This window comes from Entelurus aequoreus, linkage group LG04, assembly GCF_033978785.1.
Source record: "Entelurus aequoreus isolate RoL-2023_Sb linkage group LG04, RoL_Eaeq_v1.1, whole genome shotgun sequence".
Classification (NCBI taxonomy): Eukaryota; Metazoa; Chordata; class Actinopteri; order Syngnathiformes; family Syngnathidae; genus Entelurus; species Entelurus aequoreus.
This window is the reverse complement of record NC_084734.1, coordinates 61,951,270-62,076,546: the sequence shown is the minus strand read 5'-3', so window position 1 is coordinate 62,076,546 and position 125,277 is coordinate 61,951,270. Positions and strand designations below refer to the sequence as shown.

At 39.7% G+C, this 125,277-nt stretch overlaps 2 protein-coding genes and 1 long non-coding RNA gene across 4 annotated transcripts; 1 reads left to right on the top strand and 2 right to left on the bottom strand.

Moving 5' to 3' along the window:
- The first annotated feature begins 10,737 nt into the window (after positions 1-10,737).
- On the top strand, positions 10,738-106,335 carry psd2 (pleckstrin and Sec7 domain containing 2). Of its 2 annotated transcripts, XM_062045419.1 has the most exons (15): positions 10,738-10,987; positions 49,239-49,776; positions 52,570-53,304; positions 85,475-85,672; positions 85,745-85,825; positions 89,322-89,434; positions 95,584-95,642; positions 97,742-97,831; positions 97,897-97,940; positions 98,020-98,210; positions 98,305-98,375; positions 98,734-98,891; positions 98,959-99,103; positions 99,279-99,422; positions 102,178-106,335. In XM_062045419.1, the coding sequence occupies exons 2-15, from the start codon at positions 49,325-49,327 to the stop codon at positions 102,400-102,402; spliced, it is 2,706 nt and encodes a 901-aa protein (XP_061901403.1). In that variant the 5' UTR covers positions 10,738-10,987; positions 49,239-49,324; the 3' UTR covers positions 102,403-106,335. The 2 variants fall into 2 exon arrangements, with proteins under 2 accessions (XP_061901403.1, XP_061901404.1); XM_062045420.1 differs by lacking the exons at positions 97,742-97,831; positions 97,897-97,940; positions 98,020-98,210; ... (3 more) ...; positions 99,279-99,422; positions 102,178-106,335 and adding an exon at positions 96,126-96,296.
- On the bottom strand, positions 45,742-47,205 carry LOC133647941 (uncharacterized). The gene is made up of 3 exons (XR_009825809.1): positions 47,070-47,205; positions 46,234-46,482; positions 45,742-46,159 (listed from the first exon to the last, which is right to left on the bottom strand). It is a non-coding gene; the product is annotated as an uncharacterized LOC133647941 (long non-coding RNA).
- An 8,693-nt stretch (positions 106,336-115,028) lies between the features above and the next one.
- Positions 115,029-117,471, bottom strand: LOC133647940 (transcriptional activator protein Pur-alpha-like). Its single transcript, XM_062043702.1, has one exon. It carries the CDS (start codon positions 117,287-117,289, stop codon positions 116,453-116,455), a length of 837 nt encoding a protein of 278 aa, XP_061899686.1. The 5' UTR covers positions 117,290-117,471; the 3' UTR covers positions 115,029-116,452.
- Between the last annotated feature and the right edge of the window lie 7,806 nt (positions 117,472-125,277).

The following is a 125,277-nucleotide window of genomic DNA, read 5'->3' as shown; positions in this document are numbered from 1 at the left end:
CACACACACACACACACACACACACCTCTTTTGTTCTGTCCACATCCCCCTCAGGACTTGATATGCCCTCTTCTGCCCTAATACCTTGCTTTCTCCTCACCGCTGCCTTATTCCGTCTCCCTCTCATGTGGTATTGATCATAATATATCCCTCGATCGGCTGAGCTTCTTAATCCATTCAGACTTTACAATAAAGCCTAAGACTCTGGGCTGCGTTCGATATCCCAGGAGGAAACATTATAGCATGTTGGCAGAAGGTCAGAGTGTCTGGTTTGTACAGCATTACTCTCTCTTCTCCTCAATTCAGCCTTGAGACGTGCCAAATAGAGGTCATACCAAAAATATTGTTTATACAATTTGGAATTTAACTCTTTTTTTTTTTTTTTTTAAATATGCCTCAAGAGTCACACAAACATCTTCATTTATGATATCAATCCAACTCAGTCAGTGTCATGCTTATTTTTTGCTTTATTGCAACACCTAAGGACTACAAGACAAGAATAAACATACTCTAATATACAGTAGATATCCTCCTAAAGCAGGGGTGTCCAAAGTGCGGCCCGGGCGGCCATTTGCGGCCCGCCACACATTCTGGAAATTATATTGCAAAAATTAAAAAAACATTTAAAAAAGTGGAATGAGGTGAAATCTAACTAGAAAAAGTTGCAATGGCAATGGGAAAGGCTTTTTTTTTTCTTTTGTCTATCTTTCTTTTTTCTTTTTTTGCCATTGCTCCAAAAAAAAAAAAAAATCAATGTTATAATGAATTATTGACCTATTCAAGGCTCCAATTATTTCAAAAATGTCACTTTAAAATGTTTTATGTGGGAAATATTGCATATATTGTGTGGTTGCCATACAAAAACATCAACATTTTATTTGACAGAAGAGCATAAAACAAACAAAATAATAGTTCAAACGTAAAATCGACAGATACATCTGAAGTTGAGCTCGTAACTTAAGTGTTGAAAGTAAAAAAAAAACTAATGAAAATGTATCACTTTTTGAGTGGGGCACCTTTTGGATCCCAAATATACTTAATGGGATTTTATTTATCTTTTCACTGTGATTACTCAAAAATAATAATGAATTAAAATCAATGGTGTCCTGCATTATTGATATTTTTAAGGCTCTAATTACTTCACATCAAACATTGCTTTCTGAATGTTTTGGGCAGTGGGGGAAATACTTTATATTTCAGTTTTATAATAAAAAACTAAGTTGTCTTTGACAGAAAAGGCATAAAACCTTTTTGGTTTTTTTAACTTTAGATCAACCTGAAGTTGATATACTGTACAGATTTACTGTAAGCGTTATATAAATAAAAACATAATAATTTGACTTGTTTTTAACATGTTAATGACTTAGACCTTTTATGGTCCCCAGGAGCCCTAAAGGTAAAAAACAAACACAATCCATATATTTTGTTATGGTTTGAAAATTAAAAATATCAAAATGGCCCCCTGTCCTAAAGGAATCAGCATCCTAGACAGTGGACATTTGTGTTTTGAATAATAGGGCAATTTTGGACAAGCGGTAGAAAATGGATGGATGGATGTGTAACTCTGAAAAAAGAAACCAAAAACAAATGTCCACTGCAGAGAACTCTGGTTCTCAGCAGGATATGGAGGCTTCTATTCAAAGCAACAGGAGGATATGGAGGCTCTCATTAAAGCAAAAGCAGACACTTGCTGCTGAGAGTGGAGTTTATCCCCAGTAGCCATGGCGATAAGTGGAGATAATAAGGCTGAAGACACAGATCTTAGCTATTAATGATAGCAACTAGTGTAGCTACTCATTAACAGTAGCTGTGAGACGCATCGTCACATGCTGAGGGTTTTACTGATTTACTGCTAATAACTTTGAATATTTTTTTCCACTTGTGTGACATCAGAAAATGATGCCCTCCCCCTTTGTTTGTTTGTCAAACTGCACTTTTTTGTCTTATTTTTCCGGCAGGCACAGTCCTTATGTGAGACAAGAAAACACGTATTTCCCTTTTCTGTGTTCTAAATAGTGAAAAACGGTTTGTAAGAGGCAGCCAACAATGCAGTAATAAGAATACGATCTTATCTGCCTATAAAACTCTCCAAAAAACCTCCAACACCGTTTTGTATTTCCACTATAGGCATGCATGTAATGTAGTAACAGGCATGTTCATGGTAATGTTGTGTGTACAGGAGGAGGAGACGGCACAGACAACAGGGAAGTCGTATTTAGCCCTATGTTTATTTAAATTACGTGTGAAACTAAATCCAAGAGTGTATGGTGTGCGAGTGTTACCGGGAGTGTTGAGCGAGAGGTGAGGAAGTACAACGGGGGGGACAAGACAAGCTCGGAGGTCCGTGAGCAGGCAGGAAGTCGGGGGCTACAGCGAAGCGTCAATGGTCCGTGTCCAGGCGGGAGGTCGAGATCAAAATGGGGCAACCAGAGAACCAGAGAGGAACACAGGGGAGACGAGACACACAGGTCGTCACGCGGGAACGAAGGGTTGCTGCAAGAAACGACAAGGGGGACACGGGACCAATCAACATGAAGAGGGAGAAACACAGAGAGTATGCATCTAGCATGGAGAATTTCGGCTTACTGTACAGGAACAGATCTCTACGTTCTGGCACGGGATTGTCCCCTGATCAGCCACAGGTGCGCTGATTGCTGGTGATTGATTGCAGCTGCTTGCTGCAGCCGGACTGAAGCGCGCCCGGCGCACTCCCAGATGCATGCATGAATGTGCACTGAGGTGCGCTCCAGCCATGACAGGTAACATGTAATATTTACAGTATTTTGGTCATTTTAAGCATTACCTTAACAAATGTTACCGCTGCTATGTGCTCTGTCAACATCAACAGAGAGAACTTCCTGTGTTTGCTACCATTATTACCACAAAGACCTTGTAAGAGCCTTGGAGCATTGTCATGCAGCACTATTGCTATCCGTTTCAAATAAGAACTAAACATAGAGACTTCTAATGTCCGCTCTCACTGGGATGCCGACCTCTGGGATGGTTGTAGCTCGAGCTGCTGAATTCAAAGTAATCCTCATTCCTCGGATAAAAAAACAAAAACACAAAAACGCTTCTTTGTGATATTGCAGTGGTCTTATACTGCGTTCCATTTGTTGAGAGCCAAGTTGAGAGCCAAATACTGTAGTATCAAGTTGGTAGTCCTTTACTACACAGGTGAGCTGATTTGACCCTGATTTATTTAATGTCGAATTGCAACCAACATTATTAGCAGCTCAAGCTAGCTAGCAGCTTGGCTACTCGCAAGTGGTCGGAGGCGCTGTGTCTCTACGCCAGAAAAGTAGTTCCTTGTTGTTAGCTCCGACAATATCAATGTTTGCCCTTTTTGCTTTACAGGCAGAGTAGATGGTTCCCAATACCTGCATTGTTAGCTGCCTTATACTAGCAGTTTTTCACCAATTAGAAGTTACACACATAAAAGGGAAAGACATGTGTGTTCTTGTCGCACATATGGATGTGGATGATGCATTTTTTTTTTCAAGGAATGGGTGAAATGTCCACTAGGGTGGACTTTTGTATATCGGTATTTTATGTATAATTTATAGTCTTAAAAAGTTAATATAATAGGATTTTGTGGACACTATAAAATATGCCTTTAATGATCCATAACAATGTGTTCACATATTTTAACATATTGAGCGTCGGATATACTAAAGGTTTGCATGTATTAGAATACGTGCAAACTTGATAGCACACGCAAAGCTAATCTACTAAGTTCGTGGGCAAAGAAATGCGTCTCTTAAATGAAAAATATATGTTGATTATCGTATAATGTCCACAATACCAGGAGGAGGAGATGCAAATATATTCATTTACCACTAGCTCAGTGATTTATCAAGACTGAAACTGCTCTGCGGTGTTGGTAAATATTATATTTGTGTGTTTCATGTCAACAACATAATGAAACGCCACAGGCTGGACCAAATGATGCCAGTAATGTGGAGAGAATTGAGTCTCTCATGGTGACAGCCGGTATACACACAAACACCTTGTTTAAAAATAGTGGTCTGTACCACTGTTGCACTTGTTATCAATTGCACACGCAGTCTTACAGTGGATTACCTGCAACACGCCCACTAATAGTACTTGCAATTTTATAGTTTGCACGCACAACTTAGGTTTTGTTATTTGAATCTTAATAGATCAGGACATATATGTATTGCTAAAACATTGAACCTCTAAACTTAAATTGTTTTATTTTTTTCCAAATATGATTGGACTAATAACCACAACATTTTGCTGCATTATAATAAAAACAAAACTCAACATCACAAATTAATTAATTTGTAGCCAAAAGTTTACAGCAAATGAAATCTTTTCAAAAAATCCCAAAGTTGCAATACCATACATTGCAGTCCATATATGGCCAGTAATGCATGACGTCCAATTTATTGGACACATGATTAATCACAATTTCCTCAAATCACCAAATTGGTGGAAATGTTAACAATTTAACAACAAAGTAAGTGTATGGCATTACACACTAGCATGCACTGTTGCGACTGATGCACAACTTGGACATTAGGGTTCTTGCATTCAGAAAGCAGCTTTTGAATTGATGTCCAAGATTTTTTTTTAATGACTCACTTAACTTATTTCCACACGTGTGGTTGTTCACATTTTTTGTAATGTCACCAAAAGGTTATTTTTGAGAGTCGCAACGTGATTGTGGTACGAAATAATGTGAATCATATGTTTTCAGATGGTAAAGAAAATACTTTGAATGGAGTATGTTGGACCAAAGGTTCCATTAAAGCTCATTGAAAACATGCACATTGTATTATAGTGGTATAGTGAGCCTTGTTAAGGGCTGCTAATAGAGAACACATGGATGATAACATTCCACTATTTGGCAGACACAAGACGACCACATCATCACAGCTCAGGGCAAATACCAATTGCATGTTGACAGCACAATCTTGCTATTTTTGAACCCATCACCCCCCTGCTGATACGTGGAGAGAAATCAATTCCTCGTTTTGTGAGGAAAGACATATGTACACAAGAGAAGAACTCCACACATAATAAATCAGTATTTCTGAAAGGGTGTCAGCTGACACATTGAGTGCTATTCGTCTTTGTTCCCCAGCCTGCAAAATTGATTGTGTGTTGCAGCAGTTTAATGAGTCAAATTTCTCATTTGCGTGGGTTTTCGTTCAATTACAAACGTGACAGCGCTCATGACAATGAAGAGCAAGATAAACGGTTTAAAAGTGAATATATTTTGCAGCACATGCACACTGCAGAATAACCATAGCCTTAAGAAATCGCTACTTTAATTGCCACATATCAGGTTAAAGGCTACAGTGCTGCTGTGATAACAAACAGATCGACACTGTACATCAGATGAGCAGTTTTGTCATTTGCCAGGGAATTAGTTTTGATACAACATCAATTCAAGAGCTCTCATTCTTGACATTTGTGTGGCCACACACCACATTTAAATTGGTTGATTTATTTATCCTGCAATTGGCTGAGAATGAATGAACAGTGTTAAAGGACATTCCAAAGGTCTTGTTTTCCCTGGCAGATGTCAATGTCCTATCTAAGCCAAACTTTCAGGATGAATGCTTTCACATGAATATTTGGGGTGGACGTATTGATCAACAGCGATACCAAGGGTAATATCAATATCTGGTCGACACTAGCATGATGGTGTTGATATTTTCAAGTTTTTTTAAGTATATTTTTTGTCACAAATATCTGTGTAAATTGTTGTGCTGTATGAATATGTTGTATCATTTTGTACATTTTCATGCTGTTTAAAAATTCAGTGAACTCATTTGTGGAAACAGAAGAACTTTGGGGGCAAACGTGAATTTGAATGTCAGTCAATTATATTTTTTGGTTAAATATTTTTCACTTTTTACTTTAATTTATGGTTATGGTTATGTTATGGCTTAGGTTTATTTCGAACATGTATACAATTACAATATGATACATCACGTCAAACCATCTTTTTAATTTATTCACTTCTAATGTTATTATTTGTATGAGCTACTGTGTGTTCTCTACTGAACAAAACGCTGTTGTGTAGTCTGTAAATAATACCAATACCTTGTAACTGTACAAATGTCATTTATAGAGATTGAACAGCTTTGGTCCCAGTATTGATCCCTGGGGTACACGGCAAGATTTATTTAGTACTTTAGACGTGTGTTTGCCGAGCCTCACGTATCGCTTCTTGTTAGTTATGTAGCTTCTCATCTAGTTTAAGACCAACCCTCTGATGCCATATACCTATATTATAATAAATGATGTGAAACAGTTGTGAGGAGTACTTCTATTACTTTGTTGATATTGTTGCACTGTCTTATATTGTTAAATTTGTTCATATTGTTAAATTTGTAACAAATGTTTTTTTTGTTTATTTGACCAACATCTTTGTTTTGTGTTTTATAGTAATTGTAATAGTTTAGTACTAGGTTACCATATTTTCATAAAAGAAAAAGATACAGATGGGGGAATACTAGCATTCATACATCCATCCATCCATTTTCTACCGCTTGTCCCTTTTGGGGTCGCGGGGGGTGCTGGAGCCTATCTCTGCTACATTCGAGGGGTAGGCGGGTTACACCCTGGACAAGTCGCCACCTCATAGCAGGCATTCATACAGTTAATAGTCTATATAGTAAACAATAAATAATTAAACAAACCATTGAGAGTTGTCAGGAACATTGTATTCTGATTATCCATTCATCCATCCATTTTCCATCGCTTGGCCCTCTTGGTGTCGCGGAGGGTGCTGGAGCCTATCCCAGATGCATTCGGGTGGAAGGCGGGGTACACCCTGGACAAGTCGCCACCTCATCGCAGGGCCAACACAGATAGACAGACAACATTCACACTCCAATTCACACACTCGGGGAATTTTAGTGTTGCCAATCAACCTATCCCCAGGTGCATGTCTTTGGAGGTGGAAGGAAGCTATAATCGTCATTAACAAATTAAAGGCTGGATTACAATATCATTTAACAATCTTGAAAAATTGTGAGTAAAAATTGTGGCTGGGAGGGGCAACGGCATCGCACTGTCCAAACACTCCAAAAACAGCAATGATCCAAATCTTGAATACAGACAAACAACATAAGACACATGCAACAGGAAAAATACAAATTTAAATATTAAAAATGCAAGATAAAAAAATCTTGCAAAATCACAAGAGAGAAATGCTGCAACTTCACAGAACAAAACTGCAGTTTGCCAGGGTACCAAGAGTCGAGCCAGACTCGAGCGAACAAAAACATAAAATGTTGACCTTTTCTTATACTATATTCTGCTTATTTGGTTTTGATGTGGTTTACTTGATTGCAACATGAATGACAGAGCACTTTATCTGAAATGTTACTGCAAATGTATTCCCAGCCCCTTCCTACTACGTCACTGATAAGAATTCAGTGGGACATTTCAATGGGCATATTCATTGTCCCCCGTGGCGCAAAGATTGAGTGCAGCGTCGTGTCCTCCATGAAGGCTGCCTGTCAGAGCCCTTCGAGGTCCTGACTGGGGTGCGGCAGGGATGGATGCTCTCGCCCTTCCTGTTCATCCTCTGTATAGACTGGACCATGACACAAACAACAAGCAATAACCGAACCGGCATACAGTGGAGCCTGACCGAGCAGTTGGAAGACCTGGATTTTGCTAATGATTTAGCACTCCTAGCACACACACACCAACATATGCAGGAGAAATCATGCAAACTGGAAACAACAGCTGCTTCGCTTGGACTCAAAATCAACACATCAAAAACTAAGTTAATGCGTATCAACAATAAGAACAACTCCCCAATAAACATGGATCATAACCAGTTAGACGAGGTTGCCACCTTTACATACCTAGGAAGCATTATTGCTGTGGACGGAGGAACGGAGGAGGATGTCAGTGCCAGAATTGGAAAAGCAAGGACCATATTCACTATCCTAAATAAAATCTGGAAAGCAAAAGACATATCACTCAAGACCAAACTGCAAATCTTCAACTCAAACGTCAAATCCACCCTACTCTACAGTTCAGAAACCTGGAAGATCACCGCCAACATACTCAACAAAATACAGACATTCTTCAACCGCTGCCTCCGTCGCCTCCTGGGTATCTACTGGCCTAACTCCATTTCCAATGCCAACCTGTGGGACCTCACTAGACAAGACACAATAGAAACACAAATCAGGAGGAGGAAATGGAACTGGATCGGTCACACACTGCGTAGACACAATACATCTATCACAAAACATGCTCTAACATGGAACCCGCAAGGCAAGAGGAAGAGAGGAAGGCCTAGAGCCACTTGGAGAAGAAACACAGAGCAGGAGATGAAGGCGCAAGGGCTGTCATGGCAACAACTGGAGCGGAGGGCACAAGACCGAAGGGGATGGAGGAGTTTCACTGGTTTAAATGTAACTTAGATATTGGGTTTTCACTATGTAAAGCGCTTTGAGTCACTAGAGAAAAGCGCTATATAAATATAATTCACTTCACTTCACTTCACTTCATCAATGGCCTATGTTCCTTAGGGAATTTAAAGGCCTAAGTAAGTAAGTAAGTATGGTATAAACCAGGGGTCGGCAACCCAAAATGTTGAAAGAGCCATATTGGACCAAAAATACAAAAAAGTAATCTGTCTGGAGCCACAAAAAATTAAAATACTTATATAAATGTTATAGTGAAGACAACACATAATGTAAGTGGCTAATTAGCTACATGAGCCTACTATCAAAATTACTATGTGTGGCAGGCTGACGTAAATCTTCGTTAACAGAAATGTTGAAATGCAATATTTATTCTACACATTTTTGCAACATTTGAAAACATTTGAGGGTGAGATAACTCCTTTAAATGTCTTAGAATTGCCAATATGTGTGTAGAGTGTGTGTCAAAGTTAAAGGAAACGGCAGGCATGAATTGATTTACGTGGACCCCGACTTAAACAAGTTGAAAAACTTATTCGGGTGTTACCATTTAGTGGTCAATTGTACGGAATATGTTTTGAACTGTGCAATCTACTAATAAAAGTTTCAATCAATCAATCAATCAATCAATCAAAGGCTGAAGTCTTCTAATGGATTTATTACAATATTTGCAAGCTGGGTAACATTTGCTGTGGTCTGGAACAACATGGCACACAAACAACTATCAGAAATGCAGCCAATATTACATACAGATAATATGTCACGAGACATGCACATATAAATTAACATAAATAAAGGAAATTAAATGAGCTCAAATATACCTGCAAACGAGGCATAATGATGCAATATGCACATACAGCTAGCCTTAATAGCATGTTGGCTTCGATTAACTTGCAGTCATGCAGTGACCAAATATGCCTGAATAGCACTCCATAAACAAGTCAATAATATCAACAAAGCTCACCTTTGTGCATTCACGCACAGTATAAAACGTTTGGTGGTCAAAATGAGACAAAGAAGGAGTGCAATAAAACACGTCTTTCTGTGCAGCGTCGGAGAAAGTTGTACATGTGAAGAAACTGTTGATTCACAGTCCACAAAACGATGAGTTCAAGGATCGCTGAAATTAGTAGGACAAAACGGCGCTCGCCAAACACTCTCATCAGTGAAGCATAACACTGGTTTACAGTGTTTGGACTTTGCTGCGCAAATGGGATCATTACCAAAATGTGCAGTATCACCCATACCTATCAATCAATCAATCAATCAATCAATCAATCAATCAATCAATCAATCAAAGTTTATTTATATAACCTAAATCATGAGTGTCTCAAAGGGCTGCACACGCCACAATGACATTCTACGCGCAGATCCCATATCAGGGCAAGGAAAAACTAAACCCAATGGGCTACAATGAGAAACCTTGGAGGGGACCGCAGATGTGGGGACCCCCCCATCCCCCGGGCGACCAGTGCAATGGACGACAAGTGGATCTAGTTAATAGTGTGAGAGTCCAGTCCATAGTGGGGCCAGCAGGGGATCATCTTGAGTGGAGACAGTCAGCAGCGCAGAGACGTCCCCAACTGATGCACAGATGAGTGGTCCACCTCGGGTCCCGACGTTGAACAGCTAGCGCCTCATCTGTGGTCACCTAATCTGTGACCCCCCTCTCCACGAAGGAGAGGGGGGCAGAGCAGAAAAAGAGAGACGGCAGATCAACTAGTCTAAAAGGGGGGTATATTTAAAGGTTATTGTCGTATAAATGAGTTTTAAGATGGGACTTAAATGTTTCTACTGAGGTAGCATCTCTAACTGTTGCCGGTAGAACATTCCAGAGTACTGGAGCCCGAATAGAAAACTCTCTATAACCCGCAGACTTTTTTTCCCTCCTACTGGATATGACATCTGTGGTACTTTAGACCTTGGACGGAACTATTTGACTGGCAGTAAATCATCTGCATGCTGTGCTTTTCAGGTCACTTCTTTCAAACTTCCCCCCCCCCCCCCCCCCCCCCCCCCTTTTAATCAAGACTCTTATGTGACGGCGAAATAAATAAGTCAGTGCGGATCTGAAGAAGAAGAAGACCTCAACCCAGACTCTCTAATGCATTTCCATCCTTTTTAATGCATTCCAGCTTGAGTGGTTCCTTCATCAGTAGTGCTATAATCCTCCCACTAGCAGCAGGCTCCACTCCGCCGCTTCATGCCAACAGGGCCCCGCAGACGTGACGCGTCCTGTTCGCACCGAGCTCCGGAGCATCCGTGGAGCCTCCTTTCCCGCCGTCCCTCACGACACCTGGGGACGCCCTCCGAAACACGTGATAGGGGAACGGAGCGATAGAGGGGGAGAGAGAGAGAGAGAGAGAGAGAGAGAGAGAGAGAGAGAGAGAGAGAGAGAGAGAGAGAGAGAGAGAGAGAGAGAGAGAGAGAGAGAGAGAGAGAGAGAGAGAGAGAGAAGGGGTAAGGCAGAGAGGGAGAAACCAAGCCGTCTGCTGGTCTTATTCCCCGGCGTGGATGCACGGAGACAGAGCGGGGAAGAGAGCAGACATTTCTTTTTACCGGTGAGTTATTCATTTTCTTGGAGGACACGCGGTTGTGTTCTGCTAGCATATAGCTAGCATCTCTTTGATGTTTTGTTTTTCATGTTGTCTTTAGTGTAAAAACATTACTGCTTTGACGTCTTGTTTTTCTTGCTATTCCGGATTTTTTTTTAAATATATACACATGTACTTTTCTTGCTATTCCGGATTTTTTTTTAAATATATACACATGTATATATGTACAGTGTACAGTATATGACACCCTTGTACCGGGTTAGACCTTGCAGTGTTTAGCTCATGCAGTCAGCGGGTCGTGAGATTTTATACTCAATGTGTGTTTGTGTTATTTTTTTTTTTTTTTTGCCTCCTCCTCCTCCTTCCTCGCTAAGTCCATATTTGAAACGTTACCAGGGTCTATTTGGGAGGAAAAGAAAGACACCAGCCTCAATTGAGTTTCAACCATGTCTCCCAGCCTTCTTGTTGTCATGGTTACTGGCTTGGAGGAGGCTGGGAGGGACATCTCTCTCTCTCTCTCTCTCTCTCTCTCTCTCTCTCTCTCTCTCTCTCTCTCTCTCTCTCTCTCTCTCTCTCTCTCTCACACACACACACACACACACACACACACACACACACACACACACACACACACACACACACACACACACACACACACACACACACACACACACACTGGCAAGGAGACAATGAGCCGGGTCTATTTAGTTGGTTAATGTCCTTTAAAGTGTATTGTGGGACACTTTGGCAAACACTGCAAGTAGTACTACATGCAATGCTAACAGATGAGATCAGATCAAACACCATTTGAATCATTAAGGCCAGACCAAAAATAAAAACAAGATACCCAGTAGTCACTTTAGTGCAGTCTCGTTTGTGTCACTCTTTGTGTTTTTTTGCCAGATGACCAAATATGCATGAAGTCGATTGGATGGCAATGCACCCAAAACGTGACGTCTGACTTTCCTTTCAATGGCATATTTAATACAAGCTGATATTTTACCAAGTGAGGTGTAACAAAGAGGTATAACTCATATAAAGACGTTAAGTCAACTGGCAACCATTCGGTTGAAAAGATCCAATATATGTATAACTACTGTATTTACACACCTGGGCTTACATTAAAACGCTTATATACTTTGATTTTCACTTTCTTTTGGGTGTTTCTTACAATCGCATTTTTTCGCTCGCATTCGTTGTTGTGGTGCGTTGGTGTTTATACTTGCCTCACTCAGACAAGACCCATCTCTCAGGTGGCCTTGGTCCCCCCTGTTTGGTCTTGGACATTTCTCAATTGACAAATAAACCTTACTTGCTCGTATATCAATTTTAGATCTTGAGCATTTGGCCAAATCTATTTTCATTTACAGCAGCAGTAATGTGGAAAGTTTTACCATTAATTGAGACAGTAGAACTTTGCAACATTTCAATTAAAATAAAGAAATAGTTGAAGCATCAACCGGTTTGTAGTCACTATTCTCTCTATATAACGTGTATGTGTTGATCTGTCTTTCTACTGGTGCTCTGTTATTGTTGATGTGTTTCTTTTTTATCTGTATTTTTAGATTTTATCTGGAAATACATTTTTAACCTGCTGCCACTTTGCCTTTGCCCGGGGACAACCAATGGAAATTAGCTCGTAGCCCTATCTGGTCCGTGCAACATATACATTGTTCCTCTCAAATAAACACAATACAAGAGCAAACAGACTCTAGTCCATTTCAACCGACCAAAAAGTGTGAATGCACCATGACAGTACAGATTCTGTACAACATAGATACCTCGTTTTTGTCATTTGTAGACAAGGATGCTCACCGAAGACTATGCTCTGCTCTAAGGATTTGCAGATTGATTGGCCACCAATCAGTAATAAAAAGTACATGATCACCATTGCCGTTAATTGATTTTAAATTAAAAATTTAAATTTCCTCTGGCTAACACTGTATTTATTTTAGTCTCGTGGTTGACAAGCTAGCAGCTAATTATGTGTCTACACAGTGTGGAGCTGCTTCCCTAAGTTAATAATAATCACCTCCATTAAGATAAACTGCATTGCTTAGTATCTTAAATTTCATGATCATGTTACATTATCACTCGTGGACGAGGCTAAACATATTACACATCATGAGCAAGCCAGGAGCAGGCATGCTAATAGCTAAGCTAAACACAAAGCTAGCTGGTAACAACATCAAGAAATAAGTGCCTAGTAAACTTTAAGAAATGTAGATGGAACCCAAAATGGTAGACAGAAATAAACAAGTATATTAACAAGAATCTAGAGGGATAATAACATAACAACAACTGTTGGTGTGTCAGCATTGTTACAGTCTGTACACAACTCCTAAGAGGGGGAGGTGTCAAAGTATATAATCAATATTAGATCGATATTTTTATTTTCTCAAAATAATGTTTTTGTGGGGATAATTCTCTTGACACATGAGGACTTTGAGGCCAAAATTCAAATTTAAATAAGTAGTAGAGCAGGGGTGTCAAACTAATTTTAGATTGGGGGCCACATGGAGAAAAATCTATTCCCAAGTGGGCCGGACTGGTAAAATCACGGCACAATAACTTAAAAATAAAGACAACTTCAGATTGTTTTCTTTGTTTAAAAATTGAACACGCACATTCTGAAAATGTACAAATGATAATGTTTTTTTGTTTTTTTTACACTTACATGTTGCGGTTAATAGTGTTCTATCTGTATTTGTCGTTATTTATTATTATTTATTTTCTGAATAAATTATGTGATAATGTTCATCAGTCAACTTATTAGTGTTGATTTTAAATCCATCAAGATAATAAAATGATATCAAAATCAAATTACAGTATGTTAATTATGTAGTTTGATAATTTTCCTCAACTGATGTACTGACATCATGTGGTTTATTTTGTACATGCAGCATCATCTACAAAGATACAAATAATTGATATTGCGACATCTAGTGGACACATTTAGAACAGCTGTTTTTTTCATTCAGAAATTTCAGGGGAATTTTTATACTTAGCAAACTCATCCCGCGGGCCGGATAAAACCTGTTTGCGGGCCAGATCCGGCCCTCGGGCTGTACTTTTGACACCCCTGTAGTAGAGGGTCGTTTTTGCTTTTGTGTAGTTATTGTGCACAACTGACTTTGTTTTGCTGAACAATTGTATGCATGTCTGCATGCCTGCAATTGAAAGTCATTGACCCGGATGACGTCATGTTGTTTTGATGGCGTGGGCTTGTTTGGATGATGTACACATTACATATTATATGATGTCCAATCGAGGTGCGACTTGCATGTTCTTAACGTAAGCATTATTTGGTCTGCTAGCAAAAACACTGACAAAAGTATCATTATACAAGTGTGAACGCACCCTAATCATCACCCACATACGCATAGACACGGTTATCTTAATTATAGATATTTTCATGTCTAGTCAAGATTGCTTGTAATTGACTCCCCTGACTCAACAGTGCAGGGTTTCCACGGAGTATTCATTTTGAAGTGAAGGTGTTAGACATGTTAACGCTCCAGCAACTGCATCAAACCGAGCTGTCTCACACTTTGTTGCCACAAGTGACGATCCAACATTAACGCTGCAGAGACTCCTTAGTGCCACCTGAATAATAAATATACCTTTTGGTAAACAGTGTGATAGCAGCTTTTGGAAGATCATTTTTCTTAGGTGTCGAAGAACCGTGACTTTAAGTCCGGCAAACATTTTGTGATGAACCAAAAGAGAGATGGTGACCAAGCAGGCTCTCTCTCTCAGGTCTAACATTACGTATTATGGATAAAATGGTAAAAACGTACAGAGACACACTGCAAAATCTTGTTGAATGTCTTCCTAGCAGAGATGCTGTAGCAGCTGTACGATATTGACATGTAAGGCTTTTGTTTGACTAAATGCGAGCAAATGGTTGACCTTGACATCCTAGAAGTGACATATCAGGGTGATTTGGGGGAACTTCTCCGCTTCACTGGAGTCTGTACTGTCTTGCCTTTGTATGTAGGCAACCACACACACACACACACACACACACACACACACACACACACACACACACACACACACACACACACACACACACACACACACACACACACACACACACACACACACACACACACACACACACACACACACACACACACACGCACACACCCCATACACCCTGGAGTGGTTCCAACTCTGTATTTTCGTGCTTCCTCTCTCAGGCTGACAACCAGGAAATGATTTCTTCCCCATCTGTTTGCATCTGTGCTTGTGATACACAATGACATTTTTAAAAGGTGACGCAAAAGCTTTGCACTGCGGTTGCAGTGGCAGTGCTGCATGCAGATCAGGGTCACCGGGTCTTTTTTTTTTACTGTGAGACTAAGTGTATATTGCTGAGCGTGTGTCTCTGATAGATTAGAACAGTGTTTTTCAACCTTTTTTGAGCCAAGGCACATTTTTTGAGTTGAAAAAATCCAAAGGCACAACACCAGCAGAAATCATTAAAAAACGAAACTCAGTTGACAGTAAAAAGTCGTTGTCGCAATTGTTGGATATGACTTTAAACCATAACCAACCATGCATCAACATAGCTCTTGTCTCAAAGTAGGTGTACTGTCACGACCTGTCACATCATGCCCTGACTTATTTTGAGTTTTTTGCCGTTTTCCGGTGTGTAGTGTTTTAGTTCTTGTTTTGCGTTCCCATTTTGGTGGCTTTTTCTCTTTTTTTGGTATTTTCCTGTAGCAGTTTCATGTCCTCCTTTGAGCGATATTTCCCACATCTACTTTTTTTTAGCAATCAAGAATATTTCAGTTGTTTTTATCTTTCTTTGTGGGGACATTGTTGATTGTCATGTCATGTTCGAATGTACATTGTGGACGCCGTCTTTGCTCCACAGTAAGTCTTTGCTGTCGTCCATTATTCTGTTTTTGTTTCATTTGTAGCCAGTTCAGTTTTAGTTTCGTTCTGCATAGCCTTCCCTAAGCTTCAATGTCTTTTCTTAGGGGCACTCACCTTTTGTTTATTTTTGGTTTAAGCATTAAACACCTTTTTACCTGCACACTGCCTCCCGCTGTTTCCGACATCTACAAAGCAATTAGCTACCGACTGCCATCTACTGACATGGAAGAGTATTACACGGTTACTCTGCCAAGCTCCAGACAGCACCAACAGTTTGCAGACTATAATTACTGGTTTGCAAAAAATATTTTTAACCCAAATAGGTGAAATTAGATAATCTCCCACGGCACACCAGACTGTATCTCATGGCACAGTGGTTGAAAAACACTGGATTAGAGGAGGATGGGGGAGAGGGCATACACATCACATCGTATTGTCAGTGTTCATTGCATCAGCTTCAGCTTCATGCATATTGTATTAGCTCTGTTTAAGATAGTGACTGATTGTTTTGAAGCCATGGTCTTTGTTGTGTTTTAATTAGAGTGAGTTATTGATTGAGTCGTCTCATGCTATGCCTGTGAACAAATCACTTAATTTTCTGCCATTGAAATCAGTTTGTATCAGAAATGACTACCGGTGAGCATATCTTACTTTTTTTAGTTCCTCAGTGCATTTTAATTGACTCTCGGTTATGCACAGCTATTAACCTCTGGCCATCATGCATCAGCGTGCACTTGGCTGGTGCACTGATGAGATATACAATTATCCTTCAATGGCACAAATGAATCATCTTTGTATGCCTTGGACACATGAAGGTCAGTTTAGAAGTGGTGGTGTATAAACAAGGCTTGTGAGTCCAGGGGATAATACAGAGAAACCTCTGTGATTGAGTTTAAAGTCTCAGATTGGATGTTTTTTTTAATTAGAATAAAATTGTCTTATACAAAGAAATGTAATTTATTTACTCTGTTTCAGCATCAAACTATAGGATAATACACATATTACACAGTAAACATTACAGACAGTGTTTTTAAATAGCATTGTAACATTAAAGGGGCTGTTTGCAACCTTTATGTGCCTAGAGGCCGTCCTCTTCCGGCTTTTAGTGCGTAATGACATAACTACGCTCGTTTTTAATATACTTTTAATATAGTGGTAGTGTGATGACTTACGTCTGGGATTTGTATGAAAAAGCTAAAACATATAGGCTATTTATAGACAAATGTTTCTGTTTTTGTATGTTATTAATTTTTTCTCATTACGTTATGCTTTTTTGCAATTTTTTTTCCAATTAATAATAATAATAAAAAAAAAAAGTATGTCTATATATATATATATATATATATATATATATATATATATATATATATATATATATATATATATATATATATATATATATATATATATATATATATATATATATACAGTATATATATATATATATATATATATATATATATATATATATATATATATATATATATATATATATATATATACAGTACAGGCCAAAAAGTTTGGACACACCTTCTCCTCATTCAATGTGTTTTCTTTATTTTCACGACTATTTACATTGTAGATTGTCACTGAAGGCATCAAAACTATGAATAAACACATGTGAAGTAATGTACTTCACAAAAAAAGGTGAAATAACTGAAAACATGTTTTATATTCTACTTTTTTCAAAATAGCAACCCTTTGCTCTGATTAATGCTTGCACACTCTTGGCATTAACTCGATGAGCTTCAAGCACACATGTGAAGTGTGCGAAAAAGTAATCAGAGCAAAGGGTGGCTATTTTGAAGAATCTAGAATATAAAACATGTTTTAAGGTATTTCACCTTTTTTTGTTAAGTACATACCTCCACATGTGTTCATTCATAGTTTTGATGCCTTCAGTGACAATCTACAATGTAAATAGTCATGAAAATAAAGAAAATGCATTGAATGATAAGGTGTGTCCAAACGTTTGCCCTGTACTGTATATATATATTTATTTATACTGTGTGGGTTCCTTCCGGCATAGGCGCCAATCTACATTTCTACCAGTGGGTGCTCGGTGTGTGTGTATTAAAAAAAAAAAAATTGACGTTCAGCAAAGTTAATATCCCATAGGATTTGTGGCTTTATTGTTTTGTAAAACAGACCAAACTCGCCACAAAATTAAATACAACAAGATTGATTTTTCAAAAATTATTTTAAAGATTGAAAGTTGCCATCAATTCCACGTGGGTGCTCTGCATTGTCCGTGGGTGCTCGGGCCCCGAAGCACCCACGGGATCGGCGCCCATACCTTCCGGGTACTCCGGCTTCCTCCCACCTCCAAAGACATGCACCTGGGGATAGGTTGATTGGTAACACAAGAAATTGGCCCTAGTGTGTGAATGTTAGTGTGAATGTTGTCTGTCTATCTGTGTTGGCCCTGCGATGAGATGATGACTTGTCCAGGGTGTACCCTACCTTCCGCGCCCGAGTGCAGCTGGGATAGGCTTCAGCTCTACTCAGCTTTATCTAACATACACAAATAATTGATGTTTTGTCATTTGTCCATCGATTCAATCTTGATGTATTGGAGAACGACTATCATTTCTACCTTTATTTGGTACTGACGATACGGAAAAAAGCAGATATTGATGTGCTTTTTGCAAATTAGTATTACTTTTAAAGGACTTCAAAGGACCTTAAAGATTCTTTATTGTCAATTTTTTTCCATACATGCAAGAAATATAAAATAATCGAGATACTGATATTGAAGTATTAATACTTTTGAGAACCCTAATTTAAAGGATATACAAACAATGAATGACATATAAACCTGAGAATTAATTACAATGATAAAAATGGCCAAGTCTTACTTTCTGTTCTTTTTTTTCTGAAGCAATTTATTTGTAGTAGAATATAGAACCAAACAATGTGTATTAATATGGACTGATTAAGGTCTTTAAGTGGATTGTGTTCAATCTGATTGCCAGCAAGGGAGTGAGTGAGTGTTTAATTCCTGACTGATTGCATCAGAAGCCTCTTTGGGATCTCTGACAGATCCCAATCATGCTTATCTGAAGGGCCTCCTAGAAGACTGTGACTCTGTGTCAAAGGGATCAATAAATCTCACCATGTTGTGTGTCCATTGTGTGCATTAGACTGAATGTGTGTGTGTATATCCTCCTAGGGACCAGCATCCTCTTCTTGGAGGGTATGCATGAGTGGGGGAAAAAATACAGAAAGCAAAAATGTATAGGAAAAGCAGAAGAAACAGTCTTTTGTCAGCAGCATTGCTCACTGGTGATTTATCAGTCAGAATAGTAATGTGTGTGTGCGTGTGTGTGTTATTGTGTTGTTCACATGATTGTCAGGTGGTCAGATTGCAATTAAAGTGAATTGATGAGGCATGAGAGTTTCAGTGTTCTGCTGACAAAGGTAAAATTATGATAGTCTCTCGTTGTTATATAAAGAGAGACGCATACATATGCGTGTTCTTACACAAGCACAAACACCTTGTGATGTGTTTATGAGCACATCTGCTCTCCTCAGTAGTGGAAATAACAGTCTGGCTCAGTTCCACTCTTCTCCTTTTCTTAAAAAGACCCATTTGCCTCAATTAGTGCAAAATGAGAGTTTGACAGTGGATTGGGACTGTGAGATATTAAAAAGCATAATGTGGAGCAGATGAAGACGAGTGCAGGGAAGAGAAACGGAACACTGGCGACAGACAAGAGAGAATTCCCACTTTCCATGTCTGGTTTCGTAACTGTTCACTGTTTCCATTTATGGAGCTGTGTGACTGTTTTGCTTGGGTACGTGCTCACATTTGACTGCGTGTTGATATGTGCAAATGCATACTTATGTACTTGCATAAACTGATGTTAATAGAGCATGTTTGCACAATTGCAATTATTGCAAAAGCTCTATCTGGACTCATTATTGTCAGTCATGAGGGCTAATGCTTGTTTTTTGATTAAAAGTAAACAAAATGCACAAGCACATTCTGAAAATGCACATTTCTTAGCGTGTTACAATTTATTCAGCACATTGAAATCCAACGTAAGCCTGCAATGTGCTATCATGTGACTGATTTGTCTGTAGCTGGAATTTATTGACGGCGTTTGGTAAATAGAACATTTTTGCAATTACTAATGCACCTCTGAATGAAATGTGTCAGCCGATCACGGCTCACATATTCAAAACGAATCTGTTGAGGGATCAGTCAGAGCGTCCATTGAGATCATCACACAACAGTGAGAGGGATTAAAAGACACACACACACACACACACACACACACACACACACACACACACACACACACACACACACACACACACACACACACACACACACACACACACACACACACACACACACACAGTGTTTGCCTGTGGAAACACAAAAGAGTTGAATAATCACATTGTACTTTAATAACATTTCCTTTCATTGCATGACATTTTCAACAAAAGACTTCTTCATTAAAAGCCAAATATATGGCTTCTTTGTGGGTATGTATGTCCCTTTGTGATAGTAGTTTTACATTTTTGTGTAAGTCCAAGAGAAGAAGGTCTGAAATGGGAGACATGCCTGGAGGGAATTTGCATCACTTTTTGGCTTCTGCATAATTTGCATCATCTTATTTCAGTGCAGATGAAGTGAACCAGTGGCGTTCTCATGCTGAGCAACCAAGTCTTATCAAATCTGCCTCAATCGAGTCATGATTTTTCTTCTATCAAGTTAGATATTAATCCAGTGAGAACACATTCATCTTTACGAACATCATATGCCATCAAGTAATCTTTACAGCAACAATAAATCAGTGTTTCCTGTATATTCATTTATTTGTGGTGCCAGAAATACATTTGGACTGTCACAAATAGGCCTGTTCACCCTCACTCATCAACACATTATAATGGGGCTGTCTGCGAACGTAGCCTGTCGTTAAACCCCTGGTGGTATGCATCGTAACTCCGTCTCTTAAAGGGGTATTTGAACTTGCTCAAAGTTTTCAAACCAAAACATATAACAAGAACACCATTGGCTACCTTATGTAGTTTGATAGCCTCCTGCCCTCTGGCCAGAGCTACACGAGCCTCCGGGCCAGGACCAGCAGACTAGAGAGTTTCTTTCACAGAGCATTAACACTCTTGAACTCTCACCCTGTTAAAACACGTTAAACGCACTTTAGTCACTGAAATATATGTAATTAATGTAAATATTACCAATAGCAGAGTTTCTACCATCTCATATAGTTGCATCTATATTTATCGGTGTTGTAAATATGATCTAATACTTGCTCTATTGCACTCTGGTTCGATGCTAAACTGCATTTCGTTGCATTGTTCTGTACAATTGTAATGACAATAAAGTTGAATCTAACCCAGGGGTGTGAAACGTACGGCCTGCGGGATGAGTTTGCTAAGTATAAAAATGAGCCAAAATGTTTGAAAGAAAATAAGCTGCTGTTCTAAATGTGTTCACTAGATGTTGCAATAGCAATTCTTTGTGTCTTTGTAGATTATGCTACATATGTAAAAAAAAAATAAACCAAATTATGTGAGTGCACCAGCTGAAGAAAATGAGCAAACTAATAAAACATACTCTAATTTGATTTTGATATTTTTTTATCTTGATAGATTGAAAATTAACATGAATGAGTTGATAATTTATTCAGAAAGTATAAATAACGACAAATAAAGATAGAATACTATTAACCGCAGCATGCAAGTGTAAAAAAATCCCCAACAACATTATGATTTGTACATTTTCAGAATGTGCTTGTTCTATTTTTAAACAAAGAAAACAATCTGAAGTTGTCTAATTTTTAAGTTATCGTGCCGGGACAAGCGGTACAAAATTGATGGATGGATGCTCATCAGCCCAAAGAAAAAATCTGGCATTCAGGCTGTCTCTCATGGATGTGTCGTTCACATCTACATACCTGGAGCATGTGCAAACACAAAAGCGGTCCTCGAGAAGCAACTCAAATTTGTAGTCTTGTTGTTACGATAGGCTATACATTCAATGATAGCAAACATTAGTAGCTAAACTTTGCCAAATTGCTATCATTAGCTGACAACAATTGCGGGTGCATGTGTTACAAGGGGCTATACGGCTTAAGGTTGCAAACAGCCCCTTCAACACACTTTATACACACCTGGGGCCTCATGTATTAAAGGCCTACTGAAACCCACTACTACCGACCACGCAGTCTGATAGTTTATATATCAATGATGGAATCTTAACATTGCAACACATGCCAATACGGCCGGGTTAACTTATAAAGTGCAATTTTAAATTTCCCGTTAAACTTCCGGTTGAAAACGTCTATGTATGATGACGTATGCGCGTGACGTCACGGAGTGAACGGAAGTATTGGCACACCATTGTGTCCCAATACAAACATTTTCATCGAAAAATTCCACAGTATTCTGGACATCTGTGTTGGTGAATCTTTTGCAATTTGTTTAATGAACAATGAAGACTGCAAAGAAGAAAGCTGTAAGTGGGATCGGTGTATTAGCGGCGGACTACAGCAACACAACCAGGAGGACTTTGAGATGGATAGCAGACGCGCTACCGTGAGTACAACTTTGGCTTCCAAACATTTGATCCAAGCCCGTATGTGCGTGGCGCTATGTGCATGTCACGTACGTAACTTTGGGGAAATATATGTTTCTTGCCGAGTCTGATGGCGGCCGGGGTGTCGTCAAAAGCTACAACGCCCGCCGCCGCACCGCTGTCCTCACCTTTACTTCCTCCGTCTCCGGGCCGCCGACCGCATCAGTGATCGGGTGAAGTCCTTCGTCGCGCCGTCGATCGCTGGAACGCAGGTGAGCACGCGTCGTGATGAGCAGATGAGAGCTGGCGTAGGTGCAGAGCTAATGTTTTTAGCATAGCTCTGTCGAGGTCCCGTAGCTAAGTTAGCTTCAATGGCGTCCTTAGCAACAGCATTGTTAAGCTTTGCCAGGCTGGAAAGCATTAACCGTGTAGTTACATGTCCATGGTTTAATAGTATTGTTGATTTTCTGTCTATCCTTCCAGTCAGGGGTTTATTTATTTTGTTTCTATCTGCATTTAAGCCCGATGCTATCACGTTAGCTCCGTAGCTAAAGTGTTTCGCCGATGTATTGTCGTGGGGATAAAAGTCACTGTGAATGTCCATTTCGTGTTCTCGACTCTCATTTTCAAGAGGATATAGTATCCGAGGTGGTTTAAAATACAAATCCGTGATCCGCAATAGAAAAAGGAGAAAGTGTGGAATCCAATGAGCCAGCTTGTACCTAAGTTACGGTCAGAGCGAAAAAAGATACGTCCTGCACTGCACTCTAGTCCTTCACTCTCACGTTCCTCATCCACAAATCTTTCATCCTGGCTCAAATTAATGGGGTAATCGTCGCTTTTTCGGTCCGAATCGCTCTCGCTGCATTGTAAACAATGGGGAAATGTGAGGAGCCCTTCAACCTGCGACGTCGCGCTACTTCCGGTAGGGGCAAGGCTTTTTTTTATCAGCGACCAAAAGTTGCGAACTTTATCGTCGATGTTCTCTACTAAATCCTTTCAGCAAAAATATGGCAATATCGCGAAATTATCAAGTATGACACATAGAATGGATCTGCTATCCCCGCTTAAATAAAAAAAAATCATTTCATTAGGCCTTTAAGACTTGCATGGATTTACTAAAATGGAGTACGCTGAAATCAAGAAAACGTCGCACACACAAACAAAATCAGATGTATTAAAGTGTGTGCACGCATTAATCCAAGCACATCTCCTTTGTACTCCCCCATCAACACATAACTGAGCGCACATGTTGTAGTGGCTGGACCACTCCCTGTCCACGCCCCCATTTAAATATGCAGATCATATTTGAATTAGTCATGTGCCTAAGATCCCACCCTCCGCACAATCAGAAAGCACAAAGATAATGAGCAAGGCGGCATGAAATAAGAATTTCACCAACAATGAGTTGGAGGTGCTTCTTGCTGGAGTGTAAAAATGTAGTCTATTCCAGTATTGTTGCATGTTAGTGCAGCAGTGCATGCACCAGGGAAAAGGTGTGGTTTAGCATTTCACACTTTACACACTGTTTTTTAACATGAGTATACTTTGCACACAGGCTTGTTTGAAATAGTTTAAAGTATAGTAGTTTAACCAGAAAAAAACAGCAAGTCACTGACGCTGATGATGCTGTTAAGACATGTATAATATAATATAGAAAAAAAGTAACATTTAAGTTTAGTTTAGTTTAGTCTTTATTTGAAGGGACAATGCACAGAAACATTAAGCTCAAAGACAGATATGTTCTGTACCAGATTATAGCTAATTTTCATCTGCAGTCCCTGGTTACCTAAATTAAAGGGATACACAAATCATGCAATAAAATTATAACAATAAAATCATACTATGGCATGTAATCAAATGAAGAAAATTCATAAAATGCCCTTTCATTGACACATACTTATTATTCAATTCAACCACACCTCATTTACATCATAAAACAAAGACAATACATGCTCTTGTTTACATCTGTCATCATTTGTAAAACACAACCATGATGTTAACAGACACACCTCACAACTTATAACAAAATGCTCTAATGGATAAATATAATACACATTAAGTTGATGTGTCAATCATAGTGCCCAACTCAGTGACCGTGTGAGCAGCTTTGATCGCTCCAAAGCCACTTTTTAACTTCAATTGTGAATGAAGAGTAATCTGTTAGACTTTTCAAGTTTGTTGTGAGGTCGTTCCATTCCTTTATCGCTTTATATGAAAGCAGTACCTTTGCTCACTGTGCATTACAGGGATTAATATTAGGACACATAAATAAATGTTCTCACCAAGAAGTCACTAAACACGCACAATGTCAGCCAGTAGTTTGTTCCCTGCTGTTACTTAGAATGTAAGAATCATACGTCGGACCAGACCACATCGCTACAATGTTGCTTCATTGCATTTGCGCATCACACACAGTCTGACCAAATTGACATATACATATTCATCATATGATGGCGAGCAATGTTTGTGCAGCCGATAGCTCCAATTACATTAGGAAAACCAGCTGTTGCTTCAAAATGCTCTTTAATTACAGCATGTTCAGCTGCATTGTATAGGAAATGAATATACCTGACTAACGTGCAACACTTTGCCTATGTTTTTTATATCCATTCGTGTAACTTCTTCATATGTCTCTAAAGTGCACCTCAATCATTGGGAGGAGTGCTTGTTTGACATTTCTTTAATTAAACAGTTACCCAGCCTCACCTGAGTGTCGGCAAAATATCCACATCATGTAGAAATGTGCGTATACGCCAGCCATGGAGATCATCATCATCATTTCTTTTTATTCCTTTCATGAAAATGCATATATACAAGCCACGAACAGTTCACACTTTCATAGTTTTTTTTGTTTCTTATACATTTCCATGATCAGAAAGGAGCAGATGGAGGAATAATATTCTTATATTTATATGCCCCCTTTTTTAACACAAATTATTTTAGATTACTTTATCACTGTTCCCTCTACCAACACCCAAACTCCAACATACTTTTAAATTTTCGTTTAAGCATTTTCACAATGACACGTCCAATCAAAATCAAAAATCAGTTTGATATAATGGCAGTTGTCTCTTTTTGTAACTCTTTTTAAATAAAAAAATATTCTTGCAACTTTTTAAGTCTTTCTTTAGAGAATTTAGAGATGACATGAGGCACCGCACATTTCCACAAGCAGTTCACTATCGAAACAACTCTTCTCAACTTTGCTGTGAAAAAGGGCGTACGACAGCTTTTTGTGCATACAAACGCTTAATAAATAAGGGCGCTGGTCTGCCAGAGAATAAGAAGACATAGCAGGAGGAATTAGTGTTCCCATTTTAATTTGGTGTCGCTATATTTAGCAAATATTTTAAACCCTATTTTACTTCCAACAATTTTTTTATGGTTTTATTAGACACTTATGGAGATTTAAAGCCCTGGCAAGTGGTTCAGCCTTGTGACATAAAAACAACAAAAAATAACAAACAGAAAAAAAGTTTTTGTTTCTAAACACGATGGGGGCAGTGTGGCGCAGATGGTAGAACAACTATCTCAACAACTTGAGGGTTCCAGGTTCTATTGCAGCTTCTGCCATCCTAGTCCGTTGTGTCCTTGGGCAAGACGCTTCACCCTTGCTCCTGATGGGTCGTGGTTAGCGCCTTGCATGACAGCCATCTGTGTGTGAATGTGATGTGTAATGTAAGGTGCTTTGGGTATCATTCCAGCTGTAGTAAAGCGTTATATAAATACAGACCATTTAAGCACATTTGTTTTGCTTTTCAGGATTAAAAAAAAAACTATTTAATATTCATCCACAATGTTGTTATTCCTCTCTCCTACTGCGCCCACTACATTCATATTGGCATGCGTCATGGCCAATCAAGCAAATTAGACAATGATGTTATCTAACACGCCCCTTCAACCCCCAGCCTACCACCACAAATAGACTGCATTCCTGTGGGAAACACTGAATATGTAATAGGTTCTACTTAAAAGAATAGCTTTAAAATGGTTTTGATACAGTGGGTGGTCTTCTTTTGTGGTCTATATTACTGGTACGCCAACCGGGTCACTGCTCATGTTGTGTTAGGGTCTTTTTTAGAATTGTATGCCATTTTTACTCAAGCTCAGCTGCATACTAAAATCCCCAGAAAATGTTTAGTTTTCAACATGATTAACTCATAAAATCACACAATTTATTAGTGTTTTTGTAGATTAACTACGGTCAAAGTATTGGACAGGACGTCGAAATGTGTAATAAAGTTGAACTTTATATAAGAAAAAAATGGGGATACAAACGGTACAAAACGATCTTTATAACTTGTTATCTGTCATTCATTCATCACCCGTAGGCTCGTAATTCTCATCTCAACAACCACAATGCACCTGCTCCCGGTCTTTCTAACATCCGGTTTGCCGCAATGCATTGTGGAACATGCAGTCTTTTAGTTTACCCTTTGTTAGGCTATTGAGTAGAAACAACTCAATTCAATGTCAGTGTTTCTGAAATAATCAATATCAAATACACGTATAATTCAAATCAATTCCCTTTTAACTGTTTTTAGCTGTAAATATTAATAGATCAATTTATCAGCAATTAAATCAAACATGCAAATTGGGAATGATCATTACACATGAACTATATAACCCGTAAGTTACAACAGTTTTTCTTAATTGACAAATGCATTTGCCCATCTGTGTTCTGTATATAAACAGTATTTACAGTATATTTCTCCGAGTGGCTTAATACATGAATATACAACTGTAAGCTAAGTATCCAACTGATCCCAATGGTTACTTAAACTGTCAGTAAATATTTTATTGTTGTTTTCCTTGCTATTAATTCAGCAAAGCGCAGACCAGGGAGTCTGAGGACATTTTTCTTGCTGCCTGCATGGAAGTCACTGCATGCTAATATCGCTGTGCAAGAATATCACCACATTTTCTTTCTTTCTTTTTTTAGTTTATTTCAAACATGAACACACTTACAGTATAATATATCACACCATTTTATATCATTTCTCTTTACATCATGTCCGAAAAGAAGTAGGAAGTAGCAAAGCTTATTTAATCCGACCCCTTTCCCTCTTTAGAGCGTTTACAAATACATACGTTCATTTACTGTCTTCTTTTTGTAACACAATGGGCCCCATTCAGCAATAAGTTCCTAACTTTTCCTTTTATCTTTTTTCCCAAGTGATTTACTAAGAGGAGTAGGTCCTGAGTTCAATCCCGGGCTCGGGATCTTTCTGTGTGGAGTTTGCATGTTCTCCCCGTGACTGCGTGGGTTCCCTCCGGGTACTCCGGCTTCCTCCCACCTCCAAAAAACATGCACCTGGGGATAGGTTGATTGGCAACACTAAATTGGCCCTAGTGTGTGAATGTGAGTGTGAATGTTGTCTGTCTATCTGTGTTGGCCCTGTGATGAGGTGGCGACTTGTCCAGGGTGTACCCCGCCTTCCGCCCGATTGTAGCTGACATAGGCTCCAGCGAGCCCGAAGGGAATAAGCGGTAGAAAATGGATGGATGGATGGAGTCCATTGAAATTCATGACGTGTTTTTAAATGGCCAAATTGTTCCCACCTGCTGTTCTTAAATTGCTTAATGCTAAATGGTTATGCGTGTCTATCATAATTTGCATATAAACACACCCTTATTTCCCCAATATGCATATGTAAACACCCTTAATTCCGTAATTTGCAAAGGTAAACGTTCTTAATTCCCCATATAAGGGCACAATTCCGGCGGAAAAGCCGAACATCAAACACACGGAGAAAACACAAACAGGTTACAGAAGAGAAATTCGTATTATCCCGCGGGGAAAATACATAAAGTCAAAACGTAAGTTTAAGAAAGGGGGCACCGCTGAGGTAGCCTAAAGCGTTCAAATAAATATTCGTTACTTCGGGCAAATAGGTCTACATCAGGGGTCACCAACCTTTTTGAAACCAAGGGCTACTTCTTGGGTACTGATTACTGCGAAGGGCTACCAGTTAGATACACACTTAAATAAATTGCCAGAGGTAGCCAATTTGCTCAATTTACCTTTAACTCTGTTATTATTAATAATTAATGATATTTATCTTTGTGGAAACACTGATCATCTTAATGATTTCTCACAATAAATATATATAGAAACAGATAAATATCAATATGCAACACTTTATTTTTATATTTTCTCTAAGTGCACATTTTTCAAATTGAACATTTTCAAATGATCACTTCTAAGACAGTCTTGTGAAATCACAATATTCCATTTTAACTAGCTAGCCACTAACATTTTTTTAACAAATCATGAATTACTTTGCACCATGTTTGTACAAATAATATCTCATGTAAAATACAAAAGTAAACTCTCAAATTTTTAAATCATGTCACACTTTGAACTGGACACCAAATCTGTTATCTGTTTCTTTGTCAGTTAGTGGGAAGCCTGGCATTGCATGCTGTTAACTAGTGTGTTGTACTCTGGTGTGTAACTTGACACTGCAACTCTGAGTGAGTCTTGCAGATGTGCATCAGTGAGGCGTGTTCTGTGTTTGTTCTTGATGAAGTTCATGTCAGAAAAGGCTGATTCACAAAGATAAGATTTTTCCTCATTGTTTGCGGAACCTTCTTAATCTTTTGGACATATTTTCACAGCAATCTGGCCTTAAGCTTAATTATGATAAATGTAAAATGTTAAGGATCTGAAATCTAAAGGGAACGTCCTTTCGAATGGAATGCAAAGTGCCTGTTTTGTGGACAGATGGACCAGTTAACATACTTGGTGTTGTTGTCCCAGAAAATCTGGAAGATCTAGGCTCAGTAAATTATGATAATCGACTAAGAAAGCTGGACAAAATTATGCAATTATGGAAAGGGAGATCCCTAACCTTGTATGGTAAAATGTCTATTGCCAACTCGTTAATTATTCCTCAATTTATTTATTTGTTTTTGTCATTACCAGCTCCATCACAAAACTTTTTTAAGATTTATGAGCGGAGGGTCTTCGATTTTGTCTGGAACGGCAAACCAGAAAAGATTAAAAGAAATGTTTTGTACAAAGAGTATGAATATGGGGGCCTGAAACTTCTCAACCTTGAAGCTATGTGTCTGTCTTTAAAAGCATCAATTGTTCCAAAGATGTATTTAAACATTGAGTGGTACACAAATGTCCTGTTGGACAAAAAACATGTACTGTATCAAAAGAAATTGTATCCTTTTTTACAAGTGATCCCCTCCCAGAGAGTCTGCTGGGAAACATAGCGGGGTTCATAAAGGAAACAATCCACTCATAGTGGTGTTTTCAATTTTATGTGCCAGAAAAAAGAGACGATATTTTGCAGCAGTTAATATGGATGAACTCTAATATTGTAATAGATGGAAAGCCTTTCTTTTGGAAAAATATGTTTGAAAGAGGAATCATTTTTGTCAATGATATTATCAATGAGAATGGTAAAATTATGAAGTATGATGAATTTAGAGCTATGTATGGTGATGCTTGCTCAAGCTTTTCATTTTATCAACTAACTGGAGTAATTGGGAAACGATGGAAACAAATAATTAATTATGGAACTACTAAATTATTAGTTTGTAAACCTCTAATAAGAAATTCTAGTTGGCAAAAAGGAACTAAAATATATAGAAAAATATATAATTTTTATTTGATAAAGAAATCTTTGAAGGCTGCCTCATACAACACAAATGGAAAATGGGAGGACTTTTTTGACTGCCCGTTGCCATGGGATGCCATATTCAAACTAATCTATAAAACCACTATCGATGTGCAAAATCGTTATTTTCAAATTAAAATTATTTATAACTTCTTACCCACAGGGAAAATGTTAAAATTATGGAATATGACAAAGTCAGATGATTGCCGATTTTGTTGTCAGGAGCCTGAATCCACCCTGCATTTGTTTTGGTATTGTCATATTGTGTCTTTGTTTTGGGTGGAAGTTGAAAAAATGTGTTTAAGGATTGGTTTGTTTATGAAGCTTAATGTGGTTTCTGTTATTTTAGGAGAGTTCATTGACAATCATGATTTAGTCAATTTAATTATAGTACTCGGTAAAATTTTTATTTTTAAGGCCAAAAACAGATATTCACTTAGTATTACTTTCTTTAAAACATTTATTCAGTATTTTCTAACTTTAGAAAGTTACATGGTTGAAAACGATAATGATGCCAAAAAACATTTAAAAAAAGATGAGAAGTCCTCAAAGGCTTATTTTGAAAGTATAATTATGTATATAGATTATATGATATCTGTTGTTGTGTTCCCTCATTTGAGTGACCTGGACATAATCTGGACTGTACATACATGCTTATTTTGAAAATGTAATTTTGTTTATAAATTATATGCAATCTGTTGTGTTCCCTAATTTTTTTCTGTGTACATGAATGAAGGTGTGTGTTGCTGAGTCCGACTTGGACTTTATCTGGACTGGGCCTGGTTTAAAAAACCTTTTAAACAAATCTAATTTCATTGACAACCTGGTCTGTTGAAGATAAGGCCCTTTTTAAAAAAAATAAAATAAAATAAGATAAATAAATAAAAAACATTTTCTTGGATAAAAAACTAAGTAAAACAATATAAAAATAATTACATAAAAAATAGTAATCAATGAAAATGTTAGTGGACCAGCAGCCTATACAATCATGTGTGCTTCAGGGACTGTGTCCCTTGCAGATGTGTTGTCTATGTTGTGTTCAGGGACTGTGTCCCTTGCAGATGTGTTGTCTATGTTGTGGGAACCAGAATATTGGTAGCAGAAAGAAATAACCCCTTTTGTGTGAGTGGGTGTGGATGAGTGTGCATGGGGGAGGTTGTTTGGGTTGATGCACTGATTGAAAGTGTATCTTGTGTTTTTTCTATGTAGATTTAATTTAAAAAAAAAAAAAATTTTTTTTTTTTTTTTTTTTTTTTAAATTTTTTTTAATTTATTATTATTTTTTTTTAGAACAGGCCCGCAGGCGACTCATCTGATCCTTACGGGCGACCTGGTGCCCGCGGGCACCGCGTTGGTGACCCCTGGTCTACATGGTCGTGAAATATGCACTCCCTCCCCAGAGCACGATCTGCAGCATATTGCAGTAGCAGCTAGTGTGTGTGCGTGCGTACATGTGTGTGTGTGTGCGTACACGCCGTGCCGGCCCAAGCCTCCATGGGGCCCTAAGCAAAATTTGATTTTGGGGCCCTCTATTTCTGGCAATAATATTGATTGTTGATCATTCACACACCTACTATAAACTCATTGCGTCTCTGGCAGTGTTGTTTACATTATCCTATTGTCAGCCTGGCATGTCTTTACAAATGACATGTCATTTATAAAGATATGGGGGTGGCCCAGTTAAGAACATAAATAATACCAATGAATGAACGAATGATGTCCAGAGTGCCACATATGGTTCCTAATCTTAAAATATAGAAAATATTCAGCTACAAGAGTGGCCTGGGGTTGAACAGTCCAAGTGATAAAGCTTTGTATTTACAGTAAAAGTGTCATCTTGTCTCATCAGTATTGTACATATTAGTCTTTAATTACTAGATTATATTTTTAGTTAATTGTTTATATTTAATGTTTACTTTGTACAAAGAGAGCGCAGTCTACTGAAGTTAAATTCCATGTGTGTTAAACTTAACTGGACAATAAAGCTGATTCTGATTCACTTTATTATTTTTGGTAACAAAAACCTGAAACAGCAATGTGCAAAAATAATTCGTAGTGCAAGAAAAACAATAAAGTGCAACAATAAAATCACTTAAATATATATAAAAAGGAACAAATTCAATTGTACAAAAAACAACATAATTACATTAAATATCAAGCAAATACTTAAATAATATTAATGAACAGAGTTACCAGAAACAAGGTAACATAACGGTTTATAAACAAATATAAAGTTACTACATATTAAAACTATGTAAATGTACATAACGATGTGCAAACATTTTTTGGGGAAAAAATCTAAATAAACTACCTTAAATTAAGGTCCTTAATTCACACATTTGACCATTACATCACAGTTTTGTTCCTCTGTTCTTCACCACCCACACCACTCCACCCACTCCTCACTCCTACCCACTTCTCTAAAGTGGGCTGGCTCAAGGTGGAGGACAGAGTTAAACAACTTGCACTGAGCCTAGTCTATAAAATCCGCTACACCTCCCTGATACCGAAGTACATGTCAAACTACTTCCTTAACGTAATTGACCGCCATAACCACAACACCAGGGGGAGCTCCACAAACCACATTAAACCCAGATTCCGAACTAACAAAGGTCTTAACTCATTCTCTTTCTATGCCACATCAATGTGGAATGCGCTCCCAACAGGTATAAAAGAAAGGGCATCTCTATCCTCCTTCAAAACCGCAATAAAAGTTCACCTCCAGGCAGCTACAACCCTAAACTAACACCCTCCCCGGATTGCTAATAATCAAATGTAAACAATCAAATGCAGATACTTTTTCTTATGCCTTCTAATCTCTCTCCCTCTCTCTCTCTCTCTCTCTCTCTCTCTCTCTATGTCCACTACTTGATGTCCATATCCTACCCCCCCCCTCCACACCCCTGATTGTAAATAATGTAAATAATTCAATGTGATTATCTTGTGTGATGACTGTATTATGATGATAGTATGTATGATAGTATATATCTGTATCATGAATCAATTTAAGTGGACCCCGATTTAAACAAGTTGAAAAACTTATTTGGGTGTTCACTGTGCAACCTACTAATAAAAGTCTCAATCAATCAATCCTTAAAACCTGTGCTTCCTGGCTTTTCTGGAGGCAAAGTAATTTATGACATCACTGTAAGAAATCTGATGGCTGACTTTGTTATTAATACTAATCACTGCCAGTCCACTCAGTCTTTCTTGAGCCAACTTTTAGTGTAGGGTCAGTAGTTTTTTCCCTGACTTCTAACAAAGCCTCTCTTACCTTGTCTGCTGAGAAAGTGACCAAAGAAAGACAATGACTAAAAAAGAAGGACCTATAAGGTCATTAAATTGGACTGTTGGACATAATTATTAATCTCAGAATGTTCTGCAGTACAATGAGCAATTATAAAGGGTGTTTTGCAGTTAACTTACTAGATAAATCAGCTGTGGTTTCAGACATGGAGGGGACAGTGGGCACAGAGGATGGAGGTGTGTGAGAGAGCACTGTAGAGATGAAATACATACATACATACATAGGCACACATATTAATGAGATACTTTGACCATATTAATTTCCCTTCAGGTGTAATGTTTATACTAAGAAATTAAATGTATACTGTATGGTGACAGTCTTTTCCTCACCTGATTCATCACTCACAGTTGAGCCTGAGGATGTGGACTGGCTCTGGGCTGATTCTGTGCTTCCAAAGTATTTTAACAATGCTCCTGGGGAAGTTTCACATAACTTATGAGTTGATGTAAAAAATAATAATGTTTATTTTACTCACATAAATTACCGTGCTCTGCTGCAAACAATTTGTGCAAACAACATATCTCACTAGTAACCTGTTGCTAAAAACATATTGCTAGCACCGCGCTAGCTAGCTAACGTCACCTAGCTAAAGCTAATTACAGCTACAAATCTCTTTGATAAACTTTTTATTACCAAGTCATGCAAACATACCTTTATCGTGGCATTTTTTCTCCTCTTCCACTTTCTTCTTCTTCCTTTTTTCTGCACCTGAAGGATATGTCCTTTTTTGTGACATTGTTTTGCCTCTAGCTGCGCTTTTGATGCCCAGTGCGCACTGGCATTGCACGGCAGGCGGCAAACGTCACAGGTGCAGCGGAGGCAGCTTTACATATAAAGAGAGGCAGGAAGAATCACTAGGCCTAGATCAGCAGCAGCACTCTGTTGACCTAAAATTGTGTTTTTGTACAATAATATATCTTTGATCATTGAGAAATCATCAGTCAGACTCGTACATGCAAAAAATAAAAAATAAGAATTTTTTGTTATTTGTTTTTGGGGGCCCCCTGGTGGCCGCGGGGCCCTAAGCAAGCGCTTAGTACGCTTATGCCTTGGGCCGGCTCTGCGTACACGGTATGTCTGTCTGTCTGTCTTGTCTATATCTATCTATCTATCTATCTATCTATCTATCTATCTATCTATCTATCTATCTATCTATCTATCTATCTATCTATCTATCTATCTATCTATCTATCTATCTATCTATCTATCTATCTATCTATACATATATATATATCTATATCTATCTATCTATCTATCTATCTATATATTATATTAATTTAACATTAGACAATAGAAGTAAGGGAACTTGTCACACTTAAGAACAAATAGGCCACCCTAAGAGTGCTCTGGAGCACTCGTAGATTTTGTTCTTACCTACAAACAAATCCCAGCTAAGAAAACATTGGTGAATACAAAAATCTCCTTAAAAACTTCATAAGTGGGCCTAAGAACAAAATTTGTTCTTAAGAACGGTTGCTGAATGGGGCCCAATGACATCAGTGAATGATTAATACAGCAGTTCTTGTAATAGATAATTAAGTCAGTCATGGTAAACATACTGAGATGAAGAATATGCCGTTTTCAATAAGGTTGAAGGTGTTTGTCATAGTTCTTCTTCTATGTACTTTGTAAGCACGATTAATTTGAACCACCTCTTAATCTGGATCATATCAGTACATTGTTTAACTTCTTTGCTTAATCCATTCCATAGTTTAATTCCAAATACTGATATTTTAGGTTTTTAGTGTTGTACGAGCATACAAATGTTTTAAGTTAGTTTTTCCTCTAAGGTTATATTTCTCCTCTTTAGTTCTCTATATCCAACATTATGTATCAGTCTAACTAATCTTTTTTGTAACACGGTTAATGAATGAAGCGCACATTTGTAGTTGTTTCCCCATATTTCTACACAATAACTCAGATATGGTAACACTAGCGAGCAGTAGAGAATATGAAGTGACTTTTGATCCAGGACATATTTTCCTTTGTTCATTAGTGAAGTGAAGTGAAGTTAATTATACTTATATAGCGCTTTTCTCTAGTGACTCAAAGCGCTTTACATTGTGAAACCCGATATCTAAGTTACATTTTTAAACCAGTGTGGGTGGCACTGGGAGCAGGTGGGTAAAGTGTCTTACCCAAGGACACGACGGCAGTGACTAGGATGGCAGAAGCGGGGATCGAACCTGCAACCCTCAGGTTGCTGGCACGGCCACTCTACCAACCGACCTATACCGCCCCAATTATTGAACAAATATATTGTATTTTCTTAACTGATTTTGGAGTTGATACATTGAATAAAACACTTTTCTCTCACACAATTCTTATGTCTAACAATTAAATGTACAGTATGATCTGAGTCGTTTTTGGTGATGTTGAGTTGTAAACATGTTGTAAATATTACTTTAATAGTTTTGATGACCATAGCTTACAACTAATAAACATCCTTATCAGCAAATGAACTGCAAAAATACTTTCTGAGCCTTCCATTGCTCTCTTAAGTCCTCGTTATGCTACAGCGTCATAGCGTTAACTGGATCACTCCCCCTCTTTGAACCCCCCTCGCGTCAACAGTGACATGGACTGCTGAACTCTGATTGGTCAGCTTTTTATAACACAGCGGTACCTCGGTTAACGTCAATAATAAATTATAGAAGTTTATTATTGAACAGTTACAGCTTAACAAGCAGAAATAACTATAAAAGTCTAATGAAAAGAACAAATGAACACTTTACATAATTTTTTGCGTCATTGAACACGCTAACAATACAGTGAAGAAACAGGAGGGGAGAAGTGGAGAATAGAAACACCACGTCTAAGAGAAACTTCTCAACATCTTTAATCGTTTTTGGGCTCTGTTTTTTGAATACCTTCACTCTCTTTACAACATTATCATTCTCGTTCTTTCTTTGCCAGGATGCTACTTATTGTTGACACGGACTTTCTGTACTTCCTCGCTAGATCAGCCACTACAATTACAATAATTTCCTCATGGAATTTTGACAGTAGTTCTCATCCTTTTTTTCAGAATTCTGGCACTTTTGGTCCCAGAGTTTGTTACTAGGTGTCATGTCTGTGTTGATCATGTTTTTGTTTTGCTTGGTTTTTGGACACTTTTTAGTTCTTGTCTTCACTCCCTTGCTTTGTCACCATAGTAACCATTAGTTTCACCTGGTTCACATCCTCATGTCACGCACCTGTCTCACGTTTTCACTAATCATGTCACTAGTATTTAAGGCCATTGTTGCCAGGCAGTCGGCCTGGCGACATCACTCTTGACACACTCTCTACACACCATTACGATCCATGCCCTTTTCTTGTCAAAGTAAGTTTTTTGTTTATTAATGCTACAGTCAGTGTTTTTGTTTCATTGATCATAGTTTCTGCCATTGTGCAAGTTTTGTGTTTATTGCCAAGTTTGTTATCTCCGCTGTGAGCGCCTTTTGTTTGTACTTTTTTTGAGTTAGAATTAAAAATGTATTTAAATTCACGTCTTGCACGCGCCAATTTTCCATTGCCTTCTGGGAGAACAAACCACGCCATAGACCCAGTCATGACAGTATGTCGCCAGCATAAAAGTTCTCCCGCAAGAAAATTGGACGTTTTGGACGAGGCAGCGTGGGAGGAGGAGGAAACGCTGCGCTACTCCTCCGTGGAGTACAGAGACTCCATTTGGTCCGAGGATGGCGCTGTGTCACCGCAGTCTCGGAAGCGCCGCTCCCGACGAGGGACGTCAGGGAGGGCTTCCACAAGCAGTGGAAAGGACGCATCGTTCCCGCAAGCTCCTCCCCCTCCGGGCGGAAATGAGCTGCAGCCAGCCCGGCTTCCCCAGGACGACGTCACGCCGCTGCCAGTGGGTGAAGTCATGGATTTTTTTCCCCTGAACTCTTTTTCTTGTCAGCCACATCCAACCAAAGACTCTAAATCCATGATTAAATATTACCAAGACATGTTTTTAGAAATCAGATCCTGTCAATCACAGTCACCCAGTTTTCATGCCCCGCCCCCCAGGACTCAAGCCACGCCCAAGTCACAAAACATTTTTTTTTCACCCACTCAATCCCAGGTACAAAAAGAAAGACATTTTGGACAATTTATAGGGGAGGATTTTACCCCCCTCCTGACCTCCCTCCACCCACCCCAAAAAACGGTTCCAGACAGCGGGGAGCGCGTCTGGTATCCGCTCCTTGAGGGGGGGGCTAGGGCTGGGAACTTTTCAGGTGGGGTGGCTCAGCATCACCATGCCGAGCCACAGCCTCCAGCACGGCCGCCACCACCAGTCTTTTGGCCCGCCAAGCCACAGCCTCCAACACGGCCGCCGCCACCGGTTTTTCGGCCGGCTAAGCCGCAACCCCCAGCTAGGCCACCTCCACCGAAGCCACAGCTAGCACCTGTATCAGCACCAAGTCCAAGGCTAGCTCCAGTGCTGCCGGTAGCAGCACCACGCCAAGCTCCGGTACCAGCTCCACGACGCCAAGAGCCACCCGTCGCAGCGCCACGGCTGGCACCCGTCGCAGCACCACGGCTGACACCCGTCGCAGCACCACGGCTGGCACCCGTCGCAGCACCACGGCTGGCACCCGTCGCAGCACCAGCTCCACCACGCCAAGACCCACCACGCCGAGCTCCGGTACCAGCTCCACGATGGCCAGCTCCGGTACCAGCTCCACGACAGCAAGCTCCGGTACCAGCTCCACACCAAGACCAAGACCCACGCCAAGACCAAGACCCCAGTCAAGACCAAGACCCCCCACGCCAAGACCAAGACCCCAGCCAAGACCAAGACCAAGACCCAAGCCAAGACCAAGACCAAGACCCCCGCCAAGACCAAGATCAAGACCCCCGCCAAGACCAAGACCAAGACCCCCCACGCCAAGACCAAGACCAAGACCCCCGCCAAGACCCCCGCCAAGACCAAGACCCCCACCAAGACCAAGACCCACGCCAAGACCAAGACCAAGACCCCCCACGCCAAGACCAAGACCAAGACCCTCGCCAAGACCCGCCACGCCGAGACTCTCCACCTGACGCACCACGCCGAGCTTCGCTGCCTGCTTCGTCTGCTGCACCTGTGTCATCGGCTGCTTCCACGCCTGCAACGACGACGACGCGCCTGCCTCCTCGTCGGCCACGTATGTGGCCACTACCTGGTCGTCCGCCACGCCAAGTGCGCCGATCTCCTCGTCGGCCATGGATATGGCCATTCCCAGGTCGCCCACCTCGCCTGGTACAGCGGCGCTCTACGCGTCGCCGCCACCTGACTCTGCCCCGGTGGATTCGGGGCCACTTGGCCTGGCGACCCACCGCCATGTCCCCCTCCCGGCCTCCCATGACTCTTGCTCCTGTTTTTTTTGGACATCTGGGATCTGTCCGTAAGGGGGGGGGCTCTGTCATGTCTGTGTTGATCATGTTTTTGTTTTGCTTGGTTTTTGGACACTTTTTAGTTCTTGTCTTCACTCCCTTGCTTTGTCACCATAGTAACCATTAGTTTCACCTGGTTCACATCCTCATGTCACGCACCTGTCTCACGTTTTCACTAATCATGTCACTAGTATTTAAGGCCATTGTTGCCAGGCAGTCGGCCTGGCGACATCACTCTTGACACACTCTCTACACACCATTACGATCCATGCCCTTTTCTTGTCAAAGTAAGTTTTTTGTTTATTAATGCTACAGTCAGTGTTTTTGTTTCATTGATCATAGTTTCTGCCATTGTGCAAGTTTTGTGTTTATTGCCAAGTTTGTTATCTCCGCTGTGAGCGCCTTTTGTTTGTACTTTTTTTGAGTTAGAATTAAAAATGTATTTAAATTCACATCTTGCACGCGCCAATTTTCCATTGCCTTCTGGGAGAACAAACCACGCCATAGACCAAGTCATGACACTAGGCATTTGTTATTAGTCGCACTCCACAACAAATCCAAGTGCCGACTAGATCTGACCAGCATGAACTGATTAACCCTTTTCAGATGAGAGGTGAAATGTCTTCTAAGACAAATTTAACAGTCTAGTTGCAATCGATTGAGTGGGCAGAGAAAAAAATAACCGGGATTAATATTGTACTGGGATACTAATGAATCATAAACGGTACTATACCACTTCTAAAAAGTACCGGTTCCCTTTTTTAATTTTTTTATTTTATTAACGGGCATGACAGTGAGCCGTCGTCACGTCCAGACATTGCTGGTTTTACGAGCAGAGGAGCATGTTCGGCGGCACACAATCACAGAGTACTTACAAGCAGACACAGTGTGGAGACAGAAAAGGGAGAACGGACCCATTTTGCCTTAAAAACTAACGATAAAGGTGAAGCTATAACACCGAAACGCCGCTCTACAAGAGGTGCTTTAAAACATGGCTAGCTAGCTCGCGGGTAACATCCATCCGCAGTCGACAGTGTTTTAGCTACTTCTAAATCACTAATCCTCGCCTCCATGGCGACAAATAAAGTACGTTTCTTACAAGTATCATCCCTGCAGGACGAGGAATAGCTAAACATGTTTCACTACACACCACAGGGGGATACAATAGCTAACCGCTAACATGCTATCTCTCCTCAATGTAAACAAATGCCATGGGTGGATCTACACCTGACATCCACTGTAATGATACCAAGTACAATAGCGTATCTAGTCGATACTACAATGATTACATCGATATTTTTTATCATCACAAAATCTTTTTTCCTTTTAAAAAAAATAATATTATGTTTTTAAACTCATGGAATACGTCCCTGGACACATGGGGTCTTTAAATATGACCGATGTATGATCTTGTAACTACTTGGTATCGGATCGATACCCAAATTTGTGGTATCATCCAAAACAAATGTAAAGCATCCAAACAACAAAAGAATAAGTGCTTCTTACATTTTAACAAAAGTGTAGATAAAACATGTTAAAACAGAAAGTAAGCATATATTAACAGTAAATGAACAAGTAGATTAATAATGCATTTTCTACCGCTTGTCCCTCATAATTTTGACAAAATAAATGAATTAGAAATGACACAGTATATTACTGCAAACATCAGCAGCCAAGTTAGGAGTCTTTGTACTACTAAAAGACAAGTTGTCTAGTATGTTCGCTATTTTATTAAAGGACAAAATTGTTCTTCGATTGGAATAAGAAACATATGTTTAATTGTTTAATTGTGTTCAAATAACGCCAATAATGCCTTTTTTTGTGATCCCCTTTATTTAGAAAGTATCGAAATACATTTTGGTACGGGTACCGGTACAAAAGTACGGGTATTGGGACAACCCTACTTACAGGTGTGTCGCGACTCGCAAAATTTGATGTCGTCAACAAACTAATGTGAATTCCAGTAGTCTATTACGCGCAGTATTGGAAATTAACCCGAACAAAAACAACTCTAACTTCGGCAACATTTTGGCAAAATAATGTCATGTAGGGCATTTGTCAACTAAGGTTCCAGAATTAGCCTTATCTGTTTTTCCCTCCTGTGAAAGCTCTATTCCTATATACAAGATCCAAGATGGCGGCGCTTCAAGGCAGCGGCTTCTTGCGAGCGCTCCTGGAAGTGTAGACCGATTTGGCAAAAATACCCCTCAATTCAGTCAATTTCATGGCTGGCTCACAGCGTGTTCACTCCGTGATCACTTACGACCGACTTACGATTCTGGATGTGGAGAGATCGGGCCATTTTGGGCTGAAAGATGCGTGTACGGTGGACCTACTCGCTAGCTTGGGAATTCTTTGCGAGCTACATCCAGCAGTGGCCTTTGAAGCAGCGGCGTCCACTACCAGCGGAGACCGTCAACGAAAGAGACGTAAGCGATGCGCTCGGAAGCAGAAGCGGGGGTGTCGGGCGGGGCTAACAACAAAGCTAAATGCGTTGTTGTTAGCGGGGCTAACGAAATAGCTAAATGCTAATCCACAAAGAAGCGCTAATAAGGAGTCTGTTATGCTAGAACTAGCCAGCGCCAGGCTGGATAATCCCTGCACACATAGCAATTCTCTTAGAATAATATACAACTCGCATAATGTTTTTTCTGTGTCAGAGGTGGACATGCATTTTACTGAGGTGGCAAACAATCTAAAAATTCCTGTCATATCAATTCCTAGATATGGTCGAAATTATTTAAAGTGCACTACGCATAATAAACGTAACATTATTAATATTGCTCCTACGGATACTTTCAACAAAAACTCCTCAAAACAGCCCACTACCTATAATATGGGCTTTTTAAACATAAGGTTATTAGTTAATGAAGTCATCAGAGACAACAATCTTGATGTCGTTGGTCTAGCCGAGACCTGGCTCAAACCAGACAAATTTTTTGCGCTGGGTGAGGCGTCTCCTCCTGGCTATACGGGAACGCATATTGCCCGTCCCATTAAAAGGGGTGGGGGTGTTGCACTAATATACAACAAAAACTTTGGCCTTACCTCGGACCTAAATAATAAATATAACTCGTTTGAGGTGCTTACTGTGAAGTTTGTCACACCGCTGCCTCTGCACCTGGCTGTCATCTACCGCCCCCCAGGGCCCTATTCGAACTTTATCAATGAATTTTCAGAGTTCGTTGCTGATCTAGTGACGCACGCCGACAATATAATCATAATGGGAGACTTTAACATCCATATGAATACCCCATCGGACCCTCCATGCGTGGCGCTCCAGACTATAATTGATAGCTGTGGTCTTACACAAATAATAAATGAACCCACGCATCGCAACGGTAATACGATAGATCTAGTGCTTGTCAGGGGTGTCACCACCTCTAAAGTTACGATACTCCCGTACACTAAAGTAATGTCCGATCATTACCTTATAAAATTCGAAGTTCTGACTCATTGTCAACAAACTAATAATAATAATAATAACTACTATAGCAGCCGCAACATTAATGCTGCCACAACGACGACTCTTACTGACCTACTGCCTTCGGTAATGGCACCATTCCCAAATTATGTGGGCTCTATCGATAACCTCACTAATAGCTTTAACGACGCCCTGCGCGACACCATTGATAGTGTAGCACCGCTAAAGCTAAAAAGGGCCCCTAAAAGGCGTACCCCATGGTTTACAGAAGAAACTAAAGCCCAGAAATTATCATGTAGAAAGCTGGAACGCAAATGGCGTGCGACTAAACTTGAGGTTTTCCATCAAGCATGGAGTGATAGTTTAATAACTTATAAACGCATGCTTACCTCAGCTAAAGCTAAATATTACTCAAATCAAAAAATTGAAGTCATTACAAAAGAGATTAAAGACAATGCATCTCAGCTACAACTGGGTTCTATTAACACAAATACGACTGTATATACGACGGACACTGCCCTCCAAAATAGTTTCTCTCTCTTTGATGAAATAACATTGGAGGAATTGTTAGAATGTGTAAATGGGACAAAACAAACAACATGTTTACTTGACCCAATTCCTGGGAAACTTATCAAGGAGCTTTTTGTTTTATTAGGTCCATCAGTGTTAAATATTATAAACTTATCACTTTCCTCTGGTACTGTTCCCCTAGCATCCAAAAAAGCGGTTATTCATCCTCTACTCAAAAGACCTAACCTCGATCCTGACCTCATGGTGAACTACCGGCCGGTGTCCCACCTTCCGTTTATCTCGAAAATTCTCTAAAAAATTGTCGCACAGCAGCTAAATGAACACTTAGCGTCTAACAATCTCTGTGAACCTTTTCAATCCGGTTTCAGGGCAAATCACTCTACGGAGACAGCCCTCGCAAAAATGACTAATGATCTATTGCTAACGATGGATTCTGATGCGTCATCTATGTTGCTGCTTCTGCAGCCCAGCCAAGCCACAACCTCCAGGCAGGCCACCTCCGCCAAAGTCACGACCAGCACCAGCTCCAAGACTGGTTTCCGCACCAGTACCTGCCCCCAGGCTGGTTTCCGCACCAGCACCTGCCCCTAGGCTGGTTTCCGCACCAGCACCTGCCCCCAGGCTGATTTCCGCCACTTCCCCCAGGCTGGTTTCCGCACCAGCACCTGCCCCCAGGCTGGTTTCCGCACCAGCACCTTCCCCCAGGCTAGCTCTAAGGCAAGCTCCGGTACCTTCTCCCAGGCAAGCTCCGGTACCTGCTCCCACGGCGACGACTCCTCCTGCTCCTGCTCCCACGGCGGCGATGTCGACTCCTCCTGCTTCCACGGCGGCGACGTCGACTCCTCCTGCTTCCACGGCGGCGACGTCGACTCCTCCTGCTTCCACGGCGACGACGTCGACAACTCATGCTTCCACGGAGGCGACGTCGACAACTCCTGCTTCCACGGCGACGTCTCCTGCTTCCACAGCGACGGCGACGTCTCCTGCTGCTGCCTCGCCTACCTCGATGACGATGCCTGCCGCTTCCACGCCGACGTCTGCTCCTTCCTCGTCTCTGGTGGGCCTTCCCACGGCGCCGCCACCTTCCTCGTCGCCAGCGTCGTCGCCTCCGCAACCTCCAGCTGGCCAGCTGCGCAAACAGCCATCAGATGCCGGCATGCAACCCTCTCAGGGGTTAATTCTTGCACGCCCACAAATTGGGCGTAAGACTCAAAGACTGCTGAAGTTCTGGTGTCACTCCCGCCCACCTCGTCGGCCATGGATGTGGCCTTTCCGTGGTCGCCCGCCTCACCTGCGGCAGCGGCGTTCCATTCACCGCTGCCACCTGACTCGTCCCCGGTGGATTTGGGGACACGTGGCCTGGCGACCCTCCGCTAAGTCCTCCCTCCGCCCTCCCTTGACTCTTGAACTGTCTTGTAGTTGGTGGGTTGTAGTTTTTCCAGGGGACATCTGGAATCTGTCCCTCAAGGGGGGGTACTGTTATGATCCGCTGCCCGGATCATATTGCTGTTTACGTTTTTGAGGCACTTGTGTTTTCTGTTAGTTTTGGACTCCTTAAGTGCCTGTTTGTGTTTTATTATTAAATCAAGTTGTTACCTGCAAGACCTGTCCGGATTCGTCCTTTGCCTCTTGGGAGAACAATACCCCGCATCACCATGCGCCCCGAACATGACACATGTACTACTTTTTATGATCATTTAGAAGTAGTCCTGCATTGTATCTATAATGAAACCACTTTTTTGGGTTATTTCTTTTTATAGTTGAAGGTACGCTCATTTGCGAGAGGCTGCACTTACTCCTTTCAAGATGCAAACAAATGCATAGTTAAATACGTTTTTTTCATATAAGAAAAATGTTATTAATATATATTGTATGTGAAAAAAATTAAAAAATACTAAAAGACACCAAAACGCATCAATTTAATTTGTATTCATCTCCTATTGCAACTTCTTCACAGCAATCATTTTTAAAGCAAACAATTATAACAAGAACACCACCTGCTAGCTTATGTTACCATTAGTGGTTTAACAGAACACATTAGTTTAAAAATTGTGTCTTTATTTATCACAATCACAAAGTTTATGTAATAAACATTTTTACTTGAATAAAATGATTGGTGTTTACGGCGGTCACTCACCCGGTCTCGTGAACACGTGCGCTTAGGGAGCACATGCACGCATAACAAAGCAGTCCAAGAGTAGCAAAGGACAATTTACATTCATGTTGTTGTTATGATAGAGTGCACATTCAATGACAGCTAACGCTAGCTATCCAAATTGCTATTATTAGCTAACAAAACCTAAAGCTAATGCGCGTACTTGTGTTACGTATGTTTGTAATTACATCATTACGTACGAGAAGCCGTAAGAGGTCAGGATATACTGTGCAAAATACATTGGAAAGTTGGTACCCTCTAGGCGTCTGTGTAAATGTTGCAAAAAGCCCCTTTAAGTCCTCTAGCAGCTATAAAATTGTAAAAGTATGTTGCTGAATAGATGATGTGTCTAAAATTATACATTTTTTTAAATTTGTATATTATATTTTATTTTTACCGTCCACAATGTTGACACACACGTAGGACGAAGGGTTCTCCTTTGTCCATCATCTGTGTAGACAGCGCAAATACTGAACCTACAACCGTGTGTGGAACTGTGTCATTTTGCACGTCCTTCTCACAAGTGCTACATAAAATGCAAAATAGTGCTCGCAAAACGGTGATGAGTGTTGATAAATCACATTGCGCATGCTGAATAATTATATTTGCATCTTCTCCTCCCAGTATTGTGGGTATTTTGATGATCAGCTTATATTTTGCATATTAATGATGACAGAGACGCAAAATTGATTGCACGCCTTATTCTGCTCCATTAACAGACACAATCCCCTTTGCACACGTTTAGTAGATCATGTTAGCGTGTGCTATCAAGTTTGCATGTGTTTTAGGCAGGGCCAGCCTTTGACGATTTGACTTCCCAGGTGAGAGTGTACGACCCTCTCCCTGGCCCCTCCAGAAAAGTTTTCCCTGCAACCCCAGAGAAAAGATTATATGCAACACTAGACAGTTAGCAATGATTTATTTGACATGTCAAAACAAAAAAATGCAATTACAAAAAAAATATAAACCATTTAAGTAATTTCCCTGAGAATAAAAAAAAGAAAAAAATGTTAATGTAGTGCAGATGGCATGAGGGTAAAATTGGGGAATACATCAGCTATGTTCTCTTAATTTTCTCTCTATTTACTAAATGTCTGTAAAAGTAGTGGTGATGGAAACGTTTTCCATCATATCTTTTCGGGAATGTGATGTCTGAGTTCACCTCATAAGGTCCTCGACTAAGTAATTTAATTCTTAGTGTGTCAGTCAAATGGTGTGGCCATTTAGCAGGATTAATAGGGGCAGCTTTGATAGATTCACAAGTATTTGTTGAAGCTGAGGTGTCTTCAGGTTGTTGAAATGTGACATTGAGTCTGATGCTTCATTATCCTGTAAGAAAATTAAACACACAGAACAACTTTGGTAAATGGTAAATGGGTTATACTTGTATAGCGCTTTTCTACCTTTTTTAAGGAACTCAAAGCGCTTTGACACTATTTCCACATTCACCCATTCACACACTGATGGCAAAAGCTGCCATGCAAGGCGCTAACCAGGACCAATCAGGAGCAAGGGTGAAATGTCTTGCTCAAGGACACAACGGACGTGACTAGGATGGTAGAAGGTGGGGATTGAACCAGGAACCCTCAGGTTGCTGGCACAGACACTCTCCCAACCGCGCCACGCCGTCCCACTTTCACTTTGAAATGTATCTGTAAATGTATTAATAATGATGATTTTAGTTCAATTACAAGACCAACATTTTCAATTTTGACTTTTTTTAAACATTTGCTATGTCCTGTTAACATAATGAGTATATATAATGATATACTGTAATTATATATCAAAGCCTATAAGCAAAGTATATACAATATATATGAGCATAATATAACGATATGGTGCAATCCATAATATATGTACAGTATAACCTTGTACTTCCTATTCCGGTAATAAAGTTATAATGACTATACTTTTCCATTACTAAAAAGTCTGTATAACAGCACTGAAAGCTACATGAGTATGAGCATGCAAGCTAATATCCATTATTAATATCCATTATTTTCTCTTTTAGAATTATTTTATCAGTATTAGAATACATTCAAGCACGTGTTTGAATGCAGCCAAAAAGACAGCTGTTTCAGATGAATAGACAAGGATGTCTTGAGAAGATTTTAAAATTATTGTGGCAAAAATGAGTCTGATATTGAATAAGATGTATTACCGTTGAACATATATGTTGTATACTTTTTAATTGAAAAATGATTTTTACGACAGTTTATTACAAATTATAAACACTTACCTGGATCTACATGTTGAGTCTGTCTCTCAGCAGCAAATGTGCTGCTTCTTGCTGTCAGAATAGATGCTGTAGTGTAAAACACAAAATGGCATGCATTGTAACTCTAAAGTAATTTTTCTAATATGATACACATATTACACTCATATTGTATTTATTGTTTAAAAAACACCGAAAATGGGAAGACTTTGGCCTGCAATCATATTCCAAAACTGAAAAAACCTACATTATTCTTCACGGTGAGGCTCAGGTAAACACGCCCCTCCTCCCTTATACCAGCCTCCATGTGCCTGTCGTGGCTGTAAATATTTTCTAATAGCTTCTATATAATCGCAAATAGCATCCATTATTTACGATAAATATTAGCTTACATTTCAGCCAAATGTACCAATAGTTGAGCGTACATTAAATACAGTTTTAGTTTGGGTTACTGACTTTTTCACCATTCGTGCATTTCTGGATTTTCTGCTTTACAGATGTTGCTTATTTACTTTCTGTTCACTTCAGAAGTTCACCCAATTGAGCTTATAGTTACTGTATGCGAACTACTCTCGCTGTTCCTGTTGAAAAAAGTCATGATGCTAACGCAAAAAATGAATTAGCTGAATTTACATACATACTTCTGCTTTAAGCCCGCTTTAAAGGCCGCACCAGATAACTTTGATGTCCCCCTTTTCATCGTAAAAGATTATCAATCAGATAAAATTGCTCCACTAGCCTTCTTTGATTGTGACGCGACATCATGTGGCGTCACAATCAAAGAGCAGTAGCAGCACGTCACGTCATAGGTCATAGGTTTGATTGTTATTGTTTTAAAGAAAACGTTCCAATTAAGTGTACAGAGTGTGCTTTATACAAACACTTTTATTTACGTATCTTTGTTGTTATCAAAAATGTTTTTTGTTTTTTTACATACTGCAATTTGGCGGCCCCTCTAAAAAATGGCGCCTCAGGCGGCCGCCTTCTTCACCGGTCTGTCTGGTTTTAGTACACGCATACCTTTAATAAATCAGGCCCTATATGTGTGTGTGTGTGTGTGTGTGTGTGTTTGTGTGTGTGTCAACCACCAGCCTCTGTGACTATTTCACATGTTGAATTTAATATTAATTTGGGCTGTCTTGACTAAAGATTTTTCTAGTCAAATCTGATTCGTTAGATTCTTCCCATTGTCGACCATCAGTCGAATCTATGTATTTATTTTTGCCCAATTTCTGACAGCACAGCATCAACTCTACTACGTCCCACATATAGAAACATCCTCCCAACACTATTAGTAAAATAATTTTGTGTACAGACAAATATATTTTACAGCCAAACCAGAAAGCAACGACTGCTTTGAGCCGAAACTGTAAGTAGGTAAGAATTATACTCTCTAAAAACTATTTGTCTGCACACAAGAATATATTACTAATATTTAAAGAAACATGATGAACACAATATTTTTTTCCTTCCAACACACCCGCTGGTATTAACTTACCTGCGAGGTTGATCAGATTCCTCCAAATCGAATCGTTGAATCTTTGACTATATGAAGACAGCCAAATTATTCAATGGTGAATTAATTATCACAATCTTTGAACATTTACATTTGAGATATTATTCATTGGCTCACTTCACTTATCACATTTCTCATAGAATTCATCAACGTATCTAATTCGTAATTGTGAATCACTCAAAGAGAAACAATAAGAAGACCGATCTAATTCACACAAATCTGTGTGTAATTAGACAGCGCTCAAAAGAATTGCCCTTGAGAAATGATGAACGATGAGCTCCAGAGGTCTCGGCTGTCAAGAGTGCACCGATACGAACGGACTTATGTTCAAATCACATTATGCAATTTTCACACAGCGCAGAGTGCAAGCAGGAACAGGAACAGATAGTTATTCAGCTGTAAAATCTCTGCATAGGCAGAGAGCTTACTGGATCATTTTGACAGGATTCAGTTGGGCTTTATTAAACACATCTCTGTGTGCCTGCACGTGTTTCATTGCTGGTTTGGGACTATCAGTCAAAGTGCTTTGGACATACAACTCCTAGAAGATAACATTGTTGGGCTTTTTTAACAAGACTGTGTGCAAGAGTGAAAATCACAGTGTGAGGTACTTTCAACTGTTCTCTCAGTTGCTGTTTTCTCGTACTCTATTTTATTTCTCTTTTCTCTCTTTTCAGAGCATCGTATACCGAGTTGCTGATTTAAAGCTCTGGTCCTCATCTCTGACCAGAGTGGACAACCACACTCTAAAGTCTAGAGCAACATGACCCAGGAGGGGCAGGCTTTGCCGTCTCCCACCCCAACAGAGAACCCAGCAGAGCCCATTAACACCACCAGCGACCTGCCCACAGAGGCTCAGGACCAGGCAGAGCAAGACAAGCCTGGTTGTGAAGACATAAACGAAGGAAAACAAGAAGAAGACATCTGCAAGGAAGAAGAGGAAACACAGGGGGAGGCACACTATAATGTTGAAGGGAGGGAAGAAACAAAAGCAGAGGGAGGAGAGGGTGTTCACCATCGCCAGGCGGATGAGGAGGAGGAGGAGGAGAGGGATGCGGCAAACGGGAATGGATGCGGAAAGGATGAGGTGAGCTCAACAGGGGAGGAGGAAACACATGCTGCAGATGAGATGAAAGAAGAAGAGGAGGGGAAAGAGAATGAAGAGATGCAACCACAAACAGAGGAGGAAGCAACTCGGCCCAGACAAGCTGGACGGTTAGTTCAACAACTCCTCACTATTCAGATGAGAAAATGTTAGCAAAAATGTTAAAATACATGACATGCATGAGAAAAAAACAAAACAAAAAAAAACATCCATGACTTACACTTCCTCTTACTTTTACTGCTTAGCCCAGCTCAGGCTTAGTGCACTGAAACCACTGCAACTGAATCTGTTTTTGGCAAAGCATTTGCATACACAGAGCATCACATAAGCTTCACAGGAGCATTTTATCAGCCTTAGTAACCTTAAATGGAACAACATGCTCAAACATGCACACACTAACACACTTTTTGTGGGTGGTAGAACAATGGGGAATGTCCTAATAAATTGGCCATCAATCAGTATGGGAAGATTTTCGTGAAAAAGTATGTGATTGCCATTGCCGATTAATGCCTTTTAATGCCGATCACAATCGCTGATGTCTTTTGGCTGACACTATCTATCTATTTTTAGTACCTCGGCCAACAAAGTTAAAAAAGTTAAAGTACCACTGATATTCACACACACACTAGGTGTGGTGAAATTACTCTCTGCATTTGACCCATCCCCTTATTCCACACCCTGGGAGGTGAGGGAATCATTTTAGTGATTTAACCCCCAATTCCAACCCTTGATGCTGAGAGCCAAGCATGGAGGTAATGGGTCCCATTTTTATAGTCTTTGGTATGACTCGGCGGGGTTTGAACTCACAACCTACCGATCTCAGGGCGCACACTCTAACCACAAGGCCACTGAGCAGGCTAACAAGTGGCCAACAGCTGATTTTGTGTCTCCACACACAAATGCATGTAGGTTCATTTTAATCACCTCCATTATGGCAAATAAACTACACTTCCAAATATCATTATCAAGATTCATTATCACTGGAAGATGAGGCTAAATATTATTAGCAAGACAGGAACAGACATGGTAATAGCTATGCTAACCACTAAGCGAGCTTGAAACAACACCAATAAATAACTGTTTAGTTAAGTTGAAGAAGTGTAAATGGAAGCAGGTTGCAGCAGAAAGTAAGTAGTTGTCAACAGGAAATTAACAAATAGATAATTAAGAGTCTAGACTGAGAGAGGATGATATAACAACAACTGTTGGTGTGTCAGCATTCTCAAAATAGGTACACAACACTTAAGAGAAGGGCGGATCGATCCACAAATTGGTGGTGTCCTTTCCAAGGGCATTGTATACTAAAGTGATTAGGTCGATATTTTTATTTTCTTGACATTGTTTTAATGTTTAAAAACTCAGTAATAATTCCCTTGACTCAGGAGGACTTTGAGGGGGAAAAAGCAAAGGATTTAAAGGAATAGTGGATAGTAGTATTTGATTTTGTGTAGTTGCTCTGTAGTATTGATTTTGTTTTGATCCAACAATTGTATGTAATGAAAGAGAATAAGGAAGTAGTTTAAATATTGTGTTGTTCATGTTTAAAGGCCAATAGCACACATTATGAATACATTGAAAAATGTATACTTAATATGTGTGCTCGGTATTGGTATTGGCCAATCTCACTCATGGATGACCGGACTCAGCAGCATAAAACCCTATAACATCCCTATTTTACACATATTTTACAATATGTTTTACTTTTCCACCATCCGCCATAATATTAGGTACACCTACACAATCAAATGAGATAATCATACAGTCAAACCTAAGATCTCTTTAGTACCAATGATCTGTTTCAAAAACTTGAATCATATCAAAACCAAAGCAGTTTTTTTTCTATAAGAAATAACGTAAATTCAATTTCTCCATTGCAGGAAAACAAATATATGTATGTTTAAATTTTTTTTACTAATTATAGTTTTACAGGCAGAAAAAACAATGCAAAATACATATAGACAGTACTGTAAATATTGAATGAAATGGATTAATGAACATTTAACATTGATTTCACTTCTGTTTTTTCTTCATTTAGTTGTCAACCCAATCAAAAAAAGCACAGAGACTGAGTCACCAATGTGTAGGATGCTTTGTTTGGGCACTTGATTCTGTGTAATGATACTCGGGTAAACAGACTAAATTGTTGAGTCCAATGTGTGAGGGTACTATTACAGAGGCGGTGTACGAGAACTGGGACAAAATATTGCCGTATATTTTTGTTAAAAAATTAACCATTCGAAACGTGGGGCATACGAAAATCCGAGTTGTGCTTTAACAACAATTTTGCTTTTTCAAAGATAATAAACTCAGCTATGGATAAAGAAATATAACAGTATGTTTATTGTTGTGGTGGTAGTGGTAGTTGTAGCACTTGTGTTATATTTTGGAATGTTGCTAATATTTTGTCACCGCTCTACAAACTGCACGGCATAACAGCCTCCCTAAGGCTTAGGGAGACTGTTATGCCGTGCAGTTTGTTTTATAGATATGATAAATATCGACAAGCAATAAATATACGTTGTTAAAATGAATAAGATCACAAGAATATGAGAATTGTTGTCATAGTACGCATAGTATCCTCCCGAGAAACTTTGGTCTTCTGCAGTGGACATTTGTTGTTGGTTTTATTTATTTTATTAGAGTTGCACATTTTTAGGGGAAAAATTTGAACTTTTTTGCAAAACATAAACATCCACTGTATAGGACCATGGTTCTCAGGAGGTTATGAGATAAAAAGATTGCGTACAACACAGGCATACCTAAGATTGTAGCTGATGAATGTTTTTAATGTTCAATTGTTATGTTGTTAATTAGCCTAATGTATTCACACAAAGAATAGTACCACTCAAATTAAAGATACTGTGTCATGAGTAAATCATATGCTATTCTTCCTCCTAATACAGATTAACCAATGGCATAAATGGGGATCAAGAAGATGACGACGGTGGTGAAGAGAACCATGAAGAAGGCGAGGGCGGGGCACACTTAGACACTTTTAGCTCTGACTTTGAAACCACTGTGGAACAGGCTGACACTGAAGTGGAGGAGGAGGCGGAGGAGGAGGAGGAGGAGGAGGAGGAGGATGTGCCAAAAGAAGGTGATGGGAGAGGAAACCAGGACAGTTTCAGCTCAACGTTTGAGCACATTGTTGAGCAGGTGCAAGAGGAGGAAAAAGACGAGGAGGAGTTGAAAGAAGGTAGAAGCAAAGGTCAGGTGGACAACAAAGATGGCTTCAGCTCCACCTTTGAGCGTATCATAGAGTCTGCCCTGCTAAGGGGCGGGACCTGTTACAGCAGCCTGGACTCTCTGGATGTGCTGTCGCTTACAGATGAGACTGACAGCTGTGTGAGCTTTGAAGCACCACTGACACCACTCATCCAACAGAGGGCTCTCTTACAGGGCCCAGAGCCTCTGGAGCTGGAGCTAGAAACTGTTCAGGAGCAGGAAGGGGCTGAGGCTGGACCAGATGCCCCAGCTAGTGATCTCAAGGCGAGCTGTGTGGATGGAGTAGGAGGAAGCCCTCTCAGAACCACCATACCAGGGAGCCGCTCAGAGTTTGTTTTGAGTCAGCCAGGACGCTGGGCCATCCCCAATGGATACCACACTGACTCCCAGGGAGCCATGCACAATTCTGACAGGTAAGGAGAAGGTCCGGTTTTGTGCGCCATACTCTTATGTTTTGATTCTCAAGAATCTGAAGAACATGTGCATTTGGAAATCCACTTAATGTAACCTCCAAAGAGCCAACGTCTACTGCAGTGGACATTTGTGTTTTGCACAACAGGGCTATTTTCCCAAAATATGTAACTTTGACCAAACATTTAGAAAAGTCAAATGTCCATGGCAGAGAATGTGTTTCTCAGGATGTACACCAGCTCAAACTAAAATACGACATGGTATTTGATAGACAATGGGATGTTAATATTTCATATACAAGTCATATTCCATTATGATACGACTTTGACAATCAGAGCTACGAAATAAATAGGTCATGTAATTTGGAACGTTAGTAATCAGTCATTCTTCACATTTGATCACTTTCAGCAAAACAGTGTGTAAGGACCGCAATAACACTCAAAATAATGCAAGTGATATGATATGTTGGTAGTCTTTGTGCAGACATGATGTGACAAAGAGATGGTGGTGTGATATTGTGATAATTGCATTTAGCTGGTACTTCTGTGTCATGTGATATTGTGATAATTGCTTTTAGCTGGTACTTCTGTGTCATGACTTGTGTGCTACATACATATAACTGGTTAGTCATGGGTTAATTGTACTGTGTCCTGAAGTTGCAACCTCAGAATAGAAGCTTTTTATGTTGACCCTGATATGAAATTGGCAATGACCTTGACTGAACCAGCAGGTGGCGTGAGGGCTCTGACAGGAAGTGGGATGATGGGTTGAGGGATGTGGGTCTGCTGTGTATTGTGTTGTTACTTAAATGTGAACAAATTCTCACCAGAAAAAAGCAAAGCTGTGTTTAAACATGTATAGGCTACAAAAGCATTCTGGAATGTACCATTAAAATAATCATACTTGTAGTCTTGCACTTTTTATACAGTAAGTAGGACTGATGAAATGGAATGAAACTAACTTTCTTCCCTCTTTTAAAAGTTGTCAGTTGGTTAGACTGTTTAAAAAATACTTAAAGCAAGTATTGTTCATTACTGAACGTTTGTTAAATAGTGATATCACCAAGTATAGAGTTTATTCATAGATGTATTATCTTGCACATTGGTATAAGACGAACATGGAATTAAACTACTACTGATCTTGCCAATCAAATAACAATTTTGTTATCTGGCCAATGAATAATAACCAGAGCTACGTAACTATTTGAAATATGCTATTCTTCAGTGGAACCTCTGAAGTGTAAGCCAACATATTCTGGAAAAGCAGGTCTCTATACAGTTGCACTTTGAACTAGTAACTTGCATGACACCACACAAGATATGAGAATACAAGCAATGCAAGCCAAGGTGGGTTTTGCTTCTTCTTAGACATTAAAAAAAAAAAAGATGGACAGCAATTATGGTTATGGTATTAGTTTATTCCAAACATGCATACAATTACAATATGATACATCAAATATTTACAGTTTCTCATTACACATTATGCATAAGTTAAATGAAAAACAACATGAAAAGAGAAGAATATACACTGAACGTCATTTCTAGCAAACTCCAATTCACAGCCGTTGATCGTACATTGCGTTTGATCAATGTGAAACATGACCTGAGCAATTAATACATGCTTTCTTGCTGGTTTCCACTTTGCAACTTTTATGAAATACAACAAATATGGTCTTAGGGGCATTCCAGCAAACTGGTGCTTGTAAAAAACAATAACAAATAAACTTAAATGTCTGTCTTTTTCAACTCTAACTCTGATCATAGACATAGTGGACTACTCAAAATGTGTATTGGTCTATCGCAAGCAACGTTTTATTTAAACAATGACTCATTTGTGTAACAGGACTGAAAGTAACAGGAATGAGTTGTCAGCATAGAAATATATCCACATAATAGTATTTGGACACCAAGCACGTTACAATGATTAGGGCGAGAGGCAGGATACTCCTTAGACTGGTCGCCAGTCAATTGCTGCACACATATAGACAAACAATTCATACATTCATACCAACATGTTCAAAATAGTGTCTCCAATTAACCTACGGCAACATGAATATTTTTGGAATGTGTGAGAAAGCCGCTAGAAAAGTACCCGGGCAGAACATGCAAACTCCACACAGAGATTTAAACCAAAAGTTGCTACATGCTAAATACTAGGTCACCATGTGGCCCAAGAAAAAAAGAAGAAAAAAAAAAAAAAAAAAAAAAAAAAAAAAAAAAAATATATATATATATATATATATATATATGAAAACAAAAAACAAATAAGAAATAACATCAAACAATTATTGAGGTAACAGGACTGTGTGGAGATTTGAACACCCTTTGTCATAACTGAATTATCATTAAATATATAGAAACATAAATGAGTTAACTTTTGGCCTTCCCATGGCCTGTAGAGGATCTGAATGATGCAACTTCCCATGGACCATTGAAAATATTCCACAGACAGGTTTAATGTGTTAGAGCAGGGGTGGGCAATTAACTTTTACCGGGGGCCGCATGAGCAACCCAAGCCCTGTTGGAGGGCCACATCGACAATATTTCAATGAAATTTTGTTCAATATTATTTTTTATATATACCGTAAGATAAATAATAATAATAATCATTAATAATAATAATAATACTTTCATTTAACCTAACTTAACTTTATACCAAAAGCACTGCTTTGGAAATCATTTGTACCCCTTTCAGAGATCACATTTAGTTCCCCTTAAACATCCTCATGTTGCACAATGAAATGTAAGCATAGGATGAAGTGTGCATTCCTGTAACTTTCTCTAGTAACAGCATTCCATGATTACTATAAATAAATTAACATTAATAATAAATGACAGTAAAATAAGCACACAAATGACAGAGGAGTCATAGTGTAACTTTGTGTGGTGTTTGAGTTGTAGGACTTTTTGTGTGGCCATAAACGCACCAGTGGTTTAGTGGTATGCGTGTTGGTGACAGATGACAAGTTGGTTTTGGCCTGGTTTGTACGGCAGAAAATGACTAGTTTTTCGAGATAGAAATGTTTTACTCATGTTTTTGGTGTGGTTATGGCCGAATATAAACAGTTTTGCTCAATAAAGTGATCGATATAATTCCTGGCCTCGAAGCATCTCGATAGACGTTACAATAATTGAACGGTGTTCAATTGAACGGTGTTGACGAACACCGTTAGGGCCGCTTGTTGTCACTGTCACTCAAAGTTGTATTGCAAAACTACACAGAATAAATGTGTTTATTTTGTTTAGAATTCAGATGGGATTTGATTTGGTGCGCGGCATATATTTGCTGTGCGCAGAGGACGCTTGAGCAGTGCGCAATTGCGCAGGCGCGCACCTTAGAGGGAACGTTGCTTGGCAGTCCATGTCTTGTTGAAAACACGGCATTCGTCATCAACTTTTCTCTTTTTAGCGTCTCGGGTGTAAACCGTGCATCACTTGTCGCTGTGCACCTTCACTCACAGGTTACACACGGACATACGCCCATAAATAACACTTTTCAAAATAAAAGCAGCACAGTTGTATTGCGCGCACGACATAGATGTTTTTTCAACTTTATTTTGTAATTTGTGATTGCAGCTGTTCACATTCACTCACAATCACGCACGTGCATACGTCCACACGGAAGTAATACAAATAACGCTTTTCAAAACAAAAGCAGCACCGTTGTATTGCACACTCGAAATTGATATTTTTTAAAATGTATTTTGTAATTTATGATTGGCCTCACGCGGGCCGGACAGGGACGCACAAAGAGCCAGATGTGGCCCGCGGGCCGCAGAATGCCCAGGTCTGTGTTAGAGTAACAGGTCTAAGTGAAAACACAGGGAAATGCAAATTAAATTTGTATTCTTTTAAACTTAAAGTAACACAGATATGTATAATAACAACATTTATGCAGAATTTAAATTAATATATTTTACAGTAAAATCAAAATGTAGGTAGAGTGGCAGGGAACAAATAGTATTTTTTTGTATTTTTTTATGTTCAGGGTGTTAGGTTCTGTTGGTCTTGAACCCTAAGAAGCAGAGATGACAGTTTTTAATGTCAAAAGGATAATAGTGCAACTGGGAAGTGCACATGCAGGAAAAATTCATTTCAAACAAGAAACAATGATCGAGCTCTGTGTGCAGGGCAGGCTGGTTGTTAAAAAAGCCTAATTGGCAACCTGGAACAGGTGTGCTCAGATTGCTAATCAGGGACAGGTGTGGGAGACAGCGCTGGGGCTAATGGGGCAAACAGGAAGTATCACTGAAAATAACTGCACTGGAAAGGAAACAATACCAAACACAGTAAATAAAATATACAAAGTCGAAACCTGTCGTGACATAGGGTAGTTATATACTATTTATCTTTATTAAAAATGCAATCAGACAAATGTGCAGGACACATTTGATATTAAAATATATATTTTATAGTTGATTTATCATGCATTTACTGTATATATTTTTATATTTTGGGATTAAAATGGCATCTATTTTGTGAAATGGTTCCACAGCTGAGTAGCTCAACAAAGCGTTAAAGAATATTTGTTTAAACTCTCAGTATTTGTACAAGTGTTAATTTCAGACAACATGCTTCTATTTAATTAAAAATGACCACAAAATAGCACAAAGACAATGGCAGCAAAGGTTGAATGAATGTCTACTTCCTAATTAATGTACAATTTAAATGTTGCCAGTTATATAAATAAAACACAAAGGGCCTGATTTACTAAGATCCAAATACCACACGCTGAACAACGTGTGCTTAAAATTTAAATAGCGTATGCATGTGCAATTGAAAATTGGTGTATACTGCCTTATTTGAATGAAGATTTTGCATGCTTACAGGCCTTTTAACATGGAGATGATAATTTTCTCCACATTCATGTTATCATGCTCCTACCTGTGTGTGATGTGCTGAACCAGCAGCAGACATCTATAACCTGTGACACCTGTTCTGAATCGTGGCGCGGTTGGGAGAGTGGCCGTGCCAGCAACCTGAGGGTTCCTGGTTCAATCCCCACCTTCTACCAATCTAGTCACGTCCGTTGTGTCCTTGAGCAAGACACTTCACCCTTGCTCCTGATGGGTCGTGGTTAGCACCTTGAATGGTAGCTCCCGCCATCAGTGTGTGAATGGGTGAATGTGGAAATACTGCCATATCGCTTTGAGTACCTTGAAGGTAGAAAAGCGCTTTACAAGTATAACCCATTTACCATAATATAGACCACAGAAACATATGCACACTGACACTTAATTCTGCGCACAAGGCTGTGGATCTCATCACCAGCGCATTTGTGCATTTGGAATGACTCAAAAGCAAGAACATGCATAATGAAAGATATCTTTAAATGTAGGAGATATTTTATACCAATATATTTCCTAAATAAAATGGACAACATTAACACAAAATGCATTAATAGAATTCATTTTAATCATGAGTCATCCAGCAGCTATCCAATTATAAAAGAAAATTGCTGAATAGACTTACCAACTAGCTGTCAATCGTCTGTCTGTGCAGCGCATGCACTGATCTTGTGCCGTGTGTGTAACTATTAGTTTGCACGTCCTTCTGACACGTGGTAAATGAAACACTGAATAGTGCTTGCAAAACGGTGATGAGTGATGATGAATCACATGGCGCCTGCTAAATAATTATATTTGTTTCTTCTCCTCCCAAGTATTTTGGGCGGGCGTTTCGATGATCAGCATATATTTTGCATATTAAAGAAGACAGAGACGCTGACTGAATTGCACGCCTTAGACTGCTCACTTAACAGACACAATCCACTTTGCACATGTTTAGTAGATCAGCTTTGCGTGTGCTATCAAATGTGCACGTGTTTTAGGACACACAAACTTTTGTCCATGCATTGTCAAGGCCCCACGGACATGAGGGTACAGCGACCTAATGCTCACTTGTGTGTAATTACCTTAATACTACCAAAGAGTGCCGAAGAAGACAGATGGGTGCCACTGAAGGGGGAGGTGCTAACACGAACCATATGGGAAGAGCCATGTAACCTGAACTATGGCTGTATGGTGGTTTGGTTTGCCTGCTTGCACTCGTTCTCGCCCGCACGGTTTCTACAGTTACAAACTGACTGGAATGCTAAATAGATGCACAGGCCTTTGACATGATCCTCCTTACTTACTTCTGGGATTTGTTCTCAGGCTCTCGTGGTGCTTCCACAATTCAGTAAGCTTTAAAAAAGATAAAGAGACAGTTTTTTTTGTTTTTTTTGGGGGTACGGGTCCTCTATTCTTGTTTCTACAGATGTTGTCCTTTAGCACGACTTGCTTCCTGACCACTATTGCCAAACTGAAAGAGCTATTGTTTATGCAATGACATCATCGTCTTCAGCTTTTCTCTACCCGGTGGGCTTTTAGAATATGAATGCGTGTGTGTGGGTGTGCATGTGTGTGTGTGTGTGTGTGTGTGTGTGTGTGTGTGTGTGTGTGTGTGTGTGTGTGTGTGTGTGTGTGTGTGTGTGTGTGTGTGTGTGTGTGTGTGTGTGTGTGTGTGTGTGTGTGAAAGAGAGATTATTGCCCCTCTGTGCTGGCTGCCTTGCCACACATTTGACCAATTAAATCTAGAGTGGATACATCTGGTGGGGTAGTTTTCTTCTAAACCCAATCTATGTATAATACACATGACGTTACTTATGTCCATCCAAGCTTTTGAGACATTTAAGGCAGATGCAAGCCTTACCAACTCGCTCTAGCAACTCTTCCAACATTATTTATGGTGGGTAATTACAACATTTTAAAACTATTTGTCTATCAGTCTGTTTGTCTGCACGTTCTTCTTAAAGTGTTTGTGTGAGTCACAACATCTGTAAGGCAGATGTGAGTACAGGCAAACATTTCCCCTGCAATGGTCTTGCTTGTTGTCCTCTTCCACAATAAATAGACAGGCACAATTGCACAGATATTTTCCATAGGCGTATTTTCTTATACTCCCAAATAACCGTACTGTATGTGTTTTTGTGGAATTGGATGTTATGACTCAGTCATTAGATTATCATTATACAGCCACTTCCTGCCACAAATAATTGTTCTTACAGGCTACATGGGCACGAATACAACGCTGGTTAGCGCGGGGGTCAGCAACCCGTGGCTCTCGAGCTGCATATGGCTCTTTAGCACTGCACTGGTGGCTCCCTAGAGCATTTTAAAAAAAGGATTAGAAATGGAAAAAATGAGGGGAAAATAATTTTTTTGTTTTAGTATGTTTTTTTTTTAAGACAAACATGACAAACCTTCCCAATTGTTAGAAAGCCCACTGTTTAATATGTTTGTGTGTATGCTTCACGGATGAGAGTATTTGGTGAACATCGTTTTGTCCTACTAATTTCGGCGGTTCCTGAACTCACCGTAGTGTGGACTGTGACGCAACAGTTTGTTTACATGTAAAACCTACCACTCCTTTGTCTCATTTTGTCCACCAACAGTTTTATGCTGTGGGTGAATGCACAAAGGTGCGCTTTGTTGATGTTATTGATTTGTGTGGAGTGCTAATCAGGCATATTTGGTCACTACATGACTGCAAGCTTATCAATGCTAACATGCTATTTAGGCTAGCTGTATGTACATATTGCATCATTATGCCTCATTTGTAGGTATATTTGAGCTAATTTAATTTCCTTTACTTTTATCCTCTGTATATAATTTATATTTGCATGTCTCATGACACATTAACTATATGTAATATTGGCTGTAATTCTGATAGTTGTTTGTGTGCCATGTTGTTCCAGACCACAGCAAAAGTTACCTAGCTTGCCAAAGATTGTCCATCCATTCATCCATCCATATTCTACCGCTTGTCCCGTTCGGGGTCGCGGGGGTGCTGGAGCCTATCTCAGCTGCATTCGGGCGGAAGGCGGGGTACACCCTGGACAAGTCGTCACCTCATCACAGGGCCAACACAGATAGACAGACAACATTCACACTCACATTCACACACTAGGGCCAATTTAGTGTTGCCAATCAACCTATCCCCAGGTGCATGTCTTTGAAGGTGGGAGGAAACCGGAGTACCCGGAGGAAACCCACGTATTCATGGGGAGAACATGCAAACTCCAAACAGAAAGATCCCGAGCCCAGGATCGAACCCAAGACCTTCGTATTGTGAGGCAGACGCACTAACCCCTGTGCCGACGCACTAACCCCTGTGCCACCGTACTGCCCTCTGCCAAAGATTGTAATAAATATATTAAAAGAAGACAGCCTTAACTTGGACACACACATCTATACCTTTGGCCATTAAAAGCCAGTCATTTCCAAGAGTTATCTCACCTTCTGAGTAGCCTCTGATTTACTAATGGTTTCTAATGTTGTAAAAATGTGTAGAATGAGTATTACATTTCAACATTTCTGTCAACGAAGATTTGCTTCAGTCTGCGACACATAGTCAATTTGATAGTAGGCTATTATAGCTAATATCCAATCAATCCAATCCACTTTATTTATATAGCACATTTACACAACAAGAACGTTTCCAAAGTGCTGCACAGCCATGTTAAAAACAATATTAAAAACAATATTAAAAACGATATTAAAAACAATATTAAAAACAATATTATGCTACACCAATGACTGAATAAAAACAAAGAATAAATGAATAGGAAACCAATACAGAGACAATATAAAAAATAAATATGATTAAAAACGATTTTAAAGGGTAAAACCAATTAAAACAGTAAAATAGACATAAACATTTATAACCCTAACCACACAGGACAACAGAGGACAGAAGACCACACAACTCACGTAGTGTTAAAAGCCAAAGAATAAAAGTGGGTCTTAAGGCGAGACTTAAAACACTCCACTGTAGAAGCAGTTTGAACATGGAGGGGCAGAGTGTTCCAGAGTTTAAGGCCGACCACAGAGAAGGCCTTGTCTCCCCTGGTTTTAAGTCTCGTCCTGGGCACCACGAGTTGGAGCTGGCTCTCGGACCTCAGAGCGCGCGCAGGAGTGTAAATTTGGATGAGGTCCGAGATATACTGAGGTGCCAGTCCATGTAAAGCTTTAAAAACAAACAGCAAGGATTTAAAATCAATTCTAAAATGAACAGGGAGCCAGTGCAAACTCCGAAGAATTGGGGTTATATGCTGGCGTTTCCTGGCCCCTGTTAAAAGTCGTGCTGACGCGTTCTGGACTAACTGCAACCGGGAGAGAGCTTTTTGGCTAATGCCAGCATAAAGTGCATTGCAGTAGTCCAGGCGACTTGAAATAAAAGCATGCACGACTTGTTCAAAAAGGTTAAACGATAAAAATGGTTTTACCTTTGCTAAAAGACGAAGATGATAAAAACACGATTTTAAAACGCCATTGACTTGTTTGTCAAATTTAAAATCGCTGTCTATATAGACACTTACGTCATGTGTTGTCTTCATTATAAGACTTATGCACGGCTTTTCCTTTTTTGCGGCTCCAGACAGATTTGTTTTTTGTATTTTTGGTCCAATATGGCTCTTTCAACGTTTTGGGTTGCCGACCCCTGGGTTAGCATATGTTTTGGACTGAGCTTTGATTTTGTTGTCACAGAAACCAAACCTTAACAAACAGCGCTAGAGTAGTGTAACACAAATTGATGTGTATCTTTCACACTACCTCACTACGTGTGTGCCGCAGCTGTGGCTGCACATTTGCATGTGTGCACGCCTCCTCTCAGCGTCTCCATGCTGAAAGCATGCTGTGAGTGTGTTCTTCCCCCTTGTGCTCACGTCCACCAGATCTAAGCCCAAGCAGAGCTGATAAAAGCCAGGCACAGTTGATTCCATATCACAGGCAGCTCTGCCTTGAGAACTAATCTCTTTTACATTTACTGTCATGTGCAGAAACATGCACACATAAGACACAGCGTACAGTGCATATACAAACAACATGTACATAATGCTCAATCACAACAAATGATGCACCCTCTCTGAGTCTCTCAGTTTCTCATGTGCAAATTTCAGGATTTCACTGAAGGAATAAAACCTTGAGCTGGATTCTATAGCGTGGCAAAACCATCCAGCAGATTATCCCCCTGGCTCTTAGTAAGGTATAGTGACACATACATTTGCACACCCGAGAGACAGGAATAGATATGCACACTCAAAGCAGTAAGAGTGTAAGACATACACATTCTGCTGCATCCTCGTTCCCACAGGCACACACACAAATGCACACACACAACCACATATTCACACACGCACACAAACACACACTGTCGCTGAATCATTTTAGCACTGACAGATTTATTCTAGTCTATTTATAGCTGCACTGTGTGTTTGACACACATCCCAAAGTCTGACTATAACGATAATAGGTTTGGTTGATTTAGGTTCTTCTACCACAAGCTTCTTTCTCTCTAACTGTCAGCACTTCCGATTAGTCAAATTCTTTGTCTGCTTTTTAGTATTCAGTATTGTTTTTGAGAAATTATGTTTACACTGAATTTTCTGCCATCTTTAAGAAAAATCTTATTTCTTTGACATTTGCTCATTTGTCTGTAGCAATATAGATCATAAGACACATCCACCTTTTTGTCCTCCCTCCTGTGTAATATGTAAAACGCAGACAGATGTGTTTGATAAAGACTGTTCATGGCTTGTCACCATGATTTCATCATTTAACCAGTCAGCAAACACAATTCCCTGGGTAATTTCTACCATTGGACATGGCTGTAAACTATAGGTAATTGTCCCTGCAGATTACATAATTTGTATTGGGCAGCTCGTGTGCCCTAGAAACAAAAAGCAATTGTTTCATTAATTGGTCGTTAATTATCTCCATTGCTGAAATTTAGTTAAATGCACATTACTGGTTGGGAGAACCTCTCTCGGAATGTTCTGATCTCCTTTTTCCATGTAAGTGCTGCATTAAGCAGAGGTGTTTGTCCATAGCACATTATTGTGTGGATGTAGCTTCTAAACGGAGACTGACTAGACCTGCGGCCTCATGCATTGACTTGCGTGGATGTTCTACTAAAAAATGGTGTACGCTCAAATCCAGAAAATGTGTGACGCACAAACAAATTCAGATCTGTTAAAGTGTGCGCCTACATTAATCCAAGCACATTTATTTTGTACATCACTATCAACGTGGAATTAAGTGTACGTATTCTAGTGGCTGGGCCACTCCTTGTCCACGCCACCATTTAAATATGCAAATCACATTCAAATTAGCTATGTGCCTGAGGTGTCCCATTGGCACAGGGAAAAAACACAAAGAAAATGAGAAAGATGTCAAAACAAAAATAATTTCAGTGAGCTGGAGGTGCTTTTTACTGGAGTGTAAAAATGTAGTCCATTCCAGTATTGTTGCCGGTTAGTGCAGCAGGAGGAGGAAAAGGTGTGGTTTAGTACTTCACACTTTTTGCACAGGTTTTTAACATGAGTATACTTTGCACACAGAGACACTCATGGGCTTGTTTGAAAGACCTTAAGATGTAGTTTACCCAGAAAAAAAACACCAAGTCACTAACTTTAACCGCTGGCTCGTATGCTGTAAAGATGGTAAATACAGTTTGGGGGATACATATGCTCAATGTGCATCGCAGGAATTCATTTTATATATCCACAGCACGTAGAAATGTGCGCACGGCAGCCATGAGGTTGGCATGAAGCACCGCACATTACCACATTCAGTTCACTCCTGATAATATCCCAACTTTGCCGTGAAAAAGGGCGTATAGTTTTGTGTGCGTACGCATGTCTAATACATGAGGCCCCCGATGTCTATCAAAAAAGGCCATTTTGCCCGCTCTTTCACTATAGAAAAATAGTCTTTAGCCGCAAAACACAACATAGTTCATAAACTTTAAAAGAGAGTTCATAAAGTTGATATCCTTTTTACTAGTTTTACAGGCAAATGATTATTTGAGATGAATGTATTAATGGTTATCTTGCAGAGGTCTCTCTCAAAGCACACACATAAATACACTGGCTAATTGTGCACATCCAATCACCAGTCAGGACACATTCATGGCTTTGCAGACAGTTGGAAACTATAGAACTTTTTTTTCAAATGCAGATTTCCCTTCCTTCTGGTGTTATAAAGAATCCTCTCTTAAGGAGGAACAACACTTTTTTTAGGATTTTTTTTCTATCGTTCACAATCATTATGAAAGACATGGCGACGGATGGATTTTTAAAAATGCATTCTAAATATTAAATAAATACGATCAAAAGTCCACTTACTGTGGGACCCATTCAATTCTGTCTTTAGATACCCTAAACCAGGGGTCAGCAACCCGCGGCTCTAGAGCCGCATGCAGCTCTTTAGCGCCGCCCTAGTGGCTCCCTGGACCTCTTTCATAGATGTGGAAAAATGGAAAAAGATGAAGAAATTATTATTTTTTTGTTTTAATATAATTTCTGTAGAAGAACAAACATGACACAAACCTTCCTAATTGATAGATATCGCACTGTTTATGTTATACATACTTCACTGATGAGAGTATTTGGCAAGCACCGTATTGTCCTAATTTCAGCGACCCTTGAACTCATCGTAGTTTGTTTACATGTACAATTTTCTCCGATGCTGCCACAGAAAGACGTGTTTTATGCCACTCCTTCTTTGTGTCATTTTGTCCACCAAATGTTTTATGCTGTGCGTGAATCCACAAAGGTGAGCTTTGTTGATTTTATTGATTTGCTGGAGTGCTTATCAGGCATATTTTGGTCAATCCATGACTGCAAGCTAATTGATGCTAACATGCTATTTAGGCTAGCTGTATGTACATATTGCATCATTATGCCTCGTTTGTAGGTATATTTGAGCTCATTTAATTTCCTTTACTTTTGTCCTCTGTGTATTTAATTTATATTTGCATGTCTCATGACACATTATCTGTATGTAATATTGGCTGCATTTCTCATCGTTGTTCGTGTGCCATGTTGTTCCAGACCACAGTAAACGTTACCCAACTAGCAAAGATTGGAATGAATTTATTAGAAGAAGACAGCCTTAAACTTGGACACACACATCTATACCTTTGACCATTCTGAGCCAGTAATTTCCAGAAGTTATCTCATCCTGTGAGAAGCCTCCATTTCACTAATGATTTCCAATGTTGCAAAAATGTGTAGAATAAAAATGTAAATACAACATTTCTGTTAACGAAGATTTGCATGAGCCTTTGGTAGTAGGCTAATATAGCTAATATAGACACTTACATCATGTGTTGCCTTCATTATAACACTTGTATAAGGCTTTTAATTTTTTGTGGCTCCAGACACAATTTTGTTTTGTATTTTTAGTCCAATATGGCTCTTTCAACATTTTGGGTTGCCGACCCCTGCCCTAAACAAACTTCCAAATACCTCCATTAGGGTTTTATACACATAATGTAAATATAAATGTAATGTAGTAACTAGCACATTTATAATAACATTTCATATTTACATATATTGATAATTTCAAGCATACGCAGCGCATTAATTTAAAAAACGCATCACGTTTGCTTTTTTTTTTCCTTCATCAGTGATTTCTGCTCACTGCAGACTTTAGGAGAGACAACAAACATAATAAAACATCACTTACTGTGCAAGGTCTGCTGTCATTAGGATGCTGACGGCTAGGATGTTCATATATTCCCATTTAGATGAAAAATGTCTCGTAATCCCCGCAAAGAAATGGGGTGGGGGGCGGGAGGGTGCGTGGTGGGAACAAGTGCTTTTCGTGTCCTCCTCGCCAGTTCCAGGTCCTATATAGCTGTCAACATGTTCCAACTTGTCAGATTATATCAACAGCCACATTCTGTGCAGGTGAGAGGCATGATTTATGATCTAGAATAAATTTACAGGGAGCAGGGAAACGAGGAAGCAGCTGATCAGTCGATGATGTAAACAGGAAGTGATTACGGCACCGCTTTAAATACTTTCTCTGCATTAGCGCTTATAATATTATTATCACTAATACTTGGTTAATATTCAAGTCACGAAATTCAAATGGAGTATTTCATGGGCGGAATACTGGGGCTGCCATTGAAAACGCTGTAAGTGGACTATTTATCCATCCATCCATCCATTTTCTATCGCTTGTCCCTTTAATCTTTAGAATGCATTAAAAAAAATCCATCCGTCATCATGTCTTTCATAATTATTGTGAACGATAGGCAAAATTCCAAAAAAAGTGCAGTTCCCCTTTCAAGCCCCAACAAGGAGGTTGAAGAGCCACCGGTTGCCGACCTGTGGACCGAATCAACAGCCAAAAACTGCACTCCTTACATTTGTAAAATTCTCAGCTATCAATTAATTGGTTACCGTGCACTTTTCTCATTTGGAATGCTCCTAAATGTTTAGGTTTTAATCGTTTGCAGGGTTTGATACATGATACTGTACAAGATTTCACTTTATACACTAGATGTGACTACTTCAGCTTTTTTAGGTGTCGCCATACATTAGGCAGCAGATAATCCGTCCAAACGACAATGAGGATTTTTTTTTAATCGGTAGAACAAAAGCTTAAAACAGGTTGCTACTCTGTAACAGGTTGCTACTCTGTAAAAAAAAAAACATCCATCAGTGGTGCATCTCTATTCTTATCATCTTAAAGTACTTTTGACCTTCCAGCTGCTTCTCTGTCATCTGCTTCTTCTTTCTGTCTTTCCACTTCATCAAAAAAGGAAGGGAGCATGCAAGGATGTGTCAGTGTGTTTTCCTGTGTTCTTGTGGCCTTCAACACATGCATGTCGTTTGACAATCATGTACTAGCCATGTACTGCATATGTAAACTGTCCTTCTGTCAGAGGTAATTCCAGTTTCTCTTCTTTTAACAGCCATGTTATAAATAGCCTTAACCGAAATTAGATACTGAAACAGAATTGCTCAGATTATTTTTGCTTATATCACATGCTCACTTGTTGCCAGGCAAAGTTCTCAGGGCGGAAGTCTAGCTGTCCCTTTGACCAACACAAATGGACATTATGATATTTAAACTAATTAGATGCAGCTGACAGGATATTCATTTCACAAATTTCTCTGTCCCACTATGTCCCAAACTTTGGCAGTAAACAAAATAACATGGAACCCACTTACGTAGGGGCCACTTTTTAAAAAAAAATGTAATTGACGTTTTATGGGAAGATACGTACAATGTTCATGTTTAAAAGGTAATGTCGAAAATTATCGGTATCACATGGTAATGTCCAAACGTAAAGTTGATCCAAAACCAGGACACACAAACACCATAAAACACATACAATGTGAACATAAAGGCCAAAAATACACACATATTCCAAAACAACTGCATGAAAAAAAAAAAATCTACATGTTTATGGAACAAAGTAAAAGTTAGGCTTTTTGGGAAGCCAGACCTGAGGGAGGTACGTCCTTAAAGACATGAGCGGGATGACCAGAAGAGAAGGTATGTTTTTTTTTATGTCTTTGTTAAATACTTGGTCGTAAGATTTTACAATGCTGGATTATGGAGCAACTCATTTTTACAGCCAGGTGTTTTATCAAAGACATAAAATAGAATTTACCTTCTCATTTCACCAACCAGTTCAGGTCTTTGAAGGTTTGGAGCCCTATAGGCAGCATAGCGAACCTCTGTTTCGTTCTGTAAGCATTTTTCTCATGTAGTTTTAGGTTTGTGTGCCCACACACAGTAACGGTCTTTGTGTCTGAAAGGATTAAAACAAACAGATGCAACGGCCGCCGTGCAGAGTTTATAAACAGGTGAGCGAGACCATGAATCACTCCAAACACCGGCCTTGTGCCCTGACGTTCTTTTTCTCCATGTTTGTGCTAAAGGTTTAAACTAGGAAGAGGGCGGGTCACAATGATTGAAGGCGAGCGCCCTCTAAGCATCTAACTAACCGTGACATACAGCAGCTTTAATGTAAAACTCTGATATTAAAATCCGTCCAGCTGATGTGATCTGGCGGGAACAAACAAATAGCCAACGTCCTAATAACTTACATTGGCAGACTAACAAGGACCCTTGGCCAACTAGCAAAACGCGCTTATTACAACCAGATGGGTTGACAGCGAGCACGACCAATCACAGTTTAGTAAGAAATGACAGACCTCGATGAGATTGTGGGCAGTCTGAAAGAAAACAGACTTCCATTTCAACGCTTGGTTCTAGTGCTTGCTTGACCTGTCTCCAAATATTACAACACAGTGTCACAATATTCAGGTCACAATATGTATATAGAATATTGTTGGCGGGTTTTGGATGGTTATTTAGAGAGTTTTCTGGGCGAATAAGAGAGCCTTCATTGACTACATTGTTAGCTGACTTTTTATTTATTTACAACTTATGACGCATAAAAAAAGAAAAACGTGTTCATGTCTTGTATAGGGATTGTGAATGAGGCAGTACATCTCTCTCTCTCTAATTTTTGCTTATTACCAGTATAACTGATCTGATTCTATGGTCAGAGTGCCGAAGCGTTACTACAGTGACGTCAATCTACGGAAATTACTGATGACGTTCGGAATGGAATATTCAAAGCGGCTGACTGAATTTGTGGCATTTTGTGATGTTTAGACGGTATTTTCACATACTTTGCGTATTGTAAATGTAATTGGATATGGTTTAATGGATACAATGAAACACAATTAAGCTTATGAAGTGAACTTGTTTTTCCACTCTACTTGTACTTTAAATGGATTCTTAAAAATAGGTTGAAGTCAAACCAGTAATGCTCCCATAGATTAACTTTTCCTTGGACTCTGTCTTTTAAAACCCTGATTATTTCCGTGGTGCTATTGTTTGTCTATTGTGTCCATATTATCTATGTGTCTAACTGTGTGTTTGTGTTATTGAACCCACATAATGTGGCACAAAAGACAAGCGCATATCGACCATTACACCACCATGATGTATGTGCAAATTTAGCTCATATTGATTTGTTTCAAGTTTATGTTTTTCATACTGCTCACTGAGCGGGAAACGGCTTGGATTAACTTTGCTGTCAAATTTAATATCATCTGTCATTCGGGAAGAGCTCAGGGTAAAGCTGCTGCTCCTCCACATGTAGGTCAGAATGCCCCCTGTCTGACCGGTAGGAGGCCATGGTGAAGACCCAGGACACGTTGGAGAGGCTATGTCTCCCAGCTGGCCTGGGAACGAACGAGACGAAGTAGCTGGGAAGATGGAAGTCTAGGATTCTCTGCTTAGGCTGCTGCTTTGAAGATGGATGAATGGATGAATGCGCTGTTATTCTTGTATTCTATTGGCATTTAGAAAAAAAAGTGTACTCTATCCAGATTCTCAACAGACCGCAACTTTCAAAAGCCCGCGTTTTTAATGGCGTTTTATATGTTGTCAAATCTCCCCGCAAAATCTGAACCGCGTCCTGAGGCAGGCATGTGGTATGGCTTGGCAGCGAGGCTTCTCAGATGGTAATTTCCGGGTCTACACCCCCTTCATTACTCGACGCAAGCCTGGAAGGCTAGGCACACATCGGGATGTCACATCACCAGATTAAGCACATGGACTACCACCACCCACAGGATATGTGCGCAACATCCGCTGTCCTACTACGTTCATATGCTTCAAATCGTTCCACTTCTGAGTGGGGTGGCACCTGGGGGCCTATCGAATTCTCGGCGTGTCACGTGCCACCTAAGTCCACCCCCTAGACACGCCACTGCTCCCAGTAGTTCCATTGTGAACTGACTTTTATTTACGTTTATTTACGAGTTACAATGTAAAAAAAAAATACATAGCTTATGTGTTCTTGTCTCTAATAAGGCTCGTGAATTATAGGCAAAATTCCCCAAAAATGCAATGTGTTAGTAGAGATACAATTACAATAATATATATATATATATATATATATATATATATATATATATATATATATATATATATATATATATATATATATATATATATATATATATATATATATATATATATATATATATATATATATATATATGTATATATATATATATATATACAGTATATATACTGTCTGATAGATAATTCTTCTCACTAAGCAGATTTTATGTTAGAGTGTTTTACTTGTTTTAAGGGTTTTGGTCCGAAATTATCTCAGTAAGATATTACAGCTTGTTGCTGAGATTTTATGACCTGTATTGAGTAAAACATGCTTGAAATTAGAAAATCAACTGATGCAAAGCTGTTTCATTAACACTCACAAGTATAAAACTACTTTTTTAAAGTAATAATTTCTTACTTCAAGCATGAAAAAAAAAAATCATTATGCCAAGCGCATATCATTATGTAAAAATAATGGCACTAGCATTTACTTATTTAAGAATATTTTTCAACATATTGAGCAAAAAGGTCTAATTTTTTTTTCTACCAAGAAAAGTGCACTTGTTATTAGTGAGAATATACTTATTTTAAGGTATTTTTCTTAGCTAATTTTACTTGTTTGGGAAAGTCTTGACAAGCCGAATTTTCTTGTTCTATTGCAGTGGTTCTTAACCTTGTTGGAGGTACGGAACCCCACCAGTTTCATATGCGCATTCACCGAACCCTTCTTTAGTGAAAAATAAAATGTTTTTTTTTTTCAAATTCAAGACAAAGTTATATGTTTTTGGTAACACTTTAGTATGGGGAAATATTCTAAGTAACAAAGACTTAATTTTGAGTTTTTTTGGACACTATGGGAACATATTCTAAGTAACAAAGACTTAATTTTGAGTTATTTGGTTGAGTTATTTGGTTAGGGTTAGGCAGCACGGTGACAGAGGGGTTAGTGCGTCTGCCTCACAATACGAAGGTCCTGAGTAGTCGTGAGTTCAATCCCGGCCTCGGGATCTTTCTGTGTGGAGTTTGCATGTTCTCCCCGTGACTGCGTGGGTTCCCTCCGGGTACTCCGGCTTCCTCCCACCTCCAAAGACATGCACCTGGGGATAGGTTGATTGGTAACACTAAATTGGCCCTAGTGTGTGAATGTTGTCTGTCTATCTGTGTTGGTCCTGCGATGAGGTGGCGACTTGTCCAGGGTGTACCCCGCCTTCCGCCCGATTGTAGCTGAGATAGGCTCCAGCGCCCCCCGCGACCCCGAAGGGAATGAGCGGTAGAAAATGAATGGATGGATGGTTAGGGTTAGGGTTAAAGGGTTCGGACCAGGGTTAGAGGGTTAGCGTTATAATAAGGCCATGCCGAATAATGCATTAATAAGTACTTAATAATGACTAGTTAAGAGCCAATATGTTACTAATATGCATGTTAATAAGCAACTAATTAATGATGAATATGTTCCCCATACTAAAGTGTTACCATGTTTTTTTACTGGTGCACAAAATGAACCGTGCATGAACATCGCCTTGTTCAAAGAAGAAAACCAACACAGTGCATAAACTCACAACAAATTACACACCTGCAAATCAGTGTGACTTCTGCAGTTGCCGTATCCGTAATACGCCGATAGGGAAAAGTTTTTATTTACACGATGAGTCGGGTGTGTCTCGACCTCCGCCGAACCCCTGAGCCCGACTCACCGAACCCTTAGGGTTCGATCGAACCCAGGTTAAGAAGCACTGTTCTATTGGCAGATAATTTTGCTTAGTTCAAGTAAAATACCCCTAATTTTTGTATTTTTTTTCTTGTTTTTGAACACTAACTTTTTGCAGTGCATGCTTGACGGTAGGAGTGGTGTTCCTGGGATTAACTGCCTCATCCTTTTCTCCTCCAAACATATTGCTGGGTATTTTGGCCAAACAGCTCAATTTTTGTTTCATCTGACACCACATGGACAAAGATAAGACCTTCTGGAGGAAAGTTCTATGGTCAGATGAAACCAAAATTGAGCCGTAGTTTGGGGACCCTTGTTCTAAATGTCGGTTTCGATTAATCGCCCAGCTCAAGTCAACACTAGCATTGTTTTTTGCAAATTGAGATGACTCAGTGCAACAACATAGAAACGCAACAGGAATGTCTAATGTGAAAACGGACGGAGTTAGGTTAAGAGAAAAACACAAAATTTAATTTTTAAATACATTTTGGAACAAGAAGAAAAACAGCGTCCTTCACTGGATATGACGGGACAATACACAGTAGGGCTGGGCGATATATCAATATACTCGATATTTCGCGGGTTTGTCTCTGTGCGATATAGAAAATGACTATATCGTGATATTCGAGTATACGTTCTCACGCAGTTGCTTTTAGCTGCGTGCATAACACTACAGGCTCTTCCCACTCCTTCTTGTGTCTCCTTCTCACAGACAGCAAGCGCACTTTCTTACATACGTCACATACTGTCACGTCATACGTCACATACGTATACGCCCTCGCAGAGCAGAGAGGTAGCAGCATGGGTAACGTTAGCTGTGATGCTAGCGGAGAGGTGCGAGCGGTAATACGAAAGAAGGTGCGAGTCTGGTAACAAATGAAGGAAGAATTAATTCCCAAGAAAAACAGCAGGGGGTCCATCGTCTGGCGGTGGTTTGGCTTCAAGTGGGAATATGTCGAACAGACAACCGTAATTTGTCAAGTGTGGGGCAAAAGTGTTGCTACAAAAAGTAGCATTACTGCTAATATGTAGCATCATTTGAAAAGTCCCCTGCTCGAGAATAAGGAGGCAAACATTTCCAGATCAACACCGTATGAAAAAAATAGTCAACAAAAGGAGATAATGTCCGCAGCAACCTACCACATAGCGAAGGACATACACTACTTGATTTCCTATTATGCAGCTCATTTTTATTGTAGTGGCGTTCTGTACAGAAACACTTTAATTTAGTGTTGTTTTTATATGTCATCTTAGGACACGCACAAAAGTGCATTAATAGCTTGTTTTAAAATGTCTCTGACAAACTTGCACTTTCTGTTTTGGAAATGACATGAATGGTTGTGCCACTGCTTAATAACTGTTCAATAAATACACTTTTGGTCAATTCACTTAGTTGTGATTTCCCTCTCTGCATGAAAGTTTAAAATGAACATATATTAATGCAGTATGAAGAAGAATGTTTTAATGTAGACACATAGAATCATCATACTGCTGTGATTTTGTGTTCATTCAAGGCTAAGGCAAAATATCGAGATATATATCGTGTATCGGCCTAAAAAATATCGAGATATTAAAAAAAGGACATATCGCCCAGCCCTACTACACAGTACTACTAATCTATTTCTAACGAAGCGCTGCTTGGACTGACCAATTATTAGAAAAAAATTTTTTAGTTTGTACATTACAGCAGTGTGGAATATACAGAAAGACTTAACTTTTAAGAGCACATAAAGCAGGATGTGCACTGAGGAAGCCGGCGAGGCAACAGGAACTATTGAGTGTGCACATACAAAAGCAGCAACATCAGGACAAGTCTCGGTTAGCCCCGCCCCTACATCCTCTCTGCGCCGCTCACTAACTTCTAGGAAAAAAAGTCCAAATGTATTCCCCGCCTGCTGACTGTATGGCGGAATAACAGAGCTACGTACTATTCGGAGGCTGTACTTCCATTCCAGCGGACTTCCGCTTCACTCCACTAACATTGGGAGCCGAAAGTGGAATAAGAATATAACCAGAGAGTCGGATGATGTGTCGCGGGCGCATCGAGCCTCTCAGCAGCGATTCGCCCAAGCTGACACCATGTGGAAAGAAGAATATGATGCTCACTTCGACTTTTTGCTGCAGCTACTGTAAGTCCAATCATTTTACTTCGCTAACCTTTTTACTCTCCTACGCGATTTGCTGCGTGGCAAAGTGGAAGCAGTGAGGCGTTGTTGCAAAAATAAATACTATGTGACTAATAATGACTTTAGCTGACGAAATGTAACAGTTTCCACTGCAAGTCGGCATGTAATAGGTTCATGAACAATGGCCACTTTTTAATTATCATAATTATCTTACAACATAGTGTAAGTTATCTCTTTAGTTTAACCTGGTTATATTATTCACTGTGCTTTGACCACCACTTTGCAAAATAATATATGAGGCAACTCTTTACTCACCAAAACAAACTTTAGTTCAAGTCAGGCAATATACACTGCAGCAGTTGTTTATTTTGGTATGCCAATAAGCCTTATAAGCTTTGCTTTTGTCTGCTGGTGTCCCCTGGCAAAGCACCATTTGGACAATGAAATACCATAATTTCATAATCCTGTAACGACTGATGTATATCTCTCGTTCACTGTCCTTGTCATGCACACACTCATGCACACAAACTTGCAAACACACCTTGGAAGCAGACACAACCTGGGTGAGATCAGGTGAGTCACTGGCATGCACCATCATGCTCGCTTTTAAAGAAAGACAGACTCTGTATACCAGACCTGGGCATTGTACGGCCCGCGGGCCGCATCCGGCCCTTTGCGCATCCCTGTCCGGCCCGCGTGAGGCCAATCATAAATTACAAAATAAATTTAAAAAAGTATCTATGTCGAGTGTGCAATACAACGGCGCTGCTTTTGTTTTGAAAAGCGTTATTTGTATTACTTCCGTGTGGACGTATGCGCGTGTGCGATTGTGAGTGAATTGAACGGCGCAATTACAAATTACAAAATAAAGTTTAAAAAACATCTATGTCGTGCGCGCAATACAACTGTGCTGCTTTTATTTTGAAATGTGTTATTTATGCCGTATTTCCGGAGGGAACCTGTGAGTGAAGGTGCATGGAGACAAGTGATGAGACGCTAAAAAAAGAAAAGTTGATGAGGAATGGCGTGTTTCCAACAAGACATGGACTGCCAAGTATTTCTTTACATAAATTAATGGTAAAGCCATGTGCTTAATGTGTGGTACACAGGTTGCTGTGTTTAAATATCATTTTAATCGCCACTACACGAAGAAACACGAGGGAAAATACCGGAAGGTGTTTGATGAAGCGCGCGCAAGGGAGGCTGATGCGTTGATGGTAAAACTGCAAACCCAACAAGGACTTTGTGCCATATTTCACACCCCCAGAGATGCAGCCGTCAGGACAAGTTTCGTCATTTCTCACAAAAGCGCCAGAAAAAGTAAGGCGTTTTCTGACGGAGAGTTTATTAAGGAGTGCTTATTGGACTTTGTTGCGCTGATAATGCCCGGAGACATGGACTGTTTTTCGCTAACTTTGGATGAGAGCTCTGATGCAGTCAATTAAAGAGACAACCACAGGTAATGACTTGTTCACAGAGGTAAATGCGTGTTGGGACAAGCTGGCAGGTGTGACAATCCAATCCACTTTATTTATATAGCACATTTAAACAACAAAATGTTTCCAAAGTGCTGCACAACAATATTACAAACGATATTCAAATATTATCCTTAGCTCCACCAATGACTGAATAAAAAGATAAAACAATTACATATAAAACCAATATAAAAAACAATATAAATTAATATGATTAAAAACTATTTTTAACAACAGATGGTTGTCCAAATCTGATGGGGAAAAATGTTGGATAATGCAGGATAAAGTGACCATCAAAAGCAATCTGCTATTGTATAAAGTTAAGTTAGGTTAGATTAAATTATTATTATTATTATTGATTATTATTATTATTATCATCATTATTATTTATCTTACGGTATATCAAAAATAATATTGAGCAAAATTTAATTGAAATATTGTCGTGTGGCCCTCCAGCAGTGCTCGGGTTGCTTATGCGGCCCCCGGTGAAAATTAATTGCCCACCCCTGCTGTATACAGTAGGTATGTTTATTCTAGGGCAGTGGTTCTTAACCTGGGTTCGATCGAACCCTAAGGGTTCGGTGAGTCGGGCTCAGGGGTTCGGCGGAGGACAAGACACACCCGACTCATCGTGTAAATAAAAACTTCTCCCTATCGGCGTATTACGGATACGGCAACAGCAGATGACAGACTGATTTGCAGGTGTGTAATTTGTTGTGAGTTCATGCACTGTGTTGGTTTTGTTCTTTGAACAAGGTGATGTTCATGCACGGTTCATTTTGTGCACCAGTAAAAAAACATGGTAACACTTTAGTATGGGGAACATATTCACCATGAATCCCCCCCCCCTCCACACCCCTGATTGTAAATAATGTAAATAATTCAATGTGATTATCTTGTGTGATGACTGTATTATGATGATAGTATATATGATAGTATATATCTGTATCATGAATCAATTTAAGTGGACCCCGACTTAAACAAGTTGAAAAACTTATTCGGGTGTTACCATTTAGTGGTCAATTGTACGGAATATGTACTTCACTGTGCAACCTACTAATAAAAGTCTCAATCAATCAATCAATCAATGCTTATTAACATGCAAATTAGTAACATATTGGCTTTTAACTAGACATTATTAAGTGCTTATTAATGCCTTATTCGGCATGGCCTTATTATAACCCTACCCCTCTAACCCTGGCCCTAACCCTCTAACGCTAACCCTAACCAAATAACTCTAAATTAAGTGTTTGTTACTTAGAATATGTTCCCCATTCTAAAGTGTTACCAAAAACATATAACTTTGTCTTGAATTTGAAAAAAAACAACATTTTATTTTTCACTAAAGAAGGGTTCGGTGAATGCGCATATGAAACTGGTGGGGTTCGGTACCTCCAACAAGGTTAAGAACCACTGTTCTAGGGCTGTCTAGTTGTCAATTTTTTAAAATAAGATTCATCGCATTTTGGAATTCGGACGAATCAAAGGCGATTCCTCGTTTGCAAAATTAAAATTTGCTCAATAAAAGACCCCAATATTTGTACACAAATGCAATTTTATTGTCAGCATGTCATCCAGGAACATTTTTAACCTTTTACTTGAATGCATGTCATTTATTTGCACAATAATTGGTAACGGTTTTATGTGAAGTCATTTTAGGCTGTATTTTGGAGTGAAATTTGCATCAGTCGGAGCCCTCTCACTCATTTTTGTACTGACGTATGCATCGATCTGATCACTGACCAAATAACGATTAAGGTAAAAGAGCTTGTACTCTCAAAATAAATTGCATGATTAATCAAAGCGTGTTCATAATTAATGTGATCATTTTTTGTGATTAATCACATGGCTTAACATGTTAATTTTGAGGGACCTGATTTATTTATGTTGCGCTGGTGTGTGTTGAATTGCTTTTGCACACATCATCCATTGCATAAGAACAGCCTTCAGAGCACCCTTTTTATCTTATGAATAAATTATGAGCGTTATATTGAATTAATTTGGTCGGATAAGTCCACACAATTTCAGGACTTATTCTATATGAACACATAGATCTCAGTTAGTTATATAGTTTGGCAACGAATCTCTGCAAACACCAGTGCCCAGTCTGCCTTACAGGAAGCATCTTAATCAGATCTCCCGACAAACTCTACTGGCTACCCCTCAATACACAACTCTTCTTATGGTTTCACTCCTTCCGGATATAACAGCTGCCCACCCTGTCCCCAAGGATGAGTCCAGACTCCCTACACATGAAAGGAATTTTAGCTGATACAATCTTATACTTTAATTACGTGCAGTCCATGTCAACTAATGTTTGATGGAATTGTGTGAACCTGGGAGTCGTGTTGTTGAGGGCAGAGACTCCAAGCATGGTGTTACAGGGGTGATAGTGGTACTAGGTCACAGGCATCATGGGGACTAATTAAGATCTTATTGAAGCAGCCGAGACAAGAAAATATAACCTTGCTTGCAGCAGGTTTGTCTGGAAGCAAGGAAAGAGGTTATTGGAGATGTTGTAAGGCTTAAAGACAGCTTCTGCAGTTTGGCTGTCAGGGATGGCCGATTTGGCCTAAAATCTATATTGCAATATATATTGCAGCCTCCTGCGATAACAATTCATATCATAATATATGTGCCATATGAGTGATACTCCTAATTTGGTTGCTAACGTTTGCGGTAACAAGATTGCGCTATATCCAGTGGTATTACTTCTCAAAATTATAAATAATTTACTGTTAATAGATGGTTCCTTTCTGATGTGACATAGTTTCATTGTACACTTATGTTAAAGTGTGATAATCACTTATTATTCTATTGTTTAGAGACTTTATATAAGTTTTGAGTAATGCTACAAATTTGGGTATCGATCCAATACTAAGTAGTTACAGGGATAATATCGTTATTACCATCAGCCTTGGTACTGATCATTGAATAATTCAGATTTTGGTCAAAATTATAATAAAGTCAATAGTGCAAAAAAAATAAAAAATACAAATAGGCAGTAGCTACTATTGGGTCTGTGTGAAATTCTTTTTTGCACCTTAAGTCCTCCTGTGTTTATGGACTTACTGTATTTCCTGAGTTTGTAAACAATAACAAAAATTTAAAATATCAATCTAATCACTGTAACATTAACCATACTGATACTATACTTGGTATGGTTACTGCCGATATTTATGTTCAAGAGCTCTTATTACAATAAGTCATGCGTGTGTAGTGGAGCATGTTTTACTGTTTTCGTCCAAGCTCTATCAACGACTAAGTTTATATAATTTACCGTATTTTTCGGAGTGTAAGTCGCTCCGGAGTATAAGTCGCACCGACCGAAAATGCATAATAAAGAAGGAAAACAACATATATAAGTCACACTGGAGTATAAGTCGCATTTTTTTGGTTTTTTATTCGATAAAACCCAACACCAAGAATAGACATTTGAAAGGCAATTTAAAATAAATAAAGAACAGTGAACAACAGGCTGAATAAGTGTACGTTATATGACGCATAAATAACCAACTGAGAATGTGCCTGGTATGTTAACGTAACATATTATGGTAAAAGTCATTCAAATAACTATAACATACAGAACATGCTATACGTTTACCAAACAATCTGTCACTCCTATCGCTAAATCTGATGAAATCTTATACATCTAGTCTCTTACGTGAATGAGCTAAATAATATAATTTGATATTTTACGGTAATGTGTTAATAATTTCACACATAAGTCGCTACTGAGTATAAGTCGCACCCCCGGCCAAACTATGAAAAAAACTGCGACCTATAGTCCGAAAAATACAATATATGATATATATCGTCTATATCGCGCAATCCTAATGGTTCTGGAAAATATTTGTTTGCATATTGATCTGTCGCTTGATCTTTAGCGTCAGCCTGAATTCACACGGCAGTTTTTGACAAGGTGCACTATAGAAACTGGCAGTCCTCAGAATGTCTTATAGTACACACCGCACATAGCTTCTGCTGTATCTATGGTAACTGCCAAATCCCTAATGATAATGGCTAGTAATGTATTGAATTTGTGAGGATAATGCAATCAGGCTGATCTGATTATGCAAAAATCTTCGGAATCATCTGGCCGGAATGCTGACATGCCACATTGCACATGCACACCCCAAGGAAATGAACAAATGCCATCTCGACTGACAGAGGTGAAAGGAAATGTATATTGAGAAACAGTTTAATGTGCTGCTGTGTATCTTTCCTCATGCATTTATATAAAAAGAACGTTTGTTTCATGTACTTCATGTACAATTGTTATTAGCTCTTAATATAGCTATCAAAGTCGACAGCGTGTCTCTTTATGAAGACAATTACAGGAGGATAGTGGATTACATACATACACATTATGTATTACTCTTAAAATACGAAACAATTCCCACTTTGTAGAGGGTTGGCACATGGACTAAAGAAGAAGACATTACATTTTAGTGAGGAGCTACATCATGGCACCCCTTTCTGTCATCTTCCATGAGCAAGGATGTAGTAAAAAAAAATTACTAGTACACATTCACCACAATTGCAGTCATTTATTATATATATATATATATATATATATATATATATATATATATATATATATATATATATATATATTAGGGCTGCAACAACTAATCGATTAAATCGATTAAAATCGATTATAAAAATAGTTTGCGATTAATTTAGTCATCGATTCGTTGGATCTATGCTATGCGCATGCGCAGAGGCATTTTTTATTTTTATTTATTTATTTTTTCTATTTTATTTTTATTTTTTATAAACCTTTATTTATAAACTGCAACATGTACAAACAGCTGAGAAACAATAATCAACATAAGTATGGTGCCAGTATGCTGTTTTTTTCCCCAATAAAATACTGGAAAGGATAGGAATGTAGTTTGTCTCTTTTATCGATTATTAATCGATTAATCGAAGTAATAATCGACAGATTAATCGATTATCAAGTTAATCGTTAGTTGCAGCCCTAATATATATATGCGTGTGTGTGTGTGTATATATATATATATATATATATATATATATATATATATATATATATATATATATATATATATATATATACTGTATATATGTACATGTATATATACATATATATATATATATATATATATATATATATATATATATATATATATATATATATATCCGTATATATATATCCGTATATATATATATATATATATATATATATATATATATATATATATATATATATATATATATATATATATATATATATATATATATATATATATATATATATATATATATATATATATATATATATATGATATGATAACAATTCTGCATTTGTGGAGGTCTGTGTGACATTCTAGTTATATGTGGTTGGCAAAACAAAATATATGGTGACCTAAGACCTTTGCAAAGTACTTTCTGTGTATTACTGTGAATAATGTGTACTCAACAAATGATGTTCTACTAGATTGGCCTTTGTTGTGAAATGTCACTTGTCACTTTTGCTGAAAAAAAAAAAGGCGAGGAAGAAGAACTTATGTCGACAAGCGTCATTGAGCCATCATTTTGCATATGGAAAAAGTTCAATATATTTATCTGTACAGTAACCTATTTATTTATTTATTTATATATGCACCTTATTGCTTTTTTATCCTGCACTACCATGAGCTAATGTAACGAAATGTGATTCTTATCTATACTGTAAAGTTAAAATTTGAATGACAATAAAAAGTAAGTCTAAGTCTAAGTCTTTTATTTTAAATAAGCATAAACTGAGCCAACATCATAAAAAGTGTTTTAGTATTTTATTCTAATTCAATGACAATTATTTTTGTCTTAAGCAATCTACCTGCACTGGCTGGAGTCCAGTTAAAAAGACCTACATAAATTGTGGCCATGTTTACTTCCATAAACACACTGCACCACGTGTGGCGTCATTCCTATTACATTATACACAAATCAAAGTTGTATTTTTTGTAATGTAATGCAATAATCAATCAGACAGAGAATTTATAACCTTTTCCAGCATTGATCATAATAGTATAGAATTGGACAGTGCTATAGATCCAGACACACATTTTTTTCTCTCACATTGACAGTAATCGTTTATATTATACATAAGTACAGTACAACACCAACATTAATTCAAATAACAAACTGTCAATTATTCATATTAACTGCAGAAGCTTGTATGCCAATTTTAACGATATGAAATAATTTTTGGAACAATTTAAAGAACCCTTCAAAATTATCGCTGTATCAGAGACATGGATGGATACAAAAAAGGAATGGACTTCGGACTAGAAGGATATGAACTCAATTATATTAATAGAGTAAATAAGAATGGAGGCGGAGTTGCTGTATATGTGACGAAGGACTTCCATTACGAGGTGGTAAAAAACATGTCACTGGCTATTGACAATGTTTTAGAGTGTATAACCATTGAGATATGTCATGAAAGAAGCAGAAATGTATTGATCAGTTGTATATATAGGGCACCTAGCTCAAGTATTGAAGGATTTGAAGACTGAATTAAGGGAACTTTCAATGGAATCAGTCAAAAAGTACTTTTTTATGTGGATATTTCAATATTGATCTCTTGAACCCTAATAAGCAAAAGTCCATTAATGACTTCACAGATACAATGTATAGTATGCATTTGTATCCCCAAACCAGAATTGCAAGTCACAGTGCTACACTTATAGACAATGTCTTTACTAATGTCTTTGATAATAATACAACAAGTGAACTGTTAACAACCGACATCAGCGACCATCTGCCAGTTTTTACTATTTATGATGGGAACTACAGGAAGAAGAACATTGAGTAAAATATATTTAAAAGACTACGCACGGAGGAAGGAATGGTTTCCTTCAAAAAGCATCTGAGGAAACAAATTTGGGACAATGTCTACAATGAAGATGATGCATATGGGAATTTTTTCAACACTTTTCTAACACTCTATTATAAACATTGTCCATGGAAAGAACTTAGTAAGATGCAAAATAAAAACAACCAACTATGGATGACAAAATGACTGAGAAATGCTTGTCACAAAAAAAATACATTATATCGAATATTTATAACACAGAGATCTATAGAGGCAGAAAATAAGTTTAAGAAATATAAAAACAAGTTAATTGGTATATTACGAACATATAAGAAGGAATACTACAGTCAATTATTAAACAAGAACAGAAACAACATGAGAGCTACATGGGGCATCCTAAATTGCATTATTAAAAATGGTGCTAAGAAAGATTACCCCCAGTACTTTCTAGATGGAAATACAAAAAATTACAATATGAACCAAATAGTTGAGTTTCAATGATTACTTTGTTAATATCGGAAAAATCTATCTTTGCATCTCAGTAAAACTAAAATAATGCTATTTGGTAACAGTAGAAAAGAGCATCATACACAAATACAAATAGACGGAGTAGACATAGAAAGGGTAAAAGAAATCAGATTTTTGGGAGTATTAATAGATGATAAAATGAACTGGAAATCTCATATACAAAACATACAACATAAGGTGGCAAAAAACATTTCAATAATGAATAAAGCAAAATATGTCCTGGGACAAAAAATCACTTCATATTCTCTACTGCTCGCTAGTGTTACCATATCTGAGTTATTGTGCAGAAATATGGGGAAATAACTACAAATGTGCGCTACATTCATTAACCGTGTTACAAAAAAAATCAATTAGACTGATACATAATATTGGATATAGAGAACATACAAACCCTTTATTTATTGAGTCAAAAGTATTAAAGTTCGATGATTTGGTAAAATTGCAAACAGCTAAAATTATGTACAAAGCAAACTATAACCTGCTACCAAAGAATGTATAACAATTCTTTTCAACTAAAGAGGAGAAATATAAACTTAGAGTAAATTCTAATTTAAAACATTTTTATGCACGTACAACACTTAGAACCTTTAGCTTATCAGTATGTGGAATTAAATTATGCAATGGATTAAGTAAAGAAGTTAAACATTGTACTGATATGATCCAGTTTAAGAGGTTGTTCAAATTAATAGTGCTTACAAAGTACAAAGAAGAATTATGAGAAATACTTTCAACCTTATTGAAAATAACATATTCTTCATCTCAGTATGTTAATAATGACTGACTTAATTACATATTACAAAACTGTTGTATTACTCATTCACGGACGTCATTTTACTATAAAAAAGTCAGTAAATGAATGTATATATTTGTAAATGCTCGGAAGTGGGAAAGGGGTAGGATTAAATAAGCTTTGCTTCTTCCTACTCCTTTTCGGACATGATGTAAAGTGAAATGATATGAAATTGTGTGATGTATTATGCTGTAAGTGTGTTCATGTTCGAAATAAACTAAAGAAAGAAAGAAATGTGAGCGACTACATAAAAAATGTGGATTTGAAAAAAAAAATCGGAATTGAGTTTTTCTGGTCTCAAACTGAGCTCCTCCTCCACCACAACTGTACATATTTTTACATACTTAAAGCATTTAAACTTCAACAGGATACATTTTTCACTTATTTATTGGAAACAGAAAGCCTTTTTTACTTTTAACTTTTTTCAAGCTTTACAAATCCTAACAGGGGTGACTAAGTAGTGTACATCCTGTCCTCAGAGAGATCAGAGGGCATGCATGTCACACTCGTACATCCATTTACTGCTCAGATAGGCAGTGAGCGAGCATGAGATGGACAATTTAGTAGGACAGCGGAAGGTTGCGGGTTTGGCTCAGGGGCATCTTGAAGGGTTGTTGAGTCCAGACATTCAATGCTTCTTTGAGGATCCTTAAAATAATAAAGGCTTATTTTAGTTTTGTTGAGTTCACATTTTCCTCTTATAATGGAGTATTATATTAACTGAATGAGCTTTTAGGGAGAGCCTGAGACTGGTGAGATTTATCTCAGCTTTTTATAGTCAGTCACTATAATGAAAAGGGATATCATGGGAGTTGGGAATTAGGTCAGTGTTGTCCGTAATTTAAACAGAATGTCGCCTGTTTTTTTTGTTTGTCAAATATTTGATTGGAATTGGCTTGTAAGTATAACAGTTTTGTGAAATGTGTTTCATTCATTAACCTGGGCACCTGCTTGTGTGTTTGTGTGTGTTTGTTTTTGTCCATCCATGTGTATGTTCTCCTCCCTACAGCGATGCCAACCTCACAGACGTGCTGTCTGACTCAGACGAGTGCGATTTGGGCAGTCTGGAGCATTTGGAGCGCGGTAGTACCGACACTTTGGCCAATGGCTGCCGAGCTGACTACGAAGGTGCCAAAAGGCTCGCCAAGCGCCTTTATCACCTTGAGGGCTTCAAGCGCTGTGATGTGGCCAGACACCTGGGCAAGAAGTAAGCATGTCACGGCATGCGTGACATTAAGATGCATTCATTTGTGACTTTATTCCTTCTGCTTCGCTCTAGTAATGACTTCAGTCAGTTGGTGGCGTCAGAGTACCTGAGCTTCTTTGACTTCTCCGGCTTATCTCTGGATCGGGCCCTAAGGTAATGCTGATTAAGCACACAAAAACTGTATAGTACAGTAAGAGTGGCAGTGTAGCTGCCCGTACACATGCGTGCAGTTGTCACATTCCTCCTTCACAAGGCATTATAATCTTTATTAATGGCCATGCAAAGAAATGGTGGAATTCACAATCGGTAACACTTTGTTAGCTCACGTCTACTATGCAGTTACAAACAAATAATTAAGCATACAGTACAAGACACAGCAACAACAACAAAAAGGCATTCCTGTTTGTAGCGTAATTACTTTAAAGTTTCAATGAGTGTCCGTATGGCAGAGGGGATGAAACAGTGATCCGTAGTGCCTCCCTGGTGTCATACGAGTGAACAGAAGCTATAGTGGACGTGTGGGGTCAGAGGTGATCTTATAGGCTCTTTAAGTGATGCTGTTGATAGCACAAAGTGTCCATGGAAGAGAGGGTTTGATCTAGGGCTGGGCGATATGGCCTTTTTTTAATATCCCGATATTTTAAGGCCATATCGCGATACACGATATATATCTCGATATTTTACCTTAGCCTTGAATGAACACTCTATGCATATAATCACAGCAGTATGATGATTCTATGTGTCAACATTAAAACATTCTTCTTCATACTGCATTAATATATGCTACTTTAAAACTTTCATGCAGAGAAGGAAATCACAACTAAAAAAATCACTATTTTTTTCATACGGTGTTGATCAGGAAGTGTTTGCCTCGGCATTTTGATGGTGTGGGCGTGTGGCACCGAACGGAGATGTTGACATGCGGAGTAAGCACTCTTCATTCTCTAGCAGGTGACTTTTCAAATGATGCTACATGTTAGCAGTAATGCTACTTTTTATAGCAACGCTTTTGCCCCACACTTGACAAATTACGGTTGTCTGTTCGACATATTCCCACTTGAAGCCAAACCACCGCCAGACGATGGACCCCTGCTGTTTTTTGGGGGAATTAATTATTCCTTCATTTGTTACCAGATTCGCAGTTTCTCTCTCTCGTATTACCACTCGCACGGCTACGCTAGCATCACAGCTAACGTTACCCATGCTGCTACCTCTTTGCTCTGCGAGGGCGTATACGTATGTCGTGACAGTATGTGACGTGTATAAGAAGGTGCGCTTGTCTGTCTGTGAGAAGGAGACACAGGAAAGAGCGAGGAGAGCCTGTAGTGTAATGCCAGCAGCTAAAAGCAACTGCGTGAGAACGTATACTCGAATATCACGATAGTAATTTTCTATATTGCACAGAGACAAACCCGCGATATATTGCCCAGCCCTAGTTTGATCTGTGATACGGCTGGATTTATCCACGATGCACTGTTGTTGTTTGCGTGAATTTGAGTCCAAATTACCAAACCAAACAGTTATACGGCTAGATTTATCCACAATGTGCTGTTGTTGTTTGCGTGAATGAGTCCAAATTACCAAACCAAACAGTTATTGAGAAGGTGAGTATGTTTTGGACGATTTAGGTGTAGAACTGTCAAAGGAGGCTGGGTCTGACTCTGAATTTTCTGAGCTGGCAAGGGAAAAATAGCCAGGAGTCTGGCTATGTGGGGTAACCATCAGTCTTGACTGGTTGGGTTGAGATACAGAGACAGAGTAGTGGAAAAATGGTATATAGTGAGGGAGAACAGCATAGAGGGGTTGAGTGACCAGATGAGGGCAGAGAACAATACATTAGGCACAACAACAGTTGTAACAATAACAGTAATACTCCCATGACAAAGCAACAACAATAATGGTCCGCTACAAGCCCCACCGTCACAAGTCTCACCACTTCCAATCACAAGCGGAAATTGTAAAGGTCCACTGGTGCCCCTGCCGGCCGTATACCCGGAAACGGAACACTAAACACCGGGGAGAGACAGAAAGAGGGGTTACAGCACACCTAACGATAGTTTTATCCATAGCTGTAGTAATATTATTATTATAGGCAGAGTAAGATACAAAGATAGGACTAATAGAGAAACAGAGAAGAGGCAAAAGAGTATCTAAAAAGATCTAGCAGTGTAGGCCTATGGCAGCATAAGTAGTGTAGGCTGATGGCAGCATAACTAAGAGATGACCAAGATACGCCTGAGTCTGCACTGACTATAATCATTATCAAACATGTACGTTTTAAGTTTAGTTTTGAGTGAGAAGGTGGTGAATATGGTTCGATAATAGCCTTGTACCATTTAACTTTTAAAAGTTCTTGGGAGTAAGTAAGTATAAGCTCTGGGAACAGAGCGCACTATTACGGTAGTTTGATAAGGCACCACTTTAAGGTACTCTACGATAAAACCTGGCCATGTAGTGTCATATATATGTGAGGAGCAGGATTTTGAATTCCATCTTATACTTTTTTTTTAGTTAGGCAGTGCAGTGACACGAGCAGAGGAAACATTTTATATCCTCTCCTAGTTGTGGTTAGAACTCTTGCAGCAGCATTTTGGACCGGCTAGAGGGTCTTTACATACTTGCTTGGGCAGCCGGTTAGCACGGAGTTGCAATAATCCAACCCGGAGGTCACAGAAGCATAAACTACTTTGTTAGCATCAGCAACTGTCAGGAAATTATTTTTTTAATATTTTGCAGTTACAAAAAATGTTGTTCTTGTCATTTGTTGCATTTGGGAATTAAATGATAAACCCTGATCAATAATAAGTGTGCTGCTGTGAGCAAGTGTGAAGACATCTAAATCAGTTATATCATTCGGAGCCTTTTCTCTGTGGTTATGGGGGCCAAGGATTACAATTTCAGTTTTATTTGAGTTAAGTAGGAGGAAGATGAAACTAATCCACTTTAGACCCATCTGGAATTGACCTAGCCAATTAGCTTCATTGGGTTTCATTGATAAATAAAGTTGTGTGTCATCTGCATAACAGTGACATTTAAGAGAGTGCTTTCTAATAACATTGTGGTTAAATGTGTTTGAATAATGCTATAGCAGCTGTTTAGTCTCAAAATGCTGAGAAGAAATTAAACCAACTAATTGTAACCTATACAATGTACTGTTGTGAAAATAATTAACTAAATACATAAAAAATAATCCATGGCAGTGCCCTTCACAAGCACATATAAAGTATATATTCAGTTTCAACAATTGTAATAGTATTTCCATTTTCAGTGGATCTGACCTTTTTCTAAGAAATATCCTTTTATAAAAAATGAGCCGTTAATTTAGGGTGAGTTCATTGAGAGAAAAGCAAATTATGTATTTGCATGACACGTGAGGATTGCTAAGAACTGCTGTGATGTCAGACTGATTTATTTAATTCTGTCTTTGGCATTTCGCCCCCGGCAACCCTTTGTCTCGTCATTCATACGCAATATCTGACAGTATTTTACATGACCTCATTTTGCCTTGTTTCTAAAGGAACGCCTGTCCATATCTGTGACCTCCACACATTCTATTGACTAGCAGGCATGATTAATGTGCATATTTTGCAGCGTAACTGGGAGACATCTGACCTCCAGTTGGCCTCTTGATGTCATTTATGTGTGACAGGAACTTTTTAAAAGCCTTTCCGCTGATGGGGGAGACGCAGGAAAGAGAGCGAGTCCTGGTGCATTTCTCCAAACGCTTCTGCCACTGCAATCAACAAACAATCACATCTGAAGGTTAGAGCAAACTAATGAGCTTTGTGATCAATGCTAACACATGTACTGTATTTGTATATACTGTGATGTGCGGTCACAAACCAACCTCCCAGAGACAGTTTTGTTTAAAGTTCAAACGCCGCAGCGTTGTTTTATTCAGTCAGTTTTTCTGAATAAAGGTTAACTTAAAGTTCTTCCCGATTGGGGCTTCCATTGAAACAAACAAATTGTCACTTTTTCCAAGTCTTGATCATGTCTCCTAAATTGCCTGGAACATATAGCAAAGAAACTGATCAGTGCAAAGTTAAATAAATCCCAGCATTCAATGAATCAAACATCTTACACATTTAGCAGACTAATTTACAAACTATATTTCAGTGGAGCAACACACTTACCGCCCGATGGAAGCAGACCTTTCCCAGCAGGGAGCCAGCCACACCATGAGTCAAACACCGAGGTGCTATTTAACTCCAACACAGTGATTGCCAACCTGCCACAGCTGCCTTGGGGCAGGTGGCCACACCTCAGCCTGATTGAGGATAAAATTAGGGATGTACTTGCCTTCAATGACCACACCTAAAGAGTGGCGTAGTTTGACCTCCTGGTGCATGCTTTCACTGTGATGGCTGGCCCTCTGCCCAGTCTCACCTGTTCGGAGGTATTGTGATGCTCCACATATCCCCCCCCTAAGCTCCTTGTTGGTACGAGGAGCTTCCTGTTCCTCATCTTCGTAGCGGCGGGACATCGCGTCGGCGTGGCGGATATCCTTTCCAGGGCGGTGCTCGACAGTGAATTTATAATTTTGCAGTTCCAGGAACCAGCGTGTCACCCGAGCGTTGCTGTCCTTATTGGTGGCCATCCATTTGAGGGGGGCGTGGTCGGTCACCAGAGTGAAGCGTCTTCCCCATAGGTAATACCTGAGATGGTGGATGGCCCACTTCACAGCAAGACACTCCTTCTCCACGGTAGAGTAGTTTTTTTCGTGCTTTAGCAGTTTTCGGCTAATGAAGGTTACGGGGTGTTCATCGGCGCCCACCAATTGGGCTAGGACTGCCCCGATCCCAGTGCCAGAGGCATCTGTGTGGAGGACGAATGGCTTCGTGAAGTCAGGTGCAACAAGGATGGGTTCCTCACACAGAGCCTGCTTTAGCTTCTCGAAGGCCCCTTCCGTTTCGGTGGTCCAAGATACTCGGTGGGTTGACCGTTGGCGCGTGAGGTCGTTGAGGGGGGCCGCTATTGTGGCAAAGTCTTTGATAAACTTCTGGTAGTAGCCGATCAGACCTAAGAAGGACTGCACCTGTCTTTTAGTGATGGGGCGGGGCCAATTCCGTATCTTCTCCACCTTCTGGGCTTGGGGTCGCACACACCCCCGGCCTATCGTATACCCGAGGTAGTCGGTTTCGGTCCATCCTACCCGGCACTTCTTGGCGTTCGCTGTTAGACCAGCCTGACGAAGGGCCCTGAGGACAGCCTCCAGGTGTTCCAGATGGTGGGCCCAGGTTGCGCTGTGGACCACGATGTCATCAAGGTAGGCGGCGGCATAGGCTTGGTGAGGACGGAGGATTCGGTCCATCATGCGCTGGAAGGTCGCAGGGGCCCCGTGGATGCCGAAGGGGAGGACAGTGTACTGGAACAAGCCATCTGGAGTTGAGAAGGCAGTCTTGGGTTTGGCTCTCTGGGTCAGGGGTACCTGCCAATAACCTTTTGTCAAGTCCATGGTGCTGACAAAGCGGGCAGGTCCAAGGCGGTCAATCAGCTCATCGGCTCTAGGCATGGGATATGCATCGAAGGTGGAGATTTCGTTTAGTTTTCGGAAGTCGTTGCAAAACCTCAAGGAGCCATCTGGTTTAGGGACGATGACAATTGGACTGGACCAAGGGCTGTAGGACTCTTCAATGACGCCTTGGTCAAGCATCTTTTTTACCTCTTCTCTTATCGCTTCCCTCCGCGCTTCTGGGACCCTGTATGGTCGTTGCCTGATCACCTTCCCAGGCGGGGTCTCTATGTCATGTTCTATGACATGGGTGCGCCCGGGCATCTCTGCAAAAATGTCCCGGTAGCGGCCCAAGAGCTCTTGGACATCTTGGACTTGTGTTGGGCCAAGGTCTACGCCTACATTGACGGCGGGTTTCTGGGAAGAGAGGTCCGTTAGAAGGGCAGGGCTAGGCAAAGGTGCAGCAGTGTGCCATCTTTTCAATACATTTACATGATACAGCTGCAAACCTTTCCTCCGGCCGGGTTGCTGCACACGGTAGTTGACGGCCCCCACTCGCTCAGTGATCTCGTACGGGCCGTGCCATTTAGCCAAGAATTTGCACTCTGCCGTCGGGACCAATACTAAGACAAGGTCACCCACCTTAAACTCACGGAGACGGGCGCCCTTGTTGTATGTTCGTGCCTGGGCAGCTTGAGCCTTTTCCATATGGTTCCGGACCAGTGGCCATACCCTTCTGGCTCTCTCCTGTAGGTGTTCCACGTGGTCTATAACGTTCCGGTGGGGGGAGGGCTGACTTTCCCAGGCTTGCTTGGCGAGGTCCAGCAGACCCCGTGGATTCCGCCCGTAGAGCAGCTCAAAAGGGGAAAAACCTGTAGAGGCTTGTGGCACTTCACGAATAGCAAACAGTACATAAGGAATTAATTGGTCCCAGTCTTTCCCGTCAATTTCAACCAGTTTCCTTAACATTGTCTTCAAGGTTGAATTAAAGCGTTCCACTAGTCCGTTAGTTTGTGGGTGATAGACAGAGGTTCTTATCTGTTTTATCTTAAGCCATTTATACAATGCTGTCATTACACGGGCCATAAAACAGGTACCCTGGTCCGTCAAAACCTCGTCTGCTATTCCAACCCGGCTAAAAAGCATGAGTAGTTCATGGGCAACATTCTTGGCTGTAGCAACACGCAAGGGAATGGCCTCGGGGTATCGGGTTGCATAATCGACAATGACAAGTATATAGCGGTGTCCACGAGACGACTTTGGCAACGGCCCCACAATGTCCATAGCTATCCGTGAAAATGGCGTCTCAATAATAGGAAGGGGTATGAGGGGATTCCGGAGAAAGGGCCGCGGTGCCGCTTTTTGACATTCCGGACATGTGCGACAAAAGTCCTCGACGGCTCGTTTCACCCCAGGCCAATAAAAACGTGCAACCACTCGGTCGTAAGTCTTCTGGGCTCCCAGATGAGCCCCTAATTGGTGGGAGTGAGCGAGGTACAACACCCGGGTGACAAAACTTTTCGGCACTAATAGTTGTTCGACAACTTCCCCTCCCTTAGTTTTTTCACTTCGGTACAACAGACCCGCTTTTACCAAAAAATGAGGATAAGACACCCCACTCACCCCAGCGACCAGTTGACCGTCTATGGTGGCGATGCTTTGGCGGGCCATTTCCAGGTTCGGGTCAGCCCATTGGGCTGTGGCGTACTCGCCTTGAGGTGGATTCCCCTCGACCGGCATGAGCGGGAACTCAGAGAAGGGGTCTTCACTGGCTGGAGGGGTCTCTCCCCCACTGGCGTCTCTCTCAGATGCTCCACTTTCTGGTGAGGTTCCTCTAGGTGCTCGGAAGGTGGGGAATGCGGTCCGCGGGGTCGAGGCTGCGGGGCGCCGGTCCCGGCGTCTTGTTTGTCGGGAAAGATGTGGGCGGCGGCGGCCTGGGTTCCAATACCGCTGGAAGAGGACACAATCCGTGCCTATCAGCAGAGGGACAGGTAGGTTGGGGACCACCCCAGCAGCCACAACGGCGTCTCCACGGGGGGTCTGGACCCGGATATGACTGACCGGATAATGGCGGACATCACCATGGACGCAGGTGACCGGGACGGTGTCTGAGCCGACAGGACCAGCGTAGTCAGCCCTCACCAAGGTGACGACGCTGCCAGAATCAATCAGGGCATGGGCGTCGGTACCTCCCACCCGCACCGGCAGGGAGGCATGGGGTCGGCCGGTGTCCCCGGTGTGCAAGCAAGGTCGGTGGGCACCCGAGCTGGCGGCAGACGGCATTGAGACGTCTCGGTCCCGCTCCGGACAGGCCCAGGAGATGTGGCCTTCTCGCCCGCAGACATAGCACCTTCTGGGGGGCCGGGCCCACCTTTCCGGTGGGTTACTATCCCTTGGGGAATTACGTGGAGGAGTATGGGGCGGAGATCGCCGGCGCTCACGACCCATCCTTTCAGCAGGGGTGGGGCGGCTTGGCTCAGCTCTGGTGGTTCGGAGCATCTCGTTGCTAACTTGGTAGTTCTCCAACAGAGCTACCAGAGAATCCAGGGAGGTGGGGCTCACCTGCGCAGCATACTTTCTGGCATCGGGCGGCAAAGCTCGAATACACCGATCAATCACCAATCTTTGGATCCAGGGTGTCTCCCCGCCACTCATCAGCCAGCCCTTGGTAAGACGTAGCAGCTCTGCGAGCTGGGCCCTGGGCGGCTGACTGGCACAGTAGGCCCAGGCGTGGTATCGCTGAGCCCTAGCTGGTAGGCTGTACCCATGGCTTGCTAATATGGCGGCCTTGAGCTTGGGGTAGTCTCGTGCGTCCTCTGCTGGCAGGTCTCGGCAGGCGTGCTGGGCCTCCCCAATGAGGAACGGGGCAATTATTCCTGCCCACTCACCGGGTGGCCATCGCTCCCTTGTAGCAGTGCGCTCAAAGAGCTCCAAATAGGCTTCAACGTCGTCCTCGGGGCCTTGTTTGGTGAGGACTCCCCCCGGGGCTCGAACCACTGCTTCGTCTTTGTCGACCATCTTGAGCAGTTCCTTCATCGCATTCTGCAACTCCGCCTGGCTTTGCAAAAGCGCCATTACTGCTTGCTCCATACTGTGGTTGGGGAGGGTCTTCTATACCTGCATTCTCCACCAATTTGTGATGTGCGGTCACAAACCAACCTCCCAGAGACAGTTTTGTTTAAAGTTCAAACGCCGCAGCGTTGTTTTATTCAGTCAGTTTTTCTGAATAAAGGTTAACTTAAAGTTCTTCCCGATTGGGGCTTCCATTGAAACAAACAAATTGTCACTTTTTCCAAGTCTTGATCATGTCTCCTAAATTGCCTGGAACATATAGCAAAGAAACTGATCAGTGCAAAGTTAAATAAATCCCAGCATTCAATGAATCAAACATCTTACACATTTAGCAGACTAATTTACAAACTATATTTCAGTGGAGCAACACACTTACCGCCCGATGGAAGCAGACCTTTCCCAGCAGGGAGCCAGCCACACCATGAGTCAAACACCGAGGTGCTATTTAACTCCAACACAGTGATTGCCAACCTGCCACAGCTGCCTTGGGGCAGGTGGCCACACCTCAGCCTGATTGAGGATAAAATTAGGGATGTACTTGCCTTCAATGACCACACCTAAAGAGTGGCGTAGTTTGACCTCCTGGTGCATGCTTTCACTGTGATGGCTGGCCCTCTGCCCAGTCTCACCTGTTCGGAGGTATTGTGATGCTCCACAATACACTCTATAGTCACATTAGGTATAGCCTTAAACCCAATCCAAGAGCTTTTACAATTTAACCAAAAAAGTGTCAGAGCTAAATTGTGATGTAATGTACAAGTTTCCCCTCCTTTATGTTGTTTATTTTAATAAGGCCAACACACTATTGTGCACTTCTACATGACAGTAAATTAATGCATGCCCACCACATAGCTCTTGTATTGACTTCACAGGACTGGGAGGTGGGCGTGTGGGGTTATGACATAATTACTAATTTATTAATAATAATACTAATTTAATAATAATAATAGATGTATACAGTGCTTTTTATTTAGTAATTCAAACCACATGACATTGACAAACCAAACTTACTCAAGCCATGATTAATTCACTCCACATTCACCATTATGGTGGTAAGCTACATTTGTGGCCACAGCTGCCCTGGGATAGAATGACAAAACCATGGCTGCCATTAATTCACATTCACATACTAGTGTGGGCTGCACTGGAGGTAAAGGGAGTGAAGTGTCTTGCACAAGGACACAATGATTGTATTCATTTGTGCAGGTGTACCTAATGTTGTGGCTGATGAATATATGAGGCACTGCTCTTATAATAACCTTACAGGATTACATTTTTCACGGCACAAGATAGAAATAGATAACGTAGACCTAAGTAAAATGTGACTTTGTGTCCCTTTACTGGATTTTGACATCAGGTTGGCCTTGTGTGTGTTGTGTTGCAGATGGAGCCCACACACTAACCTGTGCCCTCATGCTGCTCAACACAGATCTACATGGACACGTATGTGTTTACCTTGTTTTGCACTCTGTTTATGGATTCCTGCTCGTATAATCTCCATACATATTTGGAAAAAGGCCATGGCATGTCTAGATTATCATCCTATTTTGGATCTGCATTTTTTGCCTTCTTAAGACTCACTCAAGCCTCTCTCTCGCTCTCTCTCTTCTCTATTTGCACTCTCTTGCTTCCCAGCCTACTTTTTGACCTGTTTCTGTCTCTCCTGTCCTCAGATAGTCTCTTGTGATCACTTTTAAACTAGAGCATTGTGGTATGAGCCACACAGAACCATCAGAAGTCATCACATGTTCAATGCTTGTCGTTAAACACTGTTGTTCACATGTACCATGTAGACCCTGCTAAACTCTTGTGTTGTAGAATAACCCTCCTTTAACTAACATCCTTTCTCTCTTTTCCTCTTCTTCCCTTTCAAATATTTCCCCTGCTCACCACATCTGGTTTCCTGGTCTCTCTCTGTCCCTGCAGGTGGTAAGTATTCCTCCTGTGCCAGAAATAGACTTGTTCCTCTTTTGGCGTGTGCTCCTTTTTCTTTTAGCAGTATTTAGCCATAATTGTAGTCCAGCTTTCTCTTTAGATGAAATTGGCAGTGGAATCTTTTAGATGGGCCCAAATAAAGACAAAAATAGGATGGATTTATTGAGGATCATTAAGAATTATTTCACTTTTTAATAAAAAAAATAAAGTGCACTACATTGCTACTACCAGCAGTGGTGACATGGACTCTTTCTTACAATAACCAGTTTGTGGTTTAATTTTTATTAAATAAATGAACAAACCAGTGGATACACAGGTTAATTATGTACCTTCTGCCATCTGCTGGAAAAGCATTTAATTTTTCTCTCTGTCACTATATACATCAGGGGTCCCCAACCTTTTTTGCCACAAACACCGGTTTAATGTAGGCATTATTGTGTGTGGCAGATAAATACAGCAAAAATAAGTACATAAAAAATACAACTCACCATAACGCTGATTTAGTGGGAGCCCTGATCCTGTTTTTTCGCGATGAGATGGTCGCCATCAGGTTGTTGGTACAATATACCATCAGCCTGCTGGGGACTGCAGATGGAAATCAGCCCTTGGCTACAATCTGTCACATTTACATTTTATATGTTCATTGATGTGCATTGTATTATGTCACAACGTTATAACAAGTATAACAAATGGTGACTTCCTATCAGGAATTGTATTATAAATCTATAAACAAGCTTATTGGTGTGTCTATCTAAGTTAACGCAGAGAAAATGTGTTTGTTTATAAATTATTTAATGTTTCTGTGCGGCCCGGTAGCAAATGCGTCACGGGCCGTGTTTGGGGACCACTGCTATACATCACTGGTGTAAATCAAAGAACAAATATACATTCTTGCAGTAAATACATCATATTTTTTGGACCAATTAGGTGAAATTAAATTATTTATGTGGCACACCTGATGATCTCTTAAGGTACACTAATATGCTGCGGCTAATTGGTTGGGGATCACTGCTCTAAATAATAACAACAACATGACGTCAGCTATGGTGAAATGAACTATGTCATTGCAAACTATACAGTATGCCACTCCTCAGGGCAGTATGGTTCTGCACAATAGACACACAGATTAAAACAGGAGTTGAGAACATTCAGATTTTTTTAAATGGCATATAAAAATAAACTAATGATGCAAATTGGTTGTTAATATTCCCCACAGTCAATCACGTAGTATATTCCCTAATCTGCACGATTGGAGTTTTGTAGAAATGTGGAAAAAAAAAGGTATCTGAAAAATAATGCACATTTGTGTGTGTGTGTGTGTGTGTGTGTGTGTGTGTGTGTGTGTGTGTATATATGTATATATATATAAACATTTATATTTTTATAAAAGATGATAATGATGATAAAACAAAGCATTAGTTTGGACTGTCTGTGAAAAGATATGCACTGCCATCCGGTGGCTGGTTGTGTTATTGCATCTTGTTTGGGCCTGGGGATTGCCAACTATTTTTCAGGGGGAGTATTTGTCACCTTTTATAGAAAAAATAAAACTGTTGAATTAATTAACCACACAATTTGTTCTCCCATTGATGTTTTTCCCTCCTCAGAACATTGGGAAGAAAATGTCCTGCCAACAGTTTATTGGTAATCTAGATGGCCTCAACAATGGCAAAGACTTTCCCAAAGACTTACTGAAGGTACACATATTTTCCTAAAGCTAGTGTTATGTGTGCCGATAATTTCAGTTTCTTGTCCTGCAAAGGTCTTATACAACTCCATCAAGAACGAGAAGCTTGAGTGGGCTGTGTGAGTATGCTTTTTTCTCTGCTCAAATTGTTCAATACGTGTGTCTCATGTTCATCTGAGTGTTTTTTGCTGTGTGCAGTGAAGAAGAAGAGCTAAGGAAAAGCCTGTCAGAGCTTGTGGAGGAACAGTGTGAGGGCGGGAGTAAACGTGTTGCCAGGGTAACGGACAGCAATAACCCTTTCATCGCCATCCCCATCCTCCTCAATGCCGTAACCTACAAACACGGAGTGCTAACTCGGAAAAGCCACGCTGATATGGATGGCAAAAGGAGTGAGTTCATAAACTCACTGACATCTTACATGTTTTATAATATCATATGGTTTTGATGTAAAACGTGAATCCCGCTCAAATTTGCCCTTTCCAGCCCCAAGGGGTCGCCGTGGTTGGAAGAAGTTTTATGCCGTTCTCAAGGGGATGATCTTATATCTCCAGAAGGTACTGTGTCCTTGATGTTGTTGCTATAGAAACACACATGCACCATGGGCTGGTACTGATGCTGCTCCAGTAGTTGCACTGCGCCGTGAGTGATGTTGGCAAGTGTAGTTTGTGTTGTCTCCCTCTGCTGGGAGTAAGGCTGTAGCACATGAGAGGTAAAAATGTTACCTTTTTTTTAAACCATGATGCAGTGTTACTATTACTGCTACATTGGGTGTAATTGTCACATGGTGCTTCAATATTTGTACAGGACATTCATATATACACATTACATATAATAATCATATTTTTTCATTATTAAATGTTAGCTTTGGCATTCACAGCACAAAAGGAAATATAACACAATTTCCTCATTCAGGATGAATATAAGCCGGATGCTGACATTTCAGAGGTGGATCTGAAGAACGCTGTGCGGATCAACCACGCTTTAGCCACCCGTGCCACCGACTACAGCAAGCGAGCCAACGTACTCAAGCTCAAAACCTCTGACTGGAGAGTTTTTCTGCTGCAAGCGCCGTGCGTCGACTTCTTTGCCTCTCTGCAATTTGGAATCAGACATCCTCATGCTGTTTCTTCTCTTCAGGGACGAGGAGGAGATGATGTCGTGGATCTTCCGGATAAATCTGGTGGCAGCACTCTTCTCCGCTCCAGCCTTCCCTGCTGCTATTGGCTCCATGAAGAAATTTTGTCGTCCCATTTTGCCATCTTCATCTACGAGACTAAATCAGGTATTGTAAAGCAAATTGACATTAAATACTTTCACAATACAGTTAAAGCCACCAATAGCCTCCATTCAGACCCTTGTTTACATTATATCTGTACGTATTCTATTTGTGTGCACACCCGTCTGATTGGCTGTTTCGGCGGTCTTCTGTTTTTTTGCCTGGGCTGTGATTGGTGCAGCAGGAGCAGCTGCTGAGTCACGAGAACAAGCTAAAGCAGATGAGCCTGGAGCTGGAAGAGCACCGGAAAAACCCGCCCTCAGCTGACCCCAAAAACCGCGAGTGGGAGGAGTATCGGCTCAAAGAGCACTACCTCACATACGAGGTATACTCATTACTACGTCCACCATTTATTGTGTCATGTGTTATCAATTTATGGACAGCTTAATGTATATCAGATTTTTAAATACCACAATATTAGGTACACTTGCACAATCGAATAAGATCCAATATAATAAAATCATAAAATCTAATGTGTTTATTTCAGAGTTGTACTGAGAAATGTTTTACTTTTATGGTACATTAAATACTTGTAATCAAAAACAAACTACAACCACAATAAGAGACATAAGACCTAATCTACTACGATCCAAATACCATGCGCTAAACAGCATGTACAACCACACCAACATACAAAAGACCTAATATACTAAGATCCAAATACCACGCGCTAAACAGTGTGTGCAAACAATACAATTGTGTATACTATTAGTGGGCGAGTTGCGTGTGATCTACTCAGACTGCGTGTACAACTAGTGCAGATCGTTTAAATTAGGTTTTTGTGTTTACTACATGGCCAATACTCATTTACTGCAAATACTCATTTACTGCACATCATGTTATCACCTGTGGCATCAATATTTTTCATATATATATATATATAAAAGACTAACATCATTAAAAAAAACAGCAACAGACACCAAAACGCATCAATTTAATCAGCCCCTTAAGTCATCCAGCAGCTCTAAAATTATGAAATTATATTGGTTGATATTAGGGATGTCCGATAATGTCTTTTTGCCGATATCCGATATTCCGGTATTGTCCAACTTTTAATTATCGATACCGATATCAACCGATACCGATATCAACCGATACCGTTATATACAGTCGTGGAATTAACACATTATTATGCCTAATTTGGACAGCCAGGTATGGTGAAGATAAGGTCCTTTTTAAAAAAATTAATAAAATAAAATAAGATAAATAAATGTAAAACATTTTCTTGAATAAAAAAGAAAGTAAAACAATATAAAAACAGTTACATGGAAACTAGTAATTAATGAAAATGAGTCAAATTAACTGTTAAAGGTTAGTACTATTAGTGGAACAGCAGCACGCACAATCATGTGTGCTTACGGACTGTATCCCTTGCAGACTGTATTGACATATATTGATATATAATGTAGGAACCATAATATTAATAACAGAAAGAAACAAACCTTTTGTGTGAATGAGTGTAAATGAGGGAGGGAGGTTTTTTTGGGTTGGTGCACTAATTGTAAGTGTATCTTGTGTTTTTTATGTTGATTTAATAAAAAAAAACAAAAAAAAAACGATACCGATAATAAAAAAAAACGATACTGATAATTTCCGATATTACATTTTAAAGCATTTATCGGACATCTCTAGTTGATATTGAATGAACGATATGTCTAATATTTTTATTTTAGACAGTCCATATATGTTGACAAGCATATGTAGGATGGTGCTGCAGGGCGATCGCCTCTTTTCTCACAGTTATCGCTGCACAACTGCCAGCTTGCACGTTCTTTTGTCTTTTTGCACGATTTGAGTGAAGATGGAAGTGCTCTTATACCCAGTAAAAACAAAGGTTTATCTCTTCCGTCCATTGACTAACAAATCAAAAAAAGAAAAAGTACTATTTGAATTACATACTTTTTTCAGAAGGAAATAATTCAATGTTTCCCGTACAACTCTATTACGGATATGGTTGCAGGGGAGGGTTAGATGATGATAATTTGCTAAATTGGCCATGATGCATGTGTATTTCATTTTTTGGGGACGCTGTGGTAGACAAAAAGTAAACTAAAAACATGAAAAGCAAAACACGTTTTAGAATAGAATGCAACTTTTTGTTTATTTTTATTTCAGAAGTGCCTTTGAGAAGATGTGAAGGGGCCACAGCAGCACTTACTGATTGTTGAAAAGAGTGTGTTTTAATTTGAGAGTCCCCAGTAAGACTAGATAAAGTTGCTACATATGTCCCTAGTTGCTTTTTTGCTAAACAGACTCTAGAGGGGTTTGAATACTGGCTAAATATATATAGGTACTTTAATCTTTAATCTTTAATATTACTAAGTTGGAAACATTGATCCCTCCTGCTACATCCCCTTATTCTCTGGTATTCAAAGAGTGTTAAGAAGCAGAGCGACAATGTCGTCTACTGTACGCAGTTGGAACAGGTTACATTCACACACAGTCACATTAGTGCAGTGCTTCTCATATTGCGGGGCTGCGGGAGGAATTGTTTAGTGTTAGAGAGGCCTTGAGAGGCAGGGGGACTTCCAGTAGTAACGTCTTTTTTCTTGCTTGAACAATACGTCTACCTACAGCTAGGGTGCAGCAGTGCTTGAATTACAGCGATGAACAGGCAATGTGACAAATTATACTTGTAGGTTTACCATGAATAATATATATATATATTGTTCATAAGTAGAATAAGGTTTTTAATTAAAGTAAATGCTAGTCAACAACTAGCTTGACATATACAGAGAATTAATATGTATGATCAGGTTCTCAATAGTAGTACAATTTGGAGAGAAAGTAACAGTGACAGAAAGTAATGGAGAACCAGTGCATCCGTGTGTTTATGAACCAGGGCACCAAATCTATTTGTGGCGCTCCAAGTTTAGTTGTGGCAGACAAATGCATGTGTATCGCATTAGGTGTGCATGAAAAATGTATTTTGTATTCTACTAATGTGCGATTTGCTATTAGTCTGGACACTTTGTGGTCAAAACCAAGGTTAATACATTGTGTTCAAACAACGCAGTCCAGCATCTCACCTTGTACCCTGTACCAACCCCCCTTCCCACCTCTCTTTTCATGACGAGCAGAAGACTCGCTATGAGACGTACATCAGCCTCCTTCAGGCCAAAATCCGCACTGAGACAGACGATCTAGAGAAGATTGAGGCCAGCGTGGTGGGTGGCCTGTTGATGGAGGGCACTCTGGCCGGCCACCTCCGCAAGACGCAGTCCTCGCCGTCCATCAGTCATGAGGCTCACAGCGGCTTAAATGGGAGGGGCGCCGGATGCACTGCCCCGGGACAGATGAGCTGAGGGGACGGGGAGGAGGGGGTCACATGGACCACACCCTTCCAAGCAACATCCCTTGAAGCCAAAACCAGTGTCATGGTTTTCGGTCTGTCCTTTAATGGTTCGAATCAGAATCCTTCCTAGAATTTATCCCCCTGGTGATAAGTTTCCGAAAGCAATAGATGATGAAGACCTGCCATGACTGCCCCCCCCTCACTACTATTGCACATTTTAAAATGATCGGAACTGTGATCACTATTTATAACGTCATCAGTATTATTTTCTCGGACGCTGTTGTCTTTAGCTGTGTTTACTTTGGGCGAGAGAAAAGTATATATATGTGTTAGTCAGACAAATGTGTGCGATGGAGGAAATGGTACTACTGTAGCATTTTGTTTACACACTCACCTTTGGACCTATCATTGTGGTGCAGTGCGATTAGCAGCCATCTTTGTTACAGAAACTCACAAAGAACCTCTCAGAAGGGACCGTGCCATGTAGAGCATATTTATTTATTTATTTAATTCCTTACAAATAACCTGTATTGGCTCTCGCTGTTTTTACAACCATCTCTTTGCACACACATACACACACACACACATACACACACACACACATACACACAGAGGAACAGTTCTCTGGAGGAACTCGGGGTTGAGTGCCTTACTTACGGCACCTTGAGACCAGCTAGTGAGCAAAAAAAGAACTTGAATCGAAACGGTCCTGGATCAGAGCTCATCTCTGTCATTTGTAAGCTACCGTTACCCCAAACACGGACGGACACGTGTTGAAATAGTCCGTTTGTTTCCACCGTCTCAAAGACAAAATCATCAAGCACTGTGCCGTGTTCGGCTGGAACTACCGCCATGCTCTTTTTGAAGGGTTGGATTTCATTACGGAGGAAGCATATCAATACCATTTTTTTTTAAATTATATATTCTTTTTTACACCCCCACAATTGATTTAAAATAAAACAATCAAGATGTGATTCAAGTGCAGATTCAAAGTTGTAATTGAAGAGGTCTTACGGCAATTTGACTCCTTGACTTTTAGGGCTCAAAAGTATTTGGACAATTGAAGTAATTGTCATATTTTTGCCTGCCTGAAGTCTGACTAGGCTCCATGACCATATTAGGAGGTTCCTCCTTGGAGATGCCTTGCTAGTCCTTGACTGCAGTTTCCACTGCACCACGATGGACGCAGTTGTATCTCGTATGTGACCATGATCAGAGCCTATAGACCAGGGGTTTAAAACTTGTGGCTCATGTTTTGTGGCCCTCTTCTTGACTTCTTAGCAGCTAATAGGTAAACTTATTTTGGCAATCTCACACTAACTACAATACCACACATTGGGCAACACAAAGAGCAAAGCGGAAGTTTCTCTGACTATCTCCCGGGGAACTCATCAGTGTCAAAATATACAATTTTTACAGTCAATTTTACATTTATATTGAATTACAGCCTACCATAGCTAAGGGGTACTATAGCTACTGTTAGAAGTAGTTAAGTGCAGTTTAGTTAAATTTAGTCACATGGTTAAAACGTGATTCTGAAGTTATTACATAGTGCGGCCTAGCCTCACACATACTCTCCCAGCTAAATGGAGTTTGATGTACAGTAGATCTTTACATCATCAACAAACATTAGTGACAGCATTGCATTAGAAGCCATGCATGCTGGTACCAAACCTCCAACATGCTTTGGATCATCAGCTCTTTCTTTTCATTTCCACACTTTTCTAGTCCCATAATTACTGATGAAAGTGATCAATACTAGCAAGTAAGACCTGATGTTTTGGGAGGATGTTTCAGGGTTCACTGTGATATTTGCTGAGCCAACTAATGCCGAGGATGCTTGTAACTCAAAGTTTTTGCTTGCACCTAAAGCAAAACAATTACCGTATTTTTCGGACTATAAGTCGCTCCGGAGTATAAGTCGCACCGGCCGAAAATGCATAATAAAGAAGGAAAAAAACATATATTAGTCGCACTGGAGTATAAGTCGCATTTTTGGGGTAAATTTATTTGATAAAACCCAACACCAAGAATAGACATTTGAAAAGCAATTTAAAATAAATAAAGAATAGTGAACAACAGGCTGAATAAGTGTATGTTATATGACGCATAAATAACCAACTGAGAATGTGCCTGGTATGTTAACGTAACATATTATGGTAAGAGTCATTCAAATAACTATAACATATAGAACATGCTATACGTTTACCAAAGAATCTGTCACTCCTAATCGCTAAATCCGATGGAATCTTATACGTCTAGTCTCTTACGTGAATGAGCTAAATAATATTATTTGATATTTTACGGTAATGTGTTAATAATTTCACACATAAGTCGCTCCTGAGTATAAGTCGCACCCCCGGCCAAACTATAAAAAAAACTGCGACTTATAGTCTGAAAAATACGGTAGCCAATAGACTTATCTTAAAAGACTCTTAAGTTGAGGTACTTGCATGTTAACAATAGTTTGCAACATTCAAATAACTTCTTCAATAAAATTTTAAATACTAATGATTGTCACACACACACTAGGTGTGGTGAAACTTGTCCTCTGCATTTGACCCATCCCCTTGTTCACCCCCTGGGAGGTGAGGGGAGCAGTGAGCAGCAGCGGGAATCAGCCAGAATATTATTTTATTTTTATGATGCCAGGAAGTGTTTTTTTTTAGTTACTAAAGAAAGTAATATCCACTACCAAATACCTTTTTGTGAAACCTCTTAAATTAAAGCCGAAAGTCGACTTTTTGTTCACCTCAGTGTTAATGGTACACAGAGTCAAACCAGGAAGAGCATCGGGTGTAAAAACTAAGATGAAAACAATTATGCGATATATAAATACATTTAGAAAACTGTTTAGGATTTACAAAGTATTTCTCAGCTGACTTTGTTCACCAAACTATCACAGGGCCCGGCTTGATGGACCCATTGTGGTGCATCGAGCCTACATCCCTAAAACCGCATATGTGCGTCGGCATGCTATCTTCTTGTGACATGTTGATCCTGTAGGTTGCAAAGAAGACGTCGATGTAGCAGAACATGCTGTTTATGAGGTACAAACAATGCAGACATCATTTAAACTTCAACACAAATGCAGCACCCATCCTCTCCACAAGAATATTCCGCCACATCTCTGATGGCGTCTTTGGGCAAGCGTACAGCAGCAGGACTCGCTGCACCAACACAAATAAAACTGGGATGCAGCAGAAAAACAACATTCTCCATGTGGGTCAGCGTGAGCGTTACGAAAGACGTTCTCGGAAGACAATGGTTTGCTTTTCTCAGTAAGGCCCGGAAGGCAAACATTTAGCGGATATTTAACAAAGTATCGCTTTAAGGCTTGTTTTCTGGGAGCTCGCATAACGTCAGGACATTGGAGTTCGGGTACCGTTGTTTATCAGCACCTTATTGATCCCACCTAAATCCACACCTTTTTGCTGGTTCTTCGTCTTTTGCGACACAACTGTAGAGCTTTGGGGGGAAAATCCTGTTTAAAATCATTTGGAAATCCTAAAAGGACAAAAGTTGTATCATATCAGGATTAATAACTTCTTTTTTTTTTCCAGACTTCCCCTTGTAGTCCCTTTGGCTGTTGTTGTACTGACCAATGTTCCCAATATTCTAGGGTAGGCCTGTGCTGTAAAATAGGACTGTGACAAAAATATTTGTTATGTTTTATTGGGGGGGGGGGAGACAACTTCTGCACTTTGATGTCAGCATTACACCTGTTATTTTGTTTGTATATTTGAATCGTCTTTTTTTTTTTTTTTTTTTGGTTCATACAGTGTAAAGGACATATTTACTGAATATTTAGTCTGTGCTTCATGAAATAATAAGCTTTTATAGAGAGAATTGTAGTTGTGATTTATTAACATGTTGGAAACAGCACCTAAACCATGTGCAGTGCCAATGACATCACTGATGCACATATTTCTTTGTACTCTATATTAAAGGCTTTTTAGAAGAATACAACTGGAAGTGTCATTACTATCATTATTATTATTAAAGTAATTATTTAATGGGTTTAATGGTATACCACCAATACCACATTTCATATATACACACTTTGTTTTTGTACTGCACATGCATCAGGTACATTTGTAAACAATCATAAAAAATAAAAAAAATCCTGCGTATTATTTATGCACCAGCAAATATTTTGTATAAGCAAGCATATATTTGGCTATGAATTATAATATAAAGGCAAATATTCTGACTTGACCTTTGACCACTAATGCATGTCATGTTACCAATTGTCATTGTCGAGGAAATCATACATTTTCATTTATCAATTAAAAGAGAAGCGATATAACTACGGTACAAGTAATTTAAACAAATATAATATTTTAGGTCAATTGCGTTATTTTAATTTAATGTATCATTTGCTCTTTGAAAATAGTAAATAAATAAACCTATAACACATTGAAAAGTACACCGGGTCGCAGGGGCAGCAGCTATCTATATTTATATATATATATATATATATATATATATATATATATATATATATATATATATATATATATATATATATATATATATATATATATATATATATATATATATATATATATATATATATATATATAAACATATATATACATATGTTGATGTATCGTTATGCATTATTTTTAATTCACAAAAAAATAGTTGCTGCTGTGGTAATCATGATAATGTTTTTTTTTTATTATTCAAGATGCAGCTTGATGTTTTCCTGCACTGTGTAATGACAGCTAGGTGAGATGAGACAAAAACAATCAGAGCACACTGTTCAGTATCATGGCCACTCCAATCCTCAGGCACATTACTGTGCTGGATTAACAGAGTGTACAAATGACTATTAGGGTATTATTTGATGTATAAATGGCTATCATAATGTCAAAAAAAATATTAATAGGTTTTCTTGTGCTGTAGCTAGGACAATTCGATTTATAATCAATAATTGATACTTTGCGGGAATTATTTTTACAGCAGTCAGGAACCAATTAACAGCGATAAACAAGCATTTATTATACATCAGTATCTTTGGAATACATATGCAGTATTTGTTGACAATTTGTAAGATGCACATCACATCTTTCTTTCTTATAAGCGTACTAGATATTTAGTTATTCATTTGTATAGTTGTATCATACAGACGAGCAAGCCAAGGATGTCATGTATATTATAATTCATGATGGTGCCTTTACTCACCGTAGGAGTTATATTGTTCACAATCACAGACGCAAAAATTGTTAGTGTTAAAACCTTGAACATTTCATTTTCTGTTATTCAAATGTACACTAATTTAATAAAGTCAAACTTATCTTAGATTGTTTGAAATTAAACTACTGATAATTATTTGTTGCTACTTTTACATGTACTTTTATGTTTCGCTTCTCACAATGCCTTAAATGCCTAACTAGTTAGCTTTAATTTTTGTAAAAAATATTTTCACTGCCTATTAAGTCTCAAAGGAGCCATATGTAATAATTTAATGTCATTAAATGGCCCTGATATGTCAAAAGGCATTAATAAATTGTGTTATTTTCGAATACCTTTATAACTGATAATGGTAGTTCAGCCGGGATAAGCTCATTTAAAAATTAGATTTACAGCCCAGAAATGTTGTTATTGTTTTCATTTCGATGCCCCGCCCTCCACCGTTTAACCAATTAGAGAGTCTGTGAGTGTGTCACATCCAGGTTGCCAGTTACGCACCGCCCTCTTAGTCGAGCTACTGCTACTGGTAAAGTTACTAAACATGCCAGACCTTAGTAAATCTAAAAGGCGTCAAGATTCTGAACTTTTTCATGATAAAGCCAGGAACAAAACAAGGATTTGTATCGCGGATGCCTTTGAAAGATGGAGACGATTGAAGGCAGAGAATATTTATTCATCAGACGCCAAACTTGCTAATTTCCTCCTTGATATCCAAGTAAGGCATTTACGTTTTAATTAATGGAAACGGACATTCGTATGTAAACTATATTGTCCAATACAGTCTATGATCTTGTCTAACAAAGCTAGTATGTTCGTACAACGAATGCTTAGCATGCTAGCCCCGTCAACGACACATCGACATACAGGCTAAGGGGGGAAATATATGCCCGTTAGCCTGTATGTCGATGTGTCATACAACTAACAGGGCAAAATATATATTCGACAAATAAAACCTATGTGGGTATGGGTAGCGTCAGTGCCTATTTCGTTCTCAATATGCTGATACGCTGAGGAAATGTGTTCCAACATTAGCACGACTAATTGCGCTTTCTGGTACTGTATGTGCATCAGGCACATATGGAGTGGTATTTGCTTGGCACAATATAATGCATTACATGTAATCATTTTCTACTTTGGTAGTAGGCCATATGATTAATGCGTAACGCGGTTTTTGCGTAACATGGGTTGACTCATAGAATCACACTGAAAGATGGTGATGTGCGTACATGGAAGAGAATGCAGTGCGTCAGGTCGGATGCAACATAGGGCTATGCTGAATGAAATGTGGCGGTAATTTTACTGTTGGCCTTGGCTTGCCATCAAAGTAGGCCTATGCAATATATTATATATTATATATTATTATATATAACCATCTTGATGGTGGTCCGTGTGGTCAAACTAGGCATTTTAGCAAGGTAATGCCAACAATCTGTCCCGACTCCCGACGAAAATATTGCTGCGTTACTTTACAAATACATTTGGCTAAACGACATCAGTAAAATGTGGCATAACATCTTGCAAGAAGCATAAACAAGAGAAACCTTCAGCGTAGGACTCGTCGATTGCCATTTGAAGTTCCTTGGAGTAGGATTTGGATTCGGCTGCGTATCTGGCAACCTCACTCATGGAGAGTGTGATTGCAGTACCATTTCTAGCCACATTACTACATATGCCAACTTTAAGACAGAAATAACATTTAATAGAGTTTAACTTTATAGTATATAATAATAAACACATTTATATTACTTGATTTGTCCTACTGCTGACTAGATTAAAGATTAAAAAATATGAGCAAAAACTGAGTGTGCAATAACAATGATAAATAATGATTTATCATTAAAAAGATTAACAATGTGAGAAACAATTCTGAATGCATATACAGTCCCTAAAAGTGCTAATATTGCACAATTGCCAAGTTTCAAGGCCAGAAAAGGTCACATAATTTCATAATGACATATTTTTGTTTAAACATTTTTTTCCCCCTTTAGCTCTAAATATGTAGAACAACCATTTTGTATGTAAAAGCACATGTGAAATGTCAATACATTAAAGGCCTACTGAAATGAATTTTTTTTTATTCAAACGGGGATAGCAGATCCATTCTATGTGTCATACTTGATCATTTTGCGATATTGCCATATTTTTGCTGAAAGGATTTAGTAGAGAACATCGACGATAAAGTTCGCAACTTTTGGTCGCTGATAAAAAAAGCCTTGCCTGTACCGGAAGTAGCGTGACGTCGCAGGTTGAAGGGCTCCTCACATTTCCCCATTGTTTACACCAGCAGCGAGAGCGATTCGGACCGAAAGAGCGACGATTACCCCATTAATTTGAGCGAGGATGAAAGATTTGTGGATGAGGGACGTGAGAATGAAGGACTAGAGTGCATTGCAGGACGTATCTTTTTTCGCTCTGACCGTAACTTAGGTAAAAGGGCTCATTGGATTCCACACTTTCTCCTTTTTCTATTGTGGATCACGGATTTGTATTTTAAACCACCTCGGATACTATATCCTCTTGAAAATGAGAGTCGAGAACGCGAAATGGACATTTACAGTGACTTTTATCTCCACGCCAATACATCAGTGAAGCACTTTAGCTACGGAGCTAACGTGATAGCATCGTGCTTAAATGCAGATAGAAACAAAAGAAATAAGCCCCTGACTGGAAGGATAGACAGAAGATCAACAATACTACTATCAGGAGACACCGAACCAAACACTGGACCTGTAACCACACGGTTAATGCTGTGCCGCCTGTCGAAGCCTAGCAATGATGTTGCTAACGACGCCATTGAAGCTAACTTAGCTACGGGACCTCGTCAGAGCTATGATAAAAACATTAGCGCTCCACCTACGCCAGCCCTTATCTGCTCATCAACACCTGTGCTCACCTGCGTTCCAGCGATCGACGGCGCGACGAAGGACTTCACCCGATCATCGATGCGGTCGGCGGCTAGCGTCGGATAGCTCGTCTGCTATCCAACTCAAAGTCCTCCTGGTTGTGTTGCTGCAGCCAGCCGCTAACACACCGATCCCACATACAGCTTTCTTCTTTGCAGTCTTCATTGTTCATTAAACAAATTGCAAAAGATTCACCAACACAGATGTCCAGAATACTGTGGAATTTTGCGATGAAAACAGAGCTGTTTGTATTGAGATACAATGTGTCCGAATACTTCCGCTTCAGCCATCGACGTCACGCGCAAACGTCATCATACATAGACGTTTTCAACCGGAAGTTTCCCGGGAAATTTAAAATTGCACTTTATAAGTTAACCCGGTCGTATTGGCATGTGTTGCAATGTTAAGATTTTATCATTGATATATAAACTATCAGACTGCGTGGTCTGTAGTAGTGGGTTTCAGTAGGCCTTTAATGACAGGGCGCTAGTATGGAATTTTAAAGCAAGCATATGACTAGCCCCTTCCTGCACCGTCACTGATACAAATGATGACAAATGTCCCCACACAATCTCATGGTTCTCTGAGACACGCAGCATTAGTGCTGGGCTTGTAAACAATTCAAATGGGATCAAATCCTGTTACGAGACATACAAATGTACATTTTAATTGTTATTTTACAAAGAAAAATTTAAATTCAACAATTTCCTTCTAATTAATTATTTTAGTACAAAACATGCATCAAAATAAATTCAACTTTGATTTTAAAAGTATACAAACATTTTTATATAAATAAAGTGTGGCAAATGTTGTATGGGGGTAAAGCCTCAAACTGTAAATTTGGTTTATAATAAAATGTGAACACATCGTCAGAAAGTTAAATATTTGAGTAAATCGCTGCATTTACACTCTAAAAAGCACAATTTGTTTGTATTGAAGAGTAAGATCAATTAACTTTGGCATGATATTATTTATTTATTACGTTTCTATACCAAATAACATCCATGTGGTGTTTGAGACAGGTGTTTGCAGTGACAGGAACACATGGAATGACCTTTTATTGCATGATTAATCATTTTTCAGACAACAAGACTCCCCCAAACATTAAAAACAAACAGCACTGTACAAAACAGCACACCTTTTTCCATTTTTTTTTTTGCCATCAACAGAAATTTAATAAGGTGGTGAATGGAGCGGTGGACACAAGCTTTGACGATGTTGAGATGTACAGGATGAGCTTGTGTCAAAGTCAAAGTAAGCACCATCGTCATGAATCAGGAAAGGCCATAATTCAACAGGAAATTTTCTCCAAATGGTGGGGAGAGCTTGAACTTACAAGTGGGTCATGATCACAGTTCTCAGACATTTTTTTTTTTTTTACCAACTTAAAAAAACACAAAAAAACCAATATCGGTGTATAGCACTACTTTATCATGCAGTAAACTTTCTGACACACAGACAAAATATACTTCAATAACTCAATACATCGCTGTCCAGCAATAGTCACAAAGCTTGTAATTTATCATCTTTGAATTAGATCCCTATCAAAAATAATATGCAGACTTGGAGTCTTCTTAATATATCTAAAGTGCAATGTACTTCTGGAAGTATAAATATACAAAGCAAAAGAAAAACGCAGTATGTTTTTCCTGTTTACATCGTGTTATATTTTCTTCTGAAAGGAGGAGCATCATATATAACAAACATTTACATATTTACTCTATATATGTATATATATATATACACACACATATATGTATACATATATACATACATACATACATATATGTACACACACACACAAAATATTTTTGAAAGGTACAACGTATTATCTCACATGGGATGGTAAAGGGCTTGAGGGAAAACATGGGATATATTCATTGTGCATTGTACCCATTAAACCTACACTTTCTTGAAATCTTTAAAACAACACATCAGCACAGTCTATCCCAGTGATGGACACAACCAAGACAAGCATCTCTGTGGGGGGTTTGTGAGGAGTCATGTGACCAGAGGCTGCTATTGGTGGTTAACCAGGAAGTCATGCATGGCCAGTGAGGGTCAAGAACGCCTGATAGAAGTTCGATGTTGTCCAGTTTTGGTATACAGGACACCAGCACAAGGTACTTGTTCGAGACCCATGCTGTAAATCTATGCAGAGGTTGGTATACCACAACAATACAGTGGAACCCGTTTAAGTAACCATGGCGATAGCATATTTACTTGGGACTTCAGCCAGCGACGTAAGGCGACAAAGGGATTCTATAAGTACATCGTTTTACTCAAATTGTGCAATTTTGTCAGACGTCTACCGCCTAAGAAGAAAAGCACCGGCTTTGAACATCAAGTATCAAGTTTTTAATAATGACGTTAGATACTACCACACATTTTCATAAAAGTTACCCCTTTGGATTTCAAATTAACAAAAAAGATTGGCCTTGTATGCTTATGTCAACTTAAGCAGGCACTTTTGAGTAAATAATAAATAATACATGGGTTCCACTGTACTGTAACAAGTGTGCATTTTATTGTGTTCTATGAGTATTACCAGGGGTTTCATATGGCCCTATTTGTCACGGTTTACCTGACACATGTAATGTGACGAATTTGGTAATCAAAACTACAACCAAGATGTATTTTAGCCGCCAAACGGCAGTAGCGTATCCTAAAATCTGTTCCCACTTTGACCACAGCGTCAGTTCCTATGTTGGCGCTTTCCAAAATTTTCAGCGGAATGCATTGCAAAATTACTCACCCCCCGCCCCGCCCCTTTCCTCTCACGCGAGAGCCACCCAGGAAGGGGGCTATATGAATCTCTTCCCTACTACAGGTGTGCTGAAAATAATCCATTCACATCTAAATCGAGAATCTTAAGTTTTTTTCAGATACTTTTAGATCATTTTCACAAATCAAACGTCGGCAGGCAAGGGGAGATTTTGTAACCTGTAATCTGTTTAAAAAAGGTTTTATGATTGTTTTTATATCAAATAATATATAGTGAGAATTGCTTTGAGTGGAGCATCGATTTTCAATCGAATTGTCACTCCAAGAATGAAAATCGAATCAAGAGTTGTTGTAAGATCCACATCCCTAATGAGTAGGCTTGATCTTATATTTGGTCATAGAAAAAAATCACATAGACACAGAAACAACTTATGTATGAAATCTAGATCCAATTGTGTCATTGGCGTCTTTAGGCCTTTCACTCAAACTCAGACTGACGTTCAACCTTTTCTGAAAAATCAAACAGGTTAATAACTTTTGCAGTCGAACAAAGTATTTCGTTTTTTTTAAGAATACTACACTGCTTGTATTTTGTACTGTGATTGGTTGGTACAGTAGAGACACGGGTCACTCGAGAATGGATTCTAAGGATAGAGGGCCTCATTTTACTGTAGAGACTTCCCAAACACTCCAAAAGCAACATGAGGCCTCCGCAGGGGGGGACGGCTGTGTGTGCGTGTGTTAGTGAGACCCCTAAGTGAGTGTATGCTAACGTGTCCACGTTTAAATTCTATGTATCAAATTCCACACGCTGATCCAACATACTTCTGAAGCTATGAGAAAACAAAACACTTCACATTGTTAAGCACATCATCATGCTTTTTGAATATCTATAAATCACTATGTACTATGTTTTAGTTCATACGTACAGTCGCGATCAAAAGTTTACATACACTTGTAAAGAACATAATGTCATGGCTGTCTTGAGTTTCCAATCATTTCTACAACTCTTATTTTTTGTGATAGAGTGATTGGAGCACATACTTGTTGGTAACAAAAAACATTCATGAAGCTTGGTTCTTTTATGAATTTATTATGAGTCTACTGAAAATGTGACCAAATCTGCTGGGTCAAAAGTATACATACAGAAATGTTAATATTTGGTTACATGTCCCTTGGCAAGTTTCACTGCAATAAGGCACTTTTGGTAGCCATCCACAAGCTTCTGGTTGAATTTTTGACCAGTCCTTGTTGGTTTTCTGACATGGACTTGTTTCTTCAGCATTGTCCACACGTTTAAGTCAAGACTTTGGGAAGGCCATTCTAAAACCTTAATTCTAGCCTGATTTAGCCATTCCTTTACCACTTTTGACGTGTATTTGGGGGTAATTGTCCTGTTGGAACACCCAACTGCGCCCAAGACCCAACCTCCGGGCTGATGATTGTAGGTTGTCCAGAAGAATTTGGAGGTAATCCTGCTTTATCATTGTCCCATTTAAAGCACCAGTTCTATTGGCAGCAAAACAGGCCCAAAGCATAATACTACCACCACCATGCTTGACGGTAGGCGTGGCGTTAAGTGCTGACTTAAACGTGTGGACAATGCTGAAGAAACAAGTCCATGTCAGAAAACCAACACATTTAGCTGAACTGCACCAATTTTGTCAAGAGGAGTGGTCAAAAATTCAACTAGTTGTGGATGGCTACCAAAAGTGCCTTATTGCAGTGAAACTTGCCAAGGGACATGTAACCAAATATTAACATTGCTGTATGTATACTTTTGACCCAGCAGATTTGGTCACATTTTCAGTAGACCCATAATAAATTCATAAAATAACCAAACTTCATGAATGTTTTTTGTGACCAACAAGTAGTAGAGTTGTGGAAATGATTGGAAACGCAAGACAGCCATGACATTATGTTCTTTACAAGTGTATGTAAACTTTTGATCGCGACTGTATGTGACACATGGAATATTGCACACTAATATGACTTGTCCCCACGTGGTCGGTGTCTGCAGCTCCGTCTGAGAGGGAGAAACCCGACACGATGTCGGACAAACACAACGGATATGAGAAGGAGAGTCAGAGGGACTAGAATGCATAAGTGACGTACAAGCGAGCAATGGAGCAACATTGGAGCGATAGCACCATATAGAGATATTTACCACCTTGGCCCTGCGCTCATGTAGAAAAGGACGCCTCGTTTCGTCGCCGCTATGCACTGGAAAAAAGGTCTCAACCGAGCCGACTTTGATTTTAAACATCCTGTACGTGTGCAACAAGTGGAGTATAGGCCGCCACACGAGCAGTTTGGCTTCCTCTTGGTGTCACTGCCTCACATCCACGAGGGTGTGGATCCTGGTCAGTGTGGAGTTTGTTTCTGCCTAACATAGCACTCGTAAAATGAAAGTGGACAGAGGTCGAGGGTCACGGACCATCCACGTGAGGACACGTAAACGAGTGGAGTGTATAAGGCACGGGTTGTAATGATGCAAGAGGATGCCTGCACTGAGCAGGCGTGTCTTTTTTTTTTTTTTAATATATATATATGTATATATATAATTTAATTCAATTTCACGCCTTTGCACTCCCCCCCAAGTGGACCTTTTAGCATTTGTAACGCTCCCACAAGGAAAAAAACAAAAAAACTAAACACAAATTCTCCCCACAGAAAACGTGGGTATCTTAATAAGGATCTTTTTACAGCTGATTCACAAAATCATAACTAGTACATCTAAGTTAGCACTTTTTTTTCTTTCGTTTCTATAGAGATGGGTCCTTATGATAAGCAGAGATATGGACTGTATCCCATTTGTTGGATGTGCATGTGATCTGCGTAAGAGCACACTTTTTTTTAAGGTCAAATTACATTTCTGTGCACAATATGAGCCTACAAGCATGCCAGGTTTTTTTTTTGTTGCATCGGATAACACTTGTAGCGCGCTTTTCATATTGGAATCTGCAATTTTGGTTGTAATACATGTTCTCTTGTGCCGATTTGTGGTTTTATAATATTAGCTGTGCAAAACATTCTGCTTTTTTTTTTTTTTTTTTTGTACTGAAATCAAGTAGATAACTGTGACAGTCCTGGATAGCAGCGCTTTACTGTGACATGGTAATATAACGTGGGTGACATCCAGGTGCCATGTGTGTGTGTGTGTGTGTGTGTGAGATGGGGGGCGCAGGGGGTGAGATCTTCTTTCTTGATATCAACTTTTGCCCCCTAAAGAAGTCAGTCGTCGTCGGCGTCGTCCGCGCCGTGCGGGCCTTCAGGCAGCAGTTCCGAGGCCCGTTTCTCTCGACTCCTCTCCTGGATCTTCCGCATCTCCTCCGCGTACTTGCAGAAGGTGTTGCCGAATTTGGACCAGACTTTGCAGGGAACCGTAATGGAGTTCCGGTAGGTGGGCTTGACCTCGCTGACCCGCATGAACACGCCGTACTTGTTGGAGCCCACGTCGAAGAAGAAGCGCTTGTTGTCCACGGTGAGCGAGGTGCCCTCCGGGAGCTCGGCGGGTTCCTCGTCCACGCCGTAGTCGTCGATGAGTTTCGCCAAGGCGTCGCGGAACTCGATCAGCCCTTGCGCCGGCAGCGCGATGGTCTGGCCTTGCGAGCTCCCCAGCCCGGGCCCCCGGTTGACGGTCTGCCGGATCCTCAGGAACCGCCCCCTCTGGTTCTCCTTCAGATCCATGTAATATTTCCGGTTCTCCCGCACCAAGAACTCGCTCTTCAGCGCCCGCCGCGGCTCGTCGTGCACCATGTCGGGGTTGCTCGGGCCCAGCTGGGCGTAATGTTCGATAAAGTCCCCGAGGTAGTCGCGGAACTCCACGGCCACCGACATGGAGAGCGTGAGGCGGCTCTTGTTCCCCCCCGCGCCGACCTCGGCTATCTTCAGGAAGCGTCCTTTCACGTTCTGCTTGACGTCGAGGTAGAAGCGCTTGTTCTGGATGTCGACCCGCTTGGAGGCGAGCTCCTCGGTGTCGTGCTGCAGCCGCGACACGGCGCCGGCGGGCAGCGAGCACGGGCCTGCGGTGGGCCCTCCGTGGTCACTGCCACTGTCTCTGTCCGCCATGATGCTGCCTCCCTGCGTTACCTTCCTTCCACCGTCTCTCCCTCCGCCTGCTGCGACCTCGACTGCCTGTCAAAGCGCTCCGTGGCTCTTATCGCGAGAAGAGAGCAGAGGAGGATGGGAAAATGAAGAAGAAGAAGAAGAAGAAGAAGGAAAAAAAAAAAGGAAAGTAAGCGGCGTCATTACTGTGGTTCTCCGCGAGCGGGCCGCGTTCAAGACGTTCACGGATTCCGCAACGTTTTGCAACGGGTCAGTCCTCAACGCGTCACGTGACTCCTTTGCGGCACACATTTACTAACTAGGCCAGGGGTCGGCAACCCAAAATGTTGAAAGAGCCATATTGGACCAAAAATACAAAAAACAAATCTGTCTGGAGCCGCAAAAAATTAAAAGCCATATTATATACAGATAGTATGTCATGAGATATACATTGAATTAAGAGGACTTAAAGGAAACTAAATGACCTCAATAAGGCTGCAGCTAACGATTATTTTTCTATCGATTAATCTATAGATTATTTTTTCGATTAATCGGTTAATCTATAGATTATTTTTTCGATTCATCTATAGATTATTTTTCCTTTTACCGATTATTTTTTATTTTATTTTATTTAAAATGAAGATGAACAAATAAAAGTAGGCCAGTTTTTTCAAAAGGCATGGCTTTTATTTACAAAAAAAAAAAGTATGGCCACTCAGTCAACATTGACAACAACATGACAAAATATTCTGTAACAATGTAAACATTTAAAACTTTTAACATTTAACAAAATTAAAAGTAGCTTATTTGCTTTTTAATGTGCAAATATAAAAGTAAACATCCAGTGCAAATCTTAATATTCTGCAATAGTATAAGCATTTCAAAAGTAAAAGTATTGCTTATTTTGCTTTAAAATGTGCAAAAATAAAGATAAACATCCAATACAAAAAAGTGCAAAACGAAATATTCTGTAACAAAAGTGTAAACATTTCAACAAAAGTGAAAGTATTGCTTATTTGCTAAAATGTGCAAAAATAAAGATAAACATCAATACAAAAAAGTGCCAATCTAAATATTCTGGAGGACTGTAAACATTAAAGGCCTACTGAAACCCACTACTACCGACCACGCAGTCTGATAGTTTATATATCAATGATGAAATCTTAACATTATAACACATGCCAATACGGCCGGGTTAACTTATAAAGTGACATTTTAAATTTGCCGCTAAACTTCCGGTTCGAAACGCCTCTGAGGATGACGTATGCGTGTGACGTAGCCCGGCGAACACGGGTATGCCTTCCACATTGAAGCCGATAAGAAAAAGCTCTGTTTTCATTTCATAATTCCACAGTATTCTGGACATCTGTGTTCGTGAATCTGTTTCAATCATGTTCATTGCATTATGGAGAAGGAAGCCAAGCAAGCAAAGAAGAAAGTTGTCGGTGCGAAATGGACGTATTTTTCGAACGTAGTCAGCCACAACAGTACACAGCCGGCGCTTCTTTGTTTACATTCCCGAAAGATGCAGTCAAGATGGAAGAACTCGGATAACAGAGACTCTAACCAGGAGGACTTTTGATTTGGATACACGGACGCCTGTAGAGAACTGGGACAACACACTCTTACCAGGATTACTTTGATTTGGATGACAAAGACGCAGACGTGCTACTGTGAGTATGCAGCTTTGGCTTTTTTTTGCGTATGTACGTAACTTTTTTTAAATATATAAGCTTTATGAACCTTGGGTTAGGTGAACGGTCTTTTGGGCTGAGTGATTGTGTGTGTTGATCATGTGTTTGAATTGTATTGGCGTGTTCTATGGAGCTAGGAGCTAGCAGAGGAGCTAGGAGCTAGCATAACACGTACCGTACCGTAAGTGCGCGTCACGTACGTAACTTTTTAAAAATATATAAGCTTTATGAACCTTGGGTTAGGTGAACGGTCTTTTGGGCTGAGTGATTGTGTGTGTTGATCAGGTGTTTGAATTGTATTGGCGTGTTCTATGGAGCTAGGAGCTAGCAGAGGAGCTAGGAGCTAGCATAACAAACACGCAGGTGTTATTATGCAGGATTAATTTGTGGCATATTAAATATAAGCCTGGTTGTGTTGTGGCTAATAGAGTATATATATGTCTTGTGTTTATTTACTGTTGTAGTCATTCCCAGCTGAATATCAGGTACCGTGAGTATGCAGCCTTGGCTGCTAAACATTCGATAACTTGACCGTATGTGCGCGTCACGTACGTAACTTTTTAAAAATATATAAGCTTTATGAACCTTGGGTTAGGTAAACGGTCTTTTGGGCTGAGTGATTGTGTGTGTTGATCAGGTGTTTGAATTGTATTGGCGTGTTCTATGGAGCTAGGAGCTAGCAGAGGAGCTAGGAGCTAGCATAACAAACACGCAGGTGTTTTTATGCAGGATTAATTTGTGGCATATTAAATATAAGCCTGGTTGTGTTGTGGCTAATAGAGTATATATATGTCTTGTGTTTATTTACTGTTGTAGTCATTCCCAGCTGAATATCAGGTCACCCCCGGCTCTCACAGCATCTTCCCTATCTGAATAGCTTCAACTCCCCACTAGTCCTTCACTTGCACTTTACTCATCCACAAATCTTTCATCCTCGCTCAAATTAATGGGGAAATTGTCGCTTTCTCGGTCCGAATCTCTCTCACTTCATGCGGCCATCATTGTAAACAATAGGGAACTTTGCGTATATGTTCAACTGACTACGTCACGCTACTTCCGGTAGGTGCAAGCCTTTTTTTTATCAGATACCAAAAGTTGCAATCTTTATCGTCGTTGTTCTATACTAAATCCTTTCAGCAAAAATATGGCAATATCGTGAAATGATCAAGTATGACACATAGAATAGATCTGCTATCCCCGTTTAAATAAAAAAAATTCATTTCAGTAGGCCTTTAAGTATTGCTTTTAAAATGTGCAAAATAAACATCCAGTCCAACACAGTACACAATAACCAATTCTACTCATTCCAGTGAGTGACTAACAGTTGTAATGAAGAAAGGTTAGCATGTCTACTTGCTTTGCTTCTTTTCTTGTTTACAATATTCCCAGCAGCTGAAAATAGGCGCTCAGAAGGGGTCGATGTGGCTGGAACTGAGAGCTAATTAGCCTTCACCTCAAGCCAGGACTGCGAGTGAGCTGAGCTGCAGTTTAAATTTCTAGTAGGTCAACGGGCTCATAGTGATGTTACTAGTAGTTGACTGGGAGGTGTTTATTATCATTTGGGGAGAGTCCACTGCCTGATGCTCACCTGCTAAACACCTATCTGCTCCACGCTGAAGCGCTGACTACATGCGCTCTGAATACGCACTGCTGATTGGCTGATAATGCTTCGTGTGTACCAATCAGATGGTTGTGTGGGTGGGACAATGCTGCGTGTGTACCAATCAGATGGTTGTATGGGTGGGACAATGCTGCGTGTGTACCAATCAGATGGTTGTGTGGGTGGGACAATGCTGCGTGCTGAGACAGAGGCAGCCGCAGAAGGAGCAAAGCAACTTGTTAAGACTTTAGCAGCTAAAGTTAGCTTTAGCTTAGAAACTCGTTCGGTACAACCCCGTACCGAACCGAAAGCCCCGTACCGAAACGGTTCAATACAAAACACATAACGTTACACCCCTAGCAGATACAAATGACACATTCATGTTTTTGTGTAATGATGACAACGTATGCTAACGCGGACGATTGACTAGTTGATGGTTGATGGTTTTCTTTTCAAATGTTCGTTCATAGCCGTTGTGCTGCTATGATAGGCCATTTACGCTCGACACAGTGTGCATACAACAACATTATTAGGCTGTGTATTGAAATACTCCCACACTTTTGACGACTTTTGGCGTGCGTTTTTCCCCTCGCTTGCACAGTCTGCTTTGCGCTCCGCCATGACGGTAGTGTGACGTAATTATGCGACGCGTCGACGCACAAAAACGGCGTCGACGTATTTACATAACCGATGACGTCGACTACGTCGACGCGTCGTTTCAGCCTTAGACCTCAAATATAGCTACAAATGAGGCATAATGATGCAATATGTACATATAGCTAGCCTAAATAGCATTTTAGCATCGATTAGCTTGCAGTCATGCAGTGACCAAATATGTCTGATTAGCACTCCACACAAGTCAATAACATCAACAAAACTCACCTTTGTGTATTCACGCACAACGTTAAAAGTTTGGTGGACAAAATGAGACAGAAAAAGAAGTGGCATAAAACACGTCCGAGAAAGTCGGAGAAAGTTATATATGTAAACAAACTGGGGTGAGTTCAAGGACCGCCAAAATTAGTAGGACAAAACGGCGCTCGCCAAATACTTGAATCAGTGAAGCATGTTTAATATAAACAGTGTGATTTCTAACAATTAGGGAGGTTTGTGTCATGTTTGTCCTCCTACAGAAACCATATTAAAACCAAAATATTTTTTTCCATTTTTCATACATTTTTGAAAAAGCTCCAGAGAGCCACTAGGGCGGCGCTAAAGAGCCGCATGCGGCTCTAGAGCCGCGGGTTGCCGACCCCCGAACTAGGCTGACCATATTGTGAAATCCCCAAAAGAGGACACATATATGCGTGCCAAGGCCGGGACTAGGTGAACATTTGCCAATGATACTCGAACTTGCTTTATAAATAATATATTTATTTAAATAAAGCATTTTTTCCTCCTCTGTTGACAGCAGTGTTGGGCGCTAGGAATTTTCAGAATGGGGTCCCAGGGACCCCATCAAGTCATAAAAATGGGGTCCCACAGTAAATTTTGGGGTCCCACTTTTTTTGTAAGTGTTGTGAAAACAAATGATAAACGTATGCATTATCCTGTTATATCTCACACTCTATATTGTGTTTTGGAAAAAGGTTGTCATAAACGTTACTTAATTCATTAAAAAAATAATAAAAAAAGAAAACAAATTTGTATACATATGTAAATGTATTCAGTTATAAACATTTATTCACTTTCTTCTTTCCTTCATGGATCTAAACTTTACCGCTGCTGGTAGTTTTTTCTATGTTTTTATTGAATAAGTTGTAGGTGTATTTATTTCAGTATAAAAGTGTAAAAAGTGTTTTGCTTGGGTCATGAAATGATGATAAAGGTGTGCCAGGGCATACATACATTTTATATTTAACGCTTAAATCTCTGGAGTATACATCAACTTCAGTTCTATCCCTCATTTCAAAATGTTTTAGTTTTTTTATGTTGTTTTTTTGTTTTTGTTTTTTTCTGCCCTTTTTTGTCAAACAAAACTATGTATTTAATGGCAAACACAACATATGCAAAATCTTCCACCAACAATATTTTTCTTAATGGAATATTGGATGTAAAGTAATCAGAACCCTGGATAGGTCAATAATTCATAATAACATTGATTTTGATTCAATATTATGTTTTGAGCAATGACAGTTTGAAAGAAAAAAAACAGTTTTGTTTTATTAGTCAACATTGCAACTATTTCTAAATTACATTTCACCTTTAAGCTTTTTTATTTCACTTTTGTTATGTTTTTGTTTATTTTAATAGTATTTTTAGAATGTGCTGTGGGCCTTTAAAACATTAGCTGTGGGCCGCACACTTTTGACACCCCTGCTATAGATAATAAAAAAATAAATCAGATAAATCTATGGATAAAAAGCAGAGCCTGGCGACGCATGCACGTTATCATAACTCTCTCGCTCTCTCTGTCTCTGCCCCTCCCTCACGAATGCTGCTGCGTGCGCACACCTTCACAGTTTGTTTTGTTTTTAAGCCATTCTTAACCCTGAACGTACATTGAAAATACACACAACCCTCTAAAACTCAAAATGCCGGACATTTGAGGCATTTAAGAAATTCCGCCCGGACAGCCCAAACAGCCCCGCAAAAGAGGACATGTCCGGAGAAAAGAGGACGTATGGTCAGTCTAACATATACTGTACATGTGTGCACGGATTGATTGACAGATGATGATAAGACAAGTGCAGGCTCATAACTTGAGAGTAAACGTTTTTTTTTTGTGTGTGTATGGGGAGTAAAGGAACATACTGGACTTACAAAGTTAAAAAGAAGTTAAAGTACTTATGATAGGTCTTAACTAGGGATGTCCGATAATGGCTTTTTGCCGATATCCAATATTCCAATATTGACCAAACCCTTAATTACAGATACCGATATCAACCGATACCGATATCAACCGATACCAATATATACAGTCATGGAATTAACACATTATTATGCCTAATTTGGACAACCAGGTATGGTGGAGATAAGGTCCTTTTTTTGAAAAATAAAATAAGATAAATAAATTAAAAACATTTTCTTGAATAAAAAAGAAAGTAAAACAATATAAAAACAGTTACATAGAAACTAGTAATTAATGAAAATGAGTCAAATTAACTGTTAAAGGTTAGTACTATTAGTGGACCAGCAGCACACACAATCATGTGTGCTTACGGACTGTATCCCTTGCAGACTGTATTGATATATATATTGATATATAATGTAGGAACCAGAATATTAATATCAGAAAGAAACAACCCTTTTGTGTGAATGGGTGTGAATGAGTGAAAATGGGGGAGGGAGTTTTTTGGGTTGGTGTACTAATTGTAAGTGTATCTTGTGTTTTTTATGTTGATTTAATAAAAAAAACAAAAAAAAAAAAAAAAAAAAAAAAACAGATACCGATAATAAAAAAAACGATACCGATAATTTCCGATATTACAGTCTAAAGCATTTATCGACATCTCTAGTCTTAACTCATTCTCCTTCTATGTCACATCAATATGGAATGCACTCCCAACAGGTGTAAAATAAAGTGCATCTCTATCCTCCTTGAAAACCGCACTAAAAGAACACCTTCAGGCAACTTCAACCCTTGACTAACACCCGCCCCTCTCCACATCCCAACTGCCCGGATTGTAAATAATCAAATGTAAATAATCGAATGTGCAGTATATACTTGCTCTTATGCTTTCTGGGCTCACTATGTTCACTGCTCGCTGTACATATCCTACCAAGTCAGACCTACACTGTTTCAATGTCCATTTCTCTGATGATGCAATTGTTGATGACTGAAGTGCTGATATCAACCAAACCTAACCCCCGAACCCTCCTGCTGATAGTATGCTGATAGTATATATTTGTACCATGAATTGATTTACGTGGACCCCGACTTAAACAAGTTGACCAACTTATTCGGGTGTTACCATTTAGTGGTCAATTGTACGGAATATGTACTGTACTGTGCAATCTACTTATAAAAGTTTCAATCAATCAATCAATCAATCAAAAAAACACACACACTAGGTGTGGTGAGATTATCCTCTGCATTTGACACATCACCCTCACCCCTTGGGAGGTGAGGGGAGCAGTAGCAGCAGCGGAATATTTTTTGGACAAAACCAGATAATATGCGTATATTGCAGCGATTAATTATCTTTTCATCGAAGCACGTCTAAAAGCAAAATCACACCTTGTTATAAGGAGTACTATTTCATCATCAAAACTGTTACCAAGTTTTGAGAGAATAAATGACGTGCATTCAAGCATATTAAAAAAAAACTTATTGTTTGACATTTTCACATAGAATTTAAATTTGTGTCAAAATATTGGTGTCTTTTTTAAAGTTATTTAAAATTAATTGCAATAATCAAAATTCAAAAGTGGTATTAAGCTTATTTTATTTTTTATATCATTTGACAGCACTTATTTCCAAGACTTGTATAAGAAGAGTGGAAATATACAAAATCAATACCAGGGTCCAACGGATACATTTATAAAAAACAGTCACAAATGTGCAAAAGTTAAGTTAAAGTTAAGTTAAAGTACCAATGATAGACACACACACACACACACACACTAGGTGTGGTGAAATTTGTCCTCTGGATTTGACCCATCCCCTTGTTCACCCCCTGGGAGGTGAGGGGAGCAGTGAGCAGCAGCGGTGGCTGCGCCTGGGAATCATTTTGGTGATTTAACCCCCAATTCCAACCCTTGATGCTGAGTGCCAA

What these genes read in the sequence shown, in the direction of transcription:
- psd2 (XM_062045419.1), top strand. Translation starts at nt 49,325, where the DNA reads ATGACCCAGGAGGGGCAGGCTTTGCCGTCTCCCACCCCAACAGAGAAC. An exon ending in GTTTTTCTGCTGCAAGCGCC is followed by an intron (nt 98,892 to 98,958) that starts GTGCGTCGACTT and finishes TCTTCTCTTCAG; the next exon opens with GGACGAGGAGGAGATGATGT. An exon ending in AGCACTACCTCACATACGAG is followed by an intron (nt 99,423 to 102,177) that starts GTATACTCATTA and finishes CATGACGAGCAG; the next exon opens with AAGACTCGCTATGAGACGTA.
- LOC133647940 (XM_062043702.1), bottom strand. Translation starts at nt 117,289, where the DNA reads ATGGCGGACAGAGACAGTGGCAGTGACCACGGAGGGCCCACCGCAGGC.